Genomic DNA, 133,354 nt, shown 5'->3' on the forward strand with positions numbered 1-133,354 from the left:
AACGCAGTTGACAACTACGGTTTTAATTCAAAAATGAAGTCGCAGTTGGTAATTACGACTTTAGTAAAAAAATGAAGGCACAGTTGACAACTACAACTTTAGTTCAAAAATGAATCCGTAGTTGGTAAATGCGGCTTTAGTTAAAAAATGAAGCCGCAGTTGCGAACTGCGACTTTCATTAAAATGACGATAAAAAATATTTTTTAATGACATAGCGCTTATGGTGGCACCAAAGAGGCCAATTTGAACATAAGTTTCAAAAAGTGGTTAGATGTTACAAAATTTTTTTTAAATGGTTCATTTTGACCCAAAACTCTTATTTTCCTGTATATGAAGTTTTAAAAATAAGTATAAATTATTTTGTAATTAAAAAAAAAAAAAACAGTAGGAAAATTGGAAAACCCTAAACCCTCCGACGCCTCGTCCTCTCCTCTGGAACACACCTCCACACTCCTTCTTCCTCAAGGCCACAGCATCTGCAGTATTTCCTCCACGACGACTGGATTTTGCACTTAAAAAGGCTCGTGCTCTGTCACGATTTCTCTCGGCTAAGACTTCGAGATCGATCATAAAATCCTGTTGTTAGGGTTTAGTAAATCCAGAACTCAGGTTCTTCTTTCTCCTTGTCCCTATCGTTTTTTTCGCAATTCCTAGGTCTTATATTTATTTACATATATGTTAACGTTTGGTGCTCAATGGCTTTTGGATTGCAGCGGTGGCTTCTGAGGTAGCCATGGAGGAAGACGCGAAGAACAATGAGATAATAAGGAAGTAAGTTTGGGATTTCGATTTCGTGGGTTAGTTCATTTTCGTTTTTAGTGATGGATTTGTTATTACTATATGATTCAATTGGTTTGTTAATTTCTGGGTATAGAGAAGCTTCTCAGTTAGCTGCAGTGTTGAAAGAGATGAAAGAAGGATTGGATGCAGTGAGGGGGAAAGTGCAAGCTCTTACAGCAAAGGTATTGGATTCTTTGAGCGACGATTCCCAAATTCATGTTTTTTTTTTGCCAGGTTATGCTACATTATTTTTTGAATCTGTCATGCTCTGCTGCCAAATCAATGGTGGCATGTTACTCATTTAGTACTTTGAAAAAGTATATACAGTTTTAATCCTCGACAACTTCTTGTTAAATTTTATGATACAAATAAATTATTCTGCTTTCTTCTTCCCTGCAAACTCTTCATATTGTTCCTGTTTTGGGATTGAAAAAGTTGTCCTATCTCCTTCTGTCCTTATTTTAATGGATTATACGTCTGATATATTAGGTGAAAGCAGATCATTTTCCAACCGCAGATGGGATGAGCTATCTTGAGGCAAAACATTTATTGCTCATAAACTATTGCCAGTCGCTTGTCTATTATTTACTTCGAAAGGCAAAGGGTTTCTCGATTGAAGGACACCCTGTCGTTCGGAGCCTTGTAGAGATGAGATTATTTTTGGAAAAGGTTTGCATGCAAATGGATCTGGATTCCTCTTCATCAGTCTTTATACCTGATTATGGTTCTTAAGCAAGTTTTCGTGGTTCTTTCATTATAGATTCGGCCCATCGATAAAAAACTTCAGTATCAAATCCAGAAGCTCACAAGGGTTACTGGAAATGCCGTGGAGAAAGTAGGTCCTAGTGAAAAAGATTCAGAAACTCAGAACACAGAGGATTTGTTGAAATATCGCCCAAACCCAGACATGCTGGTTAGCAAGACAGATACGACTTTTGAGGTTAGTCAAGGTGTTAAAGTATCCAAAATACAAGTTGAAGGTTATGCCATTGTGTGTGTGTGTGTGTGTGTTTTCTGCTTTAAAAATCACTTTTCATTGGTTATTGAAAAAAAAAATCTGAATGATTTTGATTTCTAACTCATTTCTGAATTATAGGATGGTGTTGGGCCTGTTGGTGTGTATCGTCCACCAAAGTTTGCACCTACTTCTATGGAAGAGGATAAGATCTCGAAACATGAAAAAAATGCTTTGAGAAAGGAAAAAGAGACTGTAAGACAAGCTAGGCAGAGTACATATGTGAGAGAGCTGATGGATGATTTAGAGGGGAGACCTGAAGAGGTTAGTTCTGGATTGCTGCTATTAGTTTGCTAATCTTGGATGACTCTGTATACTATTATTTTATTATTGACGGTTAACATACAGGTGAGAGAAATTGTTGGAACGGAAAGTAGAGAACTTATCAGATATAAGGAAAAGATGGAACAGCGTGCACGGCAAGAGGAGGAACTTTTTACTCGTGCTCCTCTTACGAGGATGGAGAAAAAGAAAGAGAAACACTTACGGAAGTCGAGAAATGGGTATGTACCATATAATTTCAAATTTGCATGTAGTTGGTGTACTAAACTCTACCATCAGTTGTCTGGTAAATCATTTGAACAATCTGATGAAACTGGATACCTAGTACTGTGAAGAAGTTTTAACTTATGGTTGTTTATACCTCAGGTTGCTTGGTCTGACCGACAGTTTTTATGATGAAATCAAAACTTTACCTTTAGAGGAAGATTTTGGCGAGAAAATGACAGGTTTCAATAACAGTAGCAGTGGAGGGAGAAAATTTAAGAAGCGTAAGGTATATTGAATTGAATTGAATCTATAGAGAATGATCATATGGCATTGATTTCCTGCATTCAATGGTTTTGAATATTCTTTTGAGGGTGCTTCAAAATTTACTTTTACTGATAAACTATATAGACAGCTTGTTTGCTTGTGTTACATTTTTTTACCATGCATGTGACCTCTTTAAGTTTGTTTAATATGTCATATAAATACATGGAGATGTTCAAGCTTTTGGATAGACTGGGTAATAAATTCTTTGTCCATTTACAGAGGAGACATTAAGGAGAACAAACTCATATGTGGGCATGGAGCAATTGGATCATGCATGGCAGCCTTGGAGGCCTCTGGTAGGGGAAATGAATTAAAGACTAAAATGGTCCTGTAAAATATACCAATGACATCCAGGGGATCCTTCTTTATTTTTGACTATTTTTTAGTAGTGAATTGCATTGCTATTCAAATCCTGATGCTGGTTTGGATCTAAATCCATACCAGGACTTCAGATGTGAGATTGTTTTTGAGGATGAAATTTTGTTATCCATTTATACCAAGTTTTGAATGCCCAAGTGAGGTGCATTCTAGCACCATTGAGAGTGTGCTTGTTTGCCTCATTTTTAGCCTATTCATTTGAATTCCAAGTTTTTTTCTTTTTCTTTTTAGCCCACATTCCAAGCAAATGCTAAAGCTGCTCATTTGACGTTGAAAGATAACTTCTGTCATCATCTGATTATATTAGATTCTAAAAGAAATCAGAAAAGATGTACTTAAAAATGTCTTTAGTCATTAGAGAACTTTAAATAAAATTGCAATTATAAGTGGATTTCAATTAATCTATAGATTGAGGTATTTTGATTCTCATGGCAAAAGTTGTTTTTAAAAACATTTTTTTTAAATGAAAAAGCAAATGCTTTTTTGGATAAGTTGTTTTTAAAAATAATTTTTTTTATTTTGATTTTATTTAAAAAGATATTCAACTTATATAACATAGACTAAATCTAATCCAATTTTTATTAAAAAAACAAATTATTTTGTAATTACAAATAAATAGGTTTTAATAAATATGAATATTAATATTGCAATAAAATTATAATTTTTTTTATAAATATTATAAAAATATGGATATTAACATTTTCATGCAAGTACAATTGATTGATTTTGTTAAAAATAAATACTAATAATTTAACCTTAATAATTGCTAATATTATTTTATTTTGAGTGAACTTAAAAATAAATAAAGTTTAAAGTTTTGAAGTGTTAATGAGTTAATTTTTATATTATATGCTCATTTTTAGCACTCAAGTAAAAATATAGGATTCTGAAAAAATTTTAATCTGTAATTGATTAATGAGTATTTTGAATTCCGAGTTATTATTAAAAATTAGAAGATTCATTAAAGAATTAAAGCATTAATTATATGTCTCACTTAATTTAGAGTTGATTTATTTAAGTGAAAAAAATCAAAAGATATAATTATGTATATGGTAGAAATAGTAAAATTATAGCTCATATGGATTTTGATTTATTATATTGTTGTAATTATATATACATATATATAGTTACTATTTATGTTTTAAACTATTTTTAAAAATTACTACTAATGCCAATTCAATGCATTAAGTTTTACTTAATGTAGAGTTTATTTACTTAGTGAAAAAATTCATATATAAGATTATATGTAAATAAAAAATTAGCAAATTAATTCAAAATGAATTTAAGTTTGATTGATTTTGAGTTCTATGACTTTTTATTACTAATTGAATTAGTATTTAAATTTATTTTTAAAATTAATAAAAAATCAGAAAAACATTAATGGTCATATTGGAAATTTTTTGTATTGATATTGAGTGGTAGAAAGAGAATGAAAAAAAAGAAAGATACTGCGTTCTATTTTTTTTTTTTAGTTTTTATTTTATTTTTCCATGTTCTTTTATTTAAAAAAAAAAATTGAAGAAAACAATTTCTATTTATTCTTAAAAACCTGTTCTATATTTTTATTTGTTCTTAAAAATTGTTTTTAAAAAACAACCAAACAATGTTATAAATGTTTAAAAACAACAATTTTTTGTTTTTAAAAATAGGACATTATTTTTAAATCACATGATTAAATAAACTTTTATTATTTAGCCAAAAAAAAACCTCTCAAATATCTTAAATAAAAAAAAAACAATATGCAGTTTGAGAGCCTTTTTTTTTTTTTAATAAAAAAAAAATTAAACTATATTAATATTATTCTCAATTTATTTCTTTATCCTCGGTCATTCCATTGTTACATGACATTAAAAATAAAAACAAATAATGATTCCAACACAAAAATTGGAATCATCAAATTCATTATTGTTCAAGGAGCAATGGGAATAGTAACAAATATTCATTCCCATTACCAAACATGACCTTCAAGGTAAAGAATGATGTGGCAGTATTTACAATATTATAATGAAATTCAATCAAAATATCATCTTCTAAGTAAATACTTCAGCAATTCAAAGGTCTTGCTTGGCAGGCTGAGGTATGTTGTATAGAAGAAGGCCCAACAGGAGAATCACACCACCAAAGAGGAAAAAGGGACTCAAGCTGGCACCTTGTGGGAGATATGGCAATGGAAGGCTAAGAACATAAATTGAAATTGGCACTGCAACGTACAATAGAGCACCCATTAACCAAAAAACATATAGAAACATGCACTTGAAAGCACATGGCCAGAGTCGAACAAATTACACCTAGCGTAATATTGCCATCCTCACACCACTTATGGAGGACCAAAGACTTTGGATCGCACCACTACGTCCTTATTGCATGCATTTCATGCCTACCTATCAACTTTATGACTGGATTTTCTTTCTAATAATTTTTTTTCTTTAATGGAACTTAAATAGCACTATTTACATTATGTAATTTGAATGAGTTTGGTAATGATTTTAACATTTTTAATACTTGAAAGATAAAAATTTTCAAGTATTAAAAATGTTAGAAACGCTTCCTATAATCACTGCCAAACGCACTTTTAGAATGCGTTTGATAGTGATTTTAGAAAGTGTTTTCAGTATTTCTAATACTTGAAAAATAAAAAATTTCAAATATCAGAAAAATTATAAACACTTCTTAGAATCACTATAAAAAACACTCTAAGAGTGCGTTTGACAGTGATTCCAGGAAGTGTTTTTACCATTTCTAATACTTGAAAATTTTTATTTTTCTAGTATTAAAAAAATTATAAATACTTTCTAAAATCACTACCAAACGTGTTATCCTGTTTCTCAGTGTTTGAGAGAGAGAGAAAGTGAGAGAGAGAGAGAGGGAGCAGACCTGATGCCATTGCAGCAAGAGTAGAAACTACTGCAGAGGAAATTTTTACTAGATTAAGCAATGATATGTTGAAAGCTATATTGGTAGCCAAATAAAGCAGGGGCAGCAATGGAGCTCCATCACAACCTGAAGCAACAAGCCACAAATGTAGAAGTGATAAGAATGACTTAGGATATACAACTGTAGAACGCATTAAATCTGGGTAGTTTGTTGTATTTTTGGGAGCATTCATCATCCTCCTTCTGTATTTATTTATCCTTAATTTAATACATTTGTTGTTTTTGATAAAAAAAAAAAAAAAAAAACACATTAAATCTGTTGTAGGGAGGGAATCAGGAGCTATTCGGAATGCCCTCTACTAGAGGTTTTATTCCTCCATTTTATCATATATGTATAAAATTAGGTCCTCAACAAATTATGGTGCACATTAAAAATGTTACACAGATAGCATTCTACTTTAATGAAATGTATTCCAACTTTCCAAGATAAGAAAGCTTACCTGGTATATTGGATCCAATATTCAAAAAGCAACCAGCACCAGCTTTTAGGTATGAAGGGAGCTGTGGAAAAGGTATACCTCTGAAGTTTGACAGCAAAGGCAGAAGGAGAAGCACAAAAAGAGCCTACATGTCAAATAAAGTGTTAAAACTCCACACTGGAGAATGCTCAAAGAATTCCACATCAAACAGGCATTTATGATTTGTGGTTTTGTTGGCATCCAATAAGATGATTATATGACCAAAGGGCCCTGCTAATGGGAGGAATCAATCAGGACCAGGCATGCAAATAGCACTTTCAGAATTTATTTATTTATTCAAATCCCTGATAAGTGAAATGGCAAAATTAGCTAAAAACAACAAAACAGGGCCAAAAGCCATGAAAAATCTAGCAGCATCAGCAACAAATTTGACACTAGAGGTTCAGTGGCAACCATAACATATTTGACACTACAAGCATACATAACTCAAGGATGATAACAAAAATTACTTCAAGGGTTATAGTAGTATCACTTTCATAACAACCAATGCTAAAATACGACCATATATTGACTTTTCTAGACATAAGTAACTGCACTACTTGGAAAGTTATGGGGAAGGAGGGTAGTGAGTACCCTATCAAGCCATATGAATATTACCTGGAATCCGGATCCAAAAGAATTGACAACAAATATGTCAAGAAGCTTCCCCTGTATGTTGATAAGGGGATTGATTACACACATGCACAATAACTTATCAACAGGAAAATGGATTATAAGGCTAGAAAAAGTTTACCATACCTTAAGCCGGGTTGCAGCATCAACAAAAACAAATTCCTGTTCAACATTGATTATGATTATTTTGCCCACACAAGGTACCATTAAAAATATTACTATTGTCCATTGCTATAACCTTGATAATAGATGCACCAGCTTGGAATGCACTTGAAGCTATCATTAATGCTGGCCATATAAACTCAATTCCTGACAGCATTTGATCACCATTTGACCCACTGCAGTTATGAAACACATATAACTAGTTTAAATCCACTTCACTGCAACTGAAAAGGGTAGCTACACATATTTGTAAGCATACAGTCATACTTTAAAAATTCGTTTTTGAAGGCCAGGCTCGACACACCTCACAGACCAGCACATTTCACCATTGCTTCTCTATAACCAACCAGAGACAATAAGTACCTTCTGGGAAAGCACATGATAAAATGCAAATAGGAAATTGGAATTCCATTTTACTTAATATCAGCACCATTCAGGGCACGATATTCACCAAAAACCGAGTACATGAATTTACTGAAACTTAATCACTGAGATCTGTTAGATACAAAATTTTAAGAAAAGTAGTGCATGTACCATGATAGTTCATGACAATTCCTATTTTGGAAACTTCTCACCACTATCATGCAAAACTCTGAAATCAGAAGACAGCGTAGTTGTAGATTTTCCAACAAATCTGGACAGTGAAAGCTCGGAAACCATTGGAGGAAAATATGATAACAAAACAAAAATGAGAAAATTCTAATGGGGACCCACCAATAAAGGAAATTTTGAGATATAAAAAACCAAATAAAGAGTAATAAGCTTACTTCTTGTGAAGTTGAAAATTTGAGACTAGAACGTCAAAAAGAAGTCCAAAAGTTGGTGATTCAGTAAAAGAGAATAATACTATTTGATTTCAGTGACAGATAAAGAACAGTCAGTTTTAGTTAGTTTCCTAACTGCCAAAATTATATTTATAGGAATAGGAATAAAACAAGAACCCAAGTCAAATTACAGAATCCTTCTTAGAAGTAGATTTTTATTCAGACAACTGTCCACCCCAACCCCCCCCCCCCCCCACCCCCACCCCACTCCCTTTTTTTGATAAATAAGAGAATGTATTAAAGAGCACAACTAATGCACAAGAGTACATAGGACGTATGCAATGAACACCAAAAGGCAAAACAAAAATGAGGGGAAATAAAAAAATACTTCCTCCCTCAACAAAACCCCAACCAATCTATATAATTAACCAAAGGCATAGAAGTTTCTGCTAACCTTTGTTCTGATATTTTGCATTTTACTCATCAAGAAACACAAACATCCAGAGGTGTTTATACATAAAATATAAACAAAATGTCCATTTTATCCTAATGCCCGTTATGTCTAATAACAGCTGACATTGCCTAACTTTTAGATTGGCACCTCAACCCTTCAACATAGTAAGGAAAGAGAAGTGTAAAATTCATTGACATGCTAAAAGTTACAGCAGAGGTCCAAAAATTGGAGGAAAAGGAATTGAGATACCTCGCAACAGCGGTTACTACACCAGCAGCTACAAGAAAGCATCCAAGAATTTGATTGAAGGAGTATTTTCTCCCCAAAATAAGAGTAGAAAGAGCCAGCTGCCAAACCAAAAATATCTGCAAGAGAAGGTCCATGGAAACCAACATTGAGGATCAAGGACGGTCAAAAGATATAGCAAGGCACTTCATTAGATTTGTTTACAGATTCTGCAATATTAACTTCATTGAGCATTAATCCAGACTGCAATATAAGCTTCCATATATCCTTTTCCACAAAATTGTTTAATTGGAAAACATGTTTATTGTCAGTGTGCAAGAAATTGCATTTATTAATAGATATGTTAGAAGAAGTAAAACTAACAAAGCTTTATCCCGACTAATTGAGGTCAGCCAAAGAAATTCTTTTCACTATTATGCTATAAGGACATATCTGCTGTTAAACCACATCTTCCTTCACAACCTTGAGGCTTGATCCATATTCTTTTTGGCCATTCTCTATTCCTTGTATCATCTTTAACTTGAATCACAGTGCATTGCTGGTTTTTATTACATTTTCTTTCAATTTATTGCATAGCAAAGACAAATTTAATGTAATCTTATAAATATCAGCAATTAAAAGAGCCAAAAGAGGAAAAGAAATATCAAAAGTCGATATAAATAAAATTGTGGCACATATAGAAAATTTTCGTTATTTGGGGGAGAAAAAAAAGTGTTCTAATACCTGCCCATGATGGCAGATATTCCTTACCAGAGTCCCTGAATCCTGAGTAGTGGGATTTGACAAGTCCTGTTCCTAATCACATATGTCCAAGTACATGGTACGTGGCATGTTGAGAATCCTGTTCCTGATGACATGCATCCAATTGATATGTACATTTATATTCAAATTTAGAAACAAAAAGGGTAAGTAGAGGTGTAAATTTGGTTTGATATTTCAAAGCTCAGGTCTGAATACTCTAGGACCAGATCTGGCCTTCAATTCCAGCCATAGCCTTCTCCCATGGCCAAGTTCACAGTTTATGATGTAGTTCCCTTCTTTCATCTATCACAACACCCCATGACACCCAACCCACCACACACCTCTCCTGTCCCCAACCCCAAAAGTCTTCTTCTCTTTTCCTTTTCTAAAACTCAACTGCAAATTCCCTCACGAGCCCAGCCCAAAAGCCTTAAAGACTATGATTGGTCTGATTGAGACTACCCCTTTTGAGTTCAAACCTGTATAACACCAATCTAATAACCAAGTAATTTAAGGCAATTAGAAATTGAAAGGAGGAGCAACAGCAAGTCCCAATTCTGAAGGATACGAAGAAAAGAATGACTCACAACCACTAAAGAAAACTAAATTCATTCCTTTTAGCAATCTTGTTCTAGACTATTTCATACAATTAAGATTACCTGATTCAATAAGGGTATAGCTGGTCCAGGAAGCATAGCTGTAAAAAACACATAATATTCAGTATAAAGGCCCAATCAGACACAAAGAAAAGAATTTGGGGCATGGTTGGTAGTGCAAATGAGAACTGCTTTCTGTTTAAAAAAATAGACTTAATGAAAATGAAAGAAAAACGAATTAATTGTATAAATATAATACCTGCAGAAGCCATCCCAGAAGCAACACCAAGGGCTTCTAGAATACCGATTGCCATAAAACGTGATTTTGGAAGGGCTATCATTTCATCCGTTACAATCCCCGCACGATACCGTATATATAGTATAGAAAAATAAATAGCCACATACCTGGGCATCATACAACCGTACTTGTCAGACTTCTAAAAGCATTACAGACCAAGCAACTGACTAAATATCTATATATATCGAAGTCCAAAAGGAATGAACTATGAAAAAAAAAAAACATATGATAATGGTATCACATTTTTTTTCTTCATGAAAAAGGGTCCACATGATCCCTGATATGCTTTCATTAGCTCCATTTCCAACTAAAATTACTTCCTATTCAATATTTCTTGTTGAAACTACGAACTTATGATTCTAGAGTTTGGAATAAAGGAAAAAGATAAGAACGAAAATGAAAAAGATGAAATTTACCCGAAAGTAGTGAACTGGGCTAAAAAGAATGGGTATTGCTCCAGAGGAACAAGAGCAAGCTTGTAAAACACGCGATTGACAACCGCCAAAATTACAGTGATTGCGGAGCAGACGATTACTAGTCCGGTGTTGGAGGATGAAGTTTGGGAATTGTCGGCGGATGCGCGGACTCTGAAGTTGGGGGTTTTCGGTGAATTGTGACTTGAAACTCCATGGAGGGGTGATCTGGAAGGAAAATGAAGATGGTATCTAGGGTTTTGAGAAATATGCATTGAAATTAGAGGAGAGAAGGGTGAGAGATGGGCGGTGTAGGTATGAAGAGTTAAGGGTTTAGGAGGAATGACATGGAAACGGACGCAGGACACCGCGCACGAGAAGGCCATGACAGGAGACAGCGGTTGCGGCGGGTCGTCCAAAAGGTTGAAACTCCCAACTCTGCAACTGCCACTACTCCTACCTCCTTTCAACCCCTCTCAAATGCCGCATCACCTATAAAAGAAAGTTTAAAAAAGGAAACTTCTCAAATAGGCTGTGCTGAGAGCTTTGACCCAAAAGACACGTTTTAAAAAAAAAAATCCATAACCCATTTCTAAAATAATGCACAATCTAATATGTCTTAGCCACGTAAATTTTTTAAAAACAGTCAAAACCCGTAGTCACCAACCACGGTTTTAACTTTAAGTTTAAAACCGTAGTTGGTGACTACGACTTCAACTTTCCTTTACCTTTTCCCCCTTTCCCGATTAGGTTTATTCATTTTCCCAGTTATCTTTCTTCTCTTTAGGGTTCGTCTCTTTAGGGTTTCATCCTTCCCGTTGCATCCTTGGCTCAAATTCAAAGTTTGGAAGTCATTAGTTAGGTAAGATTTATGAGTTTTTCAGTTTATCGTAAATTTTAATTTTTTTTGTAAATCCGTTTGGTTTTCACGTTGTTGTTGTTGTTATAGATGTGTTTGGGTTCTATTTGGTAAAGATGTGCTTGATATATTTTTTTTTTAATTTTGATTGTGAGCTTATCATAAAGAAAAAAGGGTTTTTTGGTAAGAAAACGGATATGGAATGGGGGCCATCATGGATTTTTTTTTGTTAAAGATACCAAAAATGGAGGGGACCACTGTAAAAAACTCAAAAAATGAACGAGAGGAACGGTGAGTTTTGTTATAGGAATATAATAAATAGGAGTACTCCACTTTTCAAGGGTTAGGTTTATCTTAAGCTAGGAGATTTCTTATTCCTCACAATTGGACATCTTCATGAACCTAGTGATGAAAAGGATTTATGTGAAGGCTTGAATTTTGGAAGACTTTTCTTCTTGCACCGGGTCCTTAGAACCTGACACCCCAATCCAACAACATGAGCTTCAAAGTAAAGTAACCACGTAAAGAATCGAACAGAAATTAAGTAGTTATAGGACTTCCCACAGATGAGTTAATCGTATTGCAAGGCTTCCTACAAAAGATATTTAATCTTACTGTAAATTTCGGACCACTTGAAAATCAAACAAAAGAATATTTATCCTAAATAGCCAAAAATAAAATTAAGAATGAATCTGTATTTTCTCAAAGTTGGGATCTACAGATGAATATTTGGGTTGAATTCAACCTTCCTTAATAGAGAGCTAGACCTTTCCAAGTGGTTCAACACCCTAAAAAATTCATTTTCGTGTGCCATGGTTGCATTAAATACTCAAATTATTATATATATATATATATATATATATATATATATATATATATATATATATATATATATATATATATATATATATATATATATATATATATTTATTTATTTATTTATTTATTCAAACTTTAGCTACCTCTTTGGATGTGTTCTTGAAGGGTTTGGAACTCCATGCCCTGTTAATTTTGCCCTCTCTTAGTCTTATGTGGCCAAAACACCCAGCCCAAGTAAAGGACATGCAAAATTCAGATATCTTAATCAAGCTAAGCAAGTTGCATATGGTGCTCCTTTGGTACCTATATCTTCTAGTTTCATCCATTGTATTTGTATGGACATGACATGATATGAGTGTTTGTATGAGATCCTTATATGATACTCCTATTTTGCATTAAAGCAAGTCATTTGATTTTAATTAATTTATTTATGTTTTCAACTTTCTTAAAAAATAAGGGTTAATTTCATTCGTTTTCTTAGAAGTTTTAGTTAAGTACATTTAATCCTTATTGGTTTAAAATTTGATCAAATATCTCCCTTATTTTTCTCGTTTATTATTTTCAGTCACCTCTTCTCTTATTAAAAAATAAGTATTATTATCAGTCACCTCTCCTCTTATTTAATGAAATTTCAAATCAATGGGGATAAAGTGTATTTAGCCAAATCCTGTGAGGATGTGAGTGAAATTAACCTTAGAAGATAATTATATTAAAATTTTGATTTTGTTGGTAGTGTATTTTTATGAAAATATTTGGGAATAAGAAACAAATGATAAAAATAAAAGCAAAAAAAATAAAAATAAAAACAGAGTTCTCATTAAAAATATTTTTGTTTTTTTAATGATGTTTAATTAAATATTCTATAGTTTTTCCTTCTATTTATTTATTTAAACTTCAGCTACCCCTTTGGATGTGTTCTTGTTTGGAACTCCATGGCTCTGTTAATTTTGACCTCTCTTAGTCTTAGGTGGCCAAAACACCCAGCCCAAGTAAAGGACATGCAAAGTTCAGATGTCTTAATCAAGCTAAGCAAGTTGCATATAGTGCTCCTTTGGTACCTGCATCTTCTAGTTTATTCCATTGTATTTGTATGGACATGACATGATATGAGTGTTGGTATGAGACCTTATATGATACTCCTATTTTGCTTTAAAGCAAGTCATTTGGTTTTAATTAATTTATTTATATTTTCAACTTTCTTAAAAGATAAGAGTTAATTTCATTCGTTTTCTTAGAAGTTTTGGTTAAGTACACTTAATCCTTATTGGTTTAAAATTTAATCAAATATCTCCCTTATTTTTCTCATTTGTTATTTTTAGTCACCTCTCTTCCTATTTAATGAAATTTCAAATCAATGGAGATAAAGTGTATTTAGCCAAATCCCGGGGGGATGTGAGTAAAATTAACCTCAAAAGATAATTATATTAAAATTTTGATTTTGTTGGTAGTGTATTTTTACAAAAATATTTGGGACTAAGAAACAAATGATAAAGATAACAGGAAAAAAATAAAAATAAAAACAGAGTTCTCATTAAAAATATTTTTGTTTTTGTTAATGATGTTTAATTAAATATTCTATAGTTTTTCCTTCTATTTTGTTGTATCCAAATGTTCATACCCATTGTTGAGATTTTTTTAGTCAAAGCCCCATATCTTAAAATTTGTCGGTATAAAAGATCAAACAAAAATTTGTGTATGCTTGTTAATAATATTTAATTAATCAATGAATGCCTTAGACTTGAGGTTTCCATGACTTTAGGGGTATGGTATGGATGTTAGGTTCTCATTGTTTCTTATTTCTCACAATTGGGCATCTTCGTGAACCTAGTGATGAAAAGGATTTCTGTGAAGGCGTCAATTTTGGAAGACTCTTCTTCTTGACCAGGTCCCCTCACCAAATTTTCACCTAACAAGGCGTCAAAAACTCAGGTCCGTAGAAGCCTTCCCCTGACCTGGTCTCAAACCTAGAACGTATAGGAGCTGCTTGATATTGATTCAATATGTAAGTAATTGGATAAATTTTACATATTCATATTATTCTTAAAAATTAATAGATTTATTTTTTAAAAAAATTAAAACATGAAATCTCACTTCATTTTGAATTTATTTGCTTAACGAAAAAATTCATAAAAATATAATTACATGCACTACCAAAGTTGTGACTCATTCTAAAATAGTTTTGGTCTAATCACTTTTTGGTATTTATTGAGCATATTTTTTAGTTCCAAATTATTTTCAAAAATTTACTCATTAATTGATCTAATACATTATTTGAAGTTCATTTGTTTAGTATAAAAATTGATAAAAAATATAATGTAGTGTGGAGAAGAAATAATATTCATTTTGAACTAGTTTTAGTTTGTAATTTTTAGTGGTAATTGGATTATTTCTTGAATTCTAAATTATATGTTAAAAATTAATAAACGTGTTTACAAACGTGATGGTCCACTGTTGTACAGATTGCATTGTTTTTTTTTTTTTTTTTTTTTGAAATTTAAAATGTAGCTTGGTTCATTTTCAACAAAGGGATACCTCCATCTTGTTCCATAGAGCTAGACCTCCATTTCGTGGATAGATGAGGACGAAATAAGTATGATTGGGGAGCATTCCATGCACAGTATATTATCTTATGGGGTAATTGTGAGGAGCGTATTGCGACGACACCACCTATGGTGGGTGTTATGCAGTTTCATGATCCATATATGGAGTGGTACCGACGTACTACACGACATTTGATCACACCCCCTCTCCATAGAGATCAGATGAGGTATCATAGTACAGCAGTAACTAGTCAGTTATTGGTAAGATTTTTTAATTTATAAATGGTTTATTAAATTATAATTAATTAAAAATCATTTTTGTTTGTTTAACTTTTTTTATTTTAGATCACTGGTATGGTTGAGATTGCTAGTCGACCTGCTGAGCCTACTTCAGGTGCATTAGACGACATTCATCGGATTGCTATTGACATTTTGCATGTTATTGGAGAGTAGCATCGCATACATTCAATTCGTCAGTCGCCTACATCATCATAACCATCCATGAGCCCACTTGTGTTAGCCACTACAGTTAGGATACAGCTTATTCGAGGCCGAGGGAGAGGTAGTATACGAGATGATGGGCGAGCTGGTCGATAGCCTCGACGATTTATGCATCCACCTGAGACCATGTTAGCACCATCCACATCATCTACCCCATTTGCACCTGAGGCTTCCACACTTCCCCCTTCACTCCTACCATCACCTTCACCTAGACTTTCTCTCTTAGGGCATGTCGTATCAGATACCACTCTACCATCACCTGTATTTCCTACCACAGAGGCCACTATACCTGATGTCACTATACCAGATACTACCCCACTATCTACTAGTCTACCATCACCTCTACCTTTTCTCGAGGTGACCACTACACAACATGTCACCTCACCATCATTACTTATATCTCCTCTACTCGAGCCCACTATACTAGATATTATTGCACCAGCTACCATTACAGCAGATGTCATTCTTCCATCTCCTATATCACCTCTTCTAGATGCTACCATATCAGATATAGTGCCTGAGATCGCCCCACCATCTACCACTTTACCATCACCTACACGTCTTTCCATAGAGACTACCATGCATCATACTCTTACACATGTTACACAGTTAGATGTATGTCCACCTAGGAGACGTCATGGTCCACGTAGACGTCGAGTCTTGCCTCCATCAACTCCATCTCAACCTATACATACTGAGACATGGCAGATTGCACAGATAGATTCCACAGAGATGTCTCTTTATCATAGGCGTCCGCAGAGAAAGAGGAAGACCCCATCATGTGGCACTCATTGAGGACTGTTTTTTAGTTTGTATTTATTTTCATTTGCATTATATTATTAACTTTTTTTTTTATTAACTTTTTTTTTTTATTATGAACAAATTATTATATATTTAAATGAAAATATGATAAATTTTAAACTTAAATTGAACTTATATATACATATATATATACCACTTACATATAGTAATCTGACAATCTAAAAAATTGGTTTTAGGTTTAAATTTAAACTAATTATATTTATAACTAATTAGTTAGAACAACACTATATTGATATAGAAAAAATAATGTATTAAAAAAAATTTACAATCTAAACCTCCAATCAAAATAATTTTAAAAAAATTGAACATTCACATGATTTAAAATTTGAACTTAAAAAATTGGTTTTAGGTTTAAATTTAAAGTTATGATCACCAACTACTATTTTGACTATTTTTTTTTTTTTTTAAAAAAAATCAAAAATCATGATTACCAATTACATTTTTTTGATGTGAATACCCACATGAATAAGACACACATCACATTGAAAATTATTTTGAGAATAAAATTATTTTATGAATTTTCTGTTTTAAAGAAATCATTTTTGCCCAAAACTCCCCTTAGTACCCAATAAGAAACATTTTTCTTATTATCAATGAATTTACAAAAATATTCCAAAAGAATTTTCATCTATTTACCAAAACAATTAAACTAAATAGTGAATTGATTGGAAAAACAAAGATATTTTCTTTCTACAATTCTATATTTTAGGAAGTGGAAAAACAAATTCTTTTAGGTTGTCATTTTAAGTTTAACATTTTAAGCCTTTCCATTCCATTTTGATCCCATTTTGAAAGGAGAAAAATGGAAAAAAAAATATATTTTTGTTGTATTTAAGTAATTTTCCAATTATTTACCCACTTGAAGTCATATTATATTTTGTACAAGTGCATAATTGCCTTTAATTTTTGCACAAAGTTACAAAATAATATAATATTCTTCATTATGAGGGTATAAAATAGTATATTTATAACTAATTATATTTATATTGAGTGTAGTGCCAAATATTTTAATAAAATTGTCAAAATATATTTTTATATCAAATTAAAGACATCAATTATTTAATTTCATATATTACTATTCTTTAAATAATGAGATCAATTAAAGTTAAATATTTTTATTACACCACTTACATATTTTTAATAAAAATAATATAATATTTTATTTAAAAAAATTAAATTTAAATATATATATATATATATATATATATATATATAAAGTTAAAGCCGTAGTTGGTGACTACGACTTTGACTGTTTTTAAAAATTGTCAAAGCCGTAGTCACCAACTACGGTTTTAAACTTAAAGTTAAAACCGTGGTTGGTGACTACGGTTTTGATTGTTTTTAAAAAGTAAAATTGTAGTTACCAATTACGATTTTATGACATGACAATTTACGTGGTGCAAACACATTAGATTGGACATTATTTTGGAAATGGGTACTTTATGGATTTTTTTTTTTAAAACATAGTATTTTGGGTCAAAGCTCCTATGCTAAAGGTCATAAGTACGGGTTACGAACTTTTAGAATCCTACCGCTGATACTTATAAAAGGATGGTTCAACCGTTTGAGGGACTCTTTTTTCCCATTTATTTGATTAATAGCGTAATTTAAAACCTAATTTTAGAAATTTAGCCCTTTATTCCTTTTTGGCCTCATTTTGATAAAAATATTTTTATTTTTATTTTTTAAATAATAATTTCTTTTAAAACATATTATGGATATTTAAAATAATTAAAGACATCTATGTCCAAAACGAGTTAATCTTCAAACAAAAACACTGAGATATGATAAATTTAATAATTTTAATATAGTAACTAAATATAAAATTATTAAATATATTAGTATCTTCTATCAGTTATAAATTTGTTTTTTTAAGTAAATAAAAATAATTTTAATCTCTTAAGACTAGAGATGAATTATATGCTCCTTAGAGCTTGTTCTTTTAAGTAAAAAAATTTAATTTCATAAGTTTCCAATGTCCTTAACTTTGTAATTAGATTATCATTTGGAGTTTATCGACTTATGAATTCAAATCGATACTGAAGTTGGTTTATGACATAATCTATGCTAAGAAATATAACATGATTATCCACTAACTCTCGATTTCATATAAAAAATTCACAGATTTATAAATTAGGTCATATCATGACACATCATAATGTCAATATATTTGTCTTATAAGTATAATAAATTTGTATCGTAACTAAATTTTATAATAAGAGTATTAGTGTTAGATTTTTTTTATTTTTATAACCCATTGATTTTGGTGTTAAGTCATCATAAGTATACTAATTTAGCATGGATAAATAATCATTTAGGTTTCTTATTATGCCATTTTCTAAATGACATTTGGTAAAAACATCATTTTCTAAACAGGGGCTGAGCCAGACTATGCTGGGAGCAAATGGCCCCCTCAAAATTTTGAGACAAAATGCTTTTAATTAATGAATTTTGATGCTTGCAGGCTATATAAGAGCAATTTTGCTTCATTTTACCTCCATGAACTAAAGTTCATATGTTATCCCCCCTCAACTCTTTCTCTAGCTCCAAGGGACAGACCTTATTCCCCACCTAATGAGAATCATGGACAGATTTATCTTCCTAATGAGGATATATCATCCCCTCCTACTTAATAAAAAACAGAATAAAATAAAATAAAATAAAATAAAGAATTCAATGGTATAAGAGTAGGGACGAAGACCAATAGTTCTCACCCAACTCTAACCCTTTAAATTATGAATTGGTATTGGGCGATTTTATTGATAGAAATGGACTTTCAAGTAGCTTCACCTTTCGAATCTTGAGATCCAAATTGACTATTTAGGGACACTCAAAGAGTACAGGTTACCATAAATCATATAGAGTCGATAATAACAAAATGTTTGCATCCAGCTTCCAGATTAAGAGGAGGAAAGCAAATATTGATTATTCAAAATCATATTCAATAATTTCTCAAACCCAACCAATCATCCTTAAACAAGGAACCAAGACAACGTTCTGTTATTCAAGGAATAGAAATTTGTATCTTGATCATGTTAAGCACTCAAAGTAGCACCCGAGTTTCTGCGGCATTCAGACAGCATGTCCATATAGAACTGGCACTTGCTGATATCACTTCCTAAGCTGTTTAAGCACTGCAAGACAAGAAAAAGAAACAGAATAAGCAATGAATTCAGGCCCCAGGGAAAGCACAATGCAACTCCACACAAAAAAGAAACAAACTATTGCAGATTTTGGCAATGTATCTTTCATGACATGAAATTTTGCCAATTAATATGGAAAAAAATGTGTACATATGTATCTACAACTTAGTCTATAGCAAACAATTCAAAGAAGGCTCAGATGATTGTCAACTATCAATATAGAAACACCCCCAAGTCAAAACTTCAATTTTCTTTCCCATATCTAAACCTTAATTAAAATGCAAGTTAACATGTTCATAAAGTATCCAATGATCCTCATTTGCCGGAAGCTGGGTTCCATGCTCATTTGACATTCTTAATCGTTTGTAACTGTGACCCCAAAGACTGGCCAAGCTAAGAAAGAACAGAACAAACAATTAGGAGTGAAATGAAGTCAAGGGAATCATACATCTTGGAAGGCCTTGGCATGAGTACCACAGGCATCAGAACCTCCAATACTGTTGGTGGTTGGTGTAGGTGCAGGAGAAGTAGAAGAAACAGCAGTCTCATGTTGGATAACACGAGGACCCATCAGAGAATCCACTGCCCTGTGAGCAATGGCACTTCCAGTACCAAAGGCCATGCCTGTGCAAAGTACAAATCAACGAAGTTAATCCTAATGTACAAAAACTACAAAATCTAACCACCTCATAGACAGGCATATGTACATAACAGATGTAGCATGTAAATTTATTTTTTACATAGAGCACAAAAACTTCAACTCACCTTCTGCTATGGTGGAACCCAGACTTCCAACCACAGATCCATTTCCACCTTGAACAGGTGCTGGGGGAGGAGCACGAGCAACTGCATCAAATTATAATCAATGTATCATTTACATAAAACCTGACTTTAAAAATTGAATTCAGTGCCAAGACTATGTGAAGATAAAATCATTGCAGACTCAAAATTAAGCTAATAAGAAGACAGAGGAAAAGCATGAAGCTACCTGGCTGTGGAGGGTTACGCAATGGGGTATGTGCAGCAGGACGAGGAGCTGGCCTTCCTGCAAAAATGACATCATGAATTTATGACTCAACCTGGCCTCAAACTCAGGCTATAAAACAAGATGAATGAACACGGGCTGGCACGCCCAACACTGTGGTGCCCCACCAACTATCAAAATTTCACCACATACAGCCTAAGAAGGAAGTAGATGCAAGAGGCCGTGATATCCAAATAGGGATTACAACTCAAGTCATCCAGGCTCAACACGATCGAAGCAGGTCTGTTAGCAGTGATATCTTAATAGACAATGAAGATTAATCCTAGTATTTCACGCAACTTCCTTCTCGAGTTTATGTAGGGCATTGACAATTTATAGCTAGTTCTTGAGGCCCCTAATCTGAGAAAGAAACTAAATAAAATTTTGAACCTCTGGCTTTATGATGTTTTGAACCCTTGGCTAATTGAAAGTTCTGTTTTATTTGTTTTTTTTTTCTTTTTTGTTTTTTGGATCTCAATAAATGAGATTTCTATATTTAAGATTTTGATTTCTATTATTTCCACAGAGTTTGATTCATCCCTTCTCCCAGCATTTTCTCAGCAACCAAACGGATCATAAAAAATCAATATAAACCATCATTTAAAAAAAAAAAGGACAAACAAAGAACAAAATGTAAACTAAATAAATAAATAAACAAGCATCTATATAAATCTATAGAACGCCAGACCAATCAAAACTTCAAAATAAAACGAACATTTAGCCGAATGTTTAGTCATTTTTTCATCAAACGCCCTGTAATAACTCGCTCACCGATTGAAAAACGCGAGATTTACAGGCCCTATGTAATAATAATAATAATAATAATCCAAAGGTAGAGAGAAGAAGAGAGAAGCAAGTAAGAAAGAAGGGAGAGGCCATACCTCCTGAGCTACGGCGAGGCATCTTGACAAGTTAGAGAGAGGAGAGAGGAGCGAGGAGCGAATGAACAAGGTTACGATTCTTTGAGAGCTTAAAGTTTGAATTGGGGTACTTATAATAGGGTGCTGTGACGCCCTTCGTGATGGAGTCGGCGACGTAATATGACCCACAACCACAAGCCTCTCCTCTAGAAACATCTATTCTATATTTCTACGTGGGCTTTCTTCTCCCCGAAGAAACCAATGCAATTGGGAACGAATCCAATGGTCTTAACTATTTTGCGATGTTTCCACACGTTCACCCTTTTAATTTATCAACAATTTAAAATTTTACTATTTTTTTAATTCATTAATAGTATACATGATTAAAATATTTAAAATTTATAAATAAATTCTTTTATAATATATTTATTAAATAATATATATTAATATTATTTAAAAAATATATATATATATATATCATTTACACTTAAATCAAAATATAAATACTAATTTTTTTTCCGTGAAAGCCATCGATTATTCGTATGTAAAGAATAAATTTAGAATATCTTCGGCAACAAGATTTGAATCCAATACCATGTGTTACTTAGGGAGACTATACTTCTTATTTGTTTTGACTAATTGGATTTATCACGATGAGTGAAAATAAGTAAACTGAATTTGAAGTGAAATATAAAAATAATTTAAAATTTAAAATTTATTTTCTCTTTTTATTTAATTTTTCGTCAAATTTCCGGTAACCAAATACAGGTTGAGAGGCTGAGAGTTCATGCATACACGTAAATACGTGCATATTTAAAAAATAAATAAAAAATTAGATTAAGGATTTTAATGCAAATCTTACATGATCGGGGTAATCGAACGGCAGTGATTGAAAGTAAGTATGGCAATTTGCGTGCGTCGGCATCCGCGTGAGCATCGCCCGTTTGCCTCCCAGTCACCCCGGCTAGTTTCCTTGCCCTTTCCCACTCTAATTCTTTCCACTTTCTCGGGAAAGTTATATAATACGGGAAGGGAAAGTTATGTAATAACGGGAAGGAAAAAAACTACTGAAATTGAGTCGAAGCGATGGGGCTGACTTTTTTTTTCCCGGTTTTAGCCAAGGTCTTCAATGTTTTTGCCTGGTTCGTGATTTTCTTGTTGGCCGATTACCTTCTTTTGGTCGCTAAGAAATCACTGGAAAATTAGAGGATTTTTTTTTAAAGTATAATGTTTTTTTTATATTGTTTTTGCTTGCCGAGGAGAGAAAAGAATTTGAACTAGGAAAATTTTGCTGTATATTCGTTTCTTTTCTCACAATTTCTCAGCAACAGTCTTAATTTTTCAAGTTTTCCATAAGGATCTGTTCTAAAACCCTTTTCTCTGTTACAAATTTCCATAATTGTACATGTATTTCAAATTTTTGTTTACTTTGTGAATACCAGCAAAAACACAAGAATATTAGTGGAAATGGATAGAAATTTATATTAAAACCACTGTTTTTGGTTTTTGGTTCTTGATTTTTGTCGTTTTTTTTTTCCTGTCACTTTGATTCATTATTCCTGGTGTTTTTCCCCCTTTGTTTTGCAGGCCTTCATTTGCTCTGATCTACCCCTTGTGAGTGGTTTTCTCTTTTTTCTCACCTGTTTCTCATAACATGATCAAATTACGAAATTGACTTTATTCATTTTATCTATGTATAACAATTTTCAACTGCATATAACTGGCATTCATACCTTTTCTTCTTCACATTTTTTTTTTGTGTAATAGATACGCTTCAATTCAGGCTATTGAAAGTGATTCCTACTTCAAGAATGAGCAATGTCTCACTTACTGGATTTTGTTTTCTCTGGCCAGAATGTTGGAGTTGGTGTTTGCAAAGCTTCTCCAATGGTAATTCTAAATTATGAAGTTGGTATTATTACTATTTGCAATTCTTATATTAGGAAGAAAAATAGCTCATTACAGTATTTCTACATTTTTGGCATGATTTGCTTCCTAATGAACTCTTGTGAACATTTTTTTTTGGTTGAATTGTTGTGAAATATTTGAGGATTGCAATGTAATTATTCTGTTGAAAGATTTGCCTTTTCATTTTGTAAAAATATATTTAATCCAAGAGATGACCCTTATTCCTCAAAAGCTGAGCATTGCTTTGCATATGATGTGGTTTGGCTTCTGTTAAGAATATGCCCTTATCCTCCTACTTGCTGGTTGAGTGGGGGTTTACAAGCAATTTGTAATTCTTATATTAGGAAGAAAAATAGCTCATTACAGTGTTTCTAAATTTTTTGTTATGCTTTGCTTCCTAATGACCTGTATGAACAAATTTTATTGGTTGAAATAATTTGGAACATTTGATTTGCTTTTCATTTTGTAAAAAAATTGTTTAATTCAAGATATGACCCTTATTGCTCAAAACACCGAGTTTTGCTTTGCATATGACATGGTTTGGCTTCTGTTAAGAATATATATGCCCTTGTCCTACTACTTGCTGGTTGAATGGGGGTTTACAAGTTCTAACATCAGGGTTTGGATCCAATTACATTTTCACTTGAAAAGCTTGAGCATGTCTAGGATGGATTGGCTTAAATGAGAGGTTGGAGGAACTACCATGTCTGGTCTTTGCCTGTTCTCAAGTTCACAGTTGCTTGACCTTGATATATCGCCTGGTGATCTAATCGCATTCAGTTCCATTTCTAAATCATCTTTTTGCTCTTCTCCTACTTCTTTATATCAGTAACCTTTTATTATCCATTATTTTAATATGTTTCCTGAAACCTGTTGGCCATTTACTTTGTTATGTCTGCTGTGTTATTGGTCATTCTAAGGTGCATTTTTTTCCTGGAATATTTACATCTGCTTATTTTGCTCAAATTTTTTTTTTTTTTTCATGACTAAATCTTATATCATGTATCATAAAAATTTGTTTTGCACGACAGTATTCCATTCTGGCCACATGCAAAAGGAGTGGCTACCTTCCTGTTGGTGATACATTACTTTCAGGGTGCTTCTTATGTCTACAAGCACTTTGTATCGCCATCTATGTCCGGAAACTTACAAATATGTTGCATCTTTTCGATCCTGAGGAAAAAGGATGACATATGGAGTGAGCCTGACAACTTTCTTGATGCAGCAGAAAGATATATTGAAGAGAATGGACCTGAAGAATTGGAGAAACTCCTCATTTGCCAGGTAAAATTTTAAGCTAATGTTGGTTTTTCAATAATGCAAAAATGTTTGGAGGGTTGAAATATTTAAAAACTTGCATTCCTCTGAGTTAAGCCTAAAGATCTTGAATTCTCCTTGCTTGCCAACACTTGTCTGAATTGATCCTCTTCAGTAGGTGGGAAGGATCACTTCCCACTGTGACTGCTGAATAGCTCATGGACTTTGGCTTTTGACACCTTACTCAAAGGAGCGACCATAAGATAATTTAAAGTACCATAAGCTACTTTAGCCTGTTTGGATCAACTTTTGAGAAGCCAAAAGCCTTTTTTTTTTTTTTTTTTCCTTTTTTCTTTTAAACTCAATAAGAGCTTCTATGTCTGTTTGACCAATTTTGTTCAAAGAGCTTATGGCTTACTAAATTTAATATGGAAGGCAAAAAAATGTTGTTTCCTGTAGAAATTCTATTTTGACTTATACAAGAAGTTCTTTGGTATTTAATAAAACTTTTAAAATACCACATTGTCCTTTAAAAATTGTGTCCTTAGCTACAGCTCTAGCTATCCACTAAAGCCAAAGACGAGCTATCTCAAAAGAGGCCTTTCCGATGCTGATGCTTCAGACTTGTGTGGAGCTCTTGCCAACCTTAATCCCATTAGCATTTTTTTGTAAGAAGTTTTGGACAAAACGCTCAAATGCCATGTTAAACAATAAACTGATGTAATTTCTTTTTCTTTTTCATTTTAATAAATCTAAAACCAAACTTTGAGAGCAGTGGGCTGTACATTTTTCTACTAGCCATAGACTGATAAGTAAATTGCTTACAGTTCATCACTGGTAAGTGCTTAGTGAGCAAATTTTTCTATATTTATTTGTGACAGGAAAATCATGAACCATATTATCACACTACAGAAAGGAATCTTACCTTGTCAACCAGTCCAATGAAAGCTCAAAGGGAGTGGAGCTGTGCCCTTTGTCTGATAACAACAAGCAGTGAGAAACATTTAAAAAACCACCTCCAGGGGAAGGAGCACAAGGCCAAAGAAGAAGAAGAAGAAAGAGCGAATGAACTGGTGAGAAAGACCAAAGTTAAGTCTTCTTTAACACTGGACAGTAATGATCCGATGGTTTTGCTCAACAACTTCAATGGCATTGCATTGCTCAACCTTGAAAGATTGCACAACTTGCTAACTCCTGTTGCCAGATCGATTAGATGGTATAGCTGGGAAAAACCAGAGTTTGGATGGACCAAATTAAATACTGATGGATCTATAGATCGAGAAAATGCTGGTTTTGGTGGTTTGCTTCGCAATTACAATGGTGACCCAATCTGTGCTTATGTCTCTAAAGCTCACCAGAATGATATTTTCTTAGTTGAACTATGGGCTATATGGAGAGGCCTTGTTCTTGCCTCTGGTCTGGGGATCAAAGCAATCTGGGTTGAGTCTGATTCAATGAGTGTTGTGAAAACCATCAACAAAAAGCAGCCATATAGCTCAAGAGCTGGTAGCTGTTTGAATCACATCTGGGTACTTCTAGAGAAGTTTGAGAAATACCGAGTTTCACACACATGGCGTGAAACCAACAAAGCAGCTGACTTTCTTTCAAGGATGGATCTTTCTGGAAGTGATGTAGTTCTAGGGACAGCTGACTTTCCCAATGCCCTTAACAGTATTATCAAGGATGATGCTGAAGGAAGGATGTATCGTAGAGGGTAACCTCTGACCCTGCTTAGCCTGAGATTTATCATTTTCAAAATTAAAAATTAAAAATTTGGAAGAAAAGAGAGAGATATGTATTGTTTAGATGAAGCAGAATGCAGAAAACTTGAATTGAAGCAACCAGGACTGCGATCCATAGAAAGAAGTAAAGGAGATGGGGAAAAATGGTATCTGGTACAATTACACGGTTTTTTGGATCAGGGGTTCATGGAAGGAATAGATCTAATTCTACTGGTTGCTTTGCATATCAACAACACTGCAGTAACCTTTTTTTTTAGTGAGATTATGGAGTGTTTTTCTGTACTTGGATATCCATGCTCCACAAACCAGTGGTTGATTAAGTTATTCTTCCATTCCTTAGTTGTCGAGTTACTAATTTTTCCATCGCATGCCCAAACTTAAACAGAAATTCTAGCATGCACCTGGGGCTGTTGCCACGGGTATTTGTCCTGAACGGGAACCTTCATCTCTATATATGTAGTATAGAGACAGGTGATGATCTTTGGTCACTGAAAATAGAGCTTCGTTTGCTGAATGTTATATCTGGAACAGAGGTTTGGATCATTCCAGGTTCATAAAACAGCAGCATACCATGTTCCATAGTAACAAATAATAAATTTGAATCCTTCAGAACCTTAGACGCATGGAAATTAACTTATCCAGGACCTGATTCAAATGAGAAGCAACTATCATAGAACATGATGGAGAAAATATCAAAGATGCCCTGGAGCATAAAGATGAATCAGTTGTGCCAATCAATTGGACACTAGTAAAAATAAGATTGTATCTCCATACAGTAATTGAGATATCTGATGACTCGAACACAAGTATCAGAATCCAGGATTATTACTTTGTAATTTGTATACACAACACAGATCAGAAGAAAAAGCCCATGATCCATCATATTTTCCCTATACATAGGAAATTAAATTCAAAATGATAAAACATCGTGGGGCAGAGTCTTCTTTACACTAAGACCAGCACTGCTCCCATTTTCTAAAACTATATATTACAACTTGCAATTATATTCCCACTTATCTTCATTCACATGTATAAATTCCAGGTTTCTGACTGCATCCGTAGATTCAGTGGCTCGTATAATGGTGTGAATTGGCAAACTGTTACCAGCTTGTACATTCTTTCTGATATTTACACAATCATAGGTTAAACCAGCAGCCATTACAGCACTAGAATATAAAAATTTTCATGTCTACCAGTCTAATGGGGCTCTGCCACAAAGGTTCCTTTACATTATGAAGCTTCACCAGCTCCCATGCCCTGGTTGTTTTCCATCTCAACTATAGATTCTCGAAGCTGCTGAGCACACTGTTGATTTTGGTCACTTTCTTCTGCTCCTTTGTAGCTAGCTGGAGGGAGTGGTACTTCATAACTGATTGGCTGTATTCTGCGGTTTTGCATATACTGTCGCCTTCGTTCCTTTTCACGGTTCTTTTGTTCTTCTGTCATTCTTGCTCTGCGTCTACGTTGGTAAAGGCGATTACGCTCACGTATCCGTTCCCTTAAAACAAAAGCATTGTCTAATTTCAAAAAAAAAAAAAAGGAAAAGAGTTTTAGTGGTTACAATCCATGTTCAGAAACCATCCAAGAGATGCAGCTGATATTTCAACATGGTATGTCCAACATCCACCAACATAGCTACATGTTGATCGATCCTGATCATATAACTTGATTTAAATATCATAAACTGAAATTTTTAAAGGATGAACAATGTCCAACAGTTTAAAATTTAAAAATCTACTAGACCGCTTGCTAGTAATGTAAAAAGGAACCACATCAAGCAGAGAGTGAATGCCAGAACAAAGTGCAGAATCAGAAGAACTTAATAGGGAACTGTGAACATGTATAGGCATCACAGCAAAAATGATAAGAGATTGCTAGATATTGCCAATTTATCATCAATAGTGGGCAAATAGGAATTTTCAGAATTCAACACCATATAGACAGTACATATCAGCACTTCTGAAGAATAAAAGTATCCCATCTAACAAATTCTCATGTACCAGTGCTATAAATATGCTAAAACACCAGAATCTTGAGCCATTTTCTGAGGGAGCTTCTCAAACTTGTTGCTTAAGAGGTCATATCTAGAAAGTAAGGTCTTGTTTGGTAACTATCTTCGAAAAAAGTTTTCTATTCTCCTAAACAAAATAAAGGAAAATACATTTGACAACCAGAAAACAAAAGACAATTTTTGTTCTTAAAATAGAAAACAAAGTGTTATTAGAGAACATCTTTTAGTTGTTTTCACTTGTTTTTTAAGGACTAATTTAAAAAATAATTATACAAATAAGGAGAATGATTAAAAATGAAGCACTACATATAAAAGTTATCCTTAAAACATGTCTAAAAACATAGAAAAAAAGTTAAAAATATTTAAAGTTCCCAAACAGATTTTTGTTCCACAAAACACCAGAGAACCGTTTTCAAAAACTATGTTTCAAAACTGTTTTTGAAAACACTTCTTAAACAGAGCCTAAATATCTTATCTATGAATTATCATGCACATGCACTGATAATTCCTAACAAACTTCTTGAAATCTCACATAAAAGCTCCAACCAAGTATTAAATTCCATAATCTTACCCTACACCACTAAAAAGACTACTACGAAAGAGGGGTTGGAGTTTTGCAGTAGAGAGAGAATCCTTTTGGAAATGGGTTATAGTAGAAAAGTTTGGGGAAGAAGAAGGGAGATGATGCTTTAATGCTGTGGGGGATGGTAATGGGTGGGGTTATGAAAGGCAATTAGAAACATATAGTAAGGCGTTAAAAGCAAATCTTGCTTCATAGTTGGCAATGGGAGGAGGGTTAAATTTTGGCAGGTTAGATGGTGTGGAGACTTATCTTTGGAAGGGTCTTCACTGGCATTATTCTTTATAGCCACCACTAAAGATTCTTGGGTAGCCAAGGTGTGGGAGCAAGAGCTAGTACTGGGGGGGAGTGGTGGTTGTCAATGGAGTCCCCACTTCTCAAGGCAACTCCATGAATAGGAATTGGGAGGTGTGATGGCTTTTTCCAAAGACTGTAAAAAGCTTAATTATAAAGGATGAAGTTGATAAAATGAGTTGGAAGGAATTTAAAGGTGGCAAGTTCTTTGTTAAATATTTATATGTATCCCTAGCCCAAGCTAGAAGGGGATCTTTTCCCGCAAATATGGTTTATAATGCCTATGCTCCTACAAAGATGAGTTTCTTTACTTAGGAAACTGAATAGGGAAAAATTTGAAGATTAACTGGCTCAAAAGAAAGGGATGGATACTGTTGAATAGATGCATTGTATGAAAAGATGAAGAAGAATCAATTGATCACATACTCCTTCATTGCCCTAAAGCCAGTATCTTACAGCATTTTATTTTTTCTTTGTTTGAAGTGGCTTTGGTGTTGCACTCTATAGCATGCGGAACCCCACTCACTCGCCATGGATCTTTTTTGGGAAAAAAAAGAAGGAAAAAAGACTTGGAGGGTTGCCCCCTGTGCTTGTTTTGGACTCTATGGAAGGAAAGAAATTGGAGGTCTTTTGAAGATGCTGAATAGTCGAACCAAACAATCAAATCTGCTTTCATAAGTGCTGTTTTGGAATGGGTAAGAGTGTACATAGTTGATCATTCATTGACCATGATAGCTTTTAGTGATTGACTTAGCTCTAAGTAAGGAGGAGGAGCTTGTCTTTTTATTTCTCTTTCTTCTTTTTGATTGCCTATTGGTGTCTATTGTATACATCATGCGTACTTTGGTGCACACTTCCATTTAGGCGTTGTTAATATATATATATATCCTACTTTGCCTATCAAAAGGAAAAAAATAAAAAATGAGAACACCCTAATAACTAACAAAAATAAACTTGCAGAATCACAACAAGGCTTGATGAGAGCCTAAAACAACTTCAGTCGGGTTGCCAACTACCAGTGAGCTTTCTTGAACTTGTCAAGGTTTACCAAGTCTAGTCCTGAATAGCCTGAAAATCTCATGGTCCTTCAAAATAATCAGGCAGGGCTTCAGCTTCTGTCATCCTCATATGATCGATACAGCTAATTTAAGACCATCCGAGAGTGTTTGTAGAAGAAGATCTCCCACAAACCAAAAAGTATAGTATTTGGATGTTAAAAATGGTTTTGGGCACTCCTTTATTGTTTTGTACTTTCTGCTCTTTTTCTGTTCGAACAATAGCTGAGATAAGCATTATCACAACAGATCTCCCCTTACAGTGGACTTAAAACTCTCTAGGTACCACACCTTGAAATCTACAGATTCCAAAGCATCCAGCAATAGGGATATTGGTAAATGACTGCAAAATATTTCTGGGCATGACCTTCCTGGAGAGACAGACAACTTATAAGAACAGAGATAAGAGTGATGATATAACTGTGTGCGCACTAGAAAATATGATTTATGGAAATAAATACTTGTGTACATGTTTCTATTTTCTTGCAGAAACAGAAAATAAACAGTGTTCTGCAGTTGAGACAAAAAACAATAGCCATAAGAACAACAATATAAAATACGTTCTTGGGTATTAGAATGTCATAATTACCAATTTTATCAAGGCAGTAAACATCCTCTGCAAGTTCCAAAAAACGAATACAGGCATCTCATAAAAACAATAAACAAATAAAGTTATAGATGTAAACATTTTGCAAGTGTCCATGCTGGCGGGGAAACAAGTTTCTGACATGCTAGCCAATAATGGAAAGACCAACTTAAGTTATGCTTTTCATTTTTATTTATTTTTTTTGATAAGTACTTAAGTTATGTTTTTCATAATTATGACATATTGTTCTGTGAAAAGTAATATGTCCAGGATTGTTGATTGAATTGTGATAAACAAGGTAAATGAATAGCATAGGAGCAATTACTATGATGGAACATCCTAGCTCATCATGTAAGCACTTTAAGCAACAAAATATTTTAATCAGGTCTGAAAATACACACCTAATGGCAACTCAGTCCTACTTAAATCTTCTGCTGTAAGCAAAGTATCTTCATCAATAAAGTCATCTACATCCTCAATACGTGATTGTAATGTGTTAACGGCAGCAACTGTTGGAGTTTCAACTCTGAGAATCTTTTTCTTTTGGAGAGCAGATGACTCTACATTGCAGCATGTTTTTCTTGCTTTGATCTGCACTACAAAAGTGCAAGACAATAAACAGAAATTTCTATTATCATAAGACAAAGTAGCACAATTCTCTGAAAAAATAAGAAATTTCAAATTAAAAAATAGACAAAATATAACACTTTAACCATTTAGTGAAGTTGTAGCACCTAGATCCCACAGAATGGAGTGGCCAATGTTGCCTAAAACATGGATCTCTAGTATGCAATACAAGAACAGGTACATATGCTACTAATTTTCAAACATGGTGTAATTGGGATAGGCTTATTTACATAACTTAGAATGTAGAACATAATGGGTTAGGATCAAATGAAATATTAGTCCTTGTATTAGAAAAGGATTAATAATGATCATATATAAAGTGCCCGGATTTCTTTTTATTTTTGGAAATCTACAAAACATGAATGAACAATACATCATAACAATAACCTGTTTCCTATTTACTTTAGGTGTTTTCCGGGTCATGAGCCTTTTTTTTTTTTTTGGGTTTTTGTAAACACTATTGTATTGGAGTCAATTCATTTTTTTCCATTATTTTTTGCCTTGTAGAACAGAAAAATGATGGAATAATTAAACATCTTTTGGGCCACTTGTTTTGGTTATTTTAGTATCTGCATGTACATTCATCAACATTAGGATAATTTTGCACTGTAAATTAGATGATTACCGCAATAAGTTCAAACTCTTGATTTGAACATCCAATTTCACCAGTATGATCAAGGCATTCAAAACCTTCCACTGAATAGAAACCCGCAAATAAAAGATTGCGCTCTAAACAAGCTCTAGACTCGCCAACAGCCTAAAAATGAGATATCTCAGTCAAGACCAACACCAAACACACATGAAAAGTGATAACAATTGAAAAGAAACATTCAAATGCATAAAACTTACAAAATCCTTGTTCCCATTGATGAACAATGATGGTTCTTGTAAGAACACAAAACCGCCAGGTTTAAGCACTTTCACCAATTCTAACAGCCAAAGTTGGTTGTGAAACCCAGGTTTCTCTGAGATTGAGATAACAGTTGACAATGAAGATGACTTAAAATAAAGGCTTCCTTCTGCATTAAACCAAGTACATCCTCATGGAAAGTACATAAACATTTCATCAAGAAAACTAGGAATCAGCCAAAACTTCCATTTGGTAGCAGAGAAATGAAAGAAAATAACGGAAATCAAGGTTTTGAGTCTTATCTTTTGTGTGTGTGTGGATCTCTCTCTCTCTCGGGTTTCTTGAACCACTCTGCCAAATACAGTAGTGCCATTACGCTCAGTTGAGTGGGGATTCTTCAGGATACAAAGTCCTGATCCCTTTGTTTTCCTAGATTTTTTGGGCCACCAAACGGAACCCAGTGAAGGAACATAAACAACTGATTCAAAAACCCTAAATTTTAAGGAAAAAAAGGGAAGAAACAAAATTAAATAATTGAGATGGAAATACAGGATCAACACAAATCAAAACCCTAATACAGTAACAGCAGAGGAATCATTCAGGGAATCATGATGTAGATTCTTCTAGGGCTTTGATAGATAAAAGATATAAATGCATGAATATGTAAGTGCACGAATAAGGAGGGAAGGAAGGAAGGAAGGAAGGAAGGAAGGAAGGAGAGAAAGAGTCGAACCAAGTAGTGAGGCTTGAGTGATGATCCTCAAATCCTTGAGAGGAATAGAGAAATGTTGAAGAGCCCAAACCACAATTCTTGCGTTTACAGAGATTGAATCTGTTATTATCAACACCCCATCTTCTATCTCCATCTCCATTTCCATGTCCGTTTCCATTTCCCTTTCCCTTTCCCTTTCTTTCTTTCACACTTGGGAAAGTGTAGAGTGAGGAAAAATCCAATTTTAACCTTTCAAGTACTTACATACATGTCCAAAGTTTGGCAAAAACAACTCACGGCAAAATACAACCATCTTTTTTTTTTTCAATTAGTTTAAAAATACATTTTAAAATTATGCCTTTTATGCCCATTAAGCCTCGTACGTATTGAGTGGATCAAGTGTCCAAGTGTTTGATAAAAGATTTAATATCTTAGAGTGAATTAATAATTTCATTTAAGTTATTATTAAAATTAAATATATTTAATAAATTAATTTAATAATATGAATTAAAGTTAAAAATAACTTTAAATAATAAGTAAAAATAATTAACTTATTTTTAAGTTTACATATTTATTTTATTTTTATATTTTTATTTATTTTAGTTACCTTTATAATTTTATTTTTTTGTTATTCTATGAACTCTTCTAGTACTAGACTTTCTTTACTCTAATTATAATTTATGAAAATAAATATATTATTTTATAATTTATAATATGCTTTAAGTTAATTTTATCAAATAATCTTTGATACTTAAAGTAAAAATTGAGTAACAAGTTTTAATTTAATAATTTAAATATAACTTAATTTAAATTATTAAATAACAAGTATTGAATTTTATTAAACACTATTTAAAAAAAATTATAATTTTAAAATGAGATTTCTAAATTTATATTAAAACCATAGTTTCTATAGATGATTTCAAAAAAATAAAATAATTTAAAAATAAAGTGCCAACCAAAGACATAGGATTGAACAAAAATCTAAAAAAAATGGTAAATTATATATTTTAAGTTAAAAGTAGTCTGATCATATAAGTTCAAATTCACTATAAATCATTTTTAATTTTTTTTACCATAAAAATTAAATAAAAAAATATATTTGTATGACCTTAGTGCCTATGTTATCAACTCTTTTAAAAATAATTGTTATTGAGAAATACGTATACTCTAACATTATAATACATTTCACTTAAGTGTCCACGACATTTGAACATAGGAAGAATTATGAACTCAATCAACTTTCAATCTATGAACAATATTTTATTTTTAATTTTTTTTATCATAAAAATTTAAATGAAAAAATACATATGAATATTTTATTTTTACAAATTTTGATATTTTAAAACAATTAAAAAACAAAATTAAAATATGTTATTTTACCATAAAAAAATAAAAATATTTTAAATGTAACAATTTCTCTTACATCATTAAGAAAAAAAGATAGGAGTAAAAAAGTTTAAATAAGTCGTTTTAATAATGGAAACTGAAAAGGTCATTGATGTGTGATTTTAGGTTTCTTTTTTGAAGTACTTGCAAGGAGAAAGGGAGAGAGATTTGGTTTCAAAGCAAAGAGGCGCCAACCTCCTCTTGATTTGAAAAACAAATCCCATCATTTAACGGTCGTCAAAATTTTGAATTTTGAACCACATTAAATGCCATACACATATATATGACAAACCAGGACAGTTACAGAACAAGAACATTTCTGTCTCAAAGTCCACCGAGACCCATAAAACCCTAATCCGAGAGATCCCAAAAAGATGGGTACGGATGTTTCTATGGATTCCGCCATTTGTGTTGCGGGTTCCAGATTTATTAGGGCAGGATTCTTGGCCACGAATTGCACAGGTTTGTATCTCTACTTTCTTTTTTCTTTTTAAACGTGGTGGATTTATTTTTTACGGTTTTGATCTGTTTGGTTGAGGGAAAAGGTAGGAAAACAACAAGACTACCAATTTTGAGTTTTTGATATTTTATCATCCAGTAACCAAAAAAATAAACCCGCTGCCCAGCTGAGTTCATACAATTGAGGCGACTCCTTCATTTTTGGAATGTCAAATCAGCACAGAAGATGATGTTATATTCAAAGCCTTACTTTCTTTTGGGATTTTCTTTCCTCATTTTTATTTTGGGGTTCTCAGCAGGCGAAACTCTCTCGTTCATTTTTTGTTTTCAATCTTTGGTCTTGTATCTTGTTTATCAATTATGGTGAACTTTGATCGTTGAGTTACTTTGAAATAAAAATGGACTTCCGTATGTCTATGTTTGGTTGCTAAGAAACTGGAGGAAAAGAAAGGAAAGAAGAATGAAATTGAAACATAATATTTCATTTTTGAGTTTTCTTTTTATTTTGGTTTCAGTTCGTTAGAAAAACCAAATAAACAGCTGAATTGAACCTTGTAAAGTTTGGCAGTGTGAAAAGTAGAATTTTAGATTTCATTTATTTTTTACCCTCCTCAGAATTATGGGGAACCAAGCAGAGAGCAAGAGCTAGGCTTTTCAAAATACCATTTTAGCTTCATTTGATTTTACATTTTCTTATGCAGTATCTGGTTTTCCTTTTTCTTTCCATCTTTTTAATTGAAAAAAAGGCAGCTTAGGATGCTAGGCAGACACCAATTGCAGGCTTAAGTAAATTATTTTGACTTTCCACAATTATGGAGTATATCTGTAACTACCCAGCTTCAAAGATTAACTATTGTCATCCAAACAGAGTTGGATATGTGTTTCAATACAACTCTATATCCAAGCTTTTAGGGTTTTGAGGATTCAAGTCTTGACATTCTTGTCTCTTGACCAGACAATCTTGTGATATTCATAAATTCTGGTGGAGAAGCACTTGAGAATGAAGATTCAAATTTTCATGTCAAGCCTGATATCTTTTTCCAAGGAGGGGATGTTTTGAGAACAGATGAACCTGTGATTGATGGAGGGGATTTCCCATCCATTTATCAGTCAGCACGGTTTGGGAACTTCTGTTACCAGTTTGAAAACCTATCTCCTGGAGACTATTTTGTTGATCTTCATTTTGCGGAAATTGTAAATACAAATGGCCCCAAAGGAATGCGAGTCTTTGATGTCTTCATACAAGAAGAGAAGGCAAGAAAAAGTTAAACAAGAGGTTTTCCATTATTGGTTAATTTATAATTTAATCAGTTCTGAGAAGTTCCCTTTTTGTGGACTAAAATGGTAGGTGCTGTCTGAGCTTGATATCTACTCTATTGTCAGAGCCAATAAGCCATTACAGTTGGTAGATGTAAGAGTTTCTGTGACCAAAGATGGGATGATTACAGTGAGTTTTGAAGGAGTTCATGGAAGCCCAGTGATCAATGGGATATGTATTCGGCAGGCACCACAATTAGCTGGTATCTTCCCTTTCCTGCATTGTAATTTCCTCAATAAGCATTCTCTAGATGAACAAGGCATAATTTCTATACTCACTTGTTTTCTCTGGTAATTTGAATAAAGCATCTGAAGTGAAACATGGGTCTATTACATGCAACAACTGTGCTGCAGAGATAGGATTATCTTCAGCTCAGGTCAGATACGAATTCCATTGAACAGTAGTGATTTGGATTGTTTAACTTCTTGATAAATTATTATATGTTGATGTGCTTTGCAGAGCAAACTCATCAGAATGAAGTTTGCAGCCAAGTATGAAAAGAAAATAGAAGAGCTGAGTGCCCAATGTCAGCTCAAGTCAGACGAATGCTATGAGGCCTGGATGTCATTGACAGCTGCAAATAAGCAGCTAGAGGATGTTAGGGCGGAACTTGACAAAAGGATATTCCAAAATTATTATCAAGGTAAAGAAAAAATCAATTTGGTTTCAATGAGGCTTTTGATTATCAGGTAGAGGAAAAAAAGGTTGGAGAGGAGATAGCTACTGATCATCTGATTTGAAATTCTGCTGTTTAGGAATAGTCCATAGATGGCAGGCTATTTTTTATGGTCCGCCTGATGGACATATTAAGTTTCTTATACAATAAGTGCTGAATTTCTTCTAATCATGCATAATATTCTTTTAGATCAAGCTATGGAAAAACAAGCTGAAAAGTTGAGGGATGCTTCTAATATGTATGAACACGATAAGAAGTTCTGGGTTGCATCTATTAATGAATTAGAAAGTAAAATAAAGGTAAACATATAATTTCATTTTGTGCAGATTACAGAAACCTTTCTTCAACAGATCCCATTTTAGATCAGTAGCTGATTAGTTGTGAATTAATTATTACTTGCAGAATATGAAGCGAGAGCATTCTCAACTCTCTTGTGAAGCACATAAATCTGCTAATTCAATTCCTGATTTGAATAAGATGATAATTGCAGTTCAAGCAATCGGTAAGCTTGCATCATCCCCAAACTAAAATCGGTGTTGAAATTTGTATCTTATTCATTACATGGCAGCAGTTGCAGAGTGTGATGATCTTAAATTGAAGTACAGTGAGGAGCAGGAAAAGAGGAAGAAGCTTTATAACCAAATTCAAGAAGCAAAAGGCAATCTTTTCTATCTAAAAATCTGATGTTGCCTTCTACATCCTTGGCTTGAGAGTTACACTAAAGCTTTTATTTAACTGAACAATTCAGGCAACATCAGGGTCTTTTGTAGGTGTCGCCCACTTAGTAAGGAAGAGGGAGCGTCTGGTCATGCCACAATTGTAGATTTCACTGCAGCCAAGGATGGAGAGCTTGCAATGCTCACAGGTGGTTCCACAAAGAAAATCTTCAAATTTGACCGGGTTTACACACCAAATGATGATCAAGGTATAGAACACTATGATAAATTTTGTAGATTCTCAAAATATCATGATTATACCTACTTTTTCATTTAAGCATATATCTTGGTTCATTATGAAAATTTTCAGTGATTTTAAATCATTTACATAATAAACAATGCCCTCATTATTTAAATGTTCCTGTTATTCTATGTATTTCAAGGTGACTGATTTTAAACTTTCATCTTTCCACCTCTAAAATACAAGTTACTTCTTTCCAATTCCCATTCAAAATTATGTTTGTTTCCTCCCCTTTCAAATTTCCCTGAAATGATTGCTGAATTTGTTCTCACTACTTGTGATAATTTACTCACTATTTCATGATATTGCATAGTTTGTAGGACTAATGCTGATGTCTCTTTTGTGATAACAGTTGACATCTTTGCGGATGCCTCACCTATGGTAATTTCAGTGCTAGATGGCTACAATGTCTGTATATTTGCATATGGGCAAACAGGGACAGGAAAAACCTTCACAATGGAAGGTACCAATAAGAACCGAGGAGTCAATTATAGGACTTTGGAGCAGTTGTTTAAGATTGCAGAGGAAAGGAAAGAAATTTTTACATATACAATATCTGTTAGCGTGCTTGAAGTCTACAATGAGCAAATCAGGGACCTGCTTGCCACTTCGCCAACATCAAAGAAGTAAAATTATTATTTACTCATATTCTCAGCATTCTTTTGAAAAACAAAGGGGAAATTTTTGTTCAACTGAGACACTATTTTTGTTCTTAGCCAATGAATTTGACTCGGTTAAATAATCATAAAAATGCCTTCATGTTATTGGCTCATTTTGACTAACCAATAAACTGTCAATTGAATTTGAATTTCTTTCAATGTTAGGTTAGAGATAAGGCAAGCAACTGAAGGGGTCCATCATGTACCAGGGATTGTGGAAGCCAAAGTTGAGAATATTAAGGAGGTCTGGGATGTTCTGCAGGCTGGAAGCAATGGAAGGGCTGTAGGATCAAACAATGTGAATGAACACAGTAGCCGATCCCACTGGTTATCATCAGCCTCAGCCAAATCATTATTTTCTTATGAGTCAATCTAATCTTTAATTTCATTATTTTTAAATCTGATCTGTTTCTTTGAACAATAAGGACATGCAACTAAGAGGACTTGCCTGATGATTCTTCTTTTATGGCTTAATAATTATTCTTGTTTTTGTTGGCGTGCTTTGCACAATGATTTATCAGAAAATATGACAAATGGTGTTGATTTTTCCTTCTCCAGCATGCTCTGCATAATGGTAAGAGCAAAGAATTTGATGAATGGTGAGTGCACAAATAGCAAGCTATGGCTGGTGGATTTGGCAGGCAGTGAGAGGCTAGCTAAAACTGAGGTGCAGGGAGAACGGCTTAAGGAAGCTCAAAACATTAATCGATCACTTTCAGCTCTTGGAGATGTAATATCTGCTTTAGCAACCAAAAGCAGTCATGTACCATACAGGTCTGCTTTTATTATTCTTTCTTTGAGTCAGACATGTATACGGTTTTCATATACTGATCTGTTCACTGGGGTTTTCAGGAATTCCAAGCTCACACATTTACTACAAGATTCATTAGGTAAGTGACTGCATGAACAGATTCATTTTTGGATACTGTCCAGAAAAAGAGTGTCCAAGCACCACAAATAAAGTAGTTGTTAGGTTTTGTTTTTAGTAGTGTCCGAGAAGTAGGCACCCATGCTGTAGAAAGGTTTCGTTGAAAAAGAATGGAATCATTACAAAAATGATATCATCACTGCAAAATGATGACGAAGTACTGAAAAAAGCATTATATGCAAAATCTCAATATTTTTATGCATACTATGAATCATTTTAATGTCTACCAAAATAATTAAAGTGCAGTACTTTGTTATTCTGATGTCCTTAACTTCCACTTAAACTAAAGTTCAGATAATTGGCCAATTATATACAGGCAATGATATGGGTTTTTTTATAACCTCCTCTTGAAGTAAACGGCTTTACTTGGTCTTTAGATCTTATAATGGCAAGATCAGAGACTGATGAATATAATTTGGTTATATTTGATTGGTCAAAGAATCCATCCACTTGCTGCAGGGGGTGATTCAAAAACTTTGATGTTTGTGCAAATCAGTCCTTCAGAACAGGACTTGGGTGAAACTCTAAGTTCATTAAACTTTGCAACTCGAGTTCGAGGGGTGGAGTTAGGTCCTGCCAAGAAGCAGATTGATATGGGTGAGCTTCAAAGGATGAAAATGATGGTAAGGTCAAAACTGTTTAATAGGAATGTTCTTTTGGTCAACTATGTCCTAGACACATCAGCATGTCCTTATGTTGAATTCTTTTATAGCTGTAATCTGGATGAATTAATCCTTGGCTTCTGATTTTTTGAAGCTTGATAGAGTAAAGCAAGAATCCAACTCAAAAGATGAGGCTTTTCGGAAATTAGAAGAGAACTTTCAGAATTTGGAAGGTAAGGCCAAAAGCAGGGATCAGATTTACAGGAATCAAAAGGAAAAGGTTAATGAACTTGAACTCCAGCTTGAGTCAAAGACAGAGTCATGTAGACAGCTGGAGAAGCAGTTATTGCAACTCTCAGAGGGAGTGAAGAAGGAGGAGGAAATTGGCTTGACGCTCCAGCAAAAGGTTGCTTCTTAGATGAGTTACTTTGATTCCACTTTCTTACTTTGTCACAGTTAACCAACAATTGGCTTATCTAACTCTACCATTCTTTCACAAGGTCAAGGAACTAGAGAACAAAGTGAAAGAGCACGAGCTTGAGGAGTCCAAGATACACAAGGTTTCTGCTATATTATTTTTCAACTGAAGTTTTTGCTATTCAAATCCTCACTCCTCAGTACACAATGTTCCTATGCCAGACTTTTTCTTCAATACATTTCTGGAAGTCAACATACAGGTGTTGCCATCATTTTGCTAGTGAAATGACTGACATTTAACAAGTGATTACCTGACTTAGTTTTACTATTGAAATGATGGCAACTCCCTCCCTACTGGGATGTACCATATGCCATTGGTGATTGCAATGGTATTAGAGGTTAGCCCTTTCATTTTAGAGGAAAGAAATATCATTTTCATGCCAATCATTGATTCTTGTTAATTCAAAAGACATGTTTAACCTCGTGTACAATTTGAATATTATGGAAATTGATGTATTATGCAGGTCAAGGAGCTTGAAAACAAGTTGAAAGAGAGGACACAAGATTTTGAACTTCATACCAGTATCCTTAAACAAAAGGTTGTTACAACTAATGAAATGTTACAAAATTTTCTCCCTTATCATTATGAATCTTTTCAATTTTCGAAATTTCTCTGAGACTACTCTCAATCAAACCCCAGAAAATTCCTGCAAATACTTTGTTTGTGTCAAGACAGTGAGGTGTCAATAGTTTAAGAAGAGAGTGGAGCAGAGTGATAAGCAAGATTGAGTTAGAGAGAGTGGCATTGGAATCAAGGAGAGAACCGCGAAAGAAGAAAATCTTCCTCCATTGGCTGGAAATAGAGCCTTTAAATAGTGTGCTCCAAAATAGTACCTTACACATTAATGCATCAACGATGATGTGGAAGCTTTTAGGAGATGACATGTGTCACAAAGACACAATGGTCTTTCCTTTCATTCTAGCCAAGACAGGTTGATGCATGTTAATGGTACATACTCAAACGTGGACAAACCGCTAATTTTAGCCATTAAACCAAGACTCCCCTCAAACCAATCCCAAAATGCTCAATGGTGGGAAAACCAACTCCACCATCGAGATGCACCAACGCCATTTTGAACCTTCCAAGCCCTACTCCTAACTTGGGCAAGCGTATAAGCATAAGGGTGTTGTGTTAAGAATGACACCTTTAAAAGGGGATGTGGATGATTATCTCATCACATGGAGAAATCATTTTTCTTGTTAAAGGAGTGAAACGATCAACCCTTTCAAGTGCACATAGTGTCACCTTCTCTAAGAGGTATAGTTAGAGCGACCACCTTGGCATCCACTATGGGTGAGCATCCATGTTTCATGGGTGTCTAGATAACCCGGGAATATCTTGAGAAATAGCTGTCCATGTCCAGATGATGTGGCATTATGACATACGAGCTATGTACGAAGGACATGGATCTTTCCATGCATTGGAAATCAAGGGCGAAATGCATTACAAGTCATGTTAGTGGAGAGTGTATTAAGCATGTACTGTTTCATAGAAAGACATGTCCTCTAATCAGTTGTATCATGGTGAAGCTTACATGGTGCATATTAGACACAGCATGCTGTGATTGATCCTAGTAGAGTTTACAAAATGGGACATCAACACACTGCAACCAAGCCCAAATAATCAAACAATGGGGTATATATTTCAACGAGTTTTTATGCAATGGATCATGAGCACGGACTTTCTTGGACTAAATTTTTATTTCAGTTTTGGCATATTATTATTCTTGTTACTGTCATTCTCTATTATTCATTCTTATGATATTGATTTCATTATTGCAAATGTTTATAATACAGATTAAGGAGCTTGAAAGCAAACTGATAATGCAAGGCGAAAGCTTAGGATTCCAGTCACTAGAGAAAAAGGTTTCCATCAAACATTTTATGTTATACATGAATAAACATCTTACTGCAACACCATAAACAAAAATGGAGCTACACAAGTGCTTATTTCCATTTCCCATGTTATTGCAGAACAAAGGGCTTGAAGAAAAGTTGAGACAGCCAACACCAGGTTCTGCTGAGCGGCCAAGAGTTACCCCTAATGAACAAAAAGCCTGGTCAAGAACAGGAACCATGTGCGGCACAGATCCCCAAAGTCTAAGGCGCTTAAACTCTAGTAATGGAGCAATGAGCCAGAGTTCTGGCTTGCTTAAAGGAGCTGATTCACTCCGAGAATTAAGGAGGAAAAGAGAGTTGCAAAGTAAAGGGATTGAGAACAATTTCCTACTGTCAGCTTCTCTAATTGAGCATAAGACCACCCTGCAGAAAGAATCAAATAAGGGTAGACATATCGACCCATCAAAAGCACTGGCCAGGGTTACAAGAATTACAAAACTAGCGACTGCTCAAAGACCCTTATCTAATAACAGAATCAACAGAGAACAACAGGCCACAGGAGTCAAGGAGAGGGACAATCGAACAAGGGTTTGGTCAAGATAGTACAGTGAATTGGAGGAAAATGGTCCTTAAGCCAGGCCATCTTATTAAAGGGATATCACTAGGGCATTTGCCCAGAAGTATAGCCGGCTAAATTCCAAGAGCACACGGTGACTCTTAATACTTCACCATATTAAAATCATTTTCAATTTGTAGAGCTTGAATGTTAACAATTTTTTACAGTTACCAAAGTAACATTGGATTCATTCCTTGGATAAGCATGCCAATCCTCCTAAAGGTGGATGCCAGATGTTATCAAGCTTTCTTTTCACGGTCTTCTAATTAGTTCATTTATCAAACACCAGATTTGTATCAAAACAGACTTGTACGCTTTAAGCGCTTCAATTCACCACATATTATATTTAATCATGAGAATCGGAGATCAGAATTGACATATATGGGCAAGGTAACAGTTGGCCTTCCTATGTATGTTAAAATCCCAGTTAATTTCCCTAAAATCCTACTTTGACAAATTTTTCAAACTGAAAGATAAGTGGTGACAACAACCAATGACTCAGAAAAAGAAAATATCTTAGAAATGAAGAAACAAGAGCAGACTGGCCAAAAAGAGAGAAGAAAAAGAGAAAGAACTGCCAGCAGCATTTGCCATCGCAAATATAAACTGTACAGTATATTAACAGAATTCTCATTTGCCACCTTTACTATCCAATTTCTTTGATACCTTTGGACATAATATTTATCTACACAATAACTTTATGCTCCAATTGCAAAACTTAACCAAATCCAAATCCTTCGTTAGCTTCATGAATAGCAAGAAGCAGTCTCTCCTCTAGATGTTGTTTAGAAGGATACTCTGGCAGATCTAGCTGGTTGAAACATGTATGTGCATTCATAATGGGATGAAAATGGGGTTAAGTTCCTTAAACAACATTAAGTTACCTACATATCCACAATGAAATGTAAATGTAAGGGGAGACAACTAAGGCCCTCAGAACTTGTTCAATAAAAGCCATATTAACTGTAATATAACAGATGACTATCTAAGGGTTCAGAAATATGAACTTCGTGGAGAAAAAGAAAATGAAAGCCAAAAAGCTCACCATGTATGTGCAGAAGGCAAGTGATCGGGGCTTCCATATGCCTTGTGAATCTGGAACTTCTGGGAGCCAGAAATTCCTTGAAGTGCACTGAAGCCCTCCAAAGGAACCTGTAAGAATTTGAGAGAGCAATACTCAGAATAATTGCCCCTTATACATCAGTGAAAGATAATTCGCAATTCAATCCTAGCCCAAGGACAAGATGGAAGCTTTTCAATAAAACTAGACAAATTCTAACCAGTGTTCAACTTAATTAGATACATAGTATGCACATATTCACACAACAACTTGTAAACTGAAGTACAAATGATGGTTTCAACAAAAGCAAAATCAGAAAACAGATAAATATAAATTTAGTTTGGCTGACTAATAGTCGAAATACTTATCCATTATTCACATTATTCTGTTTTCTTTTCATGCCCCAGTTCAACTTACCACAGGGGTGGATCTCAACCAATGGGGGCATTTGGTTGATGTGGGAGTATGAGAACTCCCATGACCACATGCAGGTTTAGATTCATTAGCCAAAGAATGAGTACAGCATGCTCTACTTTTCAGTTACATGCACTCGACTTGCTGGAGAGAATTCATGAACATTTTAAAGTATGAAGTCCATGGAATCTGGCAAAAATAAAATCCTAATGTATAAAAGCAAGGTACCTTTGAGGTTCCAGTCACAAACTGAAGAAGCCGAGCCTTATCCTCCTTGCTTAGACTTTGAACAACCTCCCAAAACCATTGGATGACAGGGGACGCAGGACTATAGCCAGAATACTCGGTATTTGCCCTCATGTCGTCCACTGAAAGACAATAATGTGGGAACATTAGACCTTAAATTTTAGGGTTTTGAGGGTGAAAAATGTGCAAGTGATCTGGTCTATGAAAAGACAAAAAATCAATCAAACTAAGGGAACTCACAATCAATATCTGGAAGCCCACTTATCAACAATTCTAGTTCCTTATCATTAAAAATGGATATTAAATCCCGAGGAATTAATTCATTGAATCCTTCCAAAAATGCATTTATTTGAGGACGAATAGCAGTAGTCAACCGATGCTCAGCAACCAAATCAACATATTTATGCTTGTTATCCTCAGTAACTCGAATGTTCCTTCCACCCGGGATCAATTCACAGTCTGTCACCTACATTATGTTCACAGAATTTAAATAACAAAATACTCTATTTGGGGAAAAAAATAAGTCATGGATGAATTGGAGGTATTTACCTCATTCCTTTCATACAATATCAATTTCTCCTCATCAGCATCAATGCTAAAAGTAACGTCTAGAACATCAGTTATATCATTCTGTGAAAGCCAAAAAAAGAGGTTGGTTTTGACAGAACTAGAAGATAGTTATGGACATTCAAAGTTGATGATGAAGCAAAGAAGACTGTGGGTCTAAGAAAAAGAGAGATTCGACTAGCAACATACCTCAAGCATCCATTTTAGGTTTTTGAAGTAATCAGGATCAATAGCTTCAATATCATGATATGTAACTTTTACCCCTAGTATATGCTTGTAGAAAGATCGAGTGAAATGGACATCCAGAAGTTGTCCATCAAAAAGTGCTTTTCCAACCTAGTTACAAAAGTAAAAAATAAAAATAAAACACAAAGGAATGAGCATGAATCACATAATCTTTTATCAATCCAACAAGAGCTCTGAACAGGTACTTACAACTCTGCCAACAAACTTAAAGTATGAGAGATGTTCTGTTTGGTAAACTGAGTTGGGGTTTGGCTGAAATGTTGATTCATTGCCCACTGTTGTAAATAGTAGAGCTCCCTTGTCAAAAATAACCCTGGACAACGACTGATACCATTCCCTTGTAAGCCCACCTGCATCAATACCTTCCTCACCTTGGAAGTGAACAGTCAATCTCCCTTTTAAATCTTGAGTTGATCGCAGGCGCAGTTGGTTATATGAATCTTCAAGAATGTAAGCTCTTCTCACTGAAATTCTTAAAGGACTGTGATGATGATCATGTTGATGCTTTATCTTTGACCTAAAGTGGGAACGCTTGTTGTCAAAATCAATAAAGCGGGGAACCTTCAACATGAGTGAGAAAGACTTCTCTAGCAACCCAGGGTTTTGCCGGATAAAAGCATTTAGGAGCTTCCGGTGCTTCTCTGAGAACTTCACAAAAGCAATGTGTTTTTCATCAACTTTCAGAACAGACACTGGAGTTTTCTGTTGGCCATCAGAAGTACTGGCATCCTCGACATCAGAAACTGCAGCAAGACTGAAGTCCTGACTTGCACCTGGCTGCCCAGGATGTAATTTCTCACACATCACAAAGAATGACTCTATGTATGGTAAGATGTTCTGACTGCCCGCGGGAAGTGGAGGCATTGCACCAGATGGTTTAGATGTGGAGATTATAGATGTGGTTGGCAAAACAGTTGCAGAATCTGAATAGCTCTCTATTTTGCTTATGCAAGTGCTTAGCTCTAGCCACAAAGGTTCTAAGGCTGCATTGATATCCCATACCTGAGAAAGAGCAGCAGTCTGCTCCTTTTCAGGAAGAACTTGCTGATCCTTCTCCTTCTCATTAAGTGAGGCAACAAGAGAACTTAATGCCAACAGAACTCTCAGAATTGCAGCTCCATCAGAAGATGATGAACTAAGGAGTGCTTTTTCAGTTTCTCCAAAAGTGTGCAATTCATCCATTGCAGATTTAGTCAAATTTTGCACAGAAAATGCTAGCTCGGTGATAAACAGATGACAATGAGTTGGAGCAATTGCCACTAACTTCTTCAGTACCTCCGCCACAAGCGAATATGCATTGTCTGACAAACTGGTTGAACAACATATGTTAGATAAAGCAATAATGCAAGAGGAAATCATAATAACAATAATGCCCAAAACGGTACAAAAGCAACTATAAATTATATGTTATAGAACAAAAGGATTTTTTTTTATTTAAAAAAAGTGTTAGATGAGACGTTGCTTTGCTCCAACATGTCACCATCATGAATACAAGTGAATGCTAGTAAGGAACAGCCAAAATAAACCAAACACCACAGTGGTAAAAAAAAGGTGACTGAAAATAGATACTCCACAAGAAAGCTGACATCATATGGTTTGCACAGGTGGCAGTTAAATTTAGTTCCCATCCACTCTGTGGATCATTGGTTTTAAGGATATATTGCCAAATGAGGGGTCTCTGCATTCTTGCTAAACCTATGCAGAGACAGTTGCCTCTGTACAACTAAGAAATTAGGTGTCTGATATGGTGGCTTCAGAAAAAAAGCTGACACATCATACAGCACCAATGCAGGCATAGATGTCAGTGTAAATTAATATTATTAAAAAGGGAGTAACAGACTAGACATAGTGTAAAAATAATTAATGGCTACAATACATGATAATGAAATATGGCAAGGGTATTAATGAGTTATAAAACCCAGTGATGGTATATAGCAGAGAAACAGCTTAGATCCCATGCCATGGACACCAAGACAAGTTATGCAAGTATCAGGGAAATTGATAACTTAGAAATGGTTCTCTGCATTGCTGCTTCAACACTCGGTAGCATGGATGTAATAGTCTGCAAAAGCAAAGGTACTTACAGACTGGATCTTGTTGTCGAGTCTGGTCAGAGAAGCAGTAAGGTAAATTTAGCAATTATACAACTAGCCAAATCAATGATCATACAGGTATAAATATATGGTCAGTGATCCACAGTGGATACCCATGGTGTCTATCTCAGAATCAAGTAGACTATCATAAATGTGCACACAATCCAAAGCCCAGTTTGCTCTACCCTTCCCAGATGAGGCTTAGTGCTATCCAATCTTTCTGGGAATAAGGCAATACAAAGTTAAATTGGTTGGCTGACAGAAGAATTAGCTCAATACATTCACCTCAAGATACTGAATAATATTTTCAGAGAAGAAACAAAAAGACTTTTTTATAGATAAGGAAAAGTACAGTGAAGGATGAGAGGTTCTTCAAGAGATACAAATATAAAGGAGGAAAAGAAGAGAGTCAAAGACAATCGAATAAATTGGCCCAATTACTCCAAAACGAGGAGAAGAAGAGATGCTAAGATCCTTGAATAAATTAACCCAACAAATCTAGAAGGTCTTCAAATTTCCAAATGTCTAACCTGCAACCTTACTTTAATCTGAATTAAACAAGTTGAAACAGACTGGAGATGAATGTGGTGATAAAGGATGTGAGATATTGGATAGGTCAACCATTAATTTATAAATACAGGAATACCCACTAAATGACAGTAACAAATTGGGACTTCAAGAACAAAAAATATAAGAGAAAGAAGATTAAAAATAATAAAAATAGAAAGAGCAGCACACAGCTACTTAGAAATAACACAGGCAGCATTTGCAAGAAACATTAAAATCTATGGCATAATACACCCAACCAATTACATGTCCAAAAGCTAGTTAGAAAAACATATTATTAAATCCAGGTAACATTGAACAAATAAAATTACACAGCATAGGTACAGAAATGAACAGCATAGCAAATAACTGACTTTGCATTACGATTACAAGCCAATTGCAAGAAACAGGTTAAATAAATAACTAAAAAATAACCAAAGTATAATTGTAAAATAAAGAAACTAAGTTGGCACAACAAATAAATAACAGATCTACATGTTGAATAACAATAAATCATGCTATTTCAAACTCCAAAAAACAGAAAATATTGGATAATTAAACAGTGTAACAATTATATTAGCATATCAGCAAGGCTAACAAAAGAAAGCATAGGATATCAGAAAAAGACTAACAAAAGAAATTCAGTTTCTTTTGCAATTGCAAGGAAATCATCAAAAATTGACAAAAGAAAGTAAGAAACAGGATCCAACATGTTATGTAGATAGTGTTAAAGCTCCCTCTTACCCTTCTCGTGCAAGCAATGAGCATAAAAGTCGAAGTTCTGATTGAGGTAGGTTAAGCAGTACACTATGGGCATCACATTCTCTATGTGAACCAAAAGCTGAAGGTTTGGAGGAGTCATCAACTTTAGATGATGTAACTCCAACCCCAGAAACACCACCAGAGTCTGCATTTATCTCAGCATCTGATATAGAAACCTGAGGGCCAGATGGCTGCCCAGTAGATGATGGCTCAGATTTGTCAGACACACTTGACTTGCTTTCCACATCGTCAATGATGACCTCCAATAAATTTAGAAGCTGAAACAAGAATCAGGAAAGAAAACACATTCCATGAAACCAGGCTTATTAAGTTAATGAATTTATTTCAAGGAAACCAAGATCTTATATGAAGCATTACCTGCTCCAGATGAGCTATACTCCTCAAATAAAGGGGCTGATTCAAGAGACTCAACAGCAAAGCAACAGACAGGTATCCTTCCTGATGCAGCTTTTTATCTACAACTTCATCCTCAATCACCATCACAGCCTTGCCACGTACCTGATCAAGGTTCTCTGACTCTTGTAAGGGCGGATGAGGAAGCCTATACTGAAGCAAAATTTTTGCCACATAAGGGTGATTTCGAGCCAGGTAGGTCATTGTTTCGAGAATACGTCGAGACACCAAGGGAGGAACTCCTGTAAGTCAAAGACAAGACATAAGAAACTAAGAACTGTTCAGGCCTTTACCACTACACATCAAAACCCAGACAAAACTCTGGACCAAATTTCTCCAAATGTGACTGCAAAAGTACAGACAAAAGGTAAAAGGAACTCCAACTAACAAACTGTACACAAAGTTGTTGAGCTTAATAATCTTTTATTGTTCCCCACTGTCCATCAGAGTAGTGAATATAATAACCAAGATTTTGTCCACACCAAAGTAGAATGGATCACACAATTTCATGAAAATTCAAACCAAAGCACCCACTATCATAAATATTTAAGTGCGCAGATAGCATTTGGGAAACAGTATACAATCACTTTGAAGGTTCAACTAACAGAACTCTAAGGAGCACAGAACTGTTGAAATGGATATGATATGTCAATCAATTTCCACTCAACAGAGACAGAGAAATACAAACAGGGCAGGCATCCATTTTAAAAAAGGATGCAGCAATCCTGTTCCTCCACCTATTGTTCACATAGAGTTAAAATACACTGACTCAAAAAACTTAAATTTGATGAACGCAAACAGAATACAACCTGGAGAATAGAAGATTGAGATAAAACACCTGCAATATCAAACTAATTAAACCATTATTCAGAAAGACATTTCTTTTATAATTATTATCCACAAATTATTACAGAGAGTGAACTTCTAATCATTAGATTTTTACAGCTAGGATAATACAGATTTATTCAATTCTCATAATTTTTGGCACTAAATGTTTCAAACAGGCCCCATCTTATGATGGATCTTGCACCATTAAACAAATGCAACATGACCTATTGGTTGATAACTTTTAGCTGGGGCCTGAGGTTTACAAGCAGGTAATTCTCCAGAGAGTGTGGGCCTACAGAAAGAAACAAATGATTAAGGAAAATCTATAGTATCTTGAGTCTGTTGAGCAACAATCTTTAACCCATCAAATTACTACCCCCTGCATTGCCCAGATAGAACTGAATGGTACATTAATTTGTCAAACAATTAAAGGCATACTGGTGTATTGGTGTAGTACCAGTATCACAGCCACAGGTTAAAGCCACCTACTTCAATTGGATACAGTTCTGACTCACTAACAGATGAATACTGGCACTTTCCACCAAAAAGAGTGATTAAATGTCTTCTTTTTTTTTTTTTTGATAGGCAGTGATTAAATATATCTCTTACCATCAAAATATTGAGGACGAGAATACATCACATGACTTTGGCAAGCATAAAGCCGATATGATGGCTCAGAAGTGTTTAAATGATTGGCAGGCTTCCTCGTGTCAAGCATCAGCATGTCCATGAGGAGTTTCACCAGAGCAATTCGGGTTTCACTGTGAGCACATAAATTCAAGAGAAGCCTTTGCAGCTGTCCTTTATAAAGTGGCTGCAAAATAATATACATAAATAAATATATCATAAAGAACATGCACTAAGAGACAATTCTATTCAAACAAGTGAGTACCTGGACGACACGAAGCAACCGAATCATAGCTTTCAAAGCTTCTGTATCAACTAAAGGAGCCCCATCAGCTTCAACAAGTTTGCCTCCCATAGACCTGCGTGGAACAATGCTTCCACCAGCTCTGTCCAGGCTGGATCCAATACCTTCACCCCTTCTTGAAGACTCACCTCTGCGGTTTCTATGGTACATACCAAAGAGGGTACGATTATGATAACGATGTGCAAACCTTTCACGGAGCATGTTTGCTTCAGCAACAAGAGCAGGAGTGAGATTGGCAAGGATAGCATCAGATGATGTTAAGAGAACCTGAGGATGCAGAACATAGCGTATTTAGTAGGGGAGACTCATAATTATACAATCAAAACTACAATGGAATGATCAATTGTACCTCTTCTCGCAGATCCGATGGAAATGTTGCAATTATTGAGACAGTATCCATTTCAACTGGTTGGCCTTCCAGTTCCTGTGATTGATGCAGCCTTTGTGCTTGTTGTTGAGCCAGAACTTCTGCTCGGATGTCCGGCGGAAGGGCTGCCAGGAATTCTGGATCAATATCTCCAGTATTTTGCTGTTCAGTGTTTGAAGGCTGTGCCACCTGACCCTGTTGAGCAGAAAGAACTTCGGCTCGCAGCTCCTCAGGCAGAGCATCCAGGAAAGCAGGATCAATGGATCCAGAATCAGCATCAGCATTGATTTGCTGCTCCTCCCCAGGACCAACCTGATCTGCTTCTTGGCTAGGATTTTCAGAAACTTCAGTTACACTGTGAAGAGATGCATCTCTACCGCTTAGTGGTGTAGAATTCCCAAAGGACACATTGGTCCTTCTTGTTCGAGTTGCCTGCATATCACCCAAAGGCATTCTATCTGCTGAACCTTGCCTCTCTCCACCATCATCATGGCCATCAGCACTTCCGATTTCAACGTCTAGGCTCCGAAGGCTTTCCCCTAGTGTCGCCCCACTTCCACTACTTTCTTGGCTCACTGCTTCAACATCCCGCACAGCTGCCTCATTGTGTTCAAACTGCATTTCAACAGATTGAGAATGCATACTTGATGCATCTGTTCCTTGCAGAGATTCGGTGGCTGCAGGTCTTGTATCAGCATTATCAATGCTATCCATTGCAACAGAAGTAGGGGGAGGCACACAACTGGTTTCATTGTTCACATTGTTTTCAACAGCAGTTTCAGGCCTTATGTCTGCTTCTGATTCTTGTGATTGACTAACCTGGGGCTTACTTTCATGTTCAACTGTTGTATTCTCATCAGAAGGTTTCTCAGGGGCAGGCCGCCTCAACTGAGAAACAAGCAACTCTTCAAGGCCTTGGGGAACAGCAGATGCATTTGATCCACCACCTTGCTGGTTATCATCCACCCAAAGATTGAGTCGGTGTCCATGACGCCCATTCCTCAGTGATCGGAAAATTGTATCCAACCGTGATGCAGTGTTCTCCGAATTCCTATCAGATAAGATCACATCACGGGCATTCTCTGAAAAAAAAAGTACAGACCAAATATCAGATAGGAAATACAAAATTACAAGTAACAATGAAAAAAAAGGAATACAAAATCAGGATATATCTGAGAGAAATTTAAAAAACTTTTAAAAAAATACTAATAAAAGTAAAATAAAGGAAAATACATCAACCAAAAAGCAACCTGACTGTCTCAGAGGGGGTGTTTGTAGTGAGGATGATGGTTCCACCAAAAGAGGATGTCGAGAGGGTGCAGCATTGTCACCAGTTCTTCCCAAGAGATTATAAATAGATGTGGTACGACCATGACGTCTAGAGCCAAAAACTTCAACTGGCATCACATGGAGAGTTTCATTAGAAAAGCTATGGTCCCTACCAAAAACCTCAATATGGTCAAAAACATTTATTCCATTTATGCCTTCCTCCAGCCTAAGTATAACTCCATCCTCATCATCTTCATCATCCTCATCATCCTCCTCCATGACCTCCTCATCAAACTCATCATCATCAATCTCATGATCATCTTGATCTGTGTCAGGATGTGGCAAGTGATGGACTTCATCTTCTTCAAGATCATTATGCTCCTCATCATCCTCATCTTCATCTTCATCTACTTCATCTCCATCATCTCCTGACATCTCATCGTCATCTTCATCAACAAGATTTTCTTGTGGTTGTATTTCAAATCGAATACCCACAGTATCAATGCCATTTTCCATAACCCTTGGATCCCCAGAAGTTTCATGCATATAATCATCTTCAGTAGAAGGAACAAAACCTCCATCTAGATCCTGGTCATGTTCCATATCATCAGTAACAGCCTCAGACCCACCATAGGTTTGAGTGGTATTAAAAGACTCAACATGATCAGCTGCAGTAACATCATGATTAGGTTGAGATGAAGTTTCCATGGATTGTGATACATCAGCACTATCATCTACTCTTCCAGGTTGATTGTGATCAGGAGGCTTTGTAGAATTCTCACCCTTACCTGTATTAGAATCAGCAGAATGGACATGTTCTTTGGTTACCACCTCCAGCGCCTTGATAAGCCCCGTAACAGCTTTTGGTGAGTCAACATGATCCAAGTCCAATGCTTGGAGAGTTCGAGTCAATGACCTAACAAGACCCACATCTATGAAAGTAGCTGAAGCTTCTGCTGAGATATAAGCACCTGTAGGTGACCGAGCAGCCAATACATCATTGAGCAGATCAATAAAAGCTTGGATATCATTGCCGGGTGGCCTAAAACCATTAGATGAATCAACAAAGTCATTAAGTATATTACTGATCTCCGTGAAAACCCTTCTCCTTGCTTCTGTAGAGCGAACACAAGCTGCCACTAAAAATTGGCTAGCCCGGGTTGCTAGTTTATGCATCCAATCACCTTCAATTTTCTTTTCCTTTTTGGAATTTCTGGAATATGGAAGAAACCTGTGAAGAATATGGTGGAATATTCCAGTAATGCAGTACACAGTAGGACCCCTTTGAGGGGGAGCCCTGCAGCCACTAACTTCAGCATCCTTTCGGAGTAGAACATTAACAGATGAAGAATACATCAAGAGAATCTCTGTCAAAAGCTTCAAAATGAACACAATCTTAGCAAGAGATGCAGAAGCTTCCTGGTTATTGAAATCATTCTCTTCAGGTGTAGTGACAATGGCTTTTCCTTTCCCCTTACTTGCAGCAACATCAATGTCCATGGCAGCTAATGAGGGGCTGTCAAGGGGCACATTTACCACAGTTTCATCTTTCGAGGGAGGTACAAAACTAATTACTGAATCCAAAAGAAGCTCAATCACATTTACAAAACTCTGAGGAGGTTTCCGATGAACCTTGGAATTTTTGGAGTTTGGATCAGTTAGTTTTCCATGCCCACCTGTAGGGGCTATTGAGCTTGCATTACCCAATGTGACCTTTCCATCATTATTCCTATCTTTCTCTGTTGCTTTCTCTTTCTCTTTTTCTTTCTCTTTACATTTATCTTTGTCACGATCTTTCAGCAACACGATATACAGTCTTTCACCAACCATCTCAACTTGGCAGACAGACTGAGCAGCCTGCATAAAAATCATTGGATCCCTTGAAATGACAGAAGTCAAATTTAAAAGAAAGTTGCGGGGAGTCAGCCTTCCATTGGAATGCCTGTTAGCAGCAGCCACAAGACTGTGCCGTATTTCAGATTCCATTGCTTGCTGTAGAGTTTGAGGATCCTCAAGGACATGCCGGATTATAGTAGCAGCAACATTGTCAAACCCAGAAAAGAGGCTACTTGTTGGCAAAGACAGAAGCATGGGTAAGCCTCCATCATCAAGAAAATTAACAGCAATGGAATGAGTTCTGGTAAGAGTAGAGCACAGCTGTAGAACAGCATGCATCGTTTCAGATGGAAGCTGGTTCCTGATACAATTACAAGCAATCTCAATAAGTCTCTTCTGCTCATGCATATCTATATGCTTAGGAGATAATCCCAGTGTGGCCTGCAATTTGTTCTGCTTATCATCATCAATGGTTATAGTCGTCTGCTGACTACTGACATCATCCTTCTTCAACTGCTCTGCAAGTTCTGAATTCAATTTTTGATCCACCTGCAGCAGCCGGTCGATAGCAAGAAAAGCTGCTGTTACCCATTTTGGAACTTGAGGTTTCTCGCTGTCACATGCACCAGAATCCCATCGTGAAAGTAAATCTGTAGAAAGTTTAACCAGACCATTCTTGAAGGCAACTTCTCGTGCCACTGCATCTTCATGAAGAATAAGAGCAAGAACATGAAAAAGAGCAGATAGCATAATAACGTTTCCACTCTCTGAGGTCAAACTACAAAGCTTCATCTGGTCTATGATAAAAGTAATAACGCTAGACCTGTATTGACCATCATTTTGGGAGCAAATCATCACAAGCAGGTCTCGAACTGGAAAAGCTAGAGGCTCCTTCATCTGCAGTAGCTTTGTACATGTGGATAACAACTCTTCAACAGGAGGAAGTTGGATAACTTCTTCTTCAAGATGCTGAGTGCTTTCATTTGCAACCTCTTCCTTTGCATCAGATCCAGAGTTCCCAAGTGACATGGCAAGTGCACGAGCAAGTTCATCATCTTCTTGAGTTTCTTCTGGGTGGGAAAACAACCACTCCATTGCCAACTCCACGCTGTTTGCTCCAACTTGCCGCAGAGCTTCTTCTGCTCTAGATCTGGAAAAGCCCATCTCTACAATTGTTGAAATAGCTGTCTCATTTGGAGGAGGACCAGTTATTCGAGCACTGGCATTGCTATTGACATTTTTCACTTCAACTCCAGAATAAATGTGCCGGATGATAGAAATGATTGTCGTAATGAAATCATAACTACAATCAGTAAATTGTGGATTCGTCCAAACTGGAAGCACCACCTTCAGTACCATGGACTGGAGGACCTTTACAAATGTCTCAGCATCCCGAGGAAAAGGAACATCACCATTGATCAGGGGTTGGGCAAGTAGGTGCTTTGTAAAAGGAGATAAAATAAAGGATGATGTCACCAGATGGTCCATTAGTTTTCCATAGCTAGCTAAGGGACCATAAATCCATGAATTATCAGTTTCATCCTTTTCATCCTGCTTTGAAATCCCATCATCAGTCTCCATAGGTGAAGCAGGAGCCCTGTTAACCGTAAAAAGTAATTGACTGGTAGCTACAAATGTAGTCAAAACTGACTGAACAACCCCATGTCCATACAAGCAATTCACCAGAACAGGATTACAGGAATCCGGCCTGTCCAGTAGAATGCCATCAATGAAATCAATAACCTTGCCAAAGTAGCGACACTTTGTTGATATGGATACCTCTGACCCAGATGGATTTACATGACCCCCAAAATTCATGTGGTCCAGAGCAATAGAAGCAAAAGTAGAAACCACAGATTTTGAAGAAGGGGACACATTCAGAGTATCATCACGTCGTCGAGGAAGCAGCATGGCCTTTCCTAACTCTTGAAACAAATGGGTAATGTGAAAAGAAAGTGATCTAACCATGTCACAACAAGAAGAATAATAGGATCTCTGCTTCTCATCTTCCTTTTTACTAATGACTCCAGTAGAATCAGAAGAACCCGAATGATGCAATTGATGACTTGCTCCAAGCCGCAAGTTTGAAGGACCATCAGCACTTAGTCGTTGAAGGCCAGTAGCACGGCCAAGGTCACGATACAAGTTTAGAAGATCAAAAAATTGGGATTCAACACTCCATCCTGACATTCTCCTTCTCAGTAATGGGTCAAGAAACTGCCTAAAGGAGTTGAATCTTTGCTCTTCACTATCATTTGTGTTCGGTTCTGATGGTTGTGACTCAGCAAAAGAACTAGCACCATCATCTTCTGTCTCAATCTTGGCATCTTCAAGGAGAGCAATCTGCCATAGGACTTCACGTTGTACACGTCCAATATCTTCCAAAACATCCTTGCTATCATTTCCAAATTCAGTAAGCAATGCAGTTACCCAACGATTGTCTTTGGAGGCAGCAAGAAATAGAAGGAATTCAACAAGGAAAAGTGAAGGAAAAATTCCACTATCAGGTGTTAACCTAGGATCCAGCAAAAAGGAGCCTGAAGCATCACTAAATCCAGTCAAAGCTTTCTTCAAATGATCCCTAAGAGAGGAGCAGAAAGCACGTGCGAGTGGAGCTGAGTGATGCTGAGTAAAGCCCTTGAAGACCATGGTGCTGTGTAAAGCAATAGACATTCCTTCAGAAGACTGGGCAATATTAGGCCGTAGCAGAAGCTTCAGTAGAGCTTCAATCCCTGACTTCTCCACAAATAACCGACAAGTTTCAGAATTTTCCATTGTTCTGTGAACCAGAACCATCACATGAAAGATGCAAAGTTGGATGAACTGCTCATTACTAATGCCTTCTGCAGCTGAATCTATTGAACCAACCAGACAGCAATGGCCATCATTTTCTTTGTCTTCAGAATCCATCTCCATTGCAGTGGTCCCATTAACTTTTCCTGATGACCCCACATTATCATCCCCTATTGAAGCAATTCTATCAACAATTTCAATAATTATGTCAACACCAGTGCTTCGTAATGACGATACATGACGCAAAAGCTCTTCCACAGCATTGGCCAAGGGAACGATAGCTTCATTCATTGCTACTACATATTTCTTGGTGGTAAAAATGTCCACAAGGAACCGCAATGCCGAAGTTTCTTTCACTGCCTCTAAGCCTTTCACATTAAGACAAATGGCACCGAGACCATTAGGAATACATGTGAGAGCCTTTGAAGAAGGAAGTATTCCAGCCACTACTGAAGATAAAAATGCATCAGGAAGACCCAATTCATGCAAAGCAGAAAAACAAGTAGGGTCTTTATGGATAATTTCGCTCATGACAGTCACAGCTGAAAAATAAATGTCACCTCCAAATTTTTCTACATTACCAAATATCAGTGACAGAGTGACAGGTAAAGAATTATCATGGGAGTTTTGGGATCTCGTAGAGTTTGCAGGGATATAAGTAGCAGACCCAAGCGCCTTCAACAAAACCCTGATGAGCCTCTTCTGTGAGTATAACTGATCATCACTGTATCCTGAGCTTTCACCAATGATCATTGAACTATCATTTGCTCCAGCTAAACCAATAACCCTGTGTACTTCTATCTGCAGTCTCCTTGCTAAAAGTTCTACACCCCCCAAATCTTTAAACAGGGAAACTGCTGCACTACTGTAGTCCATGAGCTTTTGTAAAGTTTTCACAGCAAAACAGACAAGATGCATATGAGTAGGATCAGAATCTTCTAAAAGAGGTAAAAATGTGGGAACCATTCCTGAACCCCTGATGACACTCCCAGAACTAGAAGAAGAAGATATAACATGGAGTAAATAGAACTGCAGAAGTGCTTCAACAAAGGCAAGAGATGATGGGTCATTGGAGTTATTCAGTGACAAAACCGCCCTCTGGAGCACATTGAGGAGAATCATGCGGTTACCTCCAGCAAAATTGATGCTAGATCCACTCAAAATCCGAGCACGCTCATGAGATGCTGAATATGCAGCTAATTGAGCACCTAAGGCAAGCATTGCAAGGGTTCTAATAGTTCCAGGGACAGTTTCTTCAGACCTCACAATCCTAATTAATTCATTGGTATATTCTGGCTCATTGGCAAAAAAGGATACCAGCTCATCATGGGCATCATTAGATTGAACAAGAACAATGAATGCAAGAAGGCAGATCCTGCTGTACAGTCTGCAAATTCTGGGAGAACGGAAGGCACGAGCATATCTGATCCTGGTCAACAATGAAAACCGAAGCTCAGGAGGAACATTGTACTGCTCAATATATTGTTTCATCAGTAATAGATCATCTTCTTTCCGCAAATGCAGATCTGTGGTGTGGATAACACTCAAGTTAGAAGATTTTGCACTACTGGTCTCCTCAGTGCTTTCGGAATTGACACCATGCAATTCAAAATACAGAGTAGAACCTAATCGGTACTGGGATTTGTCACGATCATTTTCCATGTCTGATGGAAACAAACTAAGCCCTTCCTCTTGGGTTCTCTCATTTGCCATAACACATGAATATAAACCCAGGCCTTCCTCCTTGCTCCCCCATCCCTGTGCTAGAGACAGTAGACAGCCGTTCACAGATCCACATCCAATAAGCTTCCCACTCCCATGTAGCTTGGAGGGATTTATTTTAACTAATGCAGAAAGAGTCTCCAATGTGGCTATAAGAATTTCAGGATCTGTTGATGTAAGCAGGAGCTTGAAATGCTGTTAAGAATAACATGGATATATTAAGTGGAGGATACTTGTGGATGTTTAAAATAACATCAGAACCTGAAGCTCACAAGATACTATGAATAACATATAAAAATGCAGTCCTAGCTTCAGAAACCTTCCAAAACAAATAACTTAAGATTCTACCATCTCTAACATACCTCTAAGCCACCAAATGAACTCTTGTTATGGCAATTCTCTAAAATTATTTGCATCACTCGTAAAATTTGTAGAACTGCATGCTTCGGAAAAGGACTATCATCTTCTAAAGTATTATCTGACAAAAGGAGGTCATTCCTACAAGACAAGTATGTCTTGAAGTATGTATCAAAATGCAGAAACAGTGGCCTCCAATGATGAAAATTCCCCTGAAGTCAACACAACAAATAGTTGATAGAATGAAGGGAAAAAGAACTTGAAAGCTACAGAAAAGTAGTATTCTATTACCTTACTGTACTCCCAATGGAATCCAGAAAGAGGTATCGCTATATCTTGTAATGGACTCTGAATCACCTTATCAATGAATGCTTTAATTTTAGGAGGCTGCAAGAAATTATAGAATATCAGATAATTGAAAGCAAAACAACACTACTAACAGTTTTTTATCTTCCAAGACAGGAGAAGAGAGGGAGTTAATTCCTTATTACTAGCACCCGACCATCTGAGAAGTTTTATCAATATTTCTGGAAAGGTGCCAATGATGACATAACTTGATATATAATCTTGCATAAATTAATGAAATGTCACTACCCAGGTATCAATTGATGAGCATAGAATCCATTTTACCTAGAACAGCAAGCTACACTAAAATTACTTTTTCCATTATATTAGCAAATAGGATTACCATTCCAATTGTTAAATACAATGTGTCAGCTAATTAAGCTCTTTCCCTCCTTTGTCAGGGATTTTCTTTCCCCTTGAGTGTGCAATATTTTCCCTTCAGTGTACCTTGGTTTTTTCTTGTAAGGATGGTCTAATTTTTGCAGGACTTAACGATTAGTTATTTCTAACAATTTTTTCATACATCTTTGAAGGATTGCTCATCCTTCTTGTATTTATCTTTAAAGATGAATGAAGAAGTTTGTTTCTGCTTCAAAAAAAATAACAAGGATGTTCCAGCTAGATGTCAACCCATCAAATATCAACAGCCAGAAGTGGGACATGAACAGCTCTTCTGCCTTTACCAGGATGCTTTAACCTTATTTTCAAGTTTCAAATCCCTTTCAAATCTTGAAGAGAACGAATAATTTATCCTCTTCCCACACTCCCCCTCTCCACATCTCTATCCATCTTTATATATGGGGAGAGCCACACACTTGGCCTCTAAACCTACTAACAGCAGTCCAAAAACCTACTAACACCTCAAATTATTTTTGTGTAGTTTTTGGAGGATTTCTCATCCTCCTATTGTACTTATTTTTACTTACCTTAATATACTATACTGTTGTTTCTCATCAAAAAAAAAATATATATCAAATTCATGAACACTAAGAAACCATATCCAGTGCTTCTCCAACTCCTCTCTTTTCTACTTCATTAGCTGTAACAAACTGAGCCCTCCAATGTACGAAGCTCCCCATTAAAATGGGACACAGAGGAAGGCAGCCTCTTTTTACTCAAAACCACTACTCTACGACCCTTTCAAGCTCCCAACTCACTCAACAAAGACACAATATCCCTCTCATACCTTTCTACTAGCAATCACAAAATATTGCTAAAGGAGAATTTCTCTAGAGATATCAAATAGACTCCCTTGTCCCATCAAGTCCTTGTTGGGACTGCCATTACCTAAAGCCACCTTGTCATTGCACTCATTTAAGTCCACACTCTTGGCATCTTTGGGAAGATTCTCCAAGAAGTTCACAATCATGCCCTCACAAGAGATCACTCACAACATCCCATAACCATCACCGGGAAGTTCACAACCAAACCCTCACTAGAAATCATCCGCAATGGCTTATAACCATCACCCTCACGTTCTACCAAAAACCCCTCAATCTGATCTCTTCGCATAACCAAGCTTTTGGCCATTCCCAATGATGGACCCCTGCCTTTGAAAGGGATAGAGGAATAAGAAGAAGACCCACTCCTCATCAAAATACCTAGGAGTTGATAACTTACCAACAAAACCTTCCACTTCAAACAAGAGGGCAGCACTTGTGGATGATGCTCTCTCCTCCTCTAGGCTCTCTGAGGAGAGAACCATTAAAGAGAAAGCCCACCTCATCAAAAACCATCCTTACACTGACCAGATCAACCAAAGAAACCCATGGCACCATCTCTTGATCCACAACATCAAGAGGTTCTCACCTATTCAACAACAAGATAGGCCAACCTCTCTTAGGAGGCCAAAACTTGTAACTAGCTCCCTTCTCACAAATATCGGACTCATATTTCTCCAAAGGCAAGATGCTAACAAAGCTCTCACTACCTGCTAAGGCCCGACCCTGCATCCCTTAGGCAATAAAATATGAGATGGGTCTAACCTAATCCATAAACATCATGAATCAAAGGGTCGAAGACTTTAACAACCTTCCTTGAGCTACTAAAGCCTTAGCCCAAAATGAAATCCTTTGCTTTCTCACTAGGAGGGCCACCTCCACTAACCCAAAGTCTAAAAATCTCCAAACCTACAATCTCCATCATAATGACCTAAGAGCATTGGCTTGTTAGAACCACCAACTATTTCCCTAGCTTTACGACAACTTAAGAACCCTCAGGCTCCACAAGTCTCTTAAACCCCTACAGCCCAACAAAACCTTCTCATTCACACCCTTTCTAGCACATGGAGCACAACTACCTTTATGTTCTACCGTAACCTATCATAGTTTTCCATCTCTCATGGCTACAATCTATGAAATCCACGATGGGACCTCCCAACATAACTAAATCAAGTAACAAAAAGGCCTCACCATCACTCGAAGTAACCCAAGAACCTTCTTGCCATCTAAGCTCACAAGAATCTTTACCCGTTGAAGATTACCTCTTTGCAATACCATCATCCATTGCAACGAAGCACCCACAACAATCCCCTAGATATTTAAATAATGCCATGTCCCACAAGTGCAATGGTAGCACTACAAACATGGATGGCTCCCTGAAAGCAGCCCACCTCCTGCGACCATCAATCCAAGAACGGGCACTTGTTAGCATATGTCCTCAAAACTCTTAAGCAAAACATTCTCTGCATCTCCAATTGAATCGAATTCCAACAAAATGATGTCTCCCCTAACTCCCCTGTTCGTGATAGCTATGGAGGTGTTTAGTTGCTTAATGAGAAGGGCCATCAGTGGGGGCTTTTTATCTGGTTGGAGGGCTAGAGGTAGGGGTGGAGAAGGGATGTTGATATCTCATTTGCTCTTTGCGGACGACACCTTGGTGTTTTGTGAGGAGTCCCAGGATCAGTTGACGTATCTAAGTTGGCTTCTCATGTGGTTTGAGGCTTGCTCAGGTTTGAAAGTTAACTTGGAGAAGAGTGAGCTTATTCCGGTGGGGAGGGTGAATGATATAGAGGATTTGGCTCTGGAGTTGGGTTGTAAGGTGGGCGGTCTGCCTTCCAGTTATTTGGGTTTGCCTTTGGGGGCACCTTTCAAATCAGAGGTGGTATGGGATTGTGTTGAAGAGAGGTTTAGGAAAAGGTTGGCTATGTGGAAGAGACAGTATATTTCCAAGGGGGAAAGACTCACCCTTATTCGGAGCACTCTTTCCAGTTTGCCGGTTTACTTCATGTCTCTTTTCCTTTTGCCCAGAAAAGTAAGGATGCGGTTGGAGAAGATTCAGAGGGACTTCCTGTGAGGGGGAGGCGCTCTTGATCAGAGGCATCATCTGGTTAGGTGGAATCTAGTTTGTTTGGAAATGAAGAAAGGTGGTTTGGGGATAAGAAACTTAGCGTTGATGAATAAAGCTCTCTTGGGTAAGTGGAATTGGCGTTTTGCCATTGAAAGAGAGGTGTTGTGGAAGAAAGTGATCAGTCACAAATATGGTGTAGAGGAGGGGGGTTGGTGTACTCGGGCCGAAAGAGGGAGGCATGGTGTAGGGCTTTGGAAAGCTATTAGAAAGGAGTGGATGGGTATGTATAGCAGTTTAGCCTTCCGTGTGGGCAATGGTCGGAGAGTGAGATTCTGGAAGGATAAGTGGTGTGGAGATGAGCCTCTCTACGAATCCTTCCCCTCTCTTTTTGCCATTTCTCAAGCTAAAGACGTGTGGGTATCGGAAGTGTGGAACCAAGATGGTGTAGGGGATGGGTGGACCCCTTTGTTCTCAAGGGCGCTGAATGATTGGGAAATTGAGATGATGGAACAGTTTATGCTTAAAATCCAAGCTTTTAGGGTGCAAAGGGAGAACAAGGATAAGATGGTTTGGACAGCATCTAAAAGTGGTGTCTTTTCAGTCAAGTCGCTCTACTCTATTTTGGAGCCTGGTGGTTCAGCTATGTTCCCGTATGTTGGTATTTGGAGAGCGAGTGTGCCGCCAAAGGTAGCCTTTTTCTCGTGGGAAGCATCCTGGGGCAAAATCTTAACTCTAGACCAACTTCAGAGGAGGGGTTTTTCTTTGGCAAATAGGTGTTTCCTTTGTCTTGCTGAAGAAGAAACAGTGGATCATCTTTTTACTCCATTGTGTTATGACGAGGACATTGTGGAATCTTCTTTTTTCTCTCTTTGGGGTGGAGTGGGTTCTCTCTGGTACAGTTAAGGAAACTCTCCTGGTGTGGCATGGAGCTTTTGTGGGGAAAATCCGTAAAAAGGCGTGGCAAATGGCCCCCTTATGTATATTTTGGACAGTTTGGAAGGAAAGAAATTCGTTGGCTTTTGGGAATGAGGTGTTGTCAATCCAAAGGTTGAAACATTCTTTTGTATGTAATCTGTGGTCATGGGTGAGGATGTTTATAGTTTTGAGCCCGCGGTCTCTGGTTAGCTTTATTGAGTGGCTAGGCTTTTGTTATAGGTAGGGGTTCCGGCTCGCTTCCTTGGTTTTGAGTCGAGGGGCTGCTTTTGTATACTCTTTGTATACCTAGAGGACACTAGTTTGGTGTTTCCTCTTTCATTTTAATATACTTCTCTTTACTTAACAAAAAAAAAGATAAGCTAACTCCCCATTTCAACAGCCAATTGCAAACAACACCATGGAACTCCCACCATAACTAAATTGAGTAATAGAAAGGCCCCACCATCACTTGTAACTCAAGAACCTTCTTACCATCTTAGCCCACAAGAATCCTTGCCCGCTGAAGATTACACCTCTTTGCAATACCGTCATCAATTGCAATAAAGCCCCCACAACAACCCCCAAATATTTAAATAATGCCTTGTCCCACAGGTGTGATGGTAGCACTACAAGCGTGGATGGCTTTCCAAAAGTACCCCAACTCTTGCAACCATCTATCTAAGAACAGGCATTTGTTAGCATACCTCCTCAAACTTCTTAAGCAAGCACATTCTTTTTTTTTTTTTAATAGGACTTAAGCAAGCACATTCTTTTTTTTTTTTTTTTTTTTTTTTGATAAGTAAGCAAGAAATTCATTAAAAAGGCTAAAAGCCACAAAGCATACAAGGAGTATACAAGCTGGCTACAGCCCAAAAAAAGAAAAGGACCAGAAAGAACTACCTCCCCTCAAGTGGAAGCTATCCACTCCAAGAAACCTATAAGGGAGAAAGACTCCTCATCTAAGTACACTTTGGCCCAATTCCACAGGTTACAAACAAAAGAATTCTTTAATCTCTGAATATCTAAGCAAGCACATTCTTTGCATCTTCAATTGAGTCGAATTCAAACAAAATGAGGGCTCCCATGGTAAAGATAATCCACCCTTTCAAATGCCAGTCGCAAACTGCCTATTTCTTCAATGCATGCAGCTTTAGCACCATATCTAAGAACTCCCCCCACGGAGCCACTAGACACCTCATTTCCCCCCTTTAAAACCAAAATGCATCTCCCAAGGCTTCTTTTCCTTTCTTCACCTAGAAAGCAGAGGATTCATCAAGCGAAAACCCCACTATTTTTTTCTATCTTCTGACTTTTTTTTTTTCAATTAGAAACAAACACATTGTCTTTTCTCTCTTATGACCTACCTTCAGCCAACAAAACATTCCTTACAGCCGGAGAGTTAGAGACCACTCCCAAGCTACAAAGTTTCTCATCCAAAATAACCCATTGCTAGGAAAACCTTTCCCGTTTGGGAAAACCAAAACAAACCTCTTCGCCTATATAGACCACATCAAACAAAGGATGAACCTTTTTGCCTCATTACAACAACAATCTAACCTGTAAACTCTCTCACCTTCCAACCATTCCTTGATGAAAAGCTTCCCTCTAACATCTTAAAGGCATAACTCCAATCCTTCCAAAGGCGAGATAGGCTTAGCTCACCAACTCTTACCCAGTTGGAGCATCCTCTTCTCCTTCCCAAAATCTTCCTTGACAACTTGCTTTAACCTCCCCTATTGAGATTTTGAAAGACTTCAAATCCACTCCAACCGACACTCCCTCCCCTTGTCTCTCTTCCTAGCAATACCAAAATTGATATTTAAAAAACACTTAATTTCTTGTAAAATTCCTAAAATTGACCACATCACAGATGAGGAGATGAGAGGAACCAAAAATAGAAGTTTGTATCTTGTTACCAAACAATTGGTCAAATGAATGGTTGAGTGGATTCTAAAATAAGCAAGTGGCAGCAATCATCATTATGCATTAAATAGACAGAAGATCTTACTATTTAAGGTGGCTGAGATTGGATTGGGGATACTAAGGTAGAGATCCAGACCTTACTAGGAGCTAGGTGCCTCAAATCTTAAGGAAGAGAGGGAATCAGCATGGGCATAAAGATATGACTATTGAGTGCATATAATTATGGAGCTCTCAAGAGGGGTTGGATGCTTGTTTTCTTTGAAATCTAGATCAACAAACAAGAAGTCAAAATCCTCTTCTAATTTGGTTGGGTACCTTTTGCCCCCTGGCTGTCTGGATCAAGGATGTTTTCATTTCTTTCTGTTCTTCTTTCATTTGTGCTGGTAATTTTGAAGGATTCCTCATCCTCCTTTGTAATATCTCTTTTACATATATGTGTGTGTGTGTGTGTGTGTGTCAAGAGAGAGATGGCAAAAAAATTCATCATTTATTTATATATTTTTCTACCTGCTGATGGTACCTTCTATTATTGATGCTCTTTTTTTGGTACAAGACCATTATTAATGTTTTTACCGTACCAGTGACTATTAATGATGTTCTTATTCTGTTCTCTTCGTTTTTTTAAGAAAACCATGTTTACCTAAAAGGAAAAAAGAGGATACAAGAATAACAACTTACTTTTTATATAGAAAAAATTCATATATAAATAGGCGTCTAACAAAATAGGTGGCAACTAAGTAACAAAGTCGGCAGGGGTCACTCCAAGAACCACAAAAAAAGGAGGATATATTCTCTGTCATGAAAACCATTGTCCAATCAAGGATAAGTGATCAACAGAACATTATCAACATATGCATCTAAAAAATTGCTGCAATCACATAATCACCAACCAGGTCCATCCCTCAGGCATCTAGAAAAGGAAGTTTCACAAAATCATGTAAAATGACAAAGATTTACAAATCATGGTCTTGAATCAACTCTATTAATAAATAAATAAAGCAAATAAAGGAAAGGGATATTCTCCTATTGATTCACTCGCTTATGTCATGTATTCCAATTAAAATAAAATTGTGAAGAGATGTGGCCCTAAGGATCATCCCTTTATGTGTCAAAAATTAGATTTTGACTTCCAGCTTGAGACACTTCGCATGAATGCTACTCACACAGACTATAATCAACCTAATAATATGAATATTCTGCCATCCAAGTCATAAAAAAAGGGAAAAGAAAAGCCTAGAAATGCACAACATTTTTCATAACACTAAAAAAATGAAAATGTGCATTTGTGAGCATAAACTAAATTACAGATATCCTTTCAAGCATCAGAAGATCAAGAAAAGGACTTTTAAGGTGATTATAAATTCAAAGAAAGAGCTTGGCTTACAAGAATCTTAATGAAACCTTTCATTTGCTTCTCTTTGATTAAAGTTTTATTTTCCTAGAATGTATACTAATTTTTGGCCTAATTCTTCTTTTGAGAATTGATTCAACCTTTGATAAAAAAGATATACTTTTTTTAGAAATGAGCATAACGGCGCTATTGTTTCAATGGAGAGAAGAGCCTATAATTAGCTATTCAGGAAATTTCCAATCAAAGAGTTTCAACAAGATCTTTCAATTTCTAATTTTATTGTATAAATTTTGTGCATCTTGGTGAGCTGCTTTTTTAATTCCTGTCCATGATATAGTTTTGCTTGCCTATCAAAAAAACTCAAAGAAAGAGCTCGAGATACTGTGCTATGAACTCTTTCTGTTTGGACTTTGGACAGGGATGGGGACCATCCTTGACTGGTTTTTATGATAGAGCAAGTTGCATAAAGAAACGAGATGAGGTTTGGTTGTCTCATCCTTGTTTTCCTTCTCTTCTTTTTTTTTTTTTCTCTCTTTGTGTTGTTTTGTCTTAGCTTTTATCTGCAATTTTTCAAGTGTGCAACTCTCACACTTGTTGTGCAACATGAGTCATGCTCCCCATTTTTAACTACATCTTCACTCCGTAAGAAAAAATGAACATCCTCCAGGCCCCCAGTCAAAATCTATTTGAGAAGATTAAAAAAAATTACTGTAGAATCTTCTAAATGAACGCCCTTTTTAGAACATGTTGTCCGTTTACATTACTAAAAGGAAAAAGAGAAACGGCGTGGTAAATGCTTCCATTAGGCACAAGCTTCCCAGAGGAAAGAACGAGAGAAAAATGTTGCAAAACCCCAAAATAAACCCAAAAGAAAAAAGTTTCCAAAAGCAGGAAGCAAAGAACAATAAAACCGACCGCGAACAATCATTTCAGCCGTAATCAAATCTCAGTACCGAAAACAAAACCGCAAAAAAATGTATATATCAACAAAACCCTATTGGACAAACCAATCAGTACCCAAATCTAATAGAACCCTATCCAAACAGTACCAAAAATAATCAAATTAAGAAACAATAGAAAAAGAAACACTTACCGGCTCAGAGTCGCCGAGTCTGAGAGCCGGACCCATGGCGGCTTCGCCCGACAAAAGTTGCCGCAGCCGCGACGGCAAGCTCGATCTTAGGGTTGCCATCTCACCTCAATCTACTTTCAGAGACTGCAAACCAAAATCCAAAACCCCAAAACGAAAAATAAGCAAAAATAAAACCCCAACAACAGAATCGAAATCTCGGATTAAACAAACAAGAAAAAAAAAACAAAACAAAACAAAACAAATCACAGAAAAACAAGTCAGGGCTTCGATTGAACAGAGATCAAAACAGAAATAAAGATGGCGAAATAAACCTGGGTATGGAGAGAGAAGAGCGATGGATGCATATACATCCGAGGAAGAAGAAGGAGGAGAAGAATAAGAAGAAGCGAAAGGCGAAAGCAAAGAGAAAATAAGGGTTGGGTGGGTCTATGTTGCTTTTTTATTTTTTTTCCTCTCTTTCTTTTTTCCCCTTCGTTTGTGCCCTCGCTATATGAGAAGAGGGGTTTTATATAGAGGTGGATTGCTCTCTCACTCTGTCGCTTCCAGCCTTTCACTAGTAGGGTCTCTTAAGTCTTAACTAGGCGGTTTCCGCACCTGTTTCCCCCACCTTTTGTGTATTTATCTCTTTTTTTTTTACCTCCCTTTTTCTTTTCCGATAATAATAATAATAATAATAATGAATTATTAAATCCAATATATATTTTAAAATTAAAAATATATATTTAAAAAATAAAATAAAATAACTATTGGGCTGAATTGGTTTTCTTTACTTCTTTAACTGGATTTTCGACTAATTCAATTACCTATATAAATAATAATAACAACCTTGTAAATAAGAGTGGACACTTCACTTTTTGGAAATAAATTTCTAAAAATAAAACACATAATTTTTTTTAATGATAAGTATGTGGTGGATAATGTATTAATCATCTTAATAATTGATTGGTTGTTAATAATGAGGAGTTAATCCTTTTATGCAAGGTTAATGTCATACTTATCATCTATTTTTCACTAACTAAAGATTTGCATCCAAACTAGTCATGGGGTTGGAGTCAAGCATGCATTAAAAATTACTCATATAATGAAAATGATGATAGAATAAATTATTTTTGGGATGATTTTGTAATGTTTAAGATAATTAGATATGATATCAACTTTGAGTTAAGTAAAAACTCAATATAGATGAGTAAACTTGAGAATGATTGGCCTCGTATGGATAAAAAAACCTATTTTATGTTTGGTTTCTCAAAATTTTGAAAAAAAAATAAAAATAGAGAGAATAAATAAATGAAAATAAAGTGCATAAATTATTTTTATATATTTATTGAAATTTATTTCACTTGTTTTCTTTATTGTATAAATATTAAATAATTTAAAAATGCATCAAAATTTAATTATATATATATTTCCATATTTTTCATAATTAAATCAAACATAAGAAAACTATTTATCTTAACATTTTTTTTTAAATATTTTCTAAAAACCAAATATAGACTTGAGAACCTGCAATTATCAAGGTCTGTTATAGCCATTAAATAGTAAAGCAATTCGATTAATACAAATAAAAAAAAATGAAATATCGTCCAATAGTATTCAATTCATATAAGATATTTTATGTCAATTCATATTTTTTATGACAATTTAAAAAAAAAAACGTTTAAAACATAAAACAATAGACCAAATTTAGTCCATAAAATTGAAATATCTTCCAATAGTATTCAATTAAAGTTCTACAATTTTTTTCCTTTTTTGGTCCACAATGAATGCTTGCTCAATTTTGGAATCCACCCTACATGCAACATCAAAGGTTTGAAATACTTTATTTTGCTGAACTAGTTTGGGTGATTATAAAATTATAAAAATGTTAGCATTATCATTAATTATAAAAAACTAATTAAATTTTATTTAAAGATAAAATAATAGAGTGTGAGTAAATTATCACTTTATATTTTTTTCCTCCAGTTAACTCTACTTGGATTTCAGCTATTCACACGTAATGTTTGAAGAACTTTCAAGGCATTCATTCTAGAAAAGGCTTCTCAATTATTTCTTAATGACTAGTAATAAATCCTCTTATTTCCTTCCATGAAAATTTATTCTTATTATTACTATTGACAATATTATTAAATACCAATAAGATCCTAATTTCCATTATAAAAAAATTATAAAAAGGTTTAAGGAAACAAGATATTAATTTAATCTTATCTCATTTTTTGTCGGGTAAGTTAAAATTAGATTTTCAAAGTGCATGTAAAAATTTTATTTTTTAAATACCATATTTGATTGTGACTCACATTTTAAGAGTTCGCTTAGTAGTAATTATAGGAAATACTTTTAGTTTAAAAAGTTTTTTTTTTTTATAAAAAGAATAATAAGTGTTTTGGCAAAATTTACAAAACATTTTTAAAAATCACTTATAATGTTTAATAAATAAATATTTGATGAGTGATTTTCTTAAGAACACTTTCTAATAGAACAATTTCATTAAAAATGATTTAAGTAAAAATATTGTTAAATAAAAGCACTCTAAAATTCCAGTGGATTTGTAACATGCATCAAATGTGGGTAAAATTTGCCTATAATTAAAGTTTATTAAAATCACAATTAGTTGCGATTTTATCATACCAGATATAAATCATTTTTAATTGTAATTTTATTATAATAAAACATAATAAATGTCCTCCTATGTCAATCGAATATTAATTATAAAATTGTAAATGTTCACATTTTTATAGAACAAAAGTCAGTTTGGAAGTCAAAAATATTTTTCATATATTTTTAATATTTAAAAATATTTTTTATATGTAGGATTTTATTTTTAATTATTTTATGTGTTTGTATAATTATTTATTAAAACAGAAATAAAATAAAAAACAACCAAAATATATTATCATAAAATACCATATTTTCTATTTTTAAAAACAAAAAACAAAAAATAATTTTTGATTACCGTTCAATGTTTTATATCCTGAAAATAAAAAATTATTATAAAAAACAGTTTGAAACGGTCACTTATCTTTCTTATATATAAAACATAATATTTGATTTTTTATTTTTTCTTATAAAAATACAAGCCATTGACTTTTGATGTATTTCAAAGGGAGCCCTCAATAAAATAATAGTAGGGGAATTTATGTCAAATGGGGATCATATTTATAATTAAGAAAATGTATAAAACATTATCATTAGTCCTATAAACAAAAGCATCCACCCAAAATTGTTAATGACTTGTCACAATTTCTTCCTCGCCATAAATTTCCTCCTTGGAAAGCGCAGTGCTCCAAATGTTGTTGCCCAACTTTTTTGCTACTTTTCTTCTCCACCTTTGCTTAATGGTAGTGGTAAAGGTGGGTTGAAAAAGTGTTCCTATAATATTTATTAATACTTGGTGTTTTCTTGGTGACAACAAAATTCCCACAAAACCTTTCATTTGAAATCACACTTACATATAGTAAAATTGCATTTAGGTTTATGTTTGATTGCCGGAAAGTTTGAAAGAAAATGAAAATAAAATAAAATAAAAATTATGCACGATATTTAAAATTCATTTCATTCGTTAATATATGAGTTTTTGATCAGTTTTAATTATTTTTAATTTTTTATATAATAACCAAACATGAGAAATTATTATTACTTTTTGGAATGCATAACCTTTTTACAAGATGGCATAATATGTATCATCGTTGTATATTTGATTGATAAAATAAAGATCAAACACATATGCAAAAATATTTTGGAATGTTTTAGAAAAAATAAAACATAAAAAATAGTTTTCTGAGGATAGTTGTTAATTATTTAAAAAAATAAAATTTCAGTTGGGAATTTAAATATAAAAATAGTAATTTTGACTTATCCATATGAAATCATAATGCATGTAAAAAAATTTTAAATATATTTTATACTTTTAATTGTTCCTCAAAATATAATAAAAAAATTAAAACACATGTAAAAAATGTTTGATAAAACTTAATACTTATTACTAATTTAAGTTGACTTTAAATTAAATCATAAACTTAACATTTGATTTTTATTTTAAGTATTAAGGTTGTTTGATAAAATCAATTTAAAATTTATTATAATCCATTAGATTGACATATTTATCCTTATAAATTATAATTATGACAAAAAAGATCAAGTAACAATCAAAGTTTGTGGAGTAGCAAAAAAGATGGTGAAGATAATTAGAACAAACGATGATAAAAATATCAAATAAAGATGCAAACTTAAGAAAAATTTAATTATTTTTACTTATTTTTTAAAGTTATTTTTGTCTTTAAATTATGTCATTAAATTATTTTACCAAACATATTTAATTTATTTAATCATTTAAATTAAGTTATTAAATTGATTTATTAAACATCCACTTAAGTTCATTTCAAAAGTTACATATTTAAAAAAAAAAAAAAACTGTTTTTTTAATTACAAAACTATTTTATTTTTCAAAAAAAAAAAAATCCAAATCATAATAATTTTTACCATTTACAAATTATTTGTGTGGGGAATAAAAAAAGTAATAAAATTGGTGTTGTGAGGAGAACAAAATTCAAGGGGAAGATGGCACAAAGGCTTAAAGCAAACGAATATTCGTTGTGGACCAAGTCTTGAGAGTACATGAAAATCTAAATCATATTGAATGAGCAAATCAAGAGTGGAGTAAGTCCCATACGCGTTAGATATCAAAAGTCATGCTTTGGTGGTCCCTATTGGCGAATATAAAATATAGTGATCTATTTCAATGAAGAAATCTTATGCATAGAAAGGCGGTTTCCAAAAGTCCCCTCAGGAGTCAGGACATGTTCCTTTACACGCACCAAAACCTTCTTCGAAGGTTACCATTCAGTGCATTTTGATTTAATTTAATTTAATTTTTTTTAAAGAGCCATAAATAAGTTTCTAACTTTTTTTTTTTTTTTTTTTTTTTTTTTGTATTTTGAAAAGCATTTTCTTTAGAATTTATTTATTTAGTACTTTCCTCCAAACAAACATTCCTCCTGAGCTAACTTTTCACCAATCAAATGGACCAACACACTTGCATTACTCAGAATAATTTCAAAACAGCAACAAATTCAGCAAGCGTTCATAAATTCATACTCTGAGAACTTTGTTCCGGTGGCCTGGAAGGGAGGATGCTTCATATCAGCCAACACCACTTAGCATGCAATTTGCTCAAGCCCAGTACACAGCATGTGAATTGCAAAGGTTGCTGGAACCAGAAAATCAACCGAATCATCTTAATACCAACCACAGGGTCATCGCAATATGAAATTAGTAGTTATAAGGGATTTAGTAGTAAATTATTCACAGAAGAACAGAGCCTGCTTTATATTCTAAAACATAACGCAATTCTCAATCACTACTACCTTTTTGAGACAAGAGAATCTGCATCACAAAACCCATGTCAGTATGCAGTATGCACACATCAATTTTTCATTGGGGCCTGAGGCCCTCTTGATTGAAGATGAAAAAATTGGTACAAGTAACATGTGGTTTAATGAGGAAAAAAATAATATCCAATGACCCAAAAGTAGATCAGCTTTGTGTCTATTTTTCAACACTTCCATGTTTATTATCACGGTTTTTATCAATTGAGCATTTGGCTTTTTTTGGTCAGGCCCCTGAGATCAGAGTTTGGTGGTGAATATTCAGGATCAGAGATTCACTCTTCAGGTTAGCTGCCTCACTCTTCTATCAAATTGGCTTACAAAACATGAATGCAGACATCATCTTTTCTATCCATTAGCACCTTGCAAGAAAGAAGCACATCATACAAAGTAGAACCAGATGTGTTTATGCTTCAAAAGCTTTACAAGCAAAGAGAGGTGTGGTAGAATTTGGTAGAAAAATTTTGGATGGCCAGGTCAGAGGGGAGGCAGAACCATCCAAATTGTGGGCATCAGGTAGAATGGCAATCACTTGGGATTCTAGGATCTTTTCATGCAGCCTGATGATGATAGGGTGCTTTTCAATTTCAGTAAAACTTTCTTCTGACAGTGATGTGTGTGCATGTGTTTTGGTGTCCTTAAGTTTATGACCTGCATGATATTTAGCTTAGAAAGGAGTTCTGGGAAAAGATTTATCCAAGGTGATGTGTCGAAGATGACTTGGATGTGATAAACAAAGTCTCACAATAGCTAGGAAGCTTTGAGTTTATCAAAGCATGAAAGATTTTGATAACATAATTAGATAGTGTGAATCAGCCAATCCTCATTTTAAAATGCTGCTCCCTGCACTTGGTCAAGTTTGTAAGATTCCCTCAGTGGATTTGAATGTTAGTTTCCTTCATAGTCTTCATGAAACTTTACCTCATCCTATCTTTAATCACTGCCCAAATCACACAACAAATGAGGTTGTCTTCCTCATAGGCCTGCCAAAGAACCACTAAACTTTATACTAAGAGCATCAACAACTACATTCAGCTTGCCAGGATGATCGAGAATAGAGCAATCATAGTCCTTGAGGAGCTCTATTCACCTCCTTTTTCATATATTCAATTCTTTTTGAGACAATAAATAATCTAAGCTTTTGTGGACTTTGTAAATCTCACATGTTTCAACATACAAATGATGTCTCTAAATCTTAATGGCAAAAACCACGAGTGTCAATTCTAAGCCATTAGTAGGATAGTTCCACTCATCAGGTTACAATAGGGGGGGGGGGGGCAACTTCTAAGACATATGTAAATTTTAACAATTATAAAAGACGTGGGCTTTAGCCCAATGGCCTAACCTTGACGCTTTTTAGGGGGGGCGGGGGCAGAAACTAGTTTGAGGTTCGATTCCCCTTATGAGAAGTGGGTTTTATTTTTTTTAACCACCCCCTCCCCCTCAAACCTTGGTGAAGCATAAGCAATAACCTTCCCATGTTGCATTAACACAAAACAAGTCCCTAGTTTGATGCATCACTAAAGACAAAAAAATGTTAGCCTGCATAGCCTCATAAAATTTTCCTCTCTCTCAAATTTACAAAAATTATTTTTGATTTACTCTAATATGTTTGACATATAAAAAATCATCAAATCTTCAAACTTTGCTCCCAACCTGACTATCAATAACCCTTTCGTAGAATATCAAAATCTCTGTAAAATCCATTTAAACTTAATGGTTGCAATTACTTGGTATAGTCTCAACTAATGCAAACATTTTTTAAGGGAAAAGGAAAAGAGTCATTTAATTGGACCTATCCTGAGTGATGATGATCTAAATTTCATTGCATTGATGAAGAGAACTCGATGATTATGTCATTGTTGTGGAATTCAATGCAATTGGAAATCAGTTGGACGGGCATGTTATTGACAATAGTTAGAGATATTTGGGAGACTGTTAGGCAAACATATGCTAAAGTGAGGGATGCTGCCCACATCTACGAAATAAAAAACCAAGATTGGTGCTGCCAAGCAAGGTACTTTTTCTGTTATCGAACACAATAATATCATAAAAAAACTTATAGCTAGAATTAGATTACTATTTGAATATTAAGATGAAGTGTATTGAAGATGCTACCATGATGCTCAAATATGATTTCTTGACGGGTCTCAGTTCCAACACGATTAAGTGAAGGTTCAAGTCCTTGGAAAAGAAGATCTACCTCTCCCAAATGACGTTTTATCCATTCTAAGAGTAGATAAAAAAGTGTTATGCTTGACACTCCAATAACAAAAGGATAAACTCTTGTCACTATGAAGCTAAACTCCACACTGCCAAACAACAATTATGGAGAAAGTGAAGTGTCTTGATCACCAGTCAACAAAGACGACTTGTGGTGTGTCTATTGCAAAAAACCAAGGCATGCTAAGGAGGCTTGTTGGAAATTTTATGAAAATTCGCAATCATTTGGTAGAGGGAATAGAATTCGATATGCATAATATGGATAGCGGAGTGGTCAAGCCCATATTCGTTAATGAAGTTGCCTTGATTGAGTAACCCTTGATGAACCATCTCGGTGGTAGTCAACCAAACCAAGGAAAAATCTGAGCTAAGGTACCTTGGTAGGTATCCCACTCTTGGATGGCCTTGACTTTGTTGTCATCCATCATCAACTTGCCATCCTTGATACGATGTCCCAAGAAGCTCACCTTTTCTTTAGAGGATGAGCACTTCTCCTTTTTCTCGTATGGTTCGTTCATTATGCCTTAGCACCTTAAAGACATTCCTTAGATGTTCCATATCCTCCTCCAGGGTGCTACTAAAGATGACTGTGTTATCTAGGTACACTACCACAAACTTGTATAAATATGGGTGAAAAATCTTATTCATGAGTATGCAGAACATGGTTGGTGCATTGGTGATACCGAAGAGCATCACTAGAAACTCATTTGAGCCATAGCGAGTCACACATATAGTCTTTGGCTCATCCCTCTCTACTATTCTTACTTGGTAGTAGCCTAACCGCAAGTCTTGAAGAAGTACCTTACTCTACCAAGCTGGTCAAACAAGTCAACAATGAGTGAGATGGGCTACTTGTTCTTACTGTCACCTTGTTGGATGCTCATCCTTAGGGACCCATCATGCTTCTTTTGAAACAAGACTGACGTGTCATATGGAACCTTGGATGGTTGTATAAAGCCCGTGTTTAACGACTCCTTAAGTTGTTTTCTTAGTTTTTTCAGTTCCGACAGTACCATCCTATATGGCCCTATGGTAGGGGGTTTAGCTCCCGACTCTAAATCAATCTTATGATAATCCTTTCTTTTAGGTGGGAGTCTCTTAGGCAGCTTAGGCGGCATTAAGTCCTTGAACTCATCACGACACCCTTGATGGCTTTAAACATAGGTTCCCCTTAATCATCTTCCTTATCCTTCCCTGAGTGCTACAAGATAGGTTACCTTATTCATTAACCCCTTCTTCACTTGCGTAACCGATAGCAAAGGGGTCTTAAGCGAACTTTCAGTGATTGTAGAAATCGTGCACGGCGTTTCCTCTTCCAAGATAGCCATTGAGCATAAGAAAGATAGTGGCATAGCCTTGACCTTCCTTAGGAAGTCCATCCTTAGCATCACTTTGAAGTCATCCATAGGTGCTACCATGAAGTCAACCTTTCCTTCCCATGAGCTTATGCATATAGCCATCTCGTGTGCTACTCCATGTAGCAGCTTGGCAGCAAAGTTGACTACCTTGAGCCATCCTCATTTCTTGGATGCTTGGAGCTTCAATCTCTTTGCCTCATCCTCCAAGACAATGTTATGTGTGGCACCTGTGTCCACCAAAGCCTTGGTGAGCTTCTCATTTACAAGGGCCTCTACGTACATTAGCCCTTTGCTTTAAGGTGTTTTAGGCATTGGCTTAACCTTGAGGGCATTTAGGAGTTGCATCGACTCGATATGAGCATTACCCTCATTTTATTTTTCCTCAATCATAGCATTTAAGGCCTTTCTCTTAAGACAAACTCATGCCCAATATAGATCATCGCATAGGAAGCAGTTGGTCCTAGCGCGTGAACTCCTTTCGCTTGTCCTTATTCTTGCCATCTTTGCCATTAGGGCCCTTTCTCGGTCATTCCTTAGTAGCAGTGTAGCCTTTCGCCCCTTTATCTCCCCTATCTTTAGCATGATTACCCTTGGACTGTGGCTTGGGCTTGGAAAAGTCTTCCTTCTTGTATTCAACCAGGGACTCCGCTGCCATAGTTGTGGCTAGGTCTTGGATAACACGTCGCCTTAACTCTTGCTCGACCTTGTGTTGAAGGTTGTCCATAAAGTTGAACAGTAACTCCTCCTCGGTCATATTAAGTATCTCAAGCATAAGTGTAGAGAATTCCTTAACGTACTCACAAATCGAGTACGTGTGTGGTTGAGATGCTTCATGTTCTTTCTAGCCAACTTTCTAGCCAAGTAAGGCATGTTCCTGGGATAGAATTGCTCTTTTATTTCCTTCTCGAAGGAATCCTAAGTATTTATGGTGCACATGCTTTTTCTATATCGGTGAGGTATAGGGTTGCGGTATGCACCTCAGTGGTTTCGTCGGCCAGTGCAATGGCCTCAAAGTAGCACTTTGTCGCTCCTTAGGATCCTTTTTGCCACTAAAGACATGTGGCTTTGGTACCTCCACCCTTGGTGCCTCATGAGTGGCCATGACCCATGTCGACATAGCGGTCTTGTAGATGATCAACTTTTGTCTAACCTCCTGGTCTCGAGTCTTCATGTGAGTAACCAAGGTCTCCATGCGAGTAACCAAGGCCGACTCCATATTAGCGAGCATGCTCATGACCTTGCCTTTGAAGGACACGAAATCCTCATGTGACACTAGGAACTTGTAAGCCTAACACCCCTTTATCTGATCTAAGGGAACATCTTTTGTCTTGGATCTGCTCTCTTAGATCCTTTATGCCCTTCTTCATGCCTTGCTCGATCAAGTCCATCATCTCCCAGACATGGCTAACTCCACCTTAGCTAGCCTTGCCTCGATGTTGGCAAAGGAGTACAAGACTTATCTTTTCTTCCCCTACCACATGTAGTAGGCTTGGTATCCCTTCCATGGGTTTGCTCACTAGTCTCCTTAACGTTGGAGCCCGATGTGCTTTCTTTACTATGCCCGCTTTGCAATTGTGCTTTGCATAGACTTAGGCTTCTCCTAAGCTAACATGGCACTTAGACAACTCCAAGACACTTGGTGTTGCTAAGTCAACCTTACCCACCTACTTAGCTAACTAAGCTAAGTATGCACACGACTTAGAAACTTAGAAGGCTCATGTAGGCAACACTTAAAGAAAAATATGCTTTACAACTCAAATGATGCTTTATAATGCTTTGGAAGCTTACTTGCTTATTATCTTGGCCAAATGAGGCCTTCACCTATTTATAGCCTTAGGAACTCTTTGGAACCTTGGATGGCTCCTTACAAATCAAGAATTCTTTAGATACTCTTAGACACTATGTACAAGTATATATAAAAGACCTTTGGAACTCTCTAGATAATTTCATACTCTCCCCTTGTTTTCTACCTTAGTGTGGAAATGTGTGGATGTTTATTTGGCTTCTTTATAACCTTCCACACTTTTCCGCTAATGGATGTCTTTAAGAGGCTCCAGAAGCTTTCCGCTCCCTATATAAACTCAAGGGAGGGTCATTTGGAATAAGGTGTGACATTCAACTCTAAATTTTCAAAGGTTTGTAATGAAAGTCCTCAACCTGATGTGTAGTGCATTGAGTTGTGAATGCAATTGGAGTATCTTTGAAAATGTAAGTGACTAAAATAATTACAAGTAATTAACGCTTATAAATTTAAAAGTTAAAACTTTAAAATATATTTATAAGTTTATAAATTTTTGTAGATTCATAGCAAGAGAAGAAATAAGTTAGATCATTAACGCTTGAATGATTTGGTGTACATTAAGTAATCAAGCCTTGAAGAGAAGATACAATAAATGTGACACCATTGACCCAATTTCCATGAAAGATATAGATGATAGCAATGAATGACTAATAGGAAGAATGGAAAATGGAGATTCTCATGGAGGTGCACAAGATGATTTTGCATTTTATGATGATGATTTGGCATGGGGTGATGTCTAGATATATTGGAATTGAGAAGGCTAGGTTGGATATTAGAGCTTGAACAAACTTAAGCACAATACTGTCACCGAGGGGAATAGCTTCAAGCTATAAAACTGTCTTTTATTTCATTAATAGATGAAGATGAAAAAATGTGGTGATGGAAATGATGATGATGTTGTTGATTTGGTGGATTTGGAGGATGGGTGATGATGATTAATTATTTTGAACAAATTTGTTATCCAAGTGTTTTTGAATGATGTTTTGAACAGATGTTTTTGAATTGTGTACACATATATTTGCATGTTGAATTGTTGACAATTTCATGTTTTGTTTTGGAAACTTTGGATTTGGATATGTATTAGCAATCATGATGCTTAGTTTTTATGCTTGGAGTTCTTTGTTTCTATGTTTTTTTTTTAATAGATTGCATTTTTGGATAATATTTGATAATACATGTGCTTAGGACATGTGAATGATTATTAAATTTATTAGGGCGTGGCTCACTTCACTAAAGCCTGTACCTTATGTGCATCTTGCGCCTTAGGCTCTAGGAGGACTTTGCACCTTGGTGTGCCTTGAGCCTTTTAAAATTATGTTTGCACCCTTGTTTTGAAATATTCCAATGCTTCAAGTCCACCAAAACAATTCCACATATTAAGCAACATTTCTGAATGCCATGTGTTGAATATAATGAATTTATAGTGTACAATCTTTCCTTTTTAATATAGGTCACATGTATGGTAGTTAGGACTCCTAGCCTTGTATATATATATTTTCTCAATTGTAAGTAGACACAATCAATGAGAATCAAGGTTTTCTTCTCTCTCTCTCTTAACATGGTATCAGAGCCAAGGGAGAAAACTTAATTCTTTCCAGTTTCCCCGTGTCATCAATTTCGGGAAACCTTTCTGTGACCGTGTTTCATTCCAGTCACCTTCCCCAGACCCCAAAGCTTTCCGGTCGGTCGAATCGTCGTCAGAAAACATTCACCGCCGGCGACTTTTCCGGCGAAGTCTTTTTCCCACACCGCAAGGAGCGCCTGGAGGAGATCTCCAATTTTTCCCAAAGCATCGGAGCCAGAAAACCACCCACGCGCCGGCCACGCGCGTTTTTCCGGCCGGCGACTGCATCTCACGCGCCGGCATGTGAAGGCGCGTGAGCCACTTTCCGGCGACGCGCTTCCTCCTCCAGCCTCGCCTGACGCCGACTAGCCACCCTTCATACCTGTTTCTGCCATCCGAGCCCTGCACGTGCCTCTTTTGGGGTTCTTTTGCCTCCGCCGGCCCTCCGAATAGTTTTTCCGGCGTCCTCCGGCTATTTTTTCTCAACCCCAATTCCTGCACGTGCCTTGGGAAGTGTTCTTCTACCTTTCCGGTGGTGCCACAGTTGTTTTTCTTTTCCATTTGGTCTCTCACACGGGCGATTCTTCGGTTTTTCCTTCTTCAGCCGCATCTGAAGCCGTATTAGGGCTCTCTTCGATCCAAATATACTTCATTCTCCAGATAAGTGGATATGGCTACTAAAACTTCCATTTTTTCCTCTGTCATATCTGGATCTCCTATGATTACTTCGGAGAAATTGGTTGGCAGTGAAAATTATCTTTCTTGGTCTGCCTCTGTTGAACTTTGGTTTATGGGACAAGGATATGAGGATCACTTGGTTACACAGGAGGCAGATATACTTGAGGTTGAGAGCGTACAGTGGAGAAAGATAGATGCCCAGTTATGTAGTGTATTATGGCAATCCGTTGATCCCAAGATCCTTCTTCATCTTCAGGCCTACAAAACTTGTTTTAAATTTTGGACTCAGGCCAAAGGATTATACACGAATGATATCCAACGTCTTTATAAGGTGGCTTCTGCTATTGTCCATATCAGCCAACAAGACTTGGATCTATCTACTTATATTGGCCAGATTACCTCTCTTAAGGAGGAGTTCTTGACTGTGATGCCTCTTACTCCTGATGTTGGGGCTCAACAAACACAGCTTGATAAGTTCTTCATGGTCCTTACTCTTATTGGCCTCCGTCTGGATCTTGAGCCTGTCCGCGATCAAATTCTTGGTAGTTCATCAGTTCCGTCCTTGGATGATGTGTTTGCTCGCCTCCTTCGTATCTCGTCCACTCAAGACTTTGCCATCTGATAGCATTTCAGATTCCTCTGTGTTAGTTTCTCACACTACCTCTCGAGGAGGACGCAGTGGTAACCGAGGTAGAGGCCAACGTCCTCATTGCACCTATTGCAATAAACTTGGCCATACTTGCGATCGTTGCTATCAGTTACATGGACGGCCTCCTCGTACTGCCCATGTGGCCCAGTCCTCTAATTCTCAGCTGCCTCAGCCTCCGAGCTCCTCCGCATCTCAGGCATCTCAGGCTTCTGTTGCCTTTGTTGCCCAGCCTGGTAATGCTTCTGCCTGCCTTACCCATACATCTTCTCTTGGACCCTGAATTCTAGATTCTGGAGCTTCTGATCACCTATCTGGTAATAAAGATCTTTTCTCCTCTATTACTACTACCTCTGATTTACCTACTGTTACCTTAGCTAATGGTTCTCAAACTGTAGCTAAAGGTATTGGTTTGACCCTTCCTCTACCTTCTCTACCTCTCACTTCTGTCCTTTATACTCCTGAATGTCCTTTTAATCTTATTTCCATAAGCAAAATCACTCGTACTCTTAATTGCTCTATTACCTTTTCTGATAAATTTGTGACCTTGCAGGACCGGAGTACGGGGAAGACGATTGGCATAGGACGTGAGTCTCAAGGCTTCTATCACCTCACCTCGGATTCATCTCCTACAGTTTGCATTTCCACTGATGCTCCTTTCCTCATTCACAGTCGTTTAGGCCACCCTAGTCTCTCCAAGTTCCAGAAGATGGTCCCTCGTTTTTCCATTTTTTCGTCGCTTTCGTGTGAGTCATGTCAGCTTGGGAAACATACTCGTGTCTCGTTCCCAAAGCGTTTGAATAATCGGGCAAAGTCTCCTTTTGAGCTTGTCCACACTGATGTTTGGGGTCCTTGTCGGACTGCGTCTACTTTAGGATTTCAGTATTTTGTCACTTTCATTGATGACTATTCTCGATGTACTTGGTTATTTTTAATGAAAAATCGAGTTGAGTTATTTTCTATTTTCCATAAATTTTATGCTGAAATCCAGACCCAGTTCAATATTTCTATTCGTGTGTTACGCAGTGATAATGCCAGGGAATATTTTTCAGCTCCATTTACTTTCTTTATGTCTCATAATGGGATTCTTCATCAGTCTTCTTATGTAACAAAATGGGGTAACTGAACGCAAGAATCGACATCTTGTTGAGACAGCTCGTACTATCCTCCTCCATAGTAATGTTCCTTTTCGTTTTTGGGGGGACGCTGTTCTTACCGCTTATTATTTAATTAATCGTATGCCCTCCTTTGTTTTACATGATCAGATTCCTCATTTCCTTCTCTTCTCTGACCAACCACTTTATTTCCTTTCTCCTCGTGTCTTTGGTTGTACTTGTTTTGTTCATATTCTCACTCCTGGACAGGACAAGCTTTCCGCCAAAGCCATGAAGTGCCTCTTCTTGGGATATTCCAGACTTCAGAAGGGTTATCGCTGTTATTCCCTTGAGACTCATCGATACTTTATCTCCGCTGATGTCACTTTCTTTGAGGACTCACCATTCTTTTCCACCACTTCTGAGTCTCTTCCTGTTTCTGAAGTCTTGCCCCTTCCCATTGCCTCCCCATCTGATGTTGTGCTTCCTCGACCACTTCAGGTTTATCATCGTCGCCCTCGTGTCGCTGCTCCTCTCCCTTTTGCTGAGGCACCTGCTGACTCACTTCCTATCCCTTCAGCTTCTCCTGCCCCGCCTCTGCCTTCTCCTGATGATTTACCCATTGCTATTCGGAAAGGTACTCGCTCTACTCGTAATCCTCATCCTATTTACAATTTTTTGAGTTATCATCAATTATCTTCACCCTATTCTGCTTTTGTTTCTGCTATATCCTCTGTTTCTCTTCCAAAGAGCACCCATGAAGCTCTTTCTCATCCAGGTTGGCGACAGGCAACGGTGGATGAAATGGATGCTCTGCACTCTAATGGCACTTGGGATCTTGTTGTTTTACCCTCTGGTAAATCTACAGTTGGCTGTCGTTGGGTCTATGCAATTAAGGTTGGTCCTGATGGTCAGGTTGATCGCCTTAAGGCCCGCTTAGTTGCTAAAGGCTATACTCAGGTTTATGGTTCTGATTATGGTGACACATTCTCCCCTGTTGCCAAGATTGCTTCTGTCCGCTTGCTTCTCTCCATGGCTGCTATGTGTTCTTGGCCTCTTTATCAGTTGGATATTAAAAATGTCTTCCTTCATGGTGATCTTGCTAAGGAAGTTTATATGGAGCAACCTCCTGGTTTTGTTGCTCAGGGGGAGTCTAGTTTAGTGTGCAGGTTACACCGTTCTCTATATGGCTTAAAACAATCTCCTCGAGCATGGTTTGACCGTTTTAGTTCTGTTGTTCAAGAGTTTGGCATGCTTCGCAGTACAGCAGACCATTCAGTTTTCTATCATCATAACTCCTTGGGGCAGTGTATTTATCTGGTTGTTTATGTGGACGACATCATCATTACAGGCAGTGATCAGGATGGTATTTAGAAATTAAAGCAACATCTTTTCAAAAGCTAAATTTCAGGACAAATTGGAACCATTAACTATTACTATTGACTGTGAATTCATGAACGACTCTTGTATTTGAATCTCAAATTGCGTTACCCACTTTCAGACCAAAGACTTGGGGAAACTCAAGTATTTCTTGGGAATTGAGATAGCTCAATCCAGTTCCGGTGTGGTCCTTTCCCAAAGGAAGTATGTTTTAGACATCTTGGAAGAAACTGGTATGTTAGACTGTAAACCGATAGACACACCTATGGATCGAATGTCAAACTTGTACCAGGACAGGGGGAGCCTTTAGGAGACCCTGGGAGATATCGACGGCTCGTAAGTAAATTGAACTATCTCACCATTACTCGTCCAAACATTTCTTTTCTTGTGAGTGTTGTTAGTCAATTCCTACAGTCACCATGTGATAGCATTTGGGATGCCGTAATCCGCATTCTTCGATATATCAAAAGTACACCAGGCCAAGGTGTGTTGTACGAGAACAGAGGTCATACTCAGGTTGTTGGTTACACAGATGCAGATTGGGCTGGCTCACCCACAGATAGACGTTCCACTTCAGGGTACTGTGTTTTTATTGGAGGTAATCTAATATCTTGGAAGAGTAAGAAACAAGATGTAGTGGCCAGATCTAGTGCTGAAGCTGAGTATCGAGTTATGGCTTTGGCAACATGTGAACTCATATGGTTGAGACATCTTCTTCGAGAGTTGAGATTTGGAAAGGATGAACAGATGAAACTCATCTGTGATAACCAGGCTGCATTACATATTGCATCCAATCCAGTCTTTTATGAAAGGACCAAACATATTGAAGTTGACTATCACTTCATTAGAGAGAAGATCGCATCAGGATGTGTTGCTACAAGTTTTGTTAATTCAAATGATCAACTAGCAGACATCTTCACTAAATCTCTTAGAGATCCTAAGATTAAATACATTTGTAACAAGCTTGGTGCATATGACGTATATGCTCCAGCTTGAGGGGGAGTGTTGAATATAATGAATTAATAGTGTACAATCTTTCCTTTTTAATATAGGTCACATGTATGGTAGTTAGGACTCCTAGCCTTGTATATATATATTTTCTCAATTGTAAGTAGACACAATCAATGAGAATCAGTGTTTTCTTCTCTCTCTCTCTTAACACCATGGAATTGGAATTCTGCAAAAATTCAATTGCAGTACAATCAGATGCAGTCTTAATTTTTTTACAGATAGTCAACTTAATTTACAAATATCAACCTCACCAATGCATCAATGATCTCTAAGCCTCTTTCTTTTCTTCATGATATTATTTCATCAAGTCAACCATTTGACAATACCTTTCCCATTCTCTTCAACCCACATAAAAGGACTATTTTAGTTTCCACTTTGAAAGTCATGGTAATTGAAAAAAGAAAAAAAAAACAAAACAAAGGACTACATAACAAATAAATAAAGTTTTGCTACACAAGTAAGGAAAATCTGATGCTATATGAATTTGTAAAGAACTCAATTGGACAAAACCATTAAAAAGACATTGGGCATTCAAATTCCTTTATGAGGGTGGAGCCAGGCACAAACATTTTGCTGTCATTCACTAGAATATTTGGCCATTAAAAAAAAGAGAATTAGCATTTCTGCAACACCCTAACTATGGCCATTAATCCTATTCCAATAAAGAAAATATTTTGGAAATTGGTATGAGACAATACATATCTTCATATGTTGGATTGTCCAAATGAATGAAGTGTCATCATTGCACTAGGAAATAACCCCTTAAAGGTCATTATGCTATGAGGGTCTCATTCCCAGGTACAGGTCCCCAAATCAAATGATTATTGTGATCTTTTACTGCTAAAGATGTAATAATTAAAGCCCAATATTTTGTTGGGTCCTGTGACTAAAAAGGTGACAAAAATTGAGTTACTGCTTGAAGCCCGCACTAAACTTGCAACATTGCTGCAACTAAAAATCATACCCTTCAGGTATGAGACAGAAACAAGCCCTCTTTTCCTTTTATACAATCATTGTGTTCGATTATGGACTACTAAGAGTGGCAACTCTACTTATTCTATGTTAAATAGATGAATAATAAAACATATGAAGTTTTAAAACTAGTCAATGAATGTTGCAAACAACAGAATGCAAATGAAAACTTTTTTGAACTTCATAGGCAGTTTACATTTATGCATATTCGCAAAACTAGTGGCACCACAGAAATACAACTTAAATTTCTATCATAAAACCGTAAGAACAACATAAGTAATCATTAAGGAGGGAAAAAGAGAGTGACCTTTCCACGTGGATTCATAGCTTTTAGGCCTGTTGAGAAATTTGACCCATTACTTTTATCCATGATCCACCTGACCAGATGACAAACGGTGGGCCCAAAAACTACCTTTGATGCAAATTAATATCGACAAACTGTAACAAGTGCAGTCAGGATAAAGTGTGTGTGTAATAAAAACAAATGCTTTGCTTATGTTAACCTGGAAGAATCCATTTCCAATCAACATGTCAGTAAAATAGATCTGACATGCTCCATCAAGCAGCTTTGATTTTCCATGCAAGATCTCTGGTGGAGAGGCCTGACAACCAGTGACAAAGCCCAACTGTTGAAGTAACGGTTCACATACTCAACAACCACCAAATGAGTCTAATGCTTATTATGTTTGGTTTTCTAAAACAGTCTCTTACTAGATCAGGAAACAATTAACTCACCAACCATTCCCCTGGGGACAACTTTGATTCACCTCAATGAAACACTGTAGCACCTTTCATGTTTGTAGCAACCACTATGCCATAATCAGCCCCAACCATTTTCAAAAAGGACCTAAAATAGGAAATAAAATCAAAAGATTCAACAAATACTTGAATTCATCAAAGTCCATAGAATTCAAATCCATTAAAGTAATACCTGAATCTCATCCATATTTTAGGGGGGGAAAGTCTAAATTAAATCCATTTATTGTTTGTCAGCAAGATCCAGTTTTACTTGGTCAAGTTAAAAACACAGATATTAAAGTGGTGCCACACTACAGGGGTGCATAAATGCTTAAAATTTTGTGTAAGTTTGGCAACCAACTTCCAATGTGCTTCTACAATTAGTCTAGAATAGAGAAAAAGAAAATGATTCTTAGAAGCACAAAATGTTATAGTTGGAATCGCCCTTCCTCTTATATAATAGTTAGATATCAGAATACATATGTACATGCAGAAAAATTTCCAGTAAGAATAATGCCATTAATCATTTAATCCAGAGTTTAGGAACACTAACAAATTGTCAAATAAGATTCCCACAAGCTTCACCATGAAATAGGATTTGATCATGATGCAACAATTTGACAAGCCAACTTATATAGAGAAGTGACCCAGTGTTAGCCAAAAATCAAGGTCCAAAGAGTATCCAAGCACATTGTTCACTCTCTTTAGCATAACCACAATTTCATCAAAAGAAAACTAACCACCATGTTGTAGTTGTCAACACAATAACTTTGCTGCAGGATCACGTTATCTCCTCCAATACACTTCTCATTCATCAATGGAAAACCAGCCCTTTTGGTGTGTCCCTAGGAATGCCTTTCTATTCCTATGCTCAAAGGTGTTTGGCAGCTAGGTTGTGCATTATTACCAGCCATTGCTTTAGCACCCACATTAAGAATATTACTTTGCAATTCATGCAAGGAAATTCACTTCAATACACTTCTCAAAAGAAAAGAAAACTAACCACCATGTTGTAGTTGTCAACACAATAACTTTGCTGCAGGATCACGTTATCTCCTCCAATACACTTCTCATTCATCAATGGAAAACCAGCCCTTTTGGTGTGTCCCTAGGAATGTCTTTCTAATCACTTCCTGACATAATGCTTCCTATGGTTAAAGGTGTTTGGCAGCTAGGTTGTGCATTATTACCAGCCATTGCTTTAACACCCACATTAAGAATATTACTTTGCAATTCATGCAAGGAAATTCACTTCGACAACTGACTCTGAAGCTCCCTCATCAAACCATCTTCATAATCTTGCTGCATCAGAAATATAAAAAACCAACACCAAATTCGGTGACACTTCCAAAGAAATTATGAAAACTCTAGTGAGTTTCTTTGTGAAAGTTCAATAATTCAACATCAGTTGAATTGAGAGAACAACTGAAGTTGGGCTGTATATGGTATAGGCTGTCTAGCACATGCATATGCACCCTTGGCAGAACAACTGGAGTTTGAGCACAGGCCCATTAATATAACTAGTGCCACAGTAAAAGGAAGATGCGATAATAAATGAACTGTTTTAAATGTATACAGGGATAAACCCCTAGGTAGATAGATGAATGCTCTACATGTTGCTTTAAATAATAAATAGATACATTGCTCAACTTCTCCTAAACAAGTGTGTCCTTGAAACTTATAAGAAAAGACAGACTACACAAACATACATTGTTCTTCGCAACTCTCAATCACTTTTCATTGAGAACCATGACCATCTATGTACACATGTTATTCATTTTAACAAGGAAAGAAAGGCCAAAAAAGCCCTGGTTTTCTTAATTAGGTGAAAGCAAAAATAAGTGTCGAATACGCTCTCTTGAAAAGTCACATCTAAATTAAGAAACAAAACTCTCAAATAAATGGCCATAGAAGGGAGTGCTAAGTAACATGCAAGTATGAAATAGTTATTTAATTCTCTGGGGAAGTCTTTGATAGATTGAGATTTTGTCAATTGCAAAAGGCAGAACCACATTTTGTTGTTGTAGTGAGCTCATTGGCTTGCCCTTGCTTCCCACAGTAAATATGTTTTTCACTCTATCAGATCTTTTGGTATAGGTAGATGAGAGGTATTGTGCATCACACTCTCAGGTATCTCAATTTGGAAATTCCCATGTTTAATTTCAACCTAGTAAAATGACAAGAAATTTAGCAGAACCACCTTTTGCTATCCAGTCTGCATATTAACCAAAGACATATCAACTTATGTATAACCCCCTAGACTCTTAATTCGTGCTAGTCAATTCAGTGCAAATAAAAAATATAGAGAAGAGGTAGGGAAAGAAAGATAGGCCTTCACAGATGGAATCTGCAAAGCAGTTTTGCTGATAAGGTTTCGTCTCTAAAGGATAATCAGAAGGAATGACCCAGCTCCTGTACGGATACAAAAATTCAGAATTGCTCATACATACAAACCAACTGTATAAAAAGAAAATTAGATTATGATGAGGTTCTCCATTCTCACATTACCGATTTCCATGGTAAGTGCAACCCCAGGGAAGAATCCCTTTTCTTGAACAGTTCTTATATTGAAGTTCAACTTTAGCATTGCATCCATTTGAAGGTCTAGATACATTAATCTATAGAAACCAATGAATCAAAGTCAATTCAATCTTCCAAATTAGCTAATATAACTCATAAATTATAACCATAATAACCTTCATGTCAAAAATGAAAATACCACCTGAAGCTGCATGCTATCCACAAGGTCAAAATGATGAACTTGAGGAACCTGTGTGCAGTTGGTAGAACTAGTGACAGTTTGTGTGAAATTTCAAGTAAATGCGCAAATAAAATAACTTCAATCCATCACATCCCACATCTCATTTACAGGCATCAAGTATCAAAGCAAAGTTACCAAATGATGGGAGCATCTTCAAGAGTATCTTTTTCTTCGCACAATAATAAAAATAAATAATTTTATGATGTTTCCCAAAAATTTGACTATTTTTTGCAGTAACCAGAGGAAATTACAGTTATGTAAGCATATGCCTTTCTACCATAAGAAGCTATGTACACAATCAGGAAAGGTTTAACATGGCGGACCTTCAACTTTACTCCCATTATTAAATTACCTTTTATAGAGACCCAAAAGCTTTTCTATTTCTCATATTAGCTTTTAACGGTGATCTCTGCTTCTCATAGGAAGTTTTTGACAGCAATCTCTTACAATGCACATCCATAATTGAGGTGATTAAAACAACCAGTACAATTAAATTATTGAAGGTTTAACAGCAATCAGTGGGATATCCACATTTGATACAGTCACAAACCATCTGTACTAGTGAATTAGAGGTTTGTTTTTTAAGACAGACCAAAGTATATACAAAGGAACTCCCTTACACAAAAATCCTCCATTCCTGAAGACCCGTACCAGTCTATAAAATCAAACATGGTTATCCATCCAAGTATATGTTTGATTTAATGATCTTTCTTAACCACATAACTCAGCATATATATTTGAACAGGATACAAGTTTTTCAACACCTAAATATTTTAGACGTCAGGTCTCAGAACAAATGTGAGTAAAAGTTTGAACCTAAAAACTTCTCATCATATTTGGAACTCCAAATGAAAAAAGAAAAAGAAAATAAATCATTTGAAAGAGATTCAAAATAAAACATAAACTCCAAAAATTTGAAAAGTAATAAAAAAAAAAACAAAAAACAAAAAACAATCAAGATCCAAAAAGGGTAAAGGATCATCATCTTTTGACAAGTGGAAAAGAAAAACGATCAAAATCCGAAAAGGAAAAAGGATCATAATCTTTCCAAAAGTGAAAAAAAAAAAAACGATCAAGACCCGAAAAGGGAAAAAGATGATGTTTTGAAGAATGAGAGAAAAAAACGATCAAGATCCAAAAAGGGAAAAAAATCATAATCTGAAAGCAAAACGAAATGGAAATCCATAGGAAAACTTGGAAGAATAACGAATCGTCCAAAATAAAATTAAATTGAAGAAAAATAGACTACTTAAATTTCTTGAATCGAAACTGAAATATCATTGAAACCCAACTGAAAAGAAAATTCATAAAAATAATGGAAGAATGAGAGAAAATAAAAGATCAAGATCCAAAAAGGGAAAAAGATAATAATCTGAAAGTAAAATGAAATGGAAATTCATGGCAAAATTTGGAAGAATAACGAAGAAAAAGATCATGATCTTTTGAAGATTGTGAGAAAAAAAAAACAATCAAGACCCAAAAAGGGAAAAAGAAGATCATAATCTGAAAGTAAAACGAAATGGAAATTCATAGGAAAATGTGGAAGAATAAAGAATCATCCAAAGTAAAATTAAATTGAAGAAAAATGGACTCCTTAACTTTCTTGAATCGAAACCGAGATATCACCAAAACCCAACTGAAAAGAAAATTCATAAAAATAATGGAAAAGAAACCTGATTCTTCGTTCAACACCAAGGCTCTAGTTAAGCGAATCAATCCCATTCCACCATGAACGTAGACATTGAGAAAATGGATTCCCAAATCCGAAAAGGTAGAGCTTCTGAAGGAGAGTTTCCTCTGAAGCCTTTCAAACTAAATGAGAGCGATACATACTATATATACCGAGCGCTAGCTAGTGACCGTTGAAAGGCGGTGCTCCAGATAATTAAAATTAAATATTACTATTTCCAAATCTAGTTTATAATTTATGATCACTTTTAAGTTATCTAATAATTTTAATTTTTGAATCTCAAAATTTTGCAGATAATCTTTAAACTATAAAACCCTCATTTTGCCAGTTGAAAGTGATATAGGCAGGAAACTATAAAAGAAAATTTTGTAATTAACTTAAAAATGAGTATGAAACTGGAATTTTTGAAACAATTCCTATTAGTGTTTGGTTATTAGAAAAAATGCTTTGATGGTATTTTTGATAATTTATTATATAATAAAAAGGTGATTTTTTGAAACGATTTTAATATTATTCAATAATTATTTTAAGTAATTATTCTTATTTTTAATAATAATTTTCAAATATTTATCAAACCCTATCTTTTTGATAGAGGATAATTTTCAAATAAGAGTTTTCATGTTGAGGTGTATATAGAGAGCACATTAAAACCATACCCTAATAGGATGCTTAGGATCATAAGTCAAAGAGGGTTAATTAAAACCATAATTTAAATATAGTATGACATTATTATTCAAACAGTATTTAATATTTATTTATAGTAAAAATTATAATAGTAATTAATTTAATAGGATTAAAAAAGACTTAAAATACATCAAAATTTTTATGAATTTTTAAAATATTATAATTCATTATTAAAAATTGATAATTTGAGAATTTTTTTAATAAATGTTATAGGGGAAAATTAAATTAAACATAAAAATAAATGGTAAATATTGTTCAACGAGGAAGGCATTTGTTAATTATTTTGGCAATTTTCCCATATAAGTTTATTATAGGGTCTTAGCAAAAGTTAACAAAGCGTAAAAAAAAATTTAAGTAAGAATTTTGGGTATATCTTAAATAAATAAAAAAATCTAATGGACCTCCTAGATGAGAATGTTTTTTACTAGAATCACAAGATCAAGACAACAGGGAAGTCAGGTGCTTGACCGTAATACAATAACCATGCAAGCACTGATGGAAAGGTAGCTTCCCAATCATACCTCCCTCCCACCCAAAGTACAAAAATTGTTATATAAGGGTTGACTTCTAATCCAATTCCCCACCAGGGGTCAACAAGACTGGAGAGACCTAGTAGGTGCGTACTGAGTTGGGAGAAGACGAGATAGGTTAAAGCAAAATACTCCGGTACAGCAAGTAGGATGGTGCATTAGCATTCTGACGAAGAGGGTTCAGAAACCCTATATTAGTGAAAGGAAGTTAAGTTTAGTCTGGAAAATATGGTGAAACAGACGCTGCACTTGCCCTTACTAGACTTTTCAAACAAGATACACACTTGGAAAAGCTGCCCCCAGCAATACACTGGGAAAAGCAAAATAAATTGGGAATGTAATCTTATCTTAAAGAATAAAGAAAAAAAGAACTGAAGAAAGAGGTATAATCTACTGCTATGTCGAAATTGGGAATGTTAACATCAAATAATTATACTAGGTCGATGGGTTTTACAATTTATATGCATTCTTACATGGTTGCCTGCTGCAACTGATTGCACAAACTCTCTCTAATCTTCCTGGCCACCATCACCCTTTACTAACAGCAGATAAAACTAATATTCTCTTTATTGAACATGCCAGTCGCCTACATCTCATTGTGACAGCAGCTTTGAGTCGCATGCGACTATTTTAACCTGACCAACATTCTCCTGGCATTCCTCATTTTTAAACACAGCATCTTGTAAGATGAAGGTCCAGACATTGTCGCAGAATCTGTAGGTGTGCAGATGTCCCTATAACACATACAAGAAAAAAGAAGTAAACATGAGAAGCTTTATCATCTTATCAACCAGTATATAAAATAAATTGTTACATGGGAACTTGGGACAATCAGCAGGAGAAACCAGCCAGGTCAAAATTAGCGCCAGACAGATTGTCCACTGCGGTTAAATGCTGGAAAAAAAAAACACATAGAAAGAACAGCTCCAGACAGTTCAAGGTCACATGGCAGTTGGTACAGATTGTAATTATATTGTCCCAAAACAAGTATAAGTCATAGTTAGGATAAATCATGTGATTAAATAGCCAAATAATGCAAGAAACGAAAATAAAGCAAACGAAAAATGGATGTTGAATTGGTTTCTGTTCTAAAATTTTTTCCCTAGGTATAAATAATTCTGCCTCGAATCTGAACATGAGAAGAACACATAATGCACAAGAAAATAAACCAAAAATAAGATCAACAAGGCCATGAAGATGCTGAACGATTGCTAGAAATTGGTTCTTAAAAGAAAGGTGACAAGGACAGAATTACCAGCTGCACTCAGTAAAAAATTGACTTAAAATTATTAAAATCGATTTTGAGGAGCTGAATTCATTTTTTGACAGGCAGATGGCAGTAACTGAAATACCTACAAAGTCGAGTCAGTGAAGAAGAAAAAAGGAATAAATTAATAGATAGAAGGAAAATGTTATCCATAGAACTGAAGGGAAGGGTGTTATATCAAACCACATATCAACAAAAAGAAGAAGATATTGCAACACATGAACAAGAACCTCAATGCTCATTAACAACGTTTGGCAACTGATTCGCCACATTTTCAAATAATAAGCATAGCTGAGTTGAAATGTCATATCAAACAAGTGCTAAAAACTATGATATGTGAGATAAACAAAAAGAGCATATTCAAAAGAGAGGGATATGAAGAAGGCATCCTCCTGTTAAGAGGACAAAGCACAAATACTGAGATACACGGTCTATGGGAATCCTTAAAAGCCTTCACAAGGATTAATCACATGCAATGATTGAAGTTTTGTGCCTATTTCATTCATTATTTTTTATCTGAAACTATTGGCCAACTTTGACCGCATGTACGATCTCATTTTGATTTTCTTTTTTTGCTTTTGTCCTTTTGTGGGATGGATTCATGAGCAGAACTGCCTGAGAGAGAACACTACGACGACACTGCATGTCTCTTTAACTTGCATGCACATAGCTTGTGGCAGAAGCTATGTGGGCAACCTTATCATAATGGTTTTTGACAAAAAAATCATAGCAGTGGCAGACTAATTACAACAAAGCAACCAAGAGAGTTCAGATATATCTAAAAGAGTGTTGATGACAAGAAATGGTGGCAGAGAAAAGAGCTCTTAAAAAAATAAAATAAAATAAAATTGGCAGAAGAATGAGGAAAGGAAGTAAATAACACAAACGGATCATTGAACATATCTAGAAATTCATTAATGTTTATATGAAATTATCGACCAACTTTGACTGCATGCATAACCTCACTTTGAATTTTCTATTTTTCTTGTTTTCCTTTTGTTGGAAGAATTCATGAGCAGAACCGTTTGAGGGTGAACAAGACGATGTGTCAAGCGTCTTTACTTACATGCACAAAATGACGGGGAAAATAGCTTGTAGCAGGAGGTGTGCAGGCAACTTTATCATAATGGACTTTGAGAGAAAAATCATAACAGTGACAGAATTAGGCCAGAAATCCAAGAGAGCTCAGATATATTCAAAGAGTATTGATGAGAATAAATGCTTGCAGAAAAAAGAGCTCTGAAAAAATAGAAGGCAGTAGAATCAGGAAAAGAAGATAACAACATGAACAAAAGGGATTGATCAGCAATAAGAGGAGCTTAGTCCAGTTCTGAGGAGATGATATCTATGCATAGTTTTACGTGGTCTAATGCATTTTGTACAGTTCTCCTTGTATAGTAAAGGAGTTCAATTAGATTTTGATCAGTTTTTATATCTTTGGAAAGGATTCCTCATCCGTCTCATAAACTTTTTATTCATAATTAATACATCTTTTGTTTCTGATATATTAAAATAAAAAAAATAAAAAATAAAAAATCCTTCAAGCTCCATTTGGTTGCAGAGAAGGAAAGGAAACTAAATCTAAGAGAATTTCAAATCTTACAATTTTTTCTCCAGCCTACAACAAAATTCCAAGTTTTTCATTTCTTTTCCTGGGTTCTCTTGGGAATCAGAGTGTCAGATATACCCAGAGAATCAACATCAAACAAAAGAAAAACTACATTAACTACCCCAAAATGTTTTTTTTCCAAATACCTGGGACAATATCCTTTCTATAGGTAACCAACGATATATTGAAGACACCAAATAAAAAGAGGAGGGCGCACCCCAAGTACATGGGAGGTATACAAAGCAGGCGCTTAAAAAAACAGAAACATCTCAAAAGAGCACACAAAACACCCTCTCGCTAACTAACACACGACTGGTCAATAAAATCTAACAGAGAACCATAACCCTCTTGAATATGTTGGCAAATCCACTGGAAAAGGGTACAAATAAGAGAGTCCTTGAGCGCTTGATTAAAAAAAAAAGCCATAAAAATTGTAGATAAAAGCTGATTAAATGCACAAAACACACTTTCCTTTTCTCACCATCTTTCCATCCTATAACTATAGAAGAAAACTTCTAACTCAGGAGTCAGGAAACATTTTTTTTCCTTCTCACGTTCTATAATACTAAATTAGTTGCATCTTAGCTACCTAAAAGAATTGCTTGTATGCTTTCCTAATTATTCAACTGTTTTTCACATCAATTCAAAGAACTAGGTGAAACTTTTCAGCTCGAAAGATAATGTTGAACTCATATATGAAGAAAAGAAAACTTAGTTACGTGTTGGAACTACCTTGCGCTAACAACATAAATTAAATGAGCTAATGCATCAAAACCTACAGACACATGCCTTGGAACAACAAGAATACCAGAATCCACATCACATATTGCAACCTGTGGCAAGTATGTTCAACATAACATCCATTTTGCGAACAAAAACACTCAGAAAAATGAAAATACAATCCCAAATGTACCGTTTATAAAAGTTCAAGTAGGATGTAGACATTGACGGGTCCAATTATTTGACCTAAAAGCTGGAATATGTTATTTGAAATCCAAAATCAGGAATCCCAGGACACTCTAAATTTCAAAGCTCCCAAATCTATTGAGGACACACCTTGCAAACCTAATGCACTTTTTGCCAATTTTCATGGCAACAAAATAGCGTATGACAGATAATAGAGATACCTATAGTCAACAAAAATTCCCAGAAAATTCTTGGACTTAAGAATTCAATTCCAAGCACTTGAAAACAAACCTTGTGCACAACAACACAACTCTCAGGAGATCCATAAACATATCCAAAACCCAGAATTCAACCACAAAAAGGAAAAAGAAAAAAAATCCAAGAAGTTTACCTTAATGGTGACCTTGCTTTTAACTTGACTTTCCAGAGCTTCAGTCATAGACTGAAATCACAAAACAACAAGGCCATCAACCAACAACACAAAAATATTAACAAAATCAAATAAATATTCGCAAAACTAGCTCAAAGTCTAAGCAACTGTACCTTGTCGAACTGGACAAGAACTTGAATGGCGAGCTCTGGACTCAAAGTACCATTCTGAACCATCTCGTCCAATGTTTCCGTCAAACACATCCCGATCGTCGATCTACGATAAAGTTCAAACGTTGCCATTCTTACGATCTGCGAGAAACCATTCGCAAATCAGAAACACGGAACCCTAGTACGACTAGGTGAAATTTGAAACTAATACAAAGAAAAAACTACTAAAAATCATATATAATAAAGAGATTGAAGAAATTTCATGAGAAAAACTAAGAAATTTAGAGAAATCGAAAGCTGATAAAGAAGAAATTCAACAATGGCGATGTGAGAAGATTGAAACGGAACGAGAAAGACGAAGGGAAATGTTGAAGTTACGATAGATGGTGATGGAAGAGAGAGGAAGCAGAGACAAAATTGCCGGCTTTTCTCTCCTGGTTCTTGGGCTCTTGGATTGTTCCAACGAGTGTGAGAGGACAGAGATTGGGGGCTTTTTATACCCTAATTTCTTGGGTATATATAGGCGAAGAGAAAATGATGAAATGACAGATATGCCCTTTCTCTCCTTCTATTATTATTATAATTATTATTACAACCCAAATGCATGAATTTGAATTTTTTTTACCACTTTAAAATGAAATCTCAATAAACTCATAATTGGCATTTTTACCAAGTGTATAATTATCTTTATTTTTATAATTTAAAAAAAAATAAAAATGAAAAAAAAAATTAAACCATGTCATAGAATTAAAAAGGGTTGTACACTAAATAAATAGATGAATCATACGTTAGTAATAAATTTTAGGATAGGGGGCCAATAAAATCAATCATAAGTTAAAGTTTCATGTTTACTACATCAAATATTTTTTGTGGGGTGCTATAAAAAATTAAGCTAAAATTTTCAAGTTTTGTAGCCTACTAGGTCCAACCCTCACTTTGCAAACCGGGTTGGGTTTGAGTTTCATGTGTCCGTTCAGGAGGTTTAGCCCACCTCAACTTATAAGCCGAACTTTTTCGTGGTTGCAAATTTGTTCTATATATTAAATTTTTCATTCTCATTGGGACCATTTTTTATAAAACAGTTTTTTATTTTTTTAAATAGGAAATTATTTTTAAAAATTTATCAGTTTTTGAAAATAGTTTTTAAAAACAAAATAAAACCAATTAAAAATTAAAGCATTTGAAAAATAAGTTTTATATAACATGGCTAAATGGGTTTAATAGATTTGTTAATAAATTTAATGTATTAAGTCTTATTTAATTTAAAATTAATTTGTCAAACGAAAATAATAATAATTTTATGTAGAAGAAAAATAATAAAATGTGTGTGTTTTTCAATTGTTTTTAAAAACAGATGAAAACAACATTAATTCATTTTCTAAAAATTGTTCATCAATTCCCTTCATTTTTAAGAAATGAGAATAAAGAATAATAATCAAATAGTGTTATAAAATTTTAAAAGTTTTTTTTTAAAAACAAACTCCGCGGGACAAACTCCTATTTTCACCCATTTTTAAAAACAAAAGAAAAATATAAAAAGAAATCTAAAAATTAGATGAAATCGAACACAATATTATTCTTTTTCTCTCTTCATAATTTAATTTATATTATATAAATTGAATTTGTAATGTCTTTATAAAAAAAATAAAAAACAATTTATCTAAACAAGGTTTTTGTTTTTGTATTTTTAAAAACAATTTATCAAACATCCTTATTTTCAAAAAAAAAAAAAATACTTAAAAACTATTTTTTTTGTTTTTTAATTTAGGAACAAACAGGCCCTTACATTGTCACATGTTCTAAAGATAGGGTGAAAAGTTCCTTTTTAGCATATTTATTAGCTTTCTTGATTACGTATTTAAAAAAAATCTTCTTGATTTTTAAATAAAGTGAAGTAACCAATCAATCATCATCTCCCATTTCAAAATAGTTGAGCACATTAGCCTTCTGATACTGGGGCAATATTTGGCATGATTTTTGTTGTGCTATATTAACATGGTAACATTGCATCATTATTAAATTAGATAATTATAAAAATAAATAAATCAGTAAATTATATAATTAAAAGAAAACTTTAAATTTGATTTGTATGCACACCAAATGAATCTATATGTTCAACCCCAATTGATTGCCATGATGTTCATAAATTATTTTTAATAAGATAGATGATGATTCACATAAACATTAAAGTATCAAAATTCAAGAGTGGGATAGATTGACAGGAAAGGTAGGAGGAAGATGGATTGTTGAGGATAAAATATAAGTCTTAAAAAACTTAAGTCTGAAGTGATTTTAGTTCTTTTTTTAATTCTTTTTGTTCCCTCTTGAATTGATCCTTTATATAAAAGCCTAAGAGGTTGAATAGGAGAGGCAAAATCAAAAGGAGACTGTTTATAGACTTTAAACAATCAAATCTTATATTGACCCTTTCATGTTCACAATGAAACATCTTATTAGATGATGATGGTCCCTTAATGGGTAGGATGGCTACCATTATCTTAAAATATCAATGGTAAAAAAGCTAAGCACATTATTTTAGTGTACTAAATTTATATAAGATCCCTTAAATCCACTCTTAAATAGGACATGTGTAATAATATCTTTTTTAATTAAAAAATGTGTAATAGCATCGTACTAACACATTCTAAATAAGATGTCTTTAAGAAATATGAAGACTAAACATAGAGAGTAAAATAATATAAACTCCGATGAAAAGTACCTCTATGTTTACACGATTTCATCTCTTAGCATGAGACAATATGTAGGTGATACCACTACTGCAAAACATCATATGAAAATCATCTAATCATAAGGAATATACAATCATATCAAACATGACTTACAATCTAACATGGAATAGCATTAATAGAAAAATATTACGTACACATGATGATGTGTCACTTAAGTGCACACATCTAGTAAAATTCACAAGGTAGAAAATAAAGAATTTTTATAAAATAATTTATATAAAAAAGATTGAAAAAAAAAGAGAGCATATTGTTTTGATTTTAATAATAATTTAAAATATAGTAAATAAACTAAACAAAGAGTTTTCCAATTTTCTACCTTTATCATCGATTCAATATTAATTTATTAATACAAAGATTAATCTTATTCAAATTTAGTATAAATATATTAAATCCTTCTTGGTTTCAAATTTCATGAATTCTATAAATATAATTTATGTATAAAATTTATTTTATAAATAAAATATATAAAAAATAAATTTATAGGGACGTTAGATAATGAAATTTGAAAGGATGGTGAGGTGTATTTACACCCTTAATTAACCCTTAAAATAATAGAGATGGGATGAGATCAACCGACACATCCATGCTTTACCGTAGTAATAATTCTGAAGCGGAAACCATGTTCTGGCCCATAGATTTGCTGAGGTCGTGGAAACCCGTCGAGCTGCCACGTATATGACAAACGTCTTAACCTGACAAAACTTTCACAAGCATATGCCTCCCATTTCTCCGACAAGTGAGGTTGCTGGAGAGAAAGCAAGGTGAAGCTCGGCCTGATGGAGGATCCACCCACCATCACCACCGCCACCAAGAGATCAGAGCAACAAACATCGGTGACATCTCGTGTGAAGAGAGATTGCATATCTTTCTTTGTTTCGTTGCAGGAGGGTTTCCGCTATTTCAAAGCCCTGCTTGTGGGTCAGGTACTCGTCACTCCTAGCACTCCTAATTCCCTAGTCATTTCTCATATACATATATGCACACACGCATGTGTGGAATAATTACGATGACCGCTGCAGGGGAAGAAGATGACAGCAAGAAACGAGAAGGAAGCAACTCAAGCTGATCTCCTCACCGAAAAGATGCAGGTTGAAGCTGCTGATGCTGCCGAGGATACCAAGAAGAATCTACATAAATCTATGTAATGCAATCCACTATGTAAATCAAGAACAATAGCTTTGCTTCTCTCCCTTCTTTTGGAACAATAAAACCTGTTAGTGTTTTTTAAGCATTTTTTTGGGTCTCAGCATTTTGTTCAGTTACATTATTAATCTCTGAAACTTCCTCCTCCGATTTGGTCCTTCCACGGCGTCGTTTTATAGCCGTACTTACAGTGGGTTCGCAATTTTCGTTGTCCAATGTAAAATTCAATGCGTTTTCAGTTTCAAATGGCAAGATTACAATAGCACAATGATATTAGCAGCCAACTCCACTTAAAGAAGAATTATTTTACAAATTATATAGTGCATCGGCTCATATATATATATATATGGATGAGAGGTTCCTATTGAATTTCCTATTAAAGTTAAGCAAGCTTCTTGTTGGAATTGGAATCGGGAGACGGAGGAGCTTCTAAACGAATATAGTCATACAAGATCCCCTGGAAAGGGCTGGTACTCCTTGGCTGCGTGAGGAAAATGGTATTCTCACCTTCCACGAGCAGATTCCCCAGTACATTCACACTATAAAGCCAGTAGAGCCCATGAATGCCATGTCTCGCAATTGTGTTGTCCCTCCCTATTAGCCCACTTGTAAAATGAGGAGGATTTGCTTTTGGATCATTGACCCGGACCTTATAAATAAAAAACATAAGTCCTTTGATGAATTCGCATAAAATTGAATATATATATATATATATATATAAATAAAAAATCATGGAGTTCTGTACCTGCAACTCGGAAAGTGTTGCTGAGGCAATTGCCACTCTCAGCTTGTAGGTTCCGATCTGATCCACGGTGTCGAGTGTGAACTTAATTTGCCATGTAGTTCCTTGATATGTGTTGTTATCCTTCTTCCTGAATATGCAATTTTTTAACATCAGTATCCTTCCATTAGCCAAAAGGAAAAGAAGACTTTTCTCCCTTTTTATGTTATGCTTTCATTTGTGGATGAAGGAAAAATTGGTACCTGGTGACCTGAGCAAAGAACCAATCTTTAGTATAGTCACTGACACCAATTGTGTAAACTAAATCACCATCAGGATATAATTCTGCATATCTTTCCCATAATCCATACTGCCTAAACCTGCCAATGCAAGAAGATGATTATGATTTATGTATCTTATAGCAGATTTATGCTCATTGTTCCTGAAAGTGTTTGTTTGATTACAGTAAGAGAACTAACCTGTCAGGATGACCGACAAATAGTTTGTTGACATAAGTTGGGTTTGGATCAGGAGTGTAGAACTCTGCGGCAGAACGATCAGGAATGCCTATTTCCCACAATGTAGGTCCGTCTCTTGGAGGCTCATATAGAAGATCACCCACAAAAACATCACAGCCTGCTCAACTTACATGTTATCAAACCATTGTTTGCAGTGCATCAGAAATTGAGTTCGTAAATAATGAGAAAACAAGACCTGGGGTTATGGTAATGACAGCATCTAATTTATAATCCCCAATAAAACCCGGGACCCATGCGTAAAGATTATAGTCACCAGGTCGAATATCATTAATGCAGAAATAGCCTCCCAGGTCGGCTTGGGTCCAGAATTGGTAGTCCTGATGAGAAATAACTTGCCAGATTAATCTCTTGTAGTATGTAATACAGATACTATATCAGGCACTTGATTTTTCTGAGTCTCTTTTGTTCAATTTAGCATGTGCTGAAGTGGGTTGTAATATTTAGGATAGAAGGGTAGTTGAAAAGGCCAGGAACTGAAAAAAGAGGCAGATTGTGTGTCCTTATGGTCTTTTATCAGTGCACCAGAAAATTTGAGCCAAAATCACCTTGCATTCTCTTTGCCATGATCCAACATCTCCTGGTGGCGCCAATCCGACATAAGCACAGCTTGCTAATATATAGTCATCGCTGATATACCTAGATGATGCAAGAAACTTGTTATAATGGTACTCGGAAGTTGACCCTCCATCTGTAAGAATCTACCTTTCATGCATTTGTAAGGATTTTTTTTTTTAATATCCTCAAAATAGGGATTGAGTAAGAAAACGGCTAGCCTATGAACAAAAGTTAAATGGAGAAATAAACAGAGAGCCTTTATACTTGTTCTAAGATTGCTCTATAAGCACATACCCATCTTGGACTAGTAATCTGCCACTAACATTGCCCCGCTGATCTGAAGATGGAAAATCCTCTGAGGCTGGGAAGCTGTAGGGCCAGCTTTGGACTTCAATCGTCATCTGAAAAGGCCAGTTTAATCATGGAAAATCCACGAAACCACGAAAAAGTTGCAAGACTGTTGTATTATGCAAAAGAAATCTGTAAGTTTTTTTATGTTGAACCTGTTCCTTGGCATCTTCCCATAGCCAAAATGGGTCACCGTCACCAAAAACAGAATTGACATAGATAAAAACTGGGCCAAAAACTTTCTTCCATGGCTCGTCAGCTCCAAATTTGGGCACCAGGGGCTCTCCCGCATAATGAGCACTGTGAAACATCTGAGGAAACATTTGGTTAAAATGTTCTTTGAGACCCTTTCAATGTCCTGATATCAATCGGGTAATATTTATGTATGTGTTACTACAAAGTGTGATCCATGACTAAACCTCCATTTAGATCTTGGAAAGGAAAAATGTTCAAACTCTTTCTTTTTATTTCTCTCATCTTTTCTGGATATCCAAATGGAAACTAAGAATTAAGGGGACCAGATCATGCTGTAAATGTCAAATGTTAGAAGTGACTTACTGCAAGGGTTGTAGGGCCCACATGTGAGGTTAGATTCTGTTTGACGGGTCCACCAGTTCGAAACTCATCACTGGGTGTAATTTGCCAGAACCCCACTGGCGGTTCAAGGCATACCCACCCATGGACCCGGTTATCTTTGTTATCACAAGAGTATTGATACTTGTCATCCACCTTCAATCAAGACGATCAATCAAAAGAATACATTTGAGTACATGGAAAACAAATTGTGATCCACCATAGCATCTAATAAGCCTAGGAATTATGAAATTAGTAAGCAAATATATATTTATTAATAAATTGATTACTAACCTGATAAGTACTTATTTCTTTTACTTCAACTTAATTATTAACATCTCATTCATTCAGACTGCCATTTTCATCATTATTTGTAAAAACCGAACATAAGAAAATTATTCTCATTGAGGATCTTCATTTCTCAAGGACAAGAAGGGTCTAGAAACTAACATTTTCATAATCTATTTGTTAATACTGAAATAATAAAAATATTTGCGTCAATGATCCTTGACAAAAAGAGCCTGGAAGTACCTCTCCTTTGAATTCTGGCTCCACAGGGTTGACTAGTAAAACTGCTTCTGGGTAGGCCAAGGGTTGGCCTCGTCCTGGTAACCTATCGTCTGGCAAGGGCATGAACCGTTGCCTGTTATCTGCCATGGCCATGTAGTGAAACCTATATTTGCAAATACACGTTTGTAACCATATGAAATTGTTAAAAACATAGAATAATAAGTGTCTTATCAGGAACCAGCAAAACACTAATATGAAATAAGCCCCTTCCCTTGCTTACTAATCTACTAGTAATATCCAATGTTATCAGCCCTTCATTTGGAAGCTAGCATCTAAATTTGCTACATGCATTTATGAGATGCCATTTTGGTTTTGTAATAACTGCAAAGCATAGTTCATTTCAACCAATGTGAACCAAAAAGGATAATATGCAAGACAACCTGTGTTTCTTCATTTTCCCTTTGAAAACTGTGCTATCATGATTTGTTTCATTACAAATTCTAATAAGGGACAGGCAGACCAGAAGAGTTACTTCTTCTTAAACCGACATTTAGAACCAAACTGCAGGCTGCATTATAAACTTGATTCTTGATTCTTGATTATTATCTTTTGAAATACATAGGCATCCACATTTTAAGAATGCTTAAAATGTTTCCAGTTAATCACTATTTTCCAACATCAGAAATTTATCTGGTAATAAAAGATGGGTGAAATTTGCTTACTTGTCTTTTCTGAGCTTGAATGCAATCCTAGTTTCAGCAAGGGTGAAAGCAGGCCATTCCTTTAAGTGCTCATAAATGGCATAGGAGTAGAAGCCTGAGGAACCTCGAAGCATTATAAACCTGAAAACCAAATCTTTGTTTAATAATACTAGCTAATCTTTTCATTTGAGTACATATATGTAAAATTTAAGCAAGAACCTTTTATCTATATTCAATGGTACCAACTTGCCCTCAAGTGAGGGATCCCACATTCTTGTGAATGAGATCTCTACTTGTTCTTCATTTTGCACTATCACCCTAAAAGTTGTTCCCTTAATCCTGCACCATTGTGAAACACTTGTTCAATATTAGATGCTACATAGTAATAATAATTCGAAATTTTGAAAATATTTAACCTGGGGAAAAAAATGAAACTCGAGAATTAGTAGAGAAAACAGATAACAAGGACATGATAGAGAGTTTCCTTTACAATTTCAAAAACTTTAAGACATTGAACGACTAAAAATAAGTGAATGTAGTTAAAGAGAGGCCATTGACATAAGGAAATTGTTCAGAAAAATACAGGCAGTTTTCCATAAAAATTCTCGAATATGAGAGAGAAAGGAAGCACATACACATCAAATATTCCAGCACTTCCTGGTACACTCCAAACAAGGTCCCAGTAACTACATAAGATCCCAAGAGAAAATTGAGTTAATACTTTATAATTTAACACCTTCTAAAGCTACCATCATGTTCACATGAACTAGTACTGCTTATTGCAGAAAGAGTCACACCTCAGTTTCAACATTGACACATTGAAGTTCATAAAAGGAATGGAGAAAAACGAGGCGCAAAAGGGAACAACACGAATAAGAAATGGTAACAAAAGCAGTATTGACACCATTTACCCTCTGTTAGTTTCATCATTAAGAACTTCAAGCAGATTGTCAATGGCACTATATCGGATCCCAGTGACAATTCCCCCTGGATTTGATAATGTAACTTGAAGGATGCCATTATCCATTACCACCTGCATAGACCAATATCGGTTTCATTCATATGACAAACAACGTTGAGCTCTGTTCATCTAAATCGACTATTCTCGTATTTCTCCAAATGAGCCAAATGCAATATCTTATTTGATTTTCATTCTCATATTTGATTTCCAACTGTTTATTCCCTGTTTGATATTCAATTCCACGAGCCAACCACACAAACAATGGTTTCTCTGCTTCTTTCGTTAGAACCATTTAAACAAAAAGGCAATGACTGATAACAACATGGTCTGTTTTCTAGTGAAAATGAAAATGGAATTTTGAAAATATTCTCATTTCCGGGAAAGAAAATACAATATTACACGTTTCTACTGTTCCTATAAGAAATTAAGTTTGATTTTTTTTTTTTAAATAAAATATGATTTTCATATACACTATCAAAGCAGCCTGTACTATCTAGGAGTTCCTGTTACGGTACATGCTATGAAATCATTGAACTCCCAGAACGAAAAAATGGCAAGCCCTATGCTGCCAAATACGCATAACCCAAGACTAATTTCAATGCAATTTCTATGAGGAAGTTAAATACGCCAAAAAAAAGAAAAAAAAAAGAGGAAAATAATATAGATTAATCAAACTGATTTACATGACGATCTTGAATATACAGTTGCACTCCCAGAGGCGACATGGATTGGGCACAACAAAAACCCGGATTCTGGCTCCAGGAAGCAGTGGATTTCTGAAGAAAAAAAAAATTAAGATCAGTTAGATTTTCATATATAAAACAGTGAAGAACGGATTTGAGAAGAAACTCTTGTTCTCCGTGTCTTACCTGTTTTGGAATGCGAATATGTCGAGAGAAATGTGTGGGAGGGTTTATTAACAAGTGTTTGGAGTGGGTTTCTTGGACTGGAGAGAAAGCATTGTTCCCGTCTTTTTGACTTTGTGCCATGAAATTCTCTTTACTTATTCGCCACCATTGTTTGGTGAATGAATCTGATATAGGCGTGTAGGAGTCGCTACGTATGAGAGGCCAGTGCATAGATCAAACAAATGTGAATTATGTTTTTTATATTTAAACCAAAAAAAAAAAAAAAAAAATCCATTCTGCATTTTCAGAACAAAGTTTGCCACGGAGTATGTGTCACCTCTCCAAGTATGCAGCAACTGAAACCTTCCAGATTTAGCTAACGTGCCATAAAAGTTTTTTTTTTAAAAAAAACTTTATACATGTTTCAATTTTGAATCCTTTATTATAAATAAAATAATTATTATTATTGTTATTGGTGTTATTATTATTCCTGCCTTTTTTGGGCAGCTTTTCTGAATTCCGGAGGAGAAAACAATAGAGGAAAAAAGCAAAAGCAAATTACCTGTCACAGTCTATCACCACCGACCAGCATAAATTGCCAAATTGCCATTGCAATGGTTGTTGAAATCACTGCCAACATCACCGCCATCGTTGAGGAGGAATTTGACACATCGTCGATGGCTACCTGGAAACTTCCTTTCGCTTGTATGTTCTCTCTCCGCTACCAGATTCGGTGATCCTTCTTCCATGAATCAATGAAAGCAAAGCTACAAATCAACGTGTGATGTGTAAAGATAGAGGGTACGATATCTGGGGAAGACGAGAGTAGAGGAAAGAGGATGGCTGGTAGGTTTGAAGGTTGAAGGGATGGCAACGGGTGGCCCATCGCGGTTATATGCACTTACTCCAGTCCAATAAAAAAATTAAACCGATCTGCCGTGTCCAGGTTTTTTTTCGTATACAAAATTATTATATTAAATATATTTTATAAATAAACAAATAAATATTATAAAATTTAAAGATTTATTTTATATAAGAAATATTTCTTTCTTTTATATGTCTTAATAGAATAAAAGATAAATTAAAAATACTTTACATTTAATTATATACAAGGGATGTGATGAGATAATATCAAAATATGTTTTAGATTTTAAAAAATACTTCCAAATCTTCCCTTAATTCATTTACTTTTTAATTTTTTTTTCATAATTTGGTCTATCGGTAACCAATAAAGCCAATCTAACAAAATTAGTTAAATCATAAATTTTTTATAAAATTCATATTAACTATTAATGAGTGGTTCTTATTTTTACTCGTCGCTTTTTTCTTTATAAGTTTCATAGTTGACTTGATTTAGTAATGACATATGACATATACACTCATTTTCTATTTTATATATATTATTGAGTGTGATTTTATGTGTTACTTATTTTTGTTGATAATACGCTATCTTATTCTTATATATATTATCGAGTTTACATGTATAATATCAATTAATTTTTTTCATTATCTGATTTTGTAATCACCCCTTCGTCTAATCATTGTAGGGTCGAACAAAGGTGGATTGGTATTAAAGGTCAATAATCGATTTTGTAACAATTGATAATGATGTTTATAACTTTAAAATGCATTTCAAAGTTTTAAAAACACATTTATATAATTTAGAAAATTATATTATATAATGAATTAAAAGCATTTTTCTATATGAAAATATTACAAAAAAAAGTCAACAAAATCAACTAATTTTGTCACGAGTAACACAATTTATATAAGTTAGCATTTGACCGACAAAAGTTGATAATAGAAGAGATGCAACCAAAATAACTAATAAACCTAACAAAAGACAAGACCTTGTTTTAAGATGTCTATAACAGACATGTTTTTGTGGTACTGTCAAAGTTAGAGATTGCTATTAATCATGGATGAAGAGTAATTTCAACTAAAATATAAACAAAGAGAGAGATAAAAATAAAAATAAATACAAGAGAAGCTTAATTCATCTCACATAAATGAATATTATTTTCACTTCATAAAATATATAGAATTAAAGGGCTGTAAGAATTAGGGCTTTGCCAATTTTCACATGTTACTAAAATATAGTTGACTTTATTTGTGTTGGAGTTTCATATATCATACATGTGGGACAAATGTTTTTAAAAACAATGATAAAAATAATTTTTTAAAACTATTATTTGATGTTTCAAAAACATAAAGCTAAAGTCCATTTAGAAATTTAAAATATTCTTAATCATTTTTTTATATTTTAAGTATGTTTTAATGACATTATTTGTATTGGAATTTCATACTTAAATTAGAAAAATTTTTCAAAAGCAATTATGATAAATGATTTTTAAAAACATGTTTCATAATATAAAAATTTGTTTGAGAATCTCAAACGTTCTTAATCCATATTTTCAAATTCTCAACCAGTTTTATATGTTTTCAAATATATTATAAAAATAAATTTTATTTATAATATTTTATTTTTAGTCAATTTTTTTATATTTTTATAATTATTATTAGAAAACAATTAAAAGATGTTTTCAAAGACACCTAACTTTGTACGCTAATTGCTGAAAATTGTTTTCAAAATTATTTAAGAAATATCCAAGAGGATCTTTGGATTATCATATTTTCACTTAAAAGATCCGGATAATATCAATATATTTTATATATCTATTATTTCACTATATTATTGCATAGCAAATTTGTTGACACAAATGTGAATTATTTTATGAAAACTATACGATGAGAAATAAAGTAAAGAGCGATATAGATTTAAGGATATATCAGAAGATAGTCTCAAATTGCATATATGATAGTATAGATTTAAAGGATTAAAAGATGTACAATTCTTCAGTATACCAGTCTCTTATTGTGGGAGATTTATATCTCACATATTATGATGAAGCACTATTTGTGCTCAGCTGAAGGTAAGGAGTTATGAAAAGGTAGTTAAATATTTGTATTCTGGTTTGGTTTCTGTAAAAGGACATAAAAGGGATAAACCCGACCTCAATTTTCGGTCCCAAGATTCGTATACTGCTAACACAAGATCAGAAAGTTCAAATTCAAGTCCGCCCAAATTGCACTTCGAGTTCGAAGCTTTGCAAAATAGGCCCAACTTTTAGCCCAAGTTTCTGTGGAATACAGACCGGGAGAGTGTGGAGACACGGATTCGAAGGAGCGTGGGTGAGTGAGGAGGAATTTTCCTAATCAATGAGCGTGGACTATAAAGGTTTCTTCACTGAACCCAATCGACACTACTATTTTTATTTTCCCCATAAATCGAAGATCATCCAAAGAAAACTCAGAATCCCAGATTTTGCTTCCAGGTAAAATGAAAGCTAAATCAACGTTTATTTTAATTTATGCTTTTTTTTTTAAATTAAAGTTTTCTGTTTTACGAATATCTACGATTTCTTGACCTAAATTCAATCATTCCTTCTGAGTAATGTTTCTTAATTGCAAAATGTTGATCAAGAACGAGCTCTTTGTGATTGTCTGCGGCATGGCGACTGCATCCGATGAAGCCACGAGCATCTGCAGTCACTGGTAATATAGGTTTTTTTTTTTCTTTCTTTTCATGAATAAGATTTGAGAATTTATGTTCGTTGCTTTAATTGGTCCATGAAATCTATGTTCTCGGTGTAATTCACCTTTTTTCTCAATCTTAATTGTAGAGAACATAGCTGATTGCCCTGGTGTTTTATTTTATTTTCTTGATAGCGCTTTCTTAACCTCTGTTTGAATCATGAAAAATTTGAGGGAAAATACGAGGAAAAGAAAACGAGAAGAAAAAAAAAAAGCAGGGAAGAAAAGTGTTGGAAAATAAAATATAAGCTTAATCTCAATAATTTTTTTTTTCCATGATATCCAATTTTATTCCTCTTTAATACAAAGAATGTAAAAATTTTAAATGTATAAGGTGTAAATTTTTAACTGTTTAAGTTTTTACAATTTCCATTATATTTCATTTCCCTTCCAATTTTTTCATGGGAAACCAAACAAGAGAATTTGAGTTCTCTTCATTTTTCCCTCCTCTGTCCGCGCCTTCCAAGATCCAAAAGTATCTACCTTGTTTTGCACTGCCTCAAATGATATATCTTCCGTGCTCCTGGTATCCACAATGCCCGGGCTATGTTCTCGGTGTTCTTTTAATTGCAATGTAGGCTTGCTTTGTTCTCAATGGCTTAATTGATCCTTAAGTACACTAGCAAAAATAATGAAACAATTCAACTTGCTTTGATGGCACTATGTATGCTTCTTTGAGGGGCAAGAATAGCAAATCCTAGGATATGTTCTGGAGCTACCTAGTTAGGGGTTTGGGTTGGGGTTGTGTGAGCCTATGGGATAAAATAGGTTTGGGGCTACTGAAAAGAAAAGCACTTGCATGGTTGCTGAGTTGCAGCATAGTTCATTCTGTTGAAATAACTCTGTCTTTAGTCAGATCAATCAACTTGACTTCTCTCAAATTTTGCATGTTGTGATGCTGCTCATTTGTGCGACATATCAATCCCCATATGATTGTTGCCTTGTCCTTTTGGTTCCATTGAGATGTATATCTGGGGTCTTATAGAAATTGGAAATATTTTATATGCTTAGAATAAACACTGTCCAGATAAGTTAAAGATAACAATAATATGAGAAGGAGGCAGCTGAATTTTACTGGAGATTATGAGTTATGATTTTGAAGGGAATCATGATGGCATACATCATCAACTGAAAAATTCTTAAATAAGCATTGTTGGTTCAAGTTGGCTTTTCATGTCATTGATCTATTTGATTGATGAATAAAGTGAATGGTACAGAATGACCATGTAGCTGGGTGACCATGCAAATGTCTCTTGTTTCATTTTTTTTTTTATGGCGGTCTTATGGTCCCTATCTAGTTTTATGTGGGGCTAGACCCCAACCCAACTCTCTATCCTAGCCCCTAGATAACTTAAATAAAACTGCATATTCCATGATTGAGACACTGAACCAGTTGAGTTATATGGTTTTACTTGCCATATGAAAGAGTGGTGTTTCTTGGCAATTGCTAAGTATGCTGGAAATGGATATGTTTTGGCTTTCCCATTATCTTTCTTTACACATGTTTATAGTGTTGTTACTTTAGATGGTTTGTTCCAAATTCACTCTCACTAGATTTTGGAAAGTATTATGGAAAGGAAAAGAATAAGAAGGAATGCACATTTAATTCACTTGTTTAACTTTTCATGGAAAATAAGAATGAAGATAGAACATAGTGAAAATTGTTTTAAAAACTTGTACAGTTTCAAATTATCTGTTTGTTGAAAAAGAAATAAAATTGGAGAATAATCAGCAAAAATTTATTAAGCTAAAACTTATTTTTTATTTTCCTTTTGTTTTTTGTTCCTTTATTCTTTCCTTTGCATTTTTCATGATCTAAATGGAGCTTTAGTCAAATCACTTTTTATCTTAAATTATTATTGATTTTCTGTTTCGAAAAGTTGCAAGTCAAAAAAGGAAAAACTTATGAGGTTTAAAATGATATTTAGCTTAAGCACGTGCCCCAAGTTTGGAACCTGCCTCTTGAGAAGCCCATTTTCTGAATCATTGGAAACCTTTCCTTTTTTTCCAACACTCTTCTCTTTTTTCCTTGTTTTGTTTTGAAACTTGAGTGTTCCAAAGAAGATTGTTTCAACTGTGTGCATAGGGTGCAACCCATTTTTCTTTTATTGGCACTATTTAACATAGTTGCTTGCCTTAAAAGAAAAAGTCATCCTGAAGGTGTAACTTAATGCTTTCTTGATATTTAGATAAAATCCTTTCCAATCAAGATTCTTCTGACCTTCTGTTAAGATTTCCATGACTTCTTTGCATTCTTTGTCACTGGGTTCCTCTTCAAGAAATTTTCTTCATATTGTTTCTCCATATCACGCCTTCCCTTTCAGGTCATGCTCCATTCACTAATACCGCAAAACTTGTCAAGGACAAACAACCCCTCTTAGAAAGTGCTTCTCTTAGAATTTTGATTTTTTCTGCTGAAAGCAACCTGCTTGAGCTACACAGCCCTTGTTAATACTCGTTTGACTGTTCATTCTGATTACATTGCCAAATGCTGTAGTAATACATAAATGCTTAAGATTGAATATTGCATTCATCTCCCAATAGTTGGTGGTTTACTCATGTTCATTAATTTATTAAAATTTTCAGTTAACCTCTCTTTGAGTGGGTCTAACCCAAGAAGTTTGCTGACAACTGAATAAACTCTTATGTTTTTAGTGACAGATCTATTCCTTCTACAAATATTGATTTGCATTATGTTCATTGCTCCCGAAATCTAGAAAGATGTAAACACTGTGGTGACATGGTTCCCAAAAAACATGCTGAGGAACATTACTTAAATACCCATGCTTCGGTATGTGAATTTATCTTAGAAAGTCTTTTTACCAAGTGGAATATTATGTCATGTATTTCCAAAGGACGTATTCACTGTTTTTTTAAATTAAGGATTTTTCCTCTTTTTAATTTTGTTGTTTGTCAAGGAACTTGCAATTGCCTTGGCAAAATTTATCTGGAAGGAATTGCAAGGTCAAGTTAATGGTATTTCTCTCCTTTCTTAAAGATATGCTGTAATCAATTTCTGCACTATTTGCACAAAAGGTTTGACCTAATATGGAGGGTGATGCAATGCTGCAGTTGCCACATATCCTTTGGGCAGGATCTTGTACCTTGTTCTTGGTATTTCTTGCTGAAGTAGTTGCAGTATGGGATTAAAAAAAAAAGAAAGATTATAATTATGGCCTGTCTTCATAGTAGAGCAGAGAAGTTTGTCAAGAGGAATGGAGCCTGCCGTTGCCACACATGCTGTGTGTGTGAACTTTTAACTAACGGGTTCTTTGCGTTTCTTACTGAAGCAGGTTCAACACTGGAAAAAAGGATTATACTGATGACTAGGCTCTATACTAGATGAGAGCAGATTGTCAAGAGGGAGTGAAGGAGGGAGATACAGCATTACTTGGCCCTGTGCACATACGGGAGCCTATAATAAGTAAAATGGGCCCTACTGTAGACCATTCCCAGGTGTAAAGTTTCAAGAGGGCTTGGGGCGAAGTGTCAGGGGATGATTTACCTCTCAAGTTGACCATTTTTAACTCAATAGGTTAAGGACACATCCCAGCTAGCCCTTGCCCAGCTACTGAAACAAAGGCCTCATGTCATTTGATGAACTTATGGCAGCAATGGAACCTAAGCGGCCAATATCTGTCCTTACTACCTACTTGGGGAGGATACATTCTAAATATAATTGGGTTGTCATGACAAAGTGCAGATTTTAAAGATATTATAACAATTTGGAGTTTTGATTTTTTAATAGAGGTTGTTGCTTGAAGATGTACAAGATGTGAGTATTAAGACAGTATTTTCCTTTGTATTTTTAACTTAATTTTTTTGGAACCCTTTTCATTTATGGAGTTATTGAAGTAAAGCATTTGATGGAGGATTGCTAGATAGTAAAACCTTAGGAGTGTCGTAATAATTGGTGGAAAGTGGAATATTATAGCCAATCACTGATAATCGGGGTGAGATTGTGGTTGAGTTGAATTGAGTTCTACATTTTATTTGTTTTATATATATTACATTTATTAATGAATTTGTATTAGCAGGTATCCTGTTCACTCTGTAGTGAGACAATGGAACGTGAAATTTTAGCTGTTCATAGGGGTGAAAATTGCCCCCAAAGGATTGTCACATGTGAATTTTGTGAATTTCCTTTGCCTGCAATTGATCTGTCAGAGCATCAGGTACAGTTACTGTCAATCATATTGAAGTGGATTGCATTAAATCTAGTAATATCTTTTGGCAGCAATTTTGGTTGTGATACTTCTGTATTGTTTTTTAATTTATAGGAAGTATGTGGCAACCGAACAGAATTGTGTCATCTGTGTAGAAGGTACGTTAGACTGCGTGAAAGGAATGACCACGAAGCCAACTGCAATGGTGTCTCATACGATAGTGTTGGTGTACCTGATAATATTGTCAGTCCTTCCAGGTAGATAGTCATCTGCTATTTTATATCTTTTGAGTTTATGAATAAGCACCTTTTTGTTCTGTTTCTTTAGATATGGTGAAATTGCTTGCATGTGGAACCTACTAGCAATCTTCCCAATCCAACTTCTTGCGAACTCTTAATGGGTTAAATTTAAGGGCATGTAGAGATTATCTTTTGATTACTTTCATCTTGGTTCTTCTATCATAAGAGGTTACAATTTCTTCTAGAGACCACATGTTGTTCATTCCTATTCCCTCCATAAGTTACTGGTTCTGCACTGGCCTCTTATGCTATATATAAAATATGTTCCTGTAAAAGAAGAATGTAGAAGATATGAATCAGGGTATACTGGAAATATGCTGCTATTCCGTTTGAAAAACTTGCTTTAGGATTGCAGTAATGTAAATAAGGTGAAACCTTGGGTATTTGTATAGTGGGATGAATGATGGATTTGAAAATTGAAGCTAATCTTGTGTGAAGTGGAGCGAGGACTCTTTCTTATCCAGCCCGACCTAAATTACTGAACAATGGTACTTACATTTCCAACATATTAGAGCATTAGTACAAAATTCTAAATGGCTTAGCCAAACTGCTGTTTTACTTCTACATGGACTCTTGATATGCATAACCATAATTCTATTACGTACTGCGAACCATCTCCCTCCCTGCCATCCACCCACACGGATATAGTGGGGAAAGAAGGATTATCTTCCACATATATAACATCAACCATGTCAGCTGGCTTAGAGATAAACCTACTTGACCTAAAAACCGCATCTGTCTATTAAAACTTTGTTTTGTTTTGCCATTCTAAGATGCCACCATTTACTGTACTGCCATCAGGATCTTTGGAATTTGCTTGAAATCATCTAGCACCATGGATTTAACCTATAATTTTATGTGTGGTGTTTGTTTGGAATCTGCCAGAAGGGATGCTAGGGCAGCTGAAAGAGAGCAAGGTGGGCGGAGAAGGCCACCACAGGAGTTTTCACAGAGACGTGTTCTATTCACCATTGCAATAACAGGCATTGCTGTTATATTAGGATCACTCTTCTTCCAGAGGAAGACTGAGAACACTGAAATGCATTAGGAGCAGGGAAAGAACTTTATGGTGGTGTATTCATTTTGCCTGGAACTGAATTATTTTGAGAAAATACTGCAATAACCATTTGAACACGTAAGGATGCCGCTGATATATAAAACATATATTATTGACATTTTATTCATATTCGTTTCCTAGTCTAGATATTTACATGAAGTAAATGGATTACTTTGTCAATTTCTACAGGGAAAGGTTACATGTTATTTGGATTTTAGTGTTCGTTCACATGAATGCTGTTTTTACTTTTTACACGATCTTGAGGACCTGTTTTTATTTTTTATTTTTTATTCTGATATACCATACAAAATTTATAAAATTAAATACTTTAGCATAAAAGAGTAAACGTCTAAATATAATGCCCATTGGAACGAAGAGCACAAAAATCCAAAGTGTTAACGTTACTTGTCTTTGAATGAAACGGTTAAGCCAACAATCTGCGAAAAAAGTGCCTTGTACATCTCTAAAGGGGGATGGTTATGGTATAAGAATTTGTAAATAATAGGCATCCGTTAGATAATGCAAATCGATATTTACATTCTAAAACAACTTTATTGTTATGGTGATAAGCATTCATTTGAAAATAATTATTTACGTGAAGATAATGAATTTTATAAAAGATTAAAGAGAATTTTAACTTTTTTTTTTTTTCGGATTTTAGTAAAATTAAATCACAAAAAAAAAAAAACAATATCTGAGTATATCTATTTTTTATCTTGTAACTTGTTTTTAGGAATTTTATTAAACATCTTACACATCGAATTTTAAAACCGTTACATTTATACATGTTTGCCAAATCAAAGCAAGATCGATATTGAAAAGTTTGTTTGCCAAATCAAAGTATGAGTTCATGACAATTTTGCCCATATTTTTTAATTAAATTACATATACGTCATTATTATTAATTATAACATCATGTCAATTTTACTATAACGGGAGATCAATGGCAATTTAGTAAATATTTAAATAAAATAAGAATAAAATATAAAAAAATTAAAATAAAATTTTATCCCAACTTTTATAGCATAAAGATAAAGAATGCAATTATCATAAACTAACTTAATCCAAAATCCAATTCTTTGATATCGTATTAAAAAGAAAATAGATGAAAAACTAATATTATCCTTAGTTTTGAGTGGTGAAACTACTTTCCTCAATAAGTGTTAGGCAATGAAAATAATGTCAGTAACTTATTATTTTATATTTTAATTTAATTTTGTTATTTTATAATTATGATATTATTTATTTTTCATATACCATCATTCAATTATTTTACCAATGCTTTAATACGTCAAGCGTAAGTTAGGCATGGTATGCTAGCCTTTTTCTTATACGAAATCAAATTGACCGCTTCGTTCTTTCAAAGATCAGTCGGGTCAAACCCGAATTACCATTGGACGGTTGAGATTAATTAATAAAGAAAATGGACGGTCATTGTTGATATAGGAGTCCCAAGTTGTCTAGAGGACGGATGGTTGATGGGGTTTTAAGGAGGTTTTAAGCAGAAAAAGAGTCCACCAAAAGCTCCGCCCCTAAAATTATTGTGTTCATTCCCATTCAAGGAATTCTGTTCTCCGATGAACCCGAGCGAATCTTTGAGTGCCGGAATGTCGTCATCGGAATCTAAAACCCTAGACTCCAAATCGGAAGCTTCAGAAAATCTAACGGCAACCGAACCCTCGAATCCTTCAATTGAAGAAGAAAACCTAGGAGAACAGACCCAAGAAGAAGAAGAGGGAGAGGGAGAGTGCGGGTTTTGCTTGTTTATGAAAGGAGGTGGGTGCAAGGAGAGCTTCATTGATTGGGAGAAGTGCATTGAAGAAGGGGAGAACAACAAGGAAGATATTGTGGAGAAGTGTTTCGAGGTGACCGCCGCTCTGAAGAAGTGCATGGAAGCGCATTCCGATTACTACGAGCCGGTGCTTAGAGCGGAGAAGGCAGCGGAAGAGGAATTGGAGCGCGAAGTGGCGTCGAGGGATTCAGAGCAAAATAAGGAAGATGCTAATCCGGAGGAAGCAGTTTCAAAGGAAAAATAAGATTATTTGATTCAGAGTTTCAAAAAATTCATTGTCTTAGGTGGCTAGGTGATTACTCACAGAGATGATCCGCAGTGGAAGAAATTTCCGGTTTTTTGTTGTACCTTATGGTGATAGCCTGGGGATTCCTGGAGGTAACCAAGGGTTATTGAGATTAAGTTGACCTTTTTTAATGGCACTTTTCTTTTGTTCGGAATTAAGAATAAGTGGATGCTGTTTTTTTGCTCCAATTGATTCAAAAGCATTCATATTTCAGTTGTTTGAGTTACTGTTTTTTGGAATTACCTGTTTGGTTTGGATCAAGAAAGTTTTATTTCTCTTTAAATTGGTAATAGATGATATTGCGAGTCTCACTTATTGAATCGTGCCTCGTGGCAAACTGAACTAGAGAGGGATTCAGTTTCCCAGTTTTTCAGTTTGACGAGTTTGTTTAATTTATGGAATTTGTTTTTTGTGTAATCTGAATATGTATGACTTGGTTTTTTCTGATCTGTTGTTGTTACTTGGAGTTTGAATTACCCAATTTGTGCGCCTTCCAAAGTTCCCTAATTCTCTCACTATATATATGCAGAGCCCATCAGGCAATTTTTTGTATTGCTTCCATTTAGTTTGAAAGGTTTCTGAAGAGTCTCTCTTTCAGAATATCTACTTCTTTGACATTGGGAACCCATATTCTCAATGGCTACGTTTATGGTAGTATTGCATTGATTCACTTTCTTTTTGTAACTGGCATCAGTGTTGAACTAGTGTGTCAGATTATTTTCCATTATTTCTATTAATTTTCTTTCCATTTGGATTCTGATGGCATTTCAGTTTTGATTCAAGTGAGTTAAGGACTTTATTTTTCTTCAATTTAATCTTGCTTTTGGGCGATTCTTCAAAATTTTCCTAGCAATTTCCATTTTGTTTTACTTTCAGATTATGATCTTTCTCCTTTTTCAGATCTTGATTTGCGTTTTTTCACTTTTCAAATTTTGGATTTTTTCTTTTATTTTGAATATTTTCTTACAAGTTTCTTTGGTCTTTCATTTTATTTTTCTTTTTTCCTGTTTTGATAAAAAAAGTCTTGCTGTTCTTGTTTCAGAGAAAAGAAGAAGAAAAACAGAATAAAGGACAAGTGAATAAAAGAAATTTTGGATTTCTTGGAATTTGATAATTGTTTGGTTCTGATGAAAATATAAGAAAAGAAAATATCAAATTGTTACTTTGATGTTGTCTATGGGGCATTACCAAATTTAATAACTTCTGCTCTGAATTGGTTGAGAAAACCGAAAAGGCTAGAAGATTTTTTATCTCCTGTTGAAAGTCACTTTTCCCTTTTGTGTCTTCATAGACCTTTTTATTTATATTTATTTATTTATGTGTTAAGTTCAGTTGGTAGAGTTCCAAAAATGATGAGAAGTTCTTAGGTTCAAAATTTTATTCACATGTTGATGCAGTCATCAATAGAGAACTGATAGCAAGTTTGAATAGTTAAAGGTTTGCATAGGAAAAGTTTGTTATTAAATTAGAAGTCAAAAGGTTAGTTTTTTTACCATTATAGCGGATGTCCTCAGTAAGATGATGACAAGAGCGAAGGAAAGTTGTCTATTTGATGAGTTCATAGTTAGTAGGGATAGGACTAGAGTGTCTCTTTTATAATTTGCAAATGACGCTATTTTCTTCTCTAAAGCTTCTCTAGAAATTTTAAAAAACCTTAAGCTAATCCTTTTGGTTTTTAGGTAATTATTAGGGTTGAAAATCAATCTAGAAAATAGTACTCTTTCTAGTATTAATGTAAACCAAGAGTTGATATCCATGTTGGCCTCCACACTTGCCTATAGAGTTTTAGAGTGTCCACTATTTATTTAGGTCTTCTTTTAGGAAGGAATCCAATGACAATAGGATTTTGGAACCCGGTGGTTTATAGAATTTCGAGGAGATTGGAAGAGTGGAAAAAGATTTTTTTTGTCTTTTGGGGGGAAGGGAGGGAAGGAGGATAACCTTAAATTAGTCATGTTTGTTTCACTTCCCTAGATCCTAGCATTAGTAGCCTTAAAGATTGAGAAAATGTAAAGGGATTTCCTTTAGTTAGGGATTGGGGAGGTGAAGAAAGATCACCTCATTAGTTAGGATGTCATGTGTAGGTCAAGTTTAAAAGTCTAGGGATTAGGAAGGCTTCCCTGAGAAATCGTACTTTATTAGGGAAGTGACTTTAGAGGTTACCTAGAAAAAGTTGTGGTCTTTGGCATCAAGTTATTTTGAGCATTTATGAGACACAGTCTAATGGATGAGACACCAACATTTTGGTTAGATGGTCACACAAATGTTCTTAGAAGATTATTGCATAAGTCTTTCAAGACTTATTCCCATACATCCACTTTATGGTGGGGAATGGGGAGAGAATCCGATTTTGGGAAGATTTATGGAGGGAAGGTCAACCTTTGTGTTCATAACTTTTAGGTCTTTGTAGAGTTGTTTTAGTGAGAAATCTTACCATTTTAATTGTTCTTTGTAATTCCTATCCGTCTTCTTGGAATTTTAACTTTCGTCGGAATCTCATTGATTTAGAAATTGAACTTTTGGGACTAAAATGCTGCAACAAATACAAAGTCAATTCCTTCTATTGAACTATGAAAGAATTCTTTTTCAATAATACCAAGCACTTCAGCAAGGGTAACATTTTTTCTGAGTATACACTAACATTCTTTTTCAACAATACAAAATATGGACAAGAGTAAAACTAATTGAAATGAAAGTGTAGCTCATTCATCATTTTTTGATGGGATTGAGGCCAAATGTTAGAAATTTGGTGGAGCTACAACCTTGTTGGACACTAGCTGGTGTTTTTCAATTAGCAATGAAGGTTGAAAGTCAATAAAGATGGTCCAACAACCGCCTGATTAAAAGTGTAAGGAGGTCTAATCAATTGTAGGATGATAAACGACAAGGAGATGTCAAGTAGAATCAATGGCAGTGATTGATGATTTATAGACTTCTAGATCAAACACTCACTTCCAAGCTCGCAACCAAGCTAAGGGCATGCAACAATGAGAAGTAATGTTCTTGGAAATTGTAGCAACTCATTTCAGTGTGTGGGACAAAAAATAATATGTTATGAATGTGGAAAAGAGGGTCATAAATCTTTTGATAGCCAGAAATAAGCCATCAACTTATTAATGAAGATGAAGGGGAGAATAATGGTTTTTTTTTATTTTTTATTTATAGGTAAATGCAATTAATATTAATGAAAATGCCAAAGAGGCACATCAAAGTACACGTGATGTATACAACGGCCACCACAAGGTGCCAAAAAAAGGACAAGGGAAACAAAAAATTACTCCTTCCCTCAACAAGAACCTAAACAATCAATGAAGTCGAATAAGGACCAAGGGTCTTACACCTATATACAACTTGGTCTAGTACATCAAGTTATAAAGAAACCAGGTTTTTAGCTCTTGGTTCGAAAGTTCCTCATTATTAAAAGCTCTTCTATTTCTCTTCTTCCACATTGTCCAAAAAAGGCACAAAGGGGTTGCTTTCTAAACCTTTTTTTGTTTTCTTCCAATAAAGGAGCCATGCCACCCTAGCAGAGTATCTTTTACAGAAAAAGACAACACCCAAGAAGGGGAGAATAATGATAGTGAGAAGGTAGTGATGGAGCCTCAAGGTGGTGGAGAGTTGCTGGAATTCACAAAAGATGAAATCACATGTGAAGACCATGATTTTCCAAATTTAGTGGTAAGGCGTTTAATGTTCACTTCAAAAGCATCAAAAAGTGATTAGAGGAGAAATAGTATTTTTAAAATTAGATGTTCTTCACATGGGAGGCTTTACAATGTTATTATTGATTGGGGAGGGGGGTTGTGAGAATCTTGTTTCTAAAGAAATGGTGAGAAAGCTCAACTTGGAAGTGTTGCCACACCCAAAGCCATATTGAATCATTTGGTTCAAGAAAGGAGGTGAAGTAGAAGTAGTGCATCAGTGCCTTGTTCCCTTCTTGATTGAGAAAAATTATTTAGATAATGTTTTATGCAATATGGTGGAAATAGAAGTCTGCCATTTGTTACTTGAAAGGCCATGACAATTTGACAATAGAATTGTTGGAAAAGAATGTTTATGGTTTTTACAAAAATGGACCTTAAGGTAGTACTTGCCTTGATGAAAGAAGTGTTTGTTAAGTCTAAGGTAGAACATGAACAATCTTATGTGAATGTTTGATGCTTTTTAAATGAGTTTGAAGCTAATGGAGTTGGCTTTTTTCTGTTGGCAAAAGAAGTCTTAGAAGATTAGCAAGACGTTTCTAATAAAGCCAAGGCATTATTGGAAGATTTTGCAAAAGTATTTCCTATAGAGCTGCCAAGTGGATTGCCTCCAAAAAGAAGCATTGAGCACTATACCCGGAGCCAACCTACCAAACCTGCCACATTACAGAATGCCTTTAAAAGAACATGAAGAACTTTAAAGACAAGTGGAAGAGTTGCTGCAGAAGGGATGTATAAGGGAATCAATAAGTCCATGTGCAATTTCAACACTATTAACTCCAAAGAAGATGGTATCTAGAGAATGTGCATCAATTGTCGACAATAAATCAAATAACGATAAAGTATCAATACCTAAGCCCAAGATTGGATGATATGGTAGATATGTTGCATAGGGTAAAAGTAGTTTCCAAACTTGATCTTAAAAGTTACTATCTCAATAATAGGATTTGGGAAGGTGATGAGTGGAAAACAACCTTCAAAACTAACCATGAGCTTCATGATGCCTTTTGGTTCTTCAAATGCACCCAACACATTCATGCGTTTGATGAATCAAGTTCTGAAGCATTCATTGGAAAGTTTGTGGTGGTGTATATTGATGATATTTGTTACCCATCCAAGGAGTCTCATTTGCAGTACTTGAAGGATGCATTAGATGTTCTCAAAGGAGAAAAGCTTCATGCAAATACGAAGGAGTGCGGATTATTTATTGATTCTTTACTGTTTCTAGGATATGTAGTTAGTGTTGAAAGGATAAAAGTTGATAACATTAAGGTTGAAGCAATTAGAAGCTGGCTAATACCAAAAACAGTGAGAGAAGTATACAGTTTTCATGGTCTAGCCTCATTTTAGACGCTTCATCAAGAATTTCAGCACCATAATTGCTCCTGTAGCTGATTGCATGAAGAAAGGGAGGTTTCAATGGTCAGAACAAGCTGAAGTTTTCAAAAGGTTAAAGAGATGCTCAACTCAGCCTCTGTATTAGTGTTGCTAGATTTTAAATGGGTCTTTAAAGTAGAGTAGATGCTTCATAATTGGGATTGGAACTATTTTCAGTCAAAAAGGTAGGTTTGTGTCATTTTTCAATGAAGAATTGAATGACATAAGATGGAGATACAACACTTATGATAAATAATTTTATTCTATCATTTAGGGTCTGAAGCATTAGGAGCATTACTTGATACATTAAGAATTTATTTTGCATACAAATCATAAAGCTTTGAAGCATCTCAATAGCCAACAAACGTTAAGCAAGAGGCATGCCCATTAGTTTTCTTATTTGCAGCGATTCACATTTGTAATGAAGGACAAGTTTGGAGCAAGTAACAAAGTGGCAAATGCACGTAGTTGAAGAAATTTGTTCTTAACTAGCATGGTTGTTAATGTTGAAGGTTTCGATTCCTTCAAAGATCTTTATCCTGATGACCCCTTTCTTTGGTTCAATTTGGAATGATCATATTAACAGGCAGCCAAGAAAGTATTTATTGCATGAGGGTTTCCTATTAAAAGGAAATCAACTTTGTGTTTGAGATTGCACTTTAAGGGAAAAGATCATTCAAGACATGCATGGTAGAGGCTTAAGTGGACATTTTGGGCAAGGTAAAACATATGTTATGATTGAATAGAAGTTCTTTTGGCTAAAAATGAGGAGGGATGTGTACAAATTGGTAAAAAAGGGATCTAACATGTCAAGAATCAAAAGAAAAAGTTCAAAATATAGGTTTGTATGCTCCACTGCCAGTTCCTACAGCTCCTTGGGAAGATGTAAGCATGGACTTTGTGGTGGGGTTGCCTAGAAGTCGACGGGGAATGGATTCTATCTTTGTGGTGGTTGATAGTTTTTCAAAAATGGCTATTTCATTTGTTGCAAGAAGACTATGGATGCATCAAATATAGCAAATCTCCACTTTTGAGAAATTGTGCAATTGCATGGAGTTCCAAAATCAATCACACCAGATGAAGACTCCAAGTTTCTCTTTCATTTTTAGAGTTTTATGGAAGAAGCTTGGAACTAGGCTGCAACTTCCTATCATCCTCAAATGGATGGACAAGCTGAGTTTGCTAATAGAAGTTTGGGAGATTTATTGAGGTGCTTGGTTGGAGAAAATTCTAAGCAATGGGAAGTTGTGGTTGCACAAGAACTCTGGGAATCAAACTATGGGCAAAAGTCCTTTTGAAGTTGTTTATGAGAGGCAGCCAATGCATCTCTATGATTTAGATCCTTTACAAGAAATGGGAAGAAATAGCTTAAAGGGTGAAAGTTGCACATCCATAGATATTAGTTACCACAAAAAATAGTAATTTTTTTGAGAAACAACATAAAATGATTTTTTTGTTTTTTTTATTGTTTAAAGAAAAATATTCCTTGTATTATATTCTTGAAGTTGATGCCTATATTGAGTTTATTTCATTTGTGCATTTACTTGAAATATCACATAAACTGTCACTATGGCATCCTCGACTTCTACCAACTGTACACAGGTTCCTGAAGTTCATCATTTTGGCCTTGTGGATACCATACAGCTTCAGGTAGGTGGTAATTTTCATGTTTGACAAGAAGGTTATAATTTATGAGTTATGTTGGCTAATTTGGAAGATTGAATTAAATTTGGTTGCTATTGATAAATGTGTCTAGATCTTCAAATGGACGAAATGCTAAATGTGAACTTCAACTTAAGAACTGTTCAAGGACATGGATTCTTCACTGGGGTTGCACTTACCATGGGAATAGGAAATGCCAGAATGGAGAACCTTATCATGATCTAATTTTCCTCTTACACAGTTTGTTTGTATGTATGAACCTTTGGAGACAAAACCTTATCAACAAACTGCTTTGCAGACACAATTTGTGAAGGCCTGTCCTTCTTTCTAATATTCTTCTCTGTATTTTTATTTGCACTTCATTGACTAGCACAAATTAAGAGTGTAGAGGATACATAGGTTGATATGTCTTGGTTATTATGCAGACTATATAGCAAAAGGTGGTTCTGCTAATTTCTTGTCAAATTTTTCTAGGTTGAAATTAGAACATGAGAATTTCGGAATTGAGATACCTGAGAGATGCACATACCTCTCATCTACTCTGTTGGAGGCATTGTGAGGGATGCACCAAAAACACTAGTTTGCCATTGATTGATATTGTGGAGAAGTCTCTTGGAGGAGATAACATGATCTTGCTGCAAAGTTATCGTGTTGATAACTACGACATGCTGGTTAGTTTTCTTCTGATGTGAGTGATTTTGGTTATTCTGAACAGAATGAACAATGTGCTTGGAAACTCTTTAGAGCTTGTTTGTCAGCTAATATTGTCACGTCCCTGTATAAGTTATCATGTCAAATCCTATTTCTTGGCCAAGTTTGTAAGGAATTTTATTGAAAATCTATTAGTGTTCCTAAACTCTGGATTCAGTGATTAATGGTATTATTCTTATTTGAAAATTTTCTTCATCTACGTATGTATAATGATATTTAACTATGTTTTTTCATGCTTCTAAGAATAATTTTCTTTTTCTCTATTTTAGACTAATTGTAGAAGTTATTTGAAAAGAACTTTTCACTTTAGAGTTGGGTCCTTTTAATTTGGAAAACACTCCTATTTTTATGAAAGGAAAGATTTGCCTTTACATGCCAGTGATATAACTAAATTTGGAAGTTGGTCACCAAACTTGCACAAATTTTCAAGCATTTTATGTTTTTTACGAGTTAAAACCTATGATGCTAGTAGTAATTCAAATGGTTTAGTGACAGCCATATCTATGATCCCTTCTAAGTCAGATGTCTATTTATTTGCTGATACATCAATTGGGCTGTAGAACAGATTTGAAGGTTTTTTTCTTGCCAAAATGACCTTTACCTTTTGATGTGCTGTATAGATATGAAAAATTGAGCTGTGATCATACCTTCTAAGTCAGTTATCTATTATTTACTGATACATCAATTAGGCTGTAGCACAGATTTGAAGGTTTTTTCCTTTGCCAAAATGACCTTTACCTTTTGCTTTTCTGTATAGATATGACCAAAAAAAAAAAACCAGTCTTACTCTGGATCACAAAGAAATTTTACTGAGCATGCACTATATCATTAAAATTCTGTACCAATACATGTTTAGCACATTGTTAATGATCTGGCTGAAAAAATCAGCTCACTTAATGATCCTCTTCTTCATCATCTATACTATTTAGAAGTTGAGGAAAGGGTTCTTTTAAAGATGGCTGGAAACTTAAAGGAGTTACCTTGGACTTTTATGGAAAATATTTTGGATGAGGTTTTGCTGCCATCATGTGCTAATGTGCTCTACTACCCCACTGCATGGTTGCTGCATGTCATGAATAGGCATTTTTTCATATCAACTATGCCATAGCTTGCTTAATTGTCAGTGAGTTAATTTTACAGCAAATAAAAGGAGTAGGTCATGCTGAGGACTTCAACTAGAAACTAGCAGCCTTGTCATGAATCTTAGGAGTTTTATAACTGGCCAAGTGTTCCATATAAGTTTTATTATATGAAATACCTCATGATTTCTAATATTCTGGAAGGCCCCTGTTCAGAAAATACAGGTATATAGTCCCTGTTTAGAAAATACAGTTATATATATATAGAGAGAGAGGGAGAGGGAGAGGGAGTTGTTGCTTTTCCACCGACACAGAGTACTTTTACAATAGGAGTTAACTTAATATTTATTGTTTTGATCTCTCCAAATCCATTAGAGGTAGGTAGTCTCAGCCAATCTATTCCTGCTAGCATTTCTTGGTAAGCTAAATTATCATTTTGATATTTTCTCACAAAAGGACTTATCATTGTACTTCCTTTTGTGTACTTGGTACATATTTTCTGATTCAGATTCTAAATCTTATTGCAGTTGCATATCATTGGGATAAACCAATGATGCAAATGTATTTAGTATCTTGGTCATGACCTGGGTTCCAACTGTTGTCCTTACATCCAGAGTCTTGTAATAGAAAATATAACAACTTAGTTGTTGGAAGTGCATTACTTTTCACCATGTTGCCTCAGAGTAGGGTTTGGTGTGCACTCAGATTGTCATGTTGCTTGGTATAGGGCATTTTTTCACACCAAATACTCTGCTTTGTGTGGTTCTAGCTTAAGTTGGCTTAATATACATTGTTAGCTTATTATCTACCATCTTAAGCTTTTTAGCCTAAACCGGGTTATCTATTTTCCTCATTTATTGAGCCCATGTACCTATACAAAGAAGGTTATCCTTAAGGGGTTTGTTATAGCTTTAGCCCAAATTAGCTTGATTTTCATTGTTGACCTAGTACCTAATGACTTAAGCTTTTTAGTCAAGTTGGTAGCATAACATGGTAAAACCAACTTAACTTGTCCACGGTGGAACTTAACACAGGTTCAAACTCTTATAACTGCTACTAAATAGAAGGATTCAGCCATCCCAACTCTCTAGGAACAAAGTTGTCCCAATCAGCACTTCCTCTTGGGCATAGCCTTTGCTGCTCCTATAGCACACCTTTAGCCCATATGCTGCCTTTGCATATACATACAATGTTCAGCCCAATGTATGTCAGCAACACTTACAGAACTGGGCCCACTACCCATGCAACACTTGACAGTACTATGTTGGCTTGCTTGCCTTGGCCTTGTCCATGTCTTAGGTTGCTTCGCCATGCAGCCAATGCCAATTTGCCTCTATCCATGTCAGTTGATGTTGTGCATGACTAGGATATGACCTTGCTTTCTCCAGCCCAGGGCATTGCACCCATGACCAAGCTTGTCTCCACCCACAGCATTATTCTCATGGCTTTTTCTTGATTTTGTTAAAGTCTTTCCATGATATTGCACCAGAGCCTTGTCCTTGCAAGGGTTGGCCATGCCTTTGTGCATGTTGGTAGAGCCCCCTTGCATGCCTTGTCATGTCATGCCATGTTATGCTACACTATACACCCTCCCAAAGGGCCATTCTGATCCATTCTCACATCTGTAGGACACATCAAGTATGCTTCAACCATCATAATTTGATAGATTGGGATTATTGATGGATTATTTAAACATTCATGTTCTTGAAAGGTGGTAGGAAGTTGCCTTAGCTAAATATCATCTTGATGCTTGGCTTTCACTCGTATGTTGTGCCTCAAAAGGCATATAGGTGCAAGGTATTGTCACACAAGACGTACCCATCAACTATTGCTACTAAGGGAGTAACTCCTAAATAAAAAGTGTGCATATGTATAGAAACAACCTTGAATTATTAGTTTGATATATGTTGTTAGCATGTTTCCTATGTTCAAACTTTTGGCAATTGGTAGTTTGACATGGTATCAGAATTTTGATTCCCAAAGATATTGGTTTCGAACCTTTTTGCCTATTTGTTCTCCTCTTTGTTGTTTGTCTATACATGTGTCTGCCTGTTCGTTAAGACTGCATACAAGCTGGGCATTAGCTTGACATTGTTCCATTTTTTCTTGATATGTGGCAGTAAGACCTTAAATTAGCATGTTATCTTGATAAGTTTTCCATTCATATATGGTTTTCAGTAGTTGACACTATCATGTTGCCTCAATTGATGGTTATCTCAAGGTGGTATGTAAAACCTTGAAAAACTATGTTCACTTGATGGATGTTTTCAAGAGGTTTAATTAAAAGTATTCTAACCTTGATTATATATATTTATCACAAATCCAACCCAAGAAGGGATTTTTGGTCTAGTTTGTGGATTAAAAGAACTTCACGCACCTCAAGTTGATGTTTATTTGTATGTGTGTATTTGGTCTGCTGGTTTTCAAACTGTAATGTTGTCTCAATATATGATCTGGTTGGATTTTAAATTACTTTTTTGCTTCTGCTATCCATTACCTTGATGTATCCTTTCCTCGAAAACCCCTATTGCCTCATCCGATGTCAGGAATGAACATATGATTAACTTACCACATCATCTATACAACTCAATTGTGGGGAATTGTTTTTTTTTATTGGAAACGACACAAAGATTTATTGATAGATAAAAATAAGTACAAAAGAAGGATGAGGAATCCTCCTGCCAAAGAAAGTTAAATTATAGAAAAATACACTGAAGAACAAGCAAACACTCTAAAAAGACCACTCCTTATGGAGTACACACTGCTATCCAATCAAGTTGTATCACATTAAGGGGAGTCCCCTTAAAAACCTTGGAACAATAAGCCCAAAGAGAAGCAAGGAAAACAATAGAGTCCCAAAGATACTCTAAATTCCTTGCTTTATCCTAAAAAATCCTCGCATTTCTTTCCCACCACACAATCCGAATAAGAGCGATGATTGCAGCTTGCCACAAGGCTATCCCCCTCTTAGACGAACCAAATCCATTAAATTTGATGTACATCATGTCAAGGATGCTCCTTGGGGGGACCCAATCCATCTTAGCTAACTGAAATAACCTGTGCCACAACCCAATCGTCAAGGAGCAATGAAGAAAAATATGATTAGCTAATTCCCCATGCTTCATGCACAGAATACAAATATCAGGACTAAGGGCTTTGTAGGGTCTTTTCACTTGTAGCATATCATTAGTATTCACCTTCTTGTGTGCCACTAACCAGATGAAGGACTGCACTTTGAAAGGAACTTGAGAATTCCAAACGAACTTAAAAGGAAAAACCTGAGAAGATCCAGAAAATTGGGATAAAGCTAGAAAGAAAGATTTAACTGAAAAAAGCCCTGAAGAAGATAAGGGCCACAATCTGGCATCTGGAACCGAAGGAGATAAATGCAATCCATCAAGAGATCGCATGAGGCCTTCTAAGTCCTCTATCTTAGAATCTGACAGGTTACGACAGAAATTTAAATTCCAAGAGAAAGGACGAGTAGGACCGAGAATTAAAGAAATAGGTATGTTTTTATCCAAGACTACTCTAAATAGTCTTGGATATTGGGATCCCAAAGGTTGGTCCCCCCACCACAAATCTTCCCAGAACCGAATTCTTTCCCCATTTCCTACCACAAACCGAGTAAACGAGGAAAACTCCTGAAAGACTTGAGTAATAGCGTTCCAAGGACAGCGATGTGACCATCTGACTAATGTGTTAGCATCCCAACCATTGGAGTGTGAACCATAAATGCTTAGTATGACCTGATGCCATAGAGTTGAACCCTCTCTAGGGTAACTCCACAGCCATTTCCCTAACAGAGCGAGATTCCTCAGAGAAATATTCCCAAAACCCAAACCCCCTATTTCCTTCGGTTTACACACGACATCCCACCTGACTAAATGATCTCTTTTGCCTTCCCCAATCCCTGACCATAAAAAATCCCTTTGCAACCTCTCGATTTTTGCAGCGACTAAAGCGGGTAACTTAAATAAAGAAAGAAAGTAACAGGGCATATGGGTAAGGCAAGATTGGATGAGAGTTATCCTCCCTCCGAAGGATAGGTATGCCTTTTGCAATCCATCTAATCTTCTTGAAATTCTCTCAATCACAGGATCCTAAAATCCACCTGCCCTGGGGTTCCCACCCAAAGGAAGACCCAGATAGAGTATAGGCCAGCCAGAAGCCTTGCATTCAAGCGTCTCAGCCAATCTTGAAATATGAGCTTGATCCAAGTTGATACCATAAATATTACTCTTGTCTAGATTGACCTTAAGCCCAGAAATATGCCCAAATGCTAACAAAAGACTCTTGAGAGTCTGCAAGTCTTCCTCCCTAGTGTTAGAAAAGAATATGGTGTCATTGGCAAATTGCAAATGAGATACCCTAGTTCTATTTCTACCCACCCTGAAACCCTCCAACATATTTCTCTCCTCTGCTCTCAAAAGCATCCTACTTAATACATCTGCTACTAAAGTAAACAAAAAGGGGGATAAAGGGTCACCTTGTCTTAATCCTCTCGATGCCTTAACCCAACCTTTAGCGCTACCATTCACCAACACTGCATAAGATACCGAGGACAAACATCCACTATCCATTTCCTCCATTTAGGACTGAACCCCTTCTTCTCCAACACTTGATCTAAAAAATCCCACCTCACGTGATCGTAAGCCTTTTCAAAGTCAATTTTAAAGACGACACCTTCCTCCCCTGCTCGTCTTCTCTCATTCACTATCTCATTTGCTATGAGAACCGCATCCATTATTTGTCTCCCTTGAACAAAAACGCCTTGAGTAGAATGGATGGTTTCATGTAAAACCCCTCTTAGACGCCCAGAGAGCACTTTGGCTATTATCTTATAGAGACTAATGATCAAACTAATGGGTCTAAAATCTGAGATTTTCTTTGTCGTACTCTTTTTGGGCAGAAAAACTATGAAAGAGGCATTAGTGCTTTGATTGATAACTCCGCTCCTATGAAATTCTGCGAACACTCTCACTATATCCTCCTTAATCACATCCCAACAGTCTTGGAATACTACAATAGTAAAGCCATCAGGCCCCGGAGCCTTGTCCCTATCCATCTAAAATGGCCTTAGAAATCTCTTCTTCAGTGAAAGGGGCATCCAAATTTATCGCACTCTCTTCCGAAATAGGGGACCAATCTAATCCTTCAATACTCCAAGACTCTCCTATAGGACTCGCGTAGAGTTTTTCAAAGTAAAGTAAGATCTCCTCTGTGATTCTCTCGGCATTATTCAACACTATGCCCCTTTCATTTTCCAACGCCTTGATGTATTTCCTATTTCGCCTGCCATTAGCCACTTTATGAAAAAACTTAGAGTTGCAATCCCCTTCCTTAACCCATTTCACCCTAGCTTTTTGTCTCCAATGGATTTCCTCCATCAAAATTAATTCCTCTAACTCCCCTTTTCTTAAGGCTCTTTGATCTAACAATTCAAAGGTGAGACCCCCATCCTGCTCAATAGCATCAAAATTAGCCAAATCCTTGAGGATACTTTTTTTCTTTTCATTAAGCTCTCCAAAAGAAAGCTTATTCCATTCCTTCAATTTGGCTTTAACAAATTGTAATCTCCTCATGAACTTGTGTCCTTCCCATCCGTTTCCTTCAAAACCCCTCCACCAATTTCTAAAGTTCTCCTTGAAACTAGGATGTTGCAGCCACATGTTCTCAAATTTAAAAGGTGTTGGGCCCCACATGAACGGATTGGTATCCAAAGCAATTGGCTAATGATCTGAGGTCCTTCTGATAAGGGTTTCTTGAATGCCTTGGGGAAAGAGCTACCCCCACTCATTTGAGAAAAGAAAACGGTCTAATCTCTTACACACAGGAGACTCTTGCATATTTGACCAAGTGAATGATGCGTTCCGAAGAGGTGGATCAAGCAATTCACATTCTCTAATAAAACTATCAAAGTCCCTCATGCTTGAAGTTAGCCTAGAGCCCCCCAATTTTTCTGAACTTCTCCTTATGACATTAAAATCACCGCCCACACACCACAACGGAAAAGTTAGACCATAAATGTCATAAAGTTCCACCCAAAATTCCTTCCTAAGTGAGGGACTATTTGGACCATAAACTGCAGAAATCCAAAGAGGTCCACAGCCCTCCAAGGCGAACTTGACCGATATCGAGAAAGAGCCTAATACCACTTCCTCCTTGCGCAACTTTTTTGAGTCCCAAATGAACAAAATCCCTCCTGAAGCCCCACACGCCGGGAGAATAACCCAATCCTTATTTCTGACCGTCCAGACACTGCCCACTAGCCTTCTGTCACACTTCTCCTTTTTTGTTTCCTGAATCATCACAACATCCGGATTCTCTAACCTAAGGAAATCTTTAATCACCTTTCGCTTATTACTGGAACCCAAACCCCTGACATTCCAACTGATAATTTAAAGTAAATAAATAATAGGTAGGTTTCACTATCTACCAACAGATTGGACCCAGGTATATAGCAGGTCCCTCTTCCACCACTAATTGGCCGCCTATGAATTTGGCATCAATTAGCAAAGAGTTGATTTTAGTTGAGAACCAATTATAATATTCTCTAGATTAGGTTATGCTTCATAATCTTGACACCAAATAGTTGGGATAAGCCTTCTTGTTTCTGATAAACAAAATTAAAGAGACTTTGATGAAGTCATTATAGTAGTAACGGTTCCAAAGGTTGGTTTGCTTGTTTGTAGTCTATAGAATGGATTTAAATTATTTGTTTTATCAACTTTTTTAAAAGCTTAAGCTAGTAGGATTTGAGCTCACACAGCTCTCCTCATGTGAGGCCCGAAACTGTTGTTGGATGGTTCACAATATATATTATGCTCTAACACCCCCTCATGTGTTATAGGCCATATCTAATTATAAGTCTCTAATATACTTCGTTTGTGTTATAGGCCTATGGTTATGGCCTTATGAGTGCATACCCTTGGTACACTTCTTCAGGGCGGCGCTCACCGTAAGGTAGTAAAACAAAAAACCTGAAATT

At 35.4% G+C, this 133,354-nt stretch overlaps 12 protein-coding genes and 1 long non-coding RNA gene across 38 annotated transcripts; 6 read left to right on the top strand and 7 right to left on the bottom strand.

The window, feature by feature from the left end:
• The first annotated feature begins 393 nt into the window (after positions 1–393).
• LOC117906096 (neuroguidin-like) lies at positions 394–3,168 on the top strand. Its single transcript, XM_034819045.1, has 9 exons — positions 394–609; positions 714–771; positions 875–962; positions 1,270–1,449; positions 1,541–1,720; positions 1,877–2,059; positions 2,144–2,298; positions 2,444–2,570; positions 2,828–3,168. Exons 2-9 carry the CDS (start codon positions 734–736, stop codon positions 2,837–2,839), a joined length of 963 nt encoding a protein of 320 aa, XP_034674936.1. The 5' UTR covers positions 394–609; positions 714–733; the 3' UTR covers positions 2,840–3,168.
• A 1,652-nt stretch (positions 3,169–4,820) lies between these two features.
• Positions 4,821–11,158, bottom strand: LOC117907746 (protein CLT2, chloroplastic). 2 transcript variants are annotated; one of them, XM_034821393.1, is made up of 10 exons: positions 10,688–11,157; positions 10,233–10,378; positions 10,037–10,074; positions 8,640–8,755; positions 7,249–7,348; positions 7,137–7,172; positions 6,996–7,046; positions 6,360–6,483; positions 5,861–5,986; positions 4,821–5,186 (listed from the first exon to the last, which is right to left on the bottom strand). In XM_034821393.1, exons 1-10 carry the CDS (start codon positions 11,068–11,070, stop codon positions 5,038–5,040), a joined length of 1,269 nt encoding a protein of 422 aa, XP_034677284.1. In that variant the 5' UTR covers positions 11,071–11,157; the 3' UTR covers positions 4,821–5,037. The 2 variants fall into 2 exon arrangements, with proteins under 2 accessions (XP_034677284.1, XP_034677285.1); XM_034821394.1 differs by lacking the exon at positions 6,996–7,046 and having other exon boundaries at positions 10,688–11,158.
• A 7,879-nt stretch (positions 11,159–19,037) lies between these two features.
• On the bottom strand, positions 19,038–21,411 carry LOC117906179 (uncharacterized protein C6C3.02c-like). The gene is made up of 5 exons (XM_034819140.1): positions 21,274–21,411; positions 20,357–20,413; positions 20,134–20,214; positions 19,817–19,992; positions 19,038–19,359 (listed from the first exon to the last, which is right to left on the bottom strand). The coding sequence occupies exons 1-5, from the start codon at positions 21,293–21,295 to the stop codon at positions 19,261–19,263; spliced, it is 435 nt and encodes a 144-aa protein (XP_034675031.1). The 5' UTR covers positions 21,296–21,411; the 3' UTR covers positions 19,038–19,260.
• A 778-nt stretch (positions 21,412–22,189) lies between these two features.
• On the top strand, positions 22,190–26,510 carry LOC117906497. The gene is made up of 5 exons (XM_034819526.1): positions 22,190–22,394; positions 22,840–22,866; positions 23,020–23,142; positions 24,192–24,444; positions 25,299–26,510. Exons 1-5 carry the CDS (start codon positions 22,339–22,341, stop codon positions 26,133–26,135), a joined length of 1,296 nt encoding a protein of 431 aa, XP_034675417.1. The 5' UTR covers positions 22,190–22,338; the 3' UTR covers positions 26,136–26,510.
• Positions 26,511–26,884: 374 nt separating this feature from the next.
• On the bottom strand, positions 26,885–33,093 carry LOC117906498 (anamorsin homolog 2-like). 4 transcript variants are annotated; one of them, XR_004649840.1, is made up of 6 exons: positions 32,896–33,093; positions 32,162–32,331; positions 31,938–32,069; positions 31,087–31,276; positions 30,061–30,470; positions 27,589–27,676 (listed from the first exon to the last, which is right to left on the bottom strand). XR_004649840.1 is itself a non-coding variant. In XM_034819528.1 (5 exons), the coding sequence occupies exons 1-5, from the start codon at positions 33,050–33,052 to the stop codon at positions 27,390–27,392; spliced, it is 882 nt and encodes a 293-aa protein (XP_034675419.1). In that variant the 5' UTR covers positions 33,053–33,087; the 3' UTR covers positions 26,885–27,389. The 4 variants fall into 4 exon arrangements, 3 of the variants coding, with proteins under 3 accessions (XP_034675419.1, XP_034675418.1, XP_034675420.1); XM_034819528.1 differs by lacking the exon at positions 30,061–30,470 and having other exon boundaries at positions 26,885–27,676; positions 32,162–32,277; positions 32,896–33,087; XM_034819527.1 differs by lacking the exon at positions 30,061–30,470 and having other exon boundaries at positions 26,885–27,676; positions 32,896–33,087.
• Positions 33,094–34,444: 1,351 nt separating this feature from the next.
• Positions 34,445–43,052, top strand: LOC117907050 (kinesin-like protein KIN-14R). 3 transcript variants are annotated; one of them, XM_034820403.1, is made up of 19 exons: positions 34,445–34,722; positions 35,675–35,973; positions 36,068–36,239; positions 36,343–36,413; positions 36,497–36,680; positions 36,903–37,012; positions 37,116–37,215; positions 37,282–37,371; positions 37,462–37,638; positions 38,023–38,296; positions 38,495–38,656; positions 38,888–39,103; positions 39,182–39,219; positions 39,717–39,880; positions 40,014–40,265; positions 40,360–40,419; positions 40,801–40,875; positions 42,134–42,202; positions 42,311–43,052. In XM_034820403.1, the coding sequence occupies exons 1-19, from the start codon at positions 34,635–34,637 to the stop codon at positions 42,776–42,778; spliced, it is 3,069 nt and encodes a 1,022-aa protein (XP_034676294.1). In that variant the 5' UTR covers positions 34,445–34,634; the 3' UTR covers positions 42,779–43,052. The 3 variants fall into 3 exon arrangements, with proteins under 3 accessions (XP_034676294.1, XP_034676295.1, XP_034676296.1); XM_034820404.1 differs by having other exon boundaries at positions 34,446–34,722; positions 37,285–37,371; XM_034820405.1 differs by lacking the exon at positions 35,675–35,973 and having other exon boundaries at positions 34,447–34,722.
• Positions 43,053–43,202: 150 nt separating this feature from the next.
• LOC117907049 (E3 ubiquitin-protein ligase UPL2-like) lies at positions 43,203–68,636 on the bottom strand. Its single transcript, XM_034820402.1, has 17 exons — positions 68,469–68,636; positions 68,158–68,280; positions 59,534–59,629; positions 59,248–59,454; positions 52,516–59,080; positions 51,248–52,347; positions 50,860–51,165; positions 50,577–50,781; positions 49,104–49,381; positions 48,708–49,003; positions 45,514–46,633; positions 45,268–45,414; positions 45,061–45,141; positions 44,752–44,977; positions 44,494–44,633; positions 43,844–43,943; positions 43,203–43,619 (listed from the first exon to the last, which is right to left on the bottom strand). Exons 2-17 carry the CDS (start codon positions 68,254–68,256, stop codon positions 43,510–43,512), a joined length of 11,076 nt encoding a protein of 3,691 aa, XP_034676293.1. The 5' UTR covers positions 68,257–68,280; positions 68,469–68,636; the 3' UTR covers positions 43,203–43,509.
• A 4,522-nt stretch (positions 68,637–73,158) lies between these two features.
• LOC117907148 lies at positions 73,159–91,555 on the bottom strand. Of its 18 annotated transcripts, XR_004649955.1 has the most exons (5): positions 91,438–91,555; positions 89,726–89,773; positions 87,001–89,621; positions 86,573–86,891; positions 73,159–73,360 (listed from the first exon to the last, which is right to left on the bottom strand). It is a non-coding gene; the product is annotated as an uncharacterized LOC117907148 (long non-coding RNA). The 18 variants fall into 18 exon arrangements; XR_004649967.1 differs by lacking the exon at positions 89,726–89,773 and having other exon boundaries at positions 87,001–88,305; XR_004649957.1 differs by lacking the exon at positions 89,726–89,773.
• Positions 91,556–93,040: 1,485 nt separating this feature from the next.
• LOC117907739 (transcription initiation factor IIA subunit 2) lies at positions 93,041–97,472 on the bottom strand. The gene is made up of 4 exons (XM_034821387.1): positions 97,369–97,472; positions 96,994–97,131; positions 96,842–96,892; positions 93,041–93,402 (listed from the first exon to the last, which is right to left on the bottom strand). The coding sequence occupies exons 2-4, from the start codon at positions 97,120–97,122 to the stop codon at positions 93,262–93,264; spliced, it is 321 nt and encodes a 106-aa protein (XP_034677278.1). The 5' UTR covers positions 97,123–97,131; positions 97,369–97,472; the 3' UTR covers positions 93,041–93,261.
• A 2,994-nt stretch (positions 97,473–100,466) lies between these two features.
• On the top strand, positions 100,467–100,971 carry LOC117905896. Its single transcript, XM_034818763.1, has 2 exons — positions 100,467–100,663; positions 100,760–100,971. The coding sequence occupies exons 1-2, from the start codon at positions 100,517–100,519 to the stop codon at positions 100,883–100,885; spliced, it is 273 nt and encodes a 90-aa protein (XP_034674654.1). The 5' UTR covers positions 100,467–100,516; the 3' UTR covers positions 100,886–100,971.
• Positions 100,972–101,101: 130 nt separating this feature from the next.
• Positions 101,102–107,469, bottom strand: LOC117905895 (probable rhamnogalacturonate lyase B). Its single transcript, XM_034818762.1, has 17 exons — positions 107,202–107,469; positions 106,661–106,847; positions 106,475–106,567; positions 105,742–105,863; positions 105,466–105,516; positions 105,050–105,169; positions 104,852–104,971; positions 104,151–104,292; positions 103,605–103,775; positions 103,202–103,357; positions 102,993–103,099; positions 102,689–102,779; positions 102,319–102,460; positions 102,084–102,240; positions 101,868–101,984; positions 101,629–101,755; positions 101,102–101,532 (listed from the first exon to the last, which is right to left on the bottom strand). The coding sequence occupies exons 2-17, from the start codon at positions 106,778–106,780 to the stop codon at positions 101,266–101,268; spliced, it is 2,103 nt and encodes a 700-aa protein (XP_034674653.1). The 5' UTR covers positions 106,781–106,847; positions 107,202–107,469; the 3' UTR covers positions 101,102–101,265.
• A 2,174-nt stretch (positions 107,470–109,643) lies between these two features.
• LOC117907245 (XIAP-associated factor 1-like) lies at positions 109,644–115,882 on the top strand. 3 transcript variants are annotated; one of them, XM_034820719.1, is made up of 6 exons: positions 109,644–109,974; positions 110,124–110,194; positions 112,889–113,024; positions 114,271–114,408; positions 114,514–114,656; positions 114,727–114,882. In XM_034820719.1, the coding sequence occupies exons 2-6, from the start codon at positions 110,151–110,153 to the stop codon at positions 114,794–114,796; spliced, it is 531 nt and encodes a 176-aa protein (XP_034676610.1). In that variant the 5' UTR covers positions 109,644–109,974; positions 110,124–110,150; the 3' UTR covers positions 114,797–114,882. The 3 variants fall into 3 exon arrangements, with proteins under 3 accessions (XP_034676610.1, XP_034676609.1, XP_034676608.1); XM_034820718.1 differs by lacking the exon at positions 114,727–114,882 and adding an exon at positions 115,587–115,882 and having other exon boundaries at positions 109,651–109,974; XM_034820717.1 differs by lacking the exon at positions 114,727–114,882 and adding an exon at positions 115,584–115,882 and having other exon boundaries at positions 109,661–109,974.
• A 1,295-nt stretch (positions 115,883–117,177) lies between these two features.
• On the top strand, positions 117,178–125,470 carry LOC117907900. Its single transcript, XM_034821582.1, has 2 exons — positions 117,178–117,925; positions 125,048–125,470. Exon 1 carries the CDS (start codon positions 117,333–117,335, stop codon positions 117,789–117,791), a length of 459 nt encoding a protein of 152 aa, XP_034677473.1. The 5' UTR covers positions 117,178–117,332; the 3' UTR covers positions 117,792–117,925; positions 125,048–125,470.
• Positions 125,471–133,354: the final 7,884 nt, after the last annotated feature.

The sequence above is a fragment of the Vitis riparia genome, chromosome 18, assembly GCF_004353265.1.
Source record: "Vitis riparia cultivar Riparia Gloire de Montpellier isolate 1030 chromosome 18, EGFV_Vit.rip_1.0, whole genome shotgun sequence".
Lineage (NCBI taxonomy): Eukaryota > Viridiplantae > Streptophyta > Magnoliopsida > Vitales > Vitaceae > Vitis > Vitis riparia.

What these genes read in the sequence shown, in the direction of transcription:
- LOC117907746 (XM_034821393.1), bottom strand. Translation starts at nt 11,070, where the DNA reads ATGGCCTTCTCGTGCGCGGTGTCCTGCGTCCGTTTCCATGTCATTCCT. An exon ending in CTGGTGCATCTATTATCAAG is followed by an intron (nt 7,173 to 7,248) that starts GTTATAGCAATG and finishes AATGTTGAACAG; the next exon opens with GAATTTGTTTTTGTTGATGC. An exon ending in TCTTGCTGCAATGGCATCAG is followed by an intron (nt 5,187 to 5,860) that starts GTCTGCTCCCTC and finishes TGTACGTTGCAG; the next exon opens with TGCCAATTTCAATTTATGTT.
- LOC117906179 (XM_034819140.1), bottom strand. Translation starts at nt 21,295, where the DNA reads ATGCCTCGCCGTAGCTCAGGAG. An exon ending in GCCTCGCCGTAGCTCAGGAG is followed by an intron (nt 20,414 to 21,273) that starts GTATGGCCTCTC and finishes TCATTTTTGCAG; the next exon opens with GAAGGCCAGCTCCTCGTCCT. An exon ending in GGGTTCCACCATAGCAGAAG is followed by an intron (nt 19,993 to 20,133) that starts GTGAGTTGAAGT and finishes TACTTTGCACAG; the next exon opens with GCATGGCCTTTGGTACTGGA.
- LOC117905895 (XM_034818762.1), bottom strand. Translation starts at nt 106,780, where the DNA reads ATGGCACAAAGTCAAAAAGACGGGAACAATGCTTTCTCTCCAGTCCAA. An exon ending in AGCCAGAATTCAAAGGAGAG is followed by an intron (nt 103,776 to 104,150) that starts GTACTTCCAGGC and finishes TCTTGATTGAAG; the next exon opens with GTGGATGACAAGTATCAATA. An exon ending in TGGGCCCTACAACCCTTGCA is followed by an intron (nt 103,358 to 103,604) that starts GTAAGTCACTTC and finishes ATGTTTCCTCAG; the next exon opens with ATGTTTCACAGTGCTCATTA.
- LOC117905896 (XM_034818763.1), top strand. Translation starts at nt 100,517, where the DNA reads ATGGAGGATCCACCCACCATCACCACCGCCACCAAGAGATCAGAGCAA. An exon ending in AAGCCCTGCTTGTGGGTCAG is followed by an intron (nt 100,664 to 100,759) that starts GTACTCGTCACT and finishes TGACCGCTGCAG; the next exon opens with GGGAAGAAGATGACAGCAAG.
- LOC117906096 (XM_034819045.1), top strand. Translation starts at nt 734, where the DNA reads ATGGAGGAAGACGCGAAGAACAATGAGATAATAAGGAA. An exon ending in TGCAAGCTCTTACAGCAAAG is followed by an intron (nt 963 to 1,269) that starts GTATTGGATTCT and finishes CTGATATATTAG; the next exon opens with GTGAAAGCAGATCATTTTCC. An exon ending in TTACGGAAGTCGAGAAATGG is followed by an intron (nt 2,299 to 2,443) that starts GTATGTACCATA and finishes TTTATACCTCAG; the next exon opens with GTTGCTTGGTCTGACCGACA.
- LOC117906498 (XM_034819527.1), bottom strand. Translation starts at nt 33,052, where the DNA reads ATGGAAACGGACATGGAAATGGAGATGGAGATAGAAGATGGGGTGTTG. An exon ending in AAGAGTTTGAACTTATTGCG is followed by an intron (nt 31,277 to 31,937) that starts GTAATCATCTAA and finishes TTTGTAGTGCAG; the next exon opens with ATCAAAGCAAGAAAAACATG. An exon ending in TAGGACTGAGTTGCCATTAG is followed by an intron (nt 27,677 to 31,086) that starts GTGTGTATTTTC and finishes TTTTGAAATTAG; the next exon opens with ACAATGCTTTTGTTTTAAGG.
- LOC117907900 (XM_034821582.1), top strand. Translation starts at nt 117,333, where the DNA reads ATGAACCCGAGCGAATCTTTGAGTGCCGGAATGTCGTCATCGGAATCT.
- LOC117907050 (XM_034820403.1), top strand. Translation starts at nt 34,635, where the DNA reads ATGGGTACGGATGTTTCTATGGATTCCGCCATTTGTGTTGCGGGTTCC. An exon ending in CTTGGCCACGAATTGCACAG is followed by an intron (nt 34,723 to 35,674) that starts GTTTGTATCTCT and finishes TCTCTTGACCAG; the next exon opens with ACAATCTTGTGATATTCATA. An exon ending in TCTTCATACAAGAAGAGAAG is followed by an intron (nt 35,974 to 36,067) that starts GCAAGAAAAAGT and finishes CTAAAATGGTAG; the next exon opens with GTGCTGTCTGAGCTTGATAT.
- LOC117907245 (XM_034820717.1), top strand. Translation starts at nt 110,151, where the DNA reads ATGGCGACTGCATCCGATGAAGCCACGAGCATCTGCAGTCACTG. An exon ending in ACGAGCATCTGCAGTCACTG is followed by an intron (nt 110,195 to 112,888) that starts GTAATATAGGTT and finishes TTATGTTTTTAG; the next exon opens with TGACAGATCTATTCCTTCTA. An exon ending in ACTTAAATACCCATGCTTCG is followed by an intron (nt 113,025 to 114,270) that starts GTATGTGAATTT and finishes TTGTATTAGCAG; the next exon opens with GTATCCTGTTCACTCTGTAG.
- LOC117907049 (XM_034820402.1), bottom strand. Translation starts at nt 68,256, where the DNA reads ATGGCAACCCTAAGATCGAGCTTGCCGTCGCGGCTGCGGCAACTTTTG. An exon ending in GACTCGGCGACTCTGAGCCG is followed by an intron (nt 59,630 to 68,157) that starts GTAAGTGTTTCT and finishes AATTTCTTGCAG; the next exon opens with CCTCCTAAAATTAAAGCATT. An exon ending in GTTCATTTGGTGGCTTAGAG is followed by an intron (nt 59,081 to 59,247) that starts GTATGTTAGAGA and finishes TATTCTTAACAG; the next exon opens with CATTTCAAGCTCCTGCTTAC.
- LOC117906497 (XM_034819526.1), top strand. Translation starts at nt 22,339, where the DNA reads ATGGGGCTGACTTTTTTTTTCCCGGTTTTAGCCAAGGTCTTCAATGTT. An exon ending in TTTGCTCTGATCTACCCCTT is followed by an intron (nt 22,867 to 23,019) that starts GTGAGTGGTTTT and finishes TTTGTGTAATAG; the next exon opens with ATACGCTTCAATTCAGGCTA. An exon ending in AGAAACTCCTCATTTGCCAG is followed by an intron (nt 24,445 to 25,298) that starts GTAAAATTTTAA and finishes TATTTGTGACAG; the next exon opens with GAAAATCATGAACCATATTA.
- LOC117907739 (XM_034821387.1), bottom strand. Translation starts at nt 97,122, where the DNA reads ATGGCAACGTTTGAACTTTATCGTAGATCGACGATCGGGATGTGTTTG. An exon ending in TTCTTGTCCAGTTCGACAAG is followed by an intron (nt 96,893 to 96,993) that starts GTACAGTTGCTT and finishes TTGTGATTTCAG; the next exon opens with TCTATGACTGAAGCTCTGGA. An exon ending in AAAGCAAGGTCACCATTAAG is followed by an intron (nt 93,403 to 96,841) that starts GTAAACTTCTTG and finishes TATGTGTTATAG; the next exon opens with GGACATCTGCACACCTACAG.